Here is a 144,179-nt window from a genome sequence, read left to right as displayed (position 1 = left end):
TTGAAAATCTCTGTCTCTTAATGGGTATATTTAGACCTTTGACGTTGAAACTATAATAGATATATACTTGAATTTATACCTACCACATTTGTAACTCTATTTCTTACATTTGTACAGTATTTTCTATTTGTTTAGTCAATTGCTTATTTCTCTTGATGAGTACTGTTTCTAGCTTTGGCTAAAATAAGTTCTAAATATTTTAACTTGGTGACACAAAGCATTCTTCCAGTGTGAGTAGGAAATAGCAAGCGTTGTTTTCTTTTATCCTTTTAGATATTCCAATCCATGTTATTTCTAGCAAGAACTTCAACCAGGATATTACACTTACCTTTTTTTCCCAACTAGAGTTTTCCCTCTCTCGTGAATTTCATCTAGGTTGCACTAGTGCTTGGAGAGACTTAGTAAGGCACATTCAAATACAAACCCAGGGTAGTTCCTGAAAGGATAGGAATCACTTAGGTCATCGTTAGAGTAATCTAACCTAGAGACATCCGGATCCTAACAAGCTGCTCTAGTTCATACTTTCTCAACTAGAAACCTTCAACAATGTGACCATCTACCTTTCTGCCGTTTGGGGATGAAAACTGTGCAACTGTGAAAAGTATGGACTCTGAAGGCCATAGTGGATTGTGTAGGTACATGCTTGTGGGAACCAGAAAGCTTTGGGGAGTAGATGTAGAGGAAAATAACAGGTTCAAAGGAAGTGCCTTCTCTTTAGGAAGTAAATTAAGCACTCCTTTCTGTTTATCTTTTGCACTAGGTACTCCATAAACACTTGACAGTTGAAAGGGTCAATGAATGAATGGCTCCATTGTTTTATGAAGAGTGAGAATAGTTGTCTAGGGGGAAAAGAGAAACTCCAGGAGAAGATATGGTGTATCGACAGGGGCATGGATTGGGGACCCAGATGTGTTCAAATCCCAGCTCTGCTGCTTATTGACAATGTGTGCCTTGGCCAGTTTTCTCTGAGCCTCAGTTTCCTCACTTGTAAAATAGGGATGATTTTACTTATGTTCTGGTGTACTGTGGGGCAGTGATGAGGCATGCATACAAGTTAAGTGCTCAGTAAACAACCACTGTCATTCTAGAGAGGAAAGTGAGAGAGATGAAAAGAAGACCCCTGTGGAGCCAAGAAAGAAGTCCCAGTCAATGAAAAGACTGGCCCCAACGGAGAGAAACTGGATAAAAACCAAGCACAGACTCAGCCTTTATTTGAACTTCTGAGTGAGTATACTTCTTAGTAGTCCGAACCTATTTCACCTTATTACCTTTGGTAAGATACTTGGTCTACATTCTGAACATCTGATGTGCATGCACAATGGTTGCTAGAGAATTGGTTGACTCATGAGATAGCATGACACAGTCTTCTTCAGTGATGAGCCAGGGCAGCAGGAACATGCATGGCTACCCTGATCTGTTGACACTTGGTGTCTGCTCACCAAGCCAGCTCTGTGTTGTCATGTGGAGGAACCGGTATTGTTTGAATTGCTTTCTGCTAATAGTATTTATCAGCATGAGAGGCGAGGGGAAAAGGAGGTTTCGGTCAAAGTTGTCTGTCTTTTATGCATTCTCTTTTAATGAAGAGCCTGTGACCATGGAAAGGCACGTATCGGGTTTCCCACTGGGATGTGTAGCAATACTCCCTGATATTTTAGGATGGTTCAGGAAAAAAAAAATCATTTTGGAAAAAGCGTGATCTGACTTCAAATGAATGTTTGTTTTGACGTCGTCTCTGAAATCATTGGCTTTGAGGGGTTTTGTTTGTTTGTTTTGTTGGGTTTTTTCTCTTTTTTGCTTTTCGTTTTTGGCTCTGAATTTTAAGAGGCCACAGGCTTATGGGAAGTGTGTTCATTATGAGCCTTATTGGCCAAGGGAGACTTTTGACCCCTGGCTGGTTTTAGGCTCTGACCGGGACCCCTGGCAGGGGTATGAAGTGAGGATACAGTGTTTGCAGCACAGACTTCCTTTTTACCGCAGGCAACATGACAACTGCTTCAATGAGCCTTGCAGGCTCTCTACCAGAGGCGGGCAGATGAAGCTGCAGGCGTTTGCCAGCTCCATTTCTCCACAGGCTCCAGGGATGAACTTGTAAACGTAAACGGTTTGAGAGGAATCGTGTCCAGTTAGTGCTGCTGGCGCATGTGTGCTCTGGAAGCATCGCTGGCCCGATTCTGGAGCGCATTCCTGAGCTCGTGAGCTGGCACCAGATGACTCCACAGAGCTTGTCTCCCTGCCTGCTCAGCTTGCAGCGGACACTCAGAGCCCTCGGGGCCAAGCGGCTGCCTGATGAGCTTTCCCCTGGGGCTCCTGGCACAGGAACTGAACCTGGGAACAGAGCCAGAAGGTCTTGTTCCCTCTTCTTGCACAATCCTCTGCACCAATGGCACACAACACACAGCAAAAGCTGTATGTTTCTTCCTTCAGGAGAGAAAATGTCAGTGCGTTCAGCACATGCAACCCTCCCGTGCTATTAACATTCACACAAGTGTGAATTCAAACAAAAAGTCACCAAAATTAGACTGGAGGGTAGCAGAAATGTCACTTTAACACATGGTGAGTATGGAGAGCTGTGACAATTTGGCTTCCTGTAGATCTGGGCTATCAAAACCGGCTTAATTTCTCAAGATGTTCAGGGCTTAATCACCAATTAAAATCAGTAACAACGGTGCATTTGCTCAGGCCCTAGGAAATCCATTTTCTTCTTGAGAATGAAGGGGGCCCAAATCCAGGTCTTCTCATTTGACAAAAATGATGAGGAATGGATGGCAACCTTCCTACTGCTAAAAGGAGGTCAGAGCAGGAAAGGCAGCCAAGGTCACCAGAAAGACCTGCTGGTTTCTGTTCTGATTTAGAGCAGCTTGTCTTATATGCCCAGGACTGAAGGGAAATGAGCTAGTGAAATCCAGGCTGAAGCCCAGGGGACAAGAGTCACTTGGTGCTGGTCCCTGGAAGGCAGGGGAATGTTGGGGAATGGAGAGCACAGCGCTCTCTGTTTCACAGTTCTCTCTTCCCTTTCAGTTTGGTTTTTATGTGGGGGGAATCTAAGTTAGGGAATACACACACACACACAAACACATGCGCGCAAGCGTGTATATAAATCCAGCATTTATATCAGTATATTTAAGGCTCTAATAAATCTTCCCCTTAAAGAAACCTACTTAAATTTCATTAAACTAATATTTTCTAAATTTATTTGGCCTTGAGACCCTTTTTATACAAACCCTTTTCCTGCTAACGTTTTATCATGAAAAAAGTTGTGTACACTAAATTGAGAATTTCACGTTGAGAACCTCTAGAGGCACCACCCAGTCTACACTGTAATTTTTTTAACTTGCCACTTCACATATCAACCCATTTGTCTATCTTTTTATCTATTAATTACTCTTATTTTTAAAAATTCATTTCAAAGTAAATTGCAAATATCAGTTCACTTCTGCCTAAATACTTTGGCATTCATATCATTAACTAAAATTCAAAATTTGTTCAGTTTTTTTTTTTTTTGAGGTAAAATTTATAGATGAAGAAATACACAAATCTTAAGTGAATATTCACTGATTTGACAAATGCAAGGACCTATGTAACCTATTGTGACCTAGAACATTACTATCTTCCCAGAAAGTTCCTTTGTGTCCCTTCTCAGTCAATCCTGGCCGGCCTTTAACCCTACCACTCCCAGAGGCAAACTCCTCTATGTACCCTTTTTCTACCATTGATTTTTTTTTTCCCACCACGTACTATGTATGCATTCTTTGTGTATGGCTTATTTCACTTTACGTAACGTTTTTAGATTCATTCATGTTGTCATGTGTATTGATAATCTATTCCTTTTTATTAGTGAGTAATATTCCATTGAATAAATGTACCACAGTTTGTTTATCCACTCTTCTATAGATTGATATCTAGACTGTTTCCAAATTTTGGATATTATGAGTCAAGGCAGGCAAGGACATTCTTGTATGTGTTTTCTGTGTGTGTGTACACATGTGCATATATATACAGGCATATCTCATTTTATTGTACTTGCTTTATTGTGCTTCACAGATATTGCTTTTCTACAAATTAAAGGTCTGTGGCAACCCTGCATGGAGCAAGCATTGGCGCCATTTTTCCAACAGCTTTTGCTCACTTCATGCCTCTCTGTCACATTTTGGTAATTCTTTAAATATTCCAGACCCTCCACCAGCAAAAAGGTTAGAGACTCGCTGAAGGTTCAGATGATGGTTAGCATTTTATAGCTAAAGTATTTTTAAATCAGGGTGTATACAGTTTTTAGAAATAATACTATTATTGCACACTTAATAGACTACAGTATAGTGTAAACATAATTTTTATAAGCATTGGGAAATTCATGTGACTTGCTTTAATGGTCTGGAACTAAACCTCCAGTATCTCCAAGGTATGGCTGTATGTATATATGTTTCCATTTCTCATGGGTAAATAGCCAGGTATAGGATTGCTGGGTCAGGGTAGATGTGTGTTTGATTTTATAAGAAATTACCAGACCTACTTTTGGGAAATTTTTCTTACTCTTAAAAAGGGACCCAAGGATGAAAATACTCCCTTCCTCTTGGCAAGGTTGTGTCTAGGTATAATGCCCAGAACTTTTGCAGCTCTGAGGACAAAACTGACATAATGTCATTGAGGAATGGGGTCCTTAATGATATTACTGGACGCTGCAGTAACCAATTCTGGGGCTGCCCTCCTTGGAGTTTTTATGTGAGTTAATAATGTCCTTATTATTTAAGTCAGTTTGAATCCGAGATACTTTTTTAAAAAATTGAAAGAGGGAAACTATTTTTAGAAAATTTACCAAAGTATTACATACATACAGAAAAATATACACAGATTAATTTTCACAAACTGAACGTACCTAAGTAGCTGGCCTCCAGGTGGAGAAGCAGCATTACCAGTAACAGGGGCCTTGAAGAGATAGGGCTATATCACACACTATTAAAATTAGACATGGGGGGCTTCCCTGGTGGCGCAGTGGTTGAGAGTCCGCCTGCCGATGCAGGGGAAACGGGTTCGTGCCCCGGTCTGGGAAGATCCCACATGCCGCGGAGCGGCTGGGCCCGTGAGCCATGGCCGCTGGGCCTGTGCGTCCGGAGCCTGTGCGTCCGGAGCCTGTGCTCCGCAACGGGAGAGGCCACAACAGTGAGAGGCCCACATACCACAAAAAAAAAAAAAAAAAAAATTAGACATGGGGCTTCCCTGGTGGCACAGCAGTTGAGAGTCCTCCTGCCGATGCAGGGGACACGGGTTCATGCCCCGGTCCGGGAAGATCCCACGTGCCGTGGAGCGGCTGGGCCCGTGAGCCATGGCTGCTGAGCCTGCGTGTCCGGAGCCTGTGCTCTGCAACAAGAGAGGCCACAACATTGAGAGGCCCGCATACCACAAAAAAAAAAAAAAAAAAAAAATTAGACATGAAGAAAAACAAAATTGGAGGCCCAGTGGAGTTCACTGGTGAATTCTACCAAACATTTCGGGAAGAAATTGTACCAATGCTCCACAAAGACAAAACAGATACCCCCATTAGAAACCCCTCACTCGATTGGGATTGACATATATACACTAATGTGTATAAAATAGGTAACTAATAAGAACCTGCTGTATAAAAAATAAATAAAAATTAAAAAGAAACCCCTCACTCCTCCTCAAGTTCTCTCCCCTGGCTTCTCTCTCTCCCCGCAAACCTCCTCTTGCAACCATTGGCACAGGTTTCTCTTCTGTATTCTCTCTCCAAATTCCTCTCAGTTTGCACACTTCATTCAGCAAGGCAAAAGTTTATCGTTAGCTAAAATAGTAATCACTGAACTTCCCCCAAGTTGTCCTGGGTGTGGGGTGAGGGAAGTTGGAGAGGAGGTGAAATTATGATGAAGTGACCCAGAAAAGTGCTTGTTGTCTCCAATGAACAGTGAAAAACTAGGGGTCAGAAAATGAGTTGTGTCACTTACCAGCCACATGACTTTGGATGTGCTGCTACTTGAGCCTTGGGGGTTACTTGTGAATATGGTAGACTAATGGTAGCTACTTCACGGGGCGGTTTTGAGGACTGAATGTAAAGGGCTTACATGTATTCAGGGGGTGCAGTACCAAGGGTCATATTCTGGGGTTCATGGGATGACTTCTTTCCAGTTTCTACCCTAAGCAGGAAGGGATTCTTCCCAGGAAACACTGTGAGCTGAAGCACTGAAGATCACTGGTGTTGCAGAAGCCTCCTGCAGACTCAGGTGGGCCCACTTGCTGGGGTTTGAGGGCAAGGGGTTAATGTAGGACTTATGAAGGAAAGCATATTCTTTTCCAGAAATCAATCAAACTACAAGAACAGCAATTAGAGTAAACTTTGAGTAATTATATATGATCACTGAAAGAGAATAATCTACAAATGCTATTTTTGGCCTTTGATATAGAACACACCACCCCTGAACTAATCTCACGTGAAAAAAAAAATGTGGTGGTTGAATCACAGAAGACAATTAGCAAACTGTAAATGAATAACAATTTGGATGGATCAGAAAAGACTCGATGGTTAAGGCTTCTCTTCTCAGAGACTGACCTTTAAAGATACTTAAATTAATTGGATATATTATACACCAGTATTTCCCGAAGTTCATCTATTATTTGATAGCTGACATGATTTTTCCCTGTAACTATTTATCACTTGTACTATTATTTAAATAACATTTTTCTTGCAGTAAATTCCTTAAAAATTGCTTTTGCTTGACTCTTTCTAATTCATGGCAAAACCAATTCATAACTATCAAAAGTGCCCACTTTGTACCACTTAAAAACCTATCACCCTCTGGGATAGATTTTTGTCTATCATTATCTTTGCAGCTATTAGATCACTTCCGACCAGTCTCCGCAGGTCATTTTCATAAGGTCTTGAGCTAAAGAATCCCTCCAGAATTATTTTGCAGAGATACCCAATGCTTGACTCTGTTTAACCAAACCTACTTCTCTCACACTCTTCCCCATCTCAGCAGAGGTCAACTCCACCCTACCAGTTCTAGAAGACTTTGGAATCATTCTTGACTCCTATTGTCTCTCTTATCCATCTAACCCCACCAGGAGATCCTTCTGGCTCTGCCTTCAAAACACATCCGTGTTATGACCACTTCACATCATCTTCACGTCTAGCTTTCTAGTCTAAGCCTCCAAATCAGTGTGCTTCTAAAACTTGTGCTTTGTGTGTGCTTTCGCATAGAATCCAGGTGATAGATACTAGAGTAAGCTTTCTAAAGCCCAGGTCATGCCATTGCTCTGCTCAAAAATCTCTAATGACTTTCTAATTCAGAGCAAAATCTCAAGTCCTTACCTTGATCCCCAAGGCCCTTCCTGACCTCCACACCCCACAGCTTGACCATATTTCCAACTGCTCCCTCTCTTGGTCTCTCTGCTCAAGTCACCCTGGCCATCTTTTCTTCCTTCATCTCGTCAAGCACACTCTTGTCTGGGGACCTTTATGTTTGCTGCTTCCTTTTTCCTAGCATACTTTTCCCCCAGGCATAAGTAAGCATGACTTCTACTTTCTTCCCATTTCCTTCAGGTGTCTATTGAAATATCACCTTATCAGAGAGGACCCTTCAGTTTATACTATATAAAACAACCTCTCACCTCTTAATGTGCTTTATTCTTATTAGCACTTATAACCTAATAAATTTTATTTAATTTTATTTTTTGTTTGGCTTTCTGCATTGAGAATGGAAACATCAGGACAAGAAGGACTTGCTGTGTTTACTACTCTATCATCAGGGTCTAAAAGATTGCCTGGTAAATAGTAGGCACTTAATAAATATATGAATAAATGCTGGGTTGGATAAATACTAGCTGATCATTACAGTCAAGATTCTGATGCCCAGAAAGAACAAAACCAGGTAGGGAACACCCCCTCCTCCAGCCCGTGCCCCTCCACCTTACAGTTACAGATATGATCCATGTTACATAGGTACTGTTCTTATTAATTAACAAATCCATTCATTATTACATAAGGTGCTCCAAAGAGATAGAGTGGAGCAGACAACTCAGAAATTTAAGTGGGTAGAATGGTCAGAGAAAGCTTCTTGAAAAACATGGAGCCTGTCTTGCACCCTGAAGGAGGGCATTCCAGTTATGTTTGCTACATAACAAATAATTCCAAACATAGTCACTTAAAATGACAACTGTTTTATTATGGTTGATGGTTCTGTGGGCCAGGAACTTGGGGAGAGTGTGGCTGGGTGATACTTCTGTTCCATGTGGCATTGATGGAGTTCACTCCACAGTATTCACCTGGTGGATGGACTAGTTTGGAGTCTAAGACTGATTCACTTGCATATCTGGTACCTTCGTGGGGATGGCTGGAAGGAGTTCAGTTGAAACTGTGACTGAAGCATCTACCCAGGGTCTCCCTAGTTTCAGGATTTCCAGACCTCTTACATAGTGAATCAGGGTTCCGTCAAAAGCCAGACAACAGGCCCAAAATGGAGTCACTTATGCTAAACCCCATATCACTGAACCGAGTTAACTTACAGTTTTGGCTTTCCCAGAAATGGAATCTTAAAGCAGTTAGTCAGAAATTACCTGATCATCACTAGTTAGGTACTCTGCCTGATAGATGCCAACAGTCCCCTAAAGGAGAGTAACCTGGCAATAACCAACCTGCTTGTTGGCCTCTTATAATTTCCTTGTTCCTGCTCCCTTCTGCCTACAAGTCTTTCACTTTGTACAGCTCCTTGGAGCTCCTTTCTGTCTGCTAGATGGAATGCTGCCTGATTCATGAACCGTTGAAGGAAGCCAGTAGGATCTTTACAATGTACTCAGTTGAATTTTGTTTTTTTAACAGTTCCAAGAGTGAGTGTTCTAGGAAACATGGATCCTGCACGACTTTTTGTGACCTGGCCTCAGAAGTCACATGGCTTCACTTCTTCAGTCTCTATTGTCAGACACAAGCAGTCACTAGCCCACCCAGATTCAAGGGGAGGTGACGTAGATCCCCACTTTTCCACAGATGACTTGTCAAAGGACTTGCAGCCATGTTTTCACACTGCCTCAGCAAAGTGTGACTCAATTAAGTGGGGAGTAGTTGGGAAAGTGTTCTGAGTGAGGGTAAAAGTTTGAGTAGAGGTGAGATAGGACAGGTACATTTAGGAACCATAAAGAGACCCATGTGCCCAGAGTGGGAGACAGACCAGGAGAAATGTCAAAGACAAAGGAAAGGACGTGGGCCGGGGTGAGTTTGAATACCTGGTTACAGAGTCTAGTCTTTTCTCTGTAGACAAGTGGTCTTTATTTTTTAAATTTTTTCTAAATTTATTTATTTATCTATTTTTGTCTGCATTGGGTCTTCGCCACTGCACACGGGCTCTCTCTAGTTGTGTCGATGGGCTTCTCATTGCAGTGGCCTCTCCTGCTGTGGAGCAGGGGCTCCAGGCACACAGGCTTCAGCAGTTGTGGCGTGTGGACTCAGTAGCTGTGGCTCGCGGGCTCCAGAGTGCAGGCTCAGCAGCTGTGGTGCAAGGGCCCAGCTGCTCCGGGACGTGTGAGATCCTCCCGGACCAGGGCTCGAACCCATGTCGCCTGCATTGGCAGGTGGACTCTTAACCACTGCACCACCAGGGAAGCCCGACAAGTGGTCTTTAAACTGTTTTGCCTACATATCTCTAAAAGAATTTTGAAAAACATATTTTTAAGGTTGGCATCCAATTCTTTTCCTCATAATTTAAAAGTACAAGCATACCTCAGAGATGTTGTGTGTTCAGTCCTAGACCACTATAATAAAGCAAATACCACAATAAAGCAAGCCACATGAAATTTTTGGTTTGCTAGTGCATATAAAATTTATGTTTACACTATACTGTAGTCTGTTAAAGTGTGCAACAGCATTATGTCTCAAGAACAATGTGTATACCTTAATTAAAAAATACTTTATGGGGGCTTCCCTGGTGGCACAGTTGTTGAGAGTCCGCCTGCCGATGCAGGGGACACGGGTTCATGTCCCGGTCCGGGAAGATCCCACGTGCCGTGGAGCGGCTGGGCCTGTGAGCCATGGCCGCTGAGCCTGCGTGTCCAGAGCCTGTGCTCCACAGCGGGAGAGGCCACAACAGTGAGAGGCCCACATACCGCAAAAAAAAACCCAAAAAACTTTATGGCTAAAAAATGCTAACCATCATCTGAGCCTTTAGCGAATTGTGATCTCTTTGCAATAGTAACATCAAAGATCACTGATCATAGATCACCATAACAAATATGATCATAATGAAAACGTCTGAAATATCGCAAGAATTACCAAAGTGTGACACAGAGACAGAAAGTGAACAAATTCTGTTGGGAAAATGGCACCATAGTCTTGCTCCTTGCACAGTCCACACAAACCTTCAATATGTAAAAAATGCAACATCTGCAAAGCACAATGAAGTGAAGCACAATAAAATGAGGTATGTCTGCTCTTACAAAAGTCAGCAGCTCTCTCTAGGTGGTCATTCAGGCTGATGGAGGCTTTTCAATTTCTCCTTTCCATAACCTCCAAAGTCACTGTGGTTATCTCCCTCCAAATCTGTGCCTGGAGCCTGGAAGATCACACATGGGGAAGGTTTTATAGGCAAAGAATGGAATTGGTGCATATCACTTCTGCCCACTTTCCATTGGCCAGACTTCGGTTCCATGGCTATTCCTGACTTCAGGGGAGGTGAGGAAGAAGAGAGGAATACAGATTTTGTGCAAGAACTAGCAGTGCTTGCTACAGAGCATATGTAAAGCATTTGGCTCATTTGCTGGCAGACAGTAAGCATTCAACATAGCAGCTGCTGCTATTGTTACAATATCACCATTATTATTATTACACATTCAGTTTACAGGCTGTGTTCTATGCACAGATGGATTTGCACTGCCCTTGCTGGAGCTTACAGGCCCCCAGGGTAGAAGCAACTTCAGGCAAAGGAGGCCCCAGAGCCTTGGAGCCCAGTTAGTAGCTAATAAACCCGAGCTGGCAACTCTGCAGCTGCAGTCAGTGGGAAGAAGAGGGAACTCTTGCAGTAAATCCCTAACACCAGATTCCCACACAGCTGCACGTCTATTTCCTGCCTGCCTGTAATTCATTTCTGACCAAATGCCCCTCCCTGTAGCACTCTCTGTACTCCTTCTCCGTGCCTTGCACCTGCCTTGTACTTCCGTGTGAATCCTGGGGTGGACTCGGCTACAGCCTGAAGAAAACCAAGGACTTGGCCTTAGGCTGGGGAGCAAGTTTTTGCCCCATAGCTGCTAGTTCAAGGGACCTACCAATAACTAGAAAGCAGCACTGGTTCTAAGTTCCTGTGCTTCCTGCATGTGACGTGGCTGCAATGACATGGACTTCAAAGGTCTGATCAAACATCAGAAATCTTTGATTTATTTTCCCTGCCTTTGATACCTGCTAATCTGGGCCCCAAAGGGTTAGAAGAGTGAACAACATTTTCTCTAAGGATCCTAGTAACCATGTGATGAAAACTGAGGCACTATTGCAGGAAACTCATGTTTGGTTTAGCCTGGGAAGGACACCAGGGAAAATGTAAACACTGTCCTAGTAAATGCTTCCACAAATTACCAGGGTGACTACGTGTAATCAATTTTCTCCGTCTGGTTACAACCTTCCTAGGAAAGAGAGGTCATCCCCTTGCCCAAGCTGAACTCATTTATCCAACAAGGTCCTAACTTACCTCTCTGTGCTGATTTGTCCTGCAAAGCCTCCTCTGAGTGGTGTGTAGTTGATGTGGTCGAGGAAAAATTTCATATTTTCCAAATCAAATGGGAGAAGCAGGTCAGTGTGAGGTAATGAATGATCCTTCCTGGGCTGTGGTGCCAGGTGCAAAGTGGCGAGATGAGCTCCAGGTGTGACCTTCCAAAGATGGTGCAGGGCTTCAGCCCATAAGCAGGCTCAGCTGGGGTGCGTCCTGCCCCGTGCGTGAATCAGCACGTAAAGCAGTTAAGTTGGCGAGCCTTGGCTTCATCGGTTAGAGCATTCAGCCTCCAAGCGTTAACCTACAGCCGTGCTCAGAAGAACAGGGGCCGAGGATTCAGAAACGTCCTGGCACGCGGGCTTGAAGGAGCAGTGACATGTGGCTTTGAACAAGCAACTGCCGCAGCAGATCTGGGTATGTAGCTCTGCTTTGATTGATAGTGTTTTGTTTTCTCCCGAGAGAACAAAGCGATGGTTGTTCATGTTTGCAAACAAGACCCCTTGGACCCTTAAAAGGAACAGATGTTTATTAGCTACTATTTATTATGAAAAAATGTAATAGGGATGGAGGGGGGCAGGGGAACAGATTCTTCCTACTCATTTACGTTTCTGATTGCAGCGGCCGAGTTTCTTTAATTTTATCTGAATCCTGACGCTGTGTGGTCAGGTCATTTGAATGTCATGGTTACAGTAGAATTCAAAAGGTATCTTTTGGCTGATCTTTCTGTAAATCGTCATATCTACATTCAGAGATACGGATTGAGTTTGCAGAATTATCTGTCAAATTGATGAAGCCAAGTGGCAGAAATCCATTTTCCTACCTTATTTTGGAAAGCAAGATTCATATTCTTAGGCTTAAAGAACAAACTTCTCCAAATTTACCATATGCCTGAGTGAGAGCAGTAACATTTGAATAGGGTCTTTTTCTTTCCTACAGCTTGACTTTCATCTCAGGTGTATGCAGTGTGACCTGAAATAAACCTTAAAATCTCAGTTCTCTTTTTAATGAGTCTTCTCATCTGGATCACCTGGGCCTTTCCATTACTTTCGGTGACTTTCTCTATTCTTTTGATTTTAGAATAGCTGAGATTTAGAGTAGCTTAGAATTACTCCAAAAGCTTGGATTTGCTTGAATTTCCAAGGATATAGGAACTTAAGTTTGGCTGGGTCTCATCGCATCCCCATTCTGGCACTGCAGCAACATCTACCAACTGACCCCGATGACCTTTTCCCCAGCTAGCACCTCCTGCAGGTTTAAAATAGGGGGGTGCTACTTCTCAGGCTTAGACCCTACTTAACAAGTTACTGCTTCCCAGCACAGTGTTCAAAACTGGTCTTTAATCATCTTGGAATTATCTAGAATATTTCCTCCCCAGTGCCCATAGCTTCTCCTATATTCACCTGAATTTCCAACCCATGGGAGGCTCCTTTTGGTAAACAAGTTTTTCTTTGAAAAATGCAAACACTACCTTAAAATTTGGGTAGGCTATCGGTCACTAATACCTTCATACAAGTCAGTTTAGTGCCTCTTTAAAATCACTCTCCCTGAAGTAAAGGTGTTTTTCCAGACTGAAGAAAAGGTGGTGAGAATCAGGAATTTGAAGCTGGGGTTCTGAAGGCAGAGAGAGAGGAAAATCTGGATGGGCGCTGCAGTAGTGCCCAAGGAGGCCAGTTTGAGAATCCTGAGTCATGAGAAAAGGGCAGGATCCAGAAGGCATTGTTCACAGTGGTGCAGGTGAAGGTACCTGAAGACTTCAGGGTCACCTGGGCATAGTTAGAATCTAAGGAATTAACTTCCAGTTTCTCAACTCCCATTTGAGCTGCTTTCCAAAAAATTTTTTGCTGGAGGATCCATATGAGTTCTGCTTCAAAAATAAAGACAGTGGGCTTCCCTGGTGGCGCAGTGGTTAAGAGTCCGCCTGCCAATGCAGGGGACACGGGTTCGTGCCCCAGTCCGGGAAGATCCCACATGCCACGGAGCGGCTAGGCCCGTGAGCCATGGCCGCTGAGCCTGCGCGTCCGGAGCCTGTGCTCCGCAAAGGGAGAGGCCACAACAGTGAGAGGCCCACGTACCGCAAAAAAAATATATAAAAAATAAAGACAGACTTCTCACTCATCTGGAATCTCACTCTGGGCTTACAGTCTCACTCTGGTCCCAAGGTACACAGAAATCTCCTGGGCATCACATACAGGGATGACTTCAGAATACATTGTTCCAGAGGGAGGCCCCGGTAAGAGCAAAGCAAGCAGAAATGGACCACATCTCATTTCTCTAGGTTTCAAACTCATGCCAAAGACTGTGCCTTGTGTCTCTTAGAGCTGCAATTAAGGAGTGAGAAGGTTATCACGAAGACAAAGTGTATGTATGAATACATTGATTGGAACTGAAACTGAAGTCTGATATTTTTTAATAGTAATTCTGGTTTGGTTGCCTGATTTGATGACGACGTTGGTTTGACTAATTAAGGTCTGTGGATGTTTTTAGTAAGTTTAACACGCTGATTCTGCTGCTTAAGCTTTTGGCCAAAATAAATTTAAAATGTGTACAATATATAGAAAGTTAGAAAATACAACTTTTCCAAGTATTTTAGCATGTAAAAGCTTTAGATGGTACCTTTTAAAATGCACAAGGGAGTAGAAAATGCCTTTAGGGGTTTCAGGAGCAAAAACCTGTGAAGACCACTAGAGTGTATTATCCTTGAGGTGAGATGCACCTGCCTGAGAGCAAGTGCCTTTGCCCTCAGGTGGCCCCAGAGTCCACTCCTTGTTTTGTGCCTCTGCATCTTCTACTTCCCGCCCCCAACTTCAGGATCCTGCAGTTTCCATCACTCAGCCCCCATACCGCTGCCTCTGTGAACCAGCTGGTTGATATATTTGTGTTGAGTAGTTGCCTAGTGATTTGAAGATAGCGTGTGAATGGCAGAACAAAACTTGCATGAGGCAAGGGTTGAAGAAGAGGAGGGTTTACCGGGCATTTTTGGGGATCACCTCTCTCCTGTGTCAGAGAGATGAGGTTGGTGCCACTGGAGTAGAAAGAAGTGAATTCAAGTCCTGTGTCTGCAACTGACTAGCTCTTTGAACTTCCTTGAGCCTCAGTGGCTTCATTTGTAAAATTGGGATCCTGTGCGTGAACCTCTGGGATGATAGGATGGGACTCGAACAGTAAATTGACACCCACTCGTTAAATAGTAAGTTCCAAGGTGGAGGAGTGTATAAAGTTTAAGGGGAAGAAATAGGTTAAGCCATTGACTCTGTCTGGGGGATCACTGTTATGAGAATTAACAACTTTTTAGCATCCTGCCGTTTACACAGAAATATCATACATTTCCTCTCTGTATTGCTTCCACAATCCTGTGAAGCAGATTCTTTTTTGTTTTTTTTTTCTATTTTTTTGAATTTTATTTTTTTATACAGCAGGTTCTTCTTAGTTATCCATTTTATACATATTAGTGTATGTATGTCAATCCCAATCTCCCAATTCATCCCACCCCTACCCCCACCCCCCACCACTTTCCCCCCTTGGTGTCCATACATTTGTTCTCTGCATCTGTGTCTCAATTTCTGCCCTGCAAACTGGTTCATCTGTACCATTTTTCTAGGTTCCACATATATGCGTTAATATACGATATTTGTTTTTCTCTTTCTGACTTACTTCACTCTGTATGACACTCTCTAGATTCATCCACGTCTCTACAAATGACCCAATTTCATTCCGTTTTATGGCTGAGTAATATTCCATTGTATATATGTACCACAGCTTCTTTATCCATTCGTCTGTCAATGAGCATTTAGGTTGCTTCCATGACCTGGCTGTTGCAAATAGTGCTGCAGTGAATATGGGGGTGCATGTGTCTTTTTGAATTATGGTTTTCTCTGGGTATATGCCCAGTAGTGGGATTGCTGGGTCATATGGTAATTCTATTTTTAGTTTTTTAAGGAACCTCCATACTGTTCTCCATAGTGGCTGTATCAATTTACATTCCCACCAACAGTACAAGAGGGATCCCTTTTCTCCACACCCTCTCCAGCATTTGTTGTTTGTAGATTTTCTGATGATGCCCATTCTAAGTGGTGTGAGGTGATAACTCACTGTAGTTTTGATTTGCATTTCTCTGATAATTAGTGATGTTGAGCAGCTTTTCATGTGCTTCTTGGCCATCTGTATGTCTTTAGAGAAATGTCTATTTAGGTCTTCTGCCCATTTTTGGATTCGGTTGTTTTTTTAATATTGAGCTGCATGAGCTGTTTATATATTTTGGAGATTAATCCTTTGTCCGTTGATTCGTTGGCAAATATTTTCTCCCATTCTGAGGGTTGTCTTTTCGTCTTGTTTGTAGTTTCCTTTGCTGTGCAAAAGCTTTTAAGTTTCATTAGGTCCCATTTGTTTATTTTTATTTTATTTCCATTACTCTAGGAGGTGTAGCAAAACAGATCTTGCTGTGATTTATATCATAGAGTGTTCTGCCTATGTTTTCCTCTAAGTTTTCTAGTGTCCTGTCTTGCATTTAGGTCTCGAAACCATTTTGAGTTTATTTTTGTGTATGGTGTTAGGGAGTATTCTAATTTCATTCTTTTACATGTAGTGTCCAGTTTAGCCAGCACCACTTATTGAAGAGACTGTCATTTCTCCATTGTATATCCTTGCCTCCTTTGTCATAGATTAGTTGACCATATGTGCGTGGGTTTATCTCTGGGCTTCCTATCCTGTTCCATTGATCTATATTTCTGTTTTTGTGCCAGTACCATATTGCCTTGACTACTGTAGTGTTATAGTATCTGAAGTCAGGAGTCTGATTCCTTCAGCTCTGTTTCCTCCGTCAAGACTGCTTTGGCTATTCAGGGTCTTTTTTGTCTGCATACAAATTTTAAGATTTTCTGTTCTAGTTTTGTAAAAAAAAAAAAAAAAATGCGTCTGGTAATTTGATGGGGATTGCATTGAATCTGTAGATTGCTTTGGATAGTATAGTCATTTTCACAATATTGATTCTTCCAATCCAAGAACATGATATATCTCTCTTTCTGTTTGTATCATCTTTAATTTCTTTCATCAGTGTCTTATAGTTTTCTGCATACAAGTCTTTGTCTCCCTAGGTAGTTTTATCCCTAGGTATTTTATTCTTTTTGTTGCAGTGGTAAATGGGAGTGTTTCCTTAATTTCTCTTTCAGATTTTTCACCATTAGTGTATAGGAATGCAAGAGATTTCTGTGCATTAATTTTGTGTCCTGCAACTTTACCAACTTCATTTGTTAGCTCTAGTAGTTTTCTGGTGGCATCTTTAGGATTCTCTATGTACAGTATCATGTAATCTGCAAATATTGACAGGTTTACTTCTTCTTTTCCAATTTGGATTCCTTTTATTTCTTTTTCTTCTCTGATTGCCGTGGCTAGGACTTCCAAAACTATGTTGAATAACTGGTGAGAGTGGACATCCTTGTCTTGTTCCTATTCTTAGAGGAAATGTTTTCAGTTTTTCACCATTAAGAATGATGTTTGATGTGGGTTTGTCATATATGGCCTTTATTATGTTGCGGTAGGTTCCCTCTATGCCCACTTTCTGGAGAGTTTTTATCATAAATGGGTGTTGAATCTTGTCAAAAGATTTTTGTGCATCTATTGAGATGATCATATGATTTTTCTTCTTCAGTTTGTTAGTATGGTTTATCACATTGATTGATTTGCATATATTGAAGAATCCTTGCATCCCTGGGATAAATCACACTTGATCATGGTGTATGATCCTTTTAATGTGTTGTTGGATTCTATTTGCAAGTATTTTGTTGAGGATTTTTGCATCCATATTCATCAGTGATATTGGTCTGTAATTTTCTTTTTTTGTAGTACCTTTGTCTGGTTTTGGTATCAAGGTGATGGTTGCCTCGTACAATGAGATTGGGAGTGTTCCTTCCTCTGCAGTTTTTTGGAAGAGTTTGAGAAGGATGGGTGTTAGCTCGTCTCTAAATGTTTGATAGAATTCACCTGTGAAGCCATCTGGTCCTGGACTTTTGTTTGTTGGATGATTTTTCATCACAGTTTCTATTTCATTACTTGTGATTTTCTGTTCATATTTTCTATTTCTTCCTGGTTCGGTCTTGGAAGGTTATACCTTTCTAAGAATTTGTCCATTTCTCCCAGGTTGTCCATTTTATTGGCATAGAGTTGCTTCTAGTAGTCTCTTAGGATCCTTTGTATTTCTGTGGTGTCTGTTGTAACTTCTCCTTTTTCATTTCTAATTTTATTGATTTGAGTCTTCTCCCTCTTTTTCTTGTTGAGTCTGGCTAATGGTTTATGAATTTTGTTTATCTTCTCAAAGAACCAGCTTTTAGTTTTATTGATCTTTGCTATTTACTTTGTTTCTAGTTCATTTATTTCTGCTCTGATCTTTATGATTTCTTTCCTTCTGCTAACTTTGGGTTTTGTTTGTTCTTTCTCCAGTTCCTTTAGGTGCAAGGTTATATTGTTTATTTGAGATTTTTCTTGTTTCTTGAGGTAGGCTTGTATAGCTATAAACTTCCCTCTTAGAACTGCTTTTGCTGCATCCCATAGGTTTTGGATTGTCATGTTTTCATTGTCCTTTGTCTCTAGGAATTTTTTTATTTCCTCTTTGATTTCTTCAGTGACCTCTTGGTTATTTAGTAATGTGTTGTTCAGCCTCCATGTGTTTGTGTTTTTCACATTTTTTCCCTCTAATTGATTTCTAATCTCATAGCGTTGTGGTCAGAAAAGATGCTTGATATGATTTCAATTTTCTTAAATTTACTGAGGCTTGATTTGTGACCCAAGATGTGATATATCCTGGAGAATGTTCTGTGCACACTTGAGAAGAAAGTGTAATCTGCTGGTGTTGTATGGAATGTCCGATAAATATCAATTAAATCTATCTGGTCTATTGTGTCATTTAAAGCTTGTGTTTCCTTATTAATTTTCTGTTTGGATGATCTGTCCATTGGTGTAAGTGAGGTGTTAAAGTCCCCCACTATTTGTGTTACTGTCGATTTCCTCTTTTATAGCTATTAACAGTTGCCTTATGTAATGAGGTGCTCCTATATTGGGTGCATATATATTTATAATTGTTATATTTTCTTCTTGGATTGATCCCTTGATCATTATGTAGAGCCCTTCCTTGTCTCTTGTAACATTCTTTATTTTAAAGTCTATTTTATCTGATATGAGTATTGCTACTCCAGCTTTCTTTTGATTTCCATTTGCATGGAATATCTTTTTCCATCCCCTCACTTTCAGTCTGTATGTGTCCCTGGATCTGAAGTGGGTCTCTTGTAGACAGCATATATATGGGTCTTCTTTTTATATCCATTCAGCGAGCCTGGGTCTTTTGGTTGGAGCATTTAATCCATTCACGTTTAAGGTTATTATCGATATGTATGTTCCTATTACCATTTTCTTAAGTGTTTTGGGTTGGTTTTTGTAGGTCCTTTTCTTCTCCTGTGTTTCCCACTTAGAGAAGTTGCTTTAGCATTTGTTGTAGAGCTGGTTTGGTGGTGCTGAATTCTTTTAGCTTTTGTTTGTCTGTAAAGCTTTTGATTTCTCCATCAAAGCTGAACGAGATCCTTGGTGGGTAGAGTAATCTTGGCTGTAGGTTCTTCCCTTTCATCACTTTAAGTATATCATGCCACTCCCTTCTGGCTTGTAGAGTTTCTGCTGAGAAATCAGCTGGTAACCTTATGGGAGTTCCCTTGTATGTTATTTGTCATTTTGCCCTTTCTGCTTTCAATAATTTATCTTTGTCTTACTTTTGCCAATTTGATTACTGTGTGTCTCAGCATGTTTCTCCTCAGGTTTATCCTGTGTGGGACTCTCTGTGCTTCATGGAGTTGGGTGGCTATTTCTTTTCACATGTTATGGAAGTTTTGACTATAACCTTTTCAAATATTTTCTCTGGTCATTTCTCTGTCTCTTCTCCTTCTGGGACCCCTATAATGCGAATGTTGTTGAATTGAATGTTGTCTCAGAGTTCTCTTAGGCTGTCTTCATTTCTTTTCATTCTTTTTTCTTTATTCTGTTCTGCAGCAGTGAATTCTACCATTCTGTCTTCCAGGTCACTTATCCGTTCTTCTGCCTCAGTTATTCTGCTATTGATTCCTTCTAGTGTAGTCTTCATTTCAGTTATTGTATTGTTCATCTCTGTTTGTTTGTTCTTTAATTCTTCTACGTCTTTGTTAAACATTTCTTGCGTCTTCTCGATCTTTGCCTCCATTCTTTTTTCCGAGGTCCTGGATCATCTTCACTATCAGTATTCTGAATTCTTTTCCTAGAATGTTGCCTATCTCCAGTTCATTTAGTTGTTTTTCTAGGGTTTTATCTTATTCCTTCATCTGGTACATGGCCCTCTGCCTTTTCATCTTGTCTGTCTTTCTGTGAATGTGGTTTTTTTTCCACAGGCTGCAGGATTGTAGTTCTTCTTGCTTCTGCTGTCTGCCCTCTGGTGGATGAGTCTATCTAAGAGGCTTGTGCAAGTTTCCTGATGGTAGGGACTGGTGGTGGGTAGATCTGGCTGATGCTCTGGTGGGCAGAGCTCTGTAAAAGTTTAATCCACTTGTCTGCTGATGGGTGGGGCTTAGTTCCCTCCCTGTTGGTTGTTTGGCCTGAGGCGACCCAACACTGGAGCCTACCCAGGCTCTTTGGTGGGGCTAATGGCAGACTCTGGGAGGGTTCACACCAAGGAGTACTTCCCAGAACTTCAGCTTCCAGTGTCCTTGTCCTCACGGTGAGACACAGCCAGCCCCTGCCTCTGCAGGAGACCCTCCAACACTAGCAGGTAGGTCTGGTTCAGTCTCCTCTGGGGTCACTGCTCCTTCCCCTGGGTCCTGATGCTCACACTGCTTTGTGTGTGCCCTCCAAGAGTGGAGTCTCTTTTTCCCCTAGTCCTGTCGAAGTTCTGTAATAAAATCCTGCTAGCCTTCAAAGTCTGACTCTCAAGGAATTCCTCCTCCCATTGCCGGACCCCCAGGTTAGGAAGCCTGAGGTGGGGCTCAGAACCTTCAGTCTGGTGGGTGGACTTCTGTGGTATAAGTGTTCTTGAGTTTGTGAGTCACCCACCCAGCAATTATGGGATTTGATTTTACTGGATTGTTCCCCTCCTACCATCTCATTTTGTCTTCTCCTTTGTCTTTGGATGTGGAGTATCTTTCTTTGTGAATTCCAGTGTCTTCCTGTCGATGATTGTTCAGCAGTTAGTTGTGATTCCAGTGCTCTTGCAAGAGGGAGCGAGCGCACATCCTTCTACTCCGCCATCTTGAACCAATCTCCTGTGAAGTCGATTCTTGGTGGGAGGATGAGAAGAGGCATATCCACCCCCCACCCTCCACCCCCATTCCTGCCCAATCATCTTTGCCAAAAGGAAACAGTTGTGCTGTGAAGTGATACCAGGAAACCTAGCCTTATTTGTTAAGGCAGAGATGTCAAGAGTTGGCTCTAAATGTTCTTCATAATGGGCACCTTTCCAAGTCCTTCTGCAGTGAGACCTTTACCAATTCCTCCATTTTCCCATCAGAGAAGGAAGTGCCTGCTTATCTGCTAAGAGACAAGGTCAAGTCAACAATGGGTGAGAAAAAATGGAGAACACATCAAATGTCCAGTGCAAATAACCTGTTGAGAGGGAGGAAAGGAACCAAGCTAATCTGGACCATCTCAGGGCAGGCATCAGAGGTTCTGCTAGCATCAGGGTAGAAGGGTATCTGTGATAAAATGGTAATAGAAACTTTGAGATGGCCAGTTATCCATCCCCAGGATCAAGACTCCAAAACAGGAGGACAGCAACTACCCCATATCACTGGAAGTGAATGTCAGAGGTCATGCTAAAGAGACAGATCTGTGATATATAGGCTCCCTGCAGTGCAGGACACTTTTGGCTGTAACTAAGTTACACCATTCAGCTAATTTCCCATTCAGGTGAGGGAATTTGTCCCAAACTTTTCCAAAAATGTGAGATACAATAACATTTGCACACAAGGTTCATGAGGCTTTTCATCACTCCTTGTTGAGAACAGCTTCATCCAGAAATAAGACACATGAAGAGAAGGAAAGAAGGTGGTCAGGGGTTAGTCATCCCCAGGTGATGGAAGCCACTGAAGCCACAAGAGAGAACAGAGAATGGCACTGGTGACTGGGAAGGAGTGTAAGATTATGTTCAAGAGGGTAACATGTACTTCTTGGGATTCTGCCAAGAAATGAGGTCCCTGAGAGCCTCAGAGTCTCCTGGAACTGTTTTCAGTACTGTTTTTATTGCTACCCACATCTCCTGATTTCTCTTCCAGACTTGCCTGGTCTGGGAAGAGCAGCTGATGCAAAGAGAAGCCTCACGTGTATTTAGGAAACAAAACAAAGCAGTGTGTGTCAGCTGGACATTGTTTGGACCATCGCCTGTAGGATCCAGTCGCAATTCCTGCTCTACATTGTCTCCCTAGCTCCCAGGACAGCAGTGTCATCTGAGACTATACTTTAGAAATGCCTCATTGGTGGCTTAAGAGTTGGTTTGTGTAGTGACAATGATGTGTTGAAGAAAGTTCGTATTGGCTCACCAGAGCCAATTGTGTATAGAACTTCCCAGCTTCACGATCCATGACTTCTTTTTGTTGCTTGAAATCAGCCATGGTAGGAGTATTTACACCACAGAAATTGGTGAATGTTACACACCAGGGCTTCTTGTTCCTGGAGAGCCAGTTGTTAACCATTCAGCAGCACACCACTGCCAATACTTGTTGCAGAAAATTCTTTGATAAGGAAATGATGTGCTCATTTAAGACATTAGGAGAAAAAATAACCTTAGGAAGAAATTACTTTCTACTGTTAGAGAATGTTATGTTAGATCCAGGATCAGGTTTGCTTCGCAGAACAACTATACAAGTTTGTAAATAGGGAGTATCCTGTCCAGGTCACCTTTCCAGGGCAGGCTACTACTTTCCTAAATGCTTAGACCCCTGAATTATGCTAATTGAATCACATAACCCCATCTTTATGTCACTATATTAATAAGAGGAAGAATTTAAGTAAATCTTTGGAATGGAAGTGAAAGAGTATGCTAATCCTTTTTCCAGTTCACTTACCTTTTTTGGGTTAATAGAAGTAGAAACAAGATGTTTGCCAAGCCCAAACGTGGAAGATCATTTGTTGAAGTCTGTCAGCCTAACTTCCTTCCTTTATTTATTTTATTTACTTATTTATTTTAAAAAATTGAACTATAGTTGATTTACAATGTCGTGTTAGTTTCAGGTGTATAGCACAGCGATTCAGCTGTACACACACATATATATTCTTCTTCAGATTCTCTTCCCTTGTAGGTTATTACAAAATATTGAATACAGTTCCCTGTGCTATACACTAGGTTCTTGTTGGTTATCTATTTTATATACAGTAGTGTGTGTATGTTAATCCCAACCTCCTAATTTATCCCCCACCCTTCCCCTTTGGTAACCATAAGTTTGTTTTCTTTGTCTGTGAGTCTCTTACTCCTTTGGAAAGAATTTCATTTGTTTGTTTGCTTTTAGATTCCACATATAAGTGATATCATGTAATATTTATCTTTGTCTGGCTCACTTCACTTAGTGTGATAATCTTCAGGTCCCTCCACGTTGCTACAAATGGCATTATTTCATTCTTTTTTGTGGCTAATCATCTGCCTAACTTCCTATACAGGGAAGGCACCTCACAGGAGATTAACTCTATGACTAGCGTTTCCTTGTGTTTTCTCAGAGTGGGGAGGCCTCTGAGAATTCCCTTTACAGGAGGCATTCATTAATTCACAGGTAGTTCCTTTTCTACTCATGCTAAGCCAAGGGAAATTTTTGTTTTAGAAAATAGGAGATCTCCCCATGGATTATACTAAAGTACAGTATAAGAGGAATTATACATTAGTGCTTGGTAAAAGTGTCTATACCAAAAAATAGGGTAAATGTGAAGCAGTCATGGAGGTGGAGACTGATTATCCCCATTTTACAGGTGAGGGAATAGATGCATAGAAAAGTCAAGTGACTTCCTCCAGTTAGGGCAGTGCTGGGATTTGAACCCAAGGAATCTTAATCCAAACCCATATTCTAAACCACAATTATTTATCCTCTCCCTGTGAAGAGAACGGCTAAAAATCCAATCCAACTCCTCTTCTCTGAACATGGGCCCCCACTTTTTTTGCATGAAAACCTATTTCAACTCACAGCAGAACAGCAGATTTCATAATTTAATCGAGTCTCTCACGTGTCTCATTAAGTCAGAACTTCAGACACGGAGCAGAGGTTGGAAGATGGAGCAGGAAACATCAGGTTTCAACTTGCACAGCCGTGGCTCACTAGGCAAAGCAGGAGTCAGTCCTCCCAACTGCTTCTTATGTGAAAGTATAACAAAACTCTTTTGCAACCATGTTGTCACCTTTCTTCCTCTTCTGAGTTTGGCCAGAAATCTTCAACAGTGTTGTAATACTCTTAGGGTAAATAAGAAGTCTGTTTCTCTCCCATATGCATTTTTTTAAAAATTTGCTGGAATCTTGGAAGAAATGCTATATTCATGAGATTTTTGTTTTGTGTTGTAGTCATAAACATTAGCCTCAGGCTTCATTCTAGTGCTTTTAGACCTGAAGTTTATAGCTGATACTCAAACTGAATCCATTTTAACAATCAGTTTGTTTTCCCAAGTCTCCTTTGTCTGGTTAGCAGCATCACAATTCTCTCTCAATCTTAAAAAAATTGGAGTGATGTCTGGTTTTCCCCTCTCCTTTGCCGCCCATATTGAGCAAGTGTCAACTTGCTAGTGACAAACTTCACCAACACTTCTCAAATGTATTCCCTCTTTCCATTCCCACTGCCACCTCCACATACCACCTTGGCTCTGCTTCCCTCCCTAATGGGGTCTCACCTCTTAAATGGTTGTCCATCTCTAGATCCAGGGTAACCATTAGGTTCCAATTTGTTTTTCAGCTCTACCTCCTTTTCTTTTGTATTACTAATTTTTTAAATTGAAGTATAGTTGATTTACAGTGTTGTGTTAATTTCTCCTGTACAGCAAAGTGATTCCGTTATTCTTTTTTTAATATTTTTTTTCTGCTGTGGTTTTTCATAGGATGTTGAAACTAGTTCTCTGTGCTAGGCAGTAAGACCTTGTTTATACATTCTATGTATAAAAGCTTACATCTGCTAACCCCAACCTCCCTCTCTATCCCTCCCCCACACCCCTCCCCCTTGGGAAGCACCAGTCTGTTCTCTATGTCCATGATTCTGTTTCTGTTTCATAGATTGATCATATGGTATTTGTCTTTCTCTTCCTGACTGACTTAACTTCACTTAATATGATAATCTCTAGATGCATACATGTTGCTGCAAATGGCATGATTTCATTCATTTTTTTTTCTTTTTTTTTTTTTTTTTTTTTTGCGGTATGTGGGCCTCTCACTGTTGTGGCCTCTCCCGTTGCGGAGCACAGGCTCCGGACGCGCAGGCTCAACGGCCATGGCTCACGGGCCCAGCCGCTCCGCGGCATGTGGGATCTTCCCAGACCGGGGCACGAACCCGTGTCCCCTGCATCGGCAGGCGGACTCTCAACCACTGCGCCACCAGGGAAGCCCCGATTTCATTCATTTTTATGGCTGAGTAATATTCCACTTATATATGTACCACATCTTCTTTATTCCATTCACCTGTGATGAACATTTAGGTTGTTTCCATGTCTTGGCTATTGTGAATAGTGCTGCTATGAACATAGGAGTGCATGTATTTTTTTGAATTACAGTTTTGTCTGCATATAGGCCTAGGAGTGGGATTGCTGGATCATATGTCTATTTCCTATACCAGTAGAGCACTAAGTTGGGAAGAATTTGGAGGATCTATCTGGGCTTCTCATGAAAAAGTCTCTTGATTCATTCGTGATATCATGACCAAAGAATCGGAAAGAAGCATCCTTTCTTAGCCTCTCTCTGCTCCATTTTACCCACTTTCGTCAGATGAAAGTTTGCAAAATGCAGCTCAATTTATGTTTTTATCTTACTCAGAAATATTCAGGGACTCTTTGCTGCCTTCAGTAAGTTAAAATTCCTCAGCCTGGCATTTGAGAACCTCCAGGTTCTGCCTGTCATTTATCTAAGCTGCATCTCTCATTGCTTTCATTGCATCTTTCACTAAGCCTGCATTAGTGGATCTCAAACTCAGTGTCACAATGGAGCAGTGAGCGAGAGAGGGTAAGCTTATAACCAGAGAGCTGGCGATCTTACATAATAAAATAAACTGTCTAAACTCTGGCACAGCTGGGGTATGAATCCTGGAGAGCATCACATATGAACATTGTGTTTTGGAAGGTTAAGATTGAGAACTCCTGCCCTCAGCTTAGACCATCCTGCTTGCTATTGTGTATATGTATTTGGACTTTCCTTTCCCTGCACTTTAGCTGACACTGATACTGTCATCTCTATATCTCTACCTGTCAAAATCTTTTGCTCTTCAAAGTTCAGCTTGAATTATACCTCTTTTATGAAACTGTCCCTAATTTTTCAAACTTAGGTATGATGTCTCCTTTTTATGGGTCCCCAGAGCATTTTATTAAAGATGCTGATGTTTAAACTTGCATTGTGTTTATTTTGAACCTGTCTTATATTCCCCCTTATAGATAATCAGCAGAGGGAAGTTATTTTTGTTTGTTTGTTTAAATCTTTGTTTCACTGGCTGCATACATGGTAGGCCCTTCATGATCTGACTACTTAGGTTTTGTTTTGTTTTTCCATTTTAATTTTAATTTTATTTCCCTTCCACTTCCATTGAGAAATAATGGACATATAGCACTGTATAAGTTAAGGTGTACAGCATAATTTGAATTATTGTGATAATCATTTCATGATATATATGTTTAGTGAACACCCATCATCTCATATAGATACAAAATGAAACAAAAAGAAAATTTCTTTGTGATGAGAACTCTTAGGATTTACTCTTAACTAACAACTTGCATATATAACATACAGCAGTATTAATTATATTAATCATGTACATTTCATCCCTAGTACTTATTGAGCTTATAACTGGAAGTTTGTACCTTTTGACCACCTTCATCCATTTCTCCCCCCACCCCTTAGCTCTGGTAATCACAAATCTTTTTCTCTGAGTTTGTTTTCTTGAAGCATAATTGACCTACAGCACTATGTAAGTTCCTGGTGTACCACATAGTGACTTGATATTTCTATACATTACAAAATTGCTCTGGCTACTTCTGATCACACTTGTCATTTCTTTCCTCAGTACCTCTGTGTCATTCTCTGCTCTTATCCTAGGAAACAACTTAGAATTTCCCAAACTCCATGTGTTTTCTCTTATCTTCAGGCCTTTGCACATGCCAGGCCTTCTTATCAGGTGAAGTACTTGCCAAAATGGCCCTGGTTCTTCACCCCTCCCTGAATCCACACCTTCCACCACATGACTTCCCATCAAGAGGCAGAGACTGTTTCCCCTCCCCTTGGATCTGGCCCTGGGACTTGCTTTTGTCACTACAATGCAGAGGAAGTTACAGTGTGCCAGTTCTGAGCCTAGGCGTCAAAAAGGCCTGGATGTTTCGACTCCTTCTCTTGGAAACTAGCCCAGCTGCCGTGTGAGCAACCCTGGGCCAGCCTGCTGGAGAATGAGCAACATGTGGAACAGAGACAAGCTGCCCCAGCTGAGGCCATCCTAATCCAGTAGCTCCCAGCCAACCCTCGACCAACCCAGCAGCTCTCTGTCAATGCATTAACAAGTCGCAATCAGCAGAAATGCCCAGCTGGGCCCAGCCACATTGCTAACCCACAGAATCATGAGCTAAACAAATTGTTATTTTTAAGCTATTAAGTTTTGGAGTGGTTCGTTAGCCAACTGATGATATACTAGGTTAACAGTTACCTTTGGCAAAGCCATTTCGGATCCCCTTCAAGTTTGGGTTAGCACTTGTAGTTCAATATTATTACTAGGGAATCATCTCTATCTTACACTATAAGGTTTTCAAAGGCAGGCATTTTGTCTTAGGTATTGTGTCCTTTAGGCCACAGTACCTAGTACTCTGTAGATGCTCAGAAAATATTTTTGAATAAAGGAAGCAATGGATTAAATCAGAGGTTGCAACTTGTGGTCTACATATGTTCAGTTTGTCATACATAGTGTTAACTGAAAGAATGATAAAAATTTTTTTCAGAGTTGTTTGCCAATATTTGAAATCAAAAAATTAATAAACACTGATATACTACTGACTCTTTAGAACTTAGAGGTTATCATACTAAGTGAAGTCTGACAAAGACAAATATCACATGATATCACTTATATGTGGAATCTAAAAAATGATACAAATGAACTTATTTACAAAACAAGCTCACAGACATAGAAAACAAACTTAAAAAATATTTATCTATTTATTTGGCTGTGTCAGGTCTTTGTTGTGGCATACAGGATTTTCGTTGTGGCATGTGGGATCTTTCATTGTGGCGCGTGGGCTCCAGAGAGCACAGACTCTCTAGCTGTGGCACATGGGCTCTAGAGCGCACGGGCTCAGTAGTTGCGGTGCTGGGGCTTAGTTGCCCCGTGGCATGTGGGATCTTAGTTCCCGGACCGGGGATCGAACCCACATCCCCTGCACTGGAAGGCAGATTCTCAACCACTGGACCACCAGGGAAGTCCCAGAAAACAAACTTATGATTACCAGAGGGGCAGGGAGGGGAGGGATAAATTAGGAGTTTGAGATTAGCAGATACACACTACTATATATAAAATAAACAACAAGGAACTGTTATAGCACAGGGAACTATATTCAATATCTTGTAATAACCTATAATTTAAAAGAATCTGAGATATATGTGTGTGTGTGTATGTATGCATATATGTATAACAGAATCACTTTGCTGTACATCTGAAACTAACACAACACTGTAAATTAACTATACTTCATTTTAAAAATATTACTGACTTTTCATTAAAAAATAAGAAAATCCATCAATACTGGGCCTTCGTCACCTTCAGGTGGGCACACATTTTCTGACTGTGGCAGTCCTCACTGATCGCCATTGTCTCCTTAGCACCCAGTGTGGTTATCATCGCATCTGTGTAGTTCTCTTGTAGACATCTGCAAGCTTCAGGCAGGTACGTACCTGCTGTAAAGCACACCGCAACACCTGGGAGAGCTGCTGATAAATGTGTCCACTTATTTTCTTCCGCTTTTGGTTTGAGTGTGACGTAGGCAGTCTCCTTCTTCCTGGGAAGATTTTAAGCATTGTTTAGTATTTCATTTTTCTCCTCTACAAATTGGGTTTGTTGGCTTTTCAGGGATTCTTCGGCTTATAATCTGCCTAAACTAGAGCAAGATGTTTTCTTTCATTTCATAATTCAGTTTCTTATGGCAGGAATTGTGGTTTGGCTGGACGTATCCTCACCTAGCAGTGTTGGCAGGCCTGTTAGGAACATCATGCCAGTTTTCTGATGTTTTTTTCCCTTTAATGGTGCTCTTAAGGGCCTACATAAAACCTGCTATTGGTGGCCTGTCTCTTTCATCATGGTGAGATTGGAAGCCCTTTTCTTTTTTTTATGACTACTCGTTCTATTTATAAGGCTTATAGCTCAATGGTTGGGTCTTTGAAAGAAGAGATTCCCCAGCCAATTCATAATTCCACGTTTAAAAAAGAAACTCACTAAGGCTGACTGATGTTCAGCAAGAATGTATTGATACAGGTAGACCAGTTGTTTACCCTGGCGTCTGTTCAAATTGGTCAGTGCTCAGACTGAACCAGTAGTTAAATCTTTGGACATATCAACCCTGGAATTGACACACTGGGATGGAAAACATGCTAGTCTTCAATCCTGTATTTATCTTTGGACTCATTGGCTAGACAACAGGGTGAACAACTTGGTCACAGCTCTATGTGGTATCAGTCCTCTTAGGGAAACATCAATACATTATCCAATTCAGAAGAACCTTTATCTCTTATGGTACACCCAGGGTTCAGCTCAACTGGGCCTAAAGAGGCAGCTCAGCCTGTTTGCTGATTAGAGAAATGAATAAGCAGATACAACCTGCCATGTTCTATTAGTCCTGACTAAATTAGTTGATGCCTCATTATTTCTAAAAGTCCCATATGATCAGACCACTGACTTAGGAGCTCAACCAAGATGGAGTCTGGGATGAGCACAGCCTGCCTCATGCAGCCAAGTAAAGAAACAAACTATTTTCAGTGGTGGCTATTCATTTGATGATCCCTAAGAATAAATAGATTAGCAGGGTTCACACCTTTTTTAACCTAGTTGGAGAATTAAAGTATTTACTTGGTGTGACTTTTTCATATCCTGAATTCATCCTTTAAAAAAATTACCTTAGCATCACAAGTAATATACAAGTAATACGTGATCATTGCAGAAAAAATTTAAATATGGTTAAATAAAATGCAGAAAATAAAATTTCTACAAATCTCAACTTAATAAAACATTGTAGCATTTTGAAACAGATTAGTCTAGTTATGTCTTTGTCTCCCTCTTTATATTTTTGATAGCTTTAAAATGTGGAGTTCTTTCTTTTAAACCCCAAACTTAAAAAAAAAATCTTGGAGGAAAATGTTTTCAAATATGTTACACATTCTTCTGCTGTCTTAGAGATTATCAAACAAAAACGACTCAAGTCATTTCTCTGACCACTGATTATTGTCATAGACTGAGTCATTTTCATTTGAGCCTCTTTCAGCTATCACTTTTGCTACCTGTGCGCCTGCTTCTAGAACAATCTGTGATTGGAAGAAAAAGAACGGTTGGTTAGAACAATGTGTAAATTAGAAGTTATCAAGCCCTGCATGAGCTGAAGAGCCTCTCTTATGGTATAAAATGCATGGACTTTATTTCATAAGTTTCTGTGACCTGGGGGTCTTTTATATTCCTAAATATTTTAAACTATGTCTTAGAGTTGGGATTACATGAAATGTGATCTCTAAATTAGAGAGATTTTAGTATATTTTGAAAGGTACTGTTGAGCATCCTCTTATATACCTGTTTGCTATTTGGAAAAAAATGTCCGTATTTACTCTGCCCATTTTTTTTTTTTTTTTTTTTGCGGTACGCGGGCCTCTCACTATTGTGGCCTCTCCCGTTGTGGAGCACAGGCTCCGGACGCGCAGGCTCAACGGCCATGGCTCACGGGCCCAGCCGCTCCGCGGCATGTGGGATCTTCCCAGACCGGAGCACGAACCCGTGTCCCCTGCATCGGCAGGCGGACTCTCAACCACTGCGCCACCAGGGAAGCCCACTCTGCCCATTTTTAAATCTAATTGTTTTTTGTTATTGAGTTGTATGACTTCTTTATATGTTTTGGATATCAACCACTGATACATGGCTTGCAAATAGTTTCTCCCATTCTGTAGGCTGCCTTTTCACCTTGTTGATTGTTTCCTCTGCTGTGTGGAGCTTTTTCATTTGCTATAGTCCCACTTACTGATTTTTGCTTTTGTTGCTGTGCTGTTTGTGTCATATGCAAAAAATCATTGCCAAGATCAATGTCAAGGAGCTTCTTCCCTATATTTTCTTCTAGGAGTTTTATAGTTTCAGGTCTTATGTTTTAAGTCTTTAATCTGTTTTGAATTAATTTTTGTGAGCGTTTTGAGATAGGAATCCAATCTCATTTTTCTACATGTGGAAATAAAACCATTTGATTCATGGCATTTATTGGGCTGAAGGATATTTTAAAAGAAGATTTATAATTTGGGTAAGGAGTCATCTTCATTAGCTGGTATTAATTAGGTGGCTATGTTAATCAGGATGGGTGGGCGGCTTGCTATGGTAAAATCTTCCTTGTTTAACACAGAAGCATTTACTTCTTGTTTATGCAAAGCACACTCTTGGTCTGACGACTCTGAGGTAGATTTCTTCCAAGTGGTGACTCAGGGACCTTGTAACCTGTCATCTGGGACATGCAATTATCAGGGTCACCACAGCAGAGAGATCATGGAGAACTCACACCCCCTCTCAAATGCCTCTGCATTAATACTTTAATCCAAAGGTGACACATGTCACTGTCATTTGTAGCCCATTGACCAGTGACTACCAGGGGGTTGGAAAGCGTAAACTTCCTGTGTCTGCAGAGGAGTGGAGGACTAGATATGGATGAGTGCTAAAAGTCTCAATGACAGTGAATTTGGGCAAGAAACTTATCTATATGACATGGGTGTTGGACTAGATGATTTTAGAATCCTTACCTCTTCTCACAATTCCTGAGTCTAAATATTTGACTTCCTATTAGCCTTGTGTTTTTGACTACTTTTGTAGACATTATTTGATTGTTACCCTAAGGATGTCAGGTATAGTAATACTAGTAAAAGGCTTCTGTTGCCTGCAGTTCCTGATGGTCAAGCTGGAGAGCCCCGAAGGCAGGTGATCTGGTTTTGAATCCACTTTGGCATCTTATTGGCAGTATGACCTTTGGCTACTTGTTTAACTTCTCTGATTTTTTTTCTTTTAATTCAAATGTAAAATGGGGATAGGAATAATACCATCCTCAAAGGATGACTGTGAGTATTAAATGAGGCAGATCGTGTAATGTTTTTAGAACAGGGTCTGGAACAAATGAAGAGTTCAATAAGTTAATTTCATTTTATTTTCTATTATTTTAAAAAGGTAATGTGTCCTCCTTGCCCTGGTTTAATAAGTTTCTACATGATAACATCTCAGTAAGTTGTTGTTCTTCATATGCTGACATGATTAGCCAACCCAACCCATGCAAATCTCTTTAATCTACTGACTTGCAAAATGGAGTCATAAACGCTACCTCTAGGTGATCTGAGTCTTTACCCAAGACCACCAACCTGTTGGGACTTGTGTCTCATCTGTTTTAGCTTAGATTTCATCCCTGCCTGGCCCTGTCTTGGCTCCATATCTGAGTTGGATCCTGCCTTGGACTCCTGCAAGCTTGAGGTTCCTGCCTGGTTTCCTGATATCATCAAGCCTTGGCTTTCTCTCCTAGACTTCCTGGGCTGGCCTCTTTGATTCTTGGGGAACCCACTTACCTCCAGTGGGACCTCTCTACCCTCATTTCAGCCCTTCAGACCAAAATCCTTCCTCAGCTTCTGGTTCACACTGAGGCTTGGTCCTGGCTTCATATGGTGGAGGGAGCATCAGACAGATATCCCCTCTCATTTCATTGGCCATATCCTTTGAACCTGGATATCTCAGATGCCACCTAAACTTATAACGATTCCAAATCAATGACAAACCCACAATGTTAAGTTCTCCTGCAGACATTATCACTCCAGGTAGAACACACGAGCAAGAACTTTTTCTTCTTCCGCCTGGACCTTAAGTGGATTACCCTTAGAAACAAGTCAGAAAAATTGCAGCAAGAGAGAGCATGAGAATTGGTGTGCATTTACTCTCTAGCATGGGGATGATCTGTTTCTCTCCCCTTTTGCTTTTTGGCTGATCTAATGGGGGAATCCTCTGTGAATGGTTTAAGTACATTTGCTCCAGGCAGGGAAGAGAGCAGTCCTCACCAGGGAGGCTTCCTCCTTGGGCTGGTTCTGCCCAATACAAGAAAGACATTGTGCTTTAGTGTCAAGCTCCACTCAGGTCGTCCTTTCTCCCATTGGCCCAAGAGAACACTGAGTCCAGATGGACTTTGATAGAAGCAAGTTGCTTTCTGTTTCTCTTGGTCCTTTCTCTTCCAAGTTCTATCAAAGGACAGTGTGGTACTTTTCCCACAAGTGCACAGTACAGGTGGGAGATGCTAAGCAGCTGACATTTATGTGGAAGGGAAAATTACATCAAAGATATTGTCGCCCTGTTCCTGCAATCATGATAAATGCAGCTGTAGCCTGTTTTCCTCCAATCTGCCTTCATAATCTTGTATGGGAAACAGGTCAAATTTGTCACTGCCAAATGCAATAGATTCCTATCTGTGGTTTTGGAAAGAGACAAATCATCAGAGAATAATTTCCAAATACTCTGCAAAGGTTATATAGCCCCACACTGTTTATCTAACAGCAGAGAAGTAGGGAAGTTTTGCAATTCCAATTTTATCTAAATTTTAAATCCTCTGACTGTTTTGAAAATAGCAAAAGACACTCCTTCTCTCCAAGGCTGAGTTTTTCAAACTCTAATAGGGAGATCTGTAGAACCAAGCTTGAGGAATACACCAAGAAAAGAACTGTGCTATAAGGTCAAAAAGGCATGGAACCTGCCACTCTTGGGAGTCCACATTCCCTTAATTAATGACTCATTTGCATCATGCTGTAGAGTTAGCAAAGAACTTTTAAAAAAATATTGTCTATGTGAATCTTTCAATAAGGTGGCTTTTTGTTAGTCTCTAGTTTTCACACAAGGAAAATGAGACTCAGAAGGATTAAGGTCACTGAGCAAACCTCAATCTTCAGATTCCAAATTGCAATCTTTTCCATACCCTCAATATCTCTCTCTCTTTTGCCCTTTGTGTTGAAGGTAGGACTGGGGCAAATTTGGGGAGAGGAGCTCTGTAGCCCTGGAGTAGTTTATCTACCCTTTTCTCTGAGAAAAGCAGGACTGTCAGTATTGCTGGGAACATGGGGTTTGGGAATCCCCAAGGGAAGGAGAGCCATGGTGCTGTGTGCTCCTCTGTCACCTACCATCTTCCTCTCACTACGGTCAGAGCTGGGACCTCCTTTATAGAAGGAACTTGGGCTCCCAACTGAAGGGAATAACATCCCCTAGTTGCATTCTCAGGCTCAACATAGGACAGGTGCATAAGGGATTTAATAAGAAACATTCTCTCCAGTTTGGAACAGAAAGGACTCTGTTCTCTCTTCTATTGCTTGTGGTTTGAGATCAAGATTTAGTTGAGACATTATGAATCTGTAGATAGTCAACTGATGATGGGACTGTTTTCAGGTTCAAAGGGATATTTTAGTCCTTTGTAAAACCCATAAGGTAATAAGGTACCACTATGGCAATCCTGCGTACTTAAAATTAATTTCTTTTCAGGCCTAATGAAAAGTTCATTGTGCCAAAATGCTCATCACTTTTAACTTTAAACATGTTCCCAGAGGTGGCTTGGCATAGAGTGTCCAATGACTGAAATGCATACATTCTCCAAAGAGAGGTCCAATGCTCACTTTTGTGAGATTTAGCTTAGATGAAGTCTTAGTTGGAGATAACAGAATCCAATCCTGCTAGCTCAAGAAGAAAGAGCTTTATTAAGGGATAGAGGTCACTTGCAGAATGTTTGTGAAGGATGAAGTCAGAGAATTGAGACTGAACTTCTAGGAACAATCCCCCCAACTTAAACTGCTGAACTGAACTGCAAGGGATGAGCTACCTTGGTCATGGTCATGGAATAAGGAAGCAGCTACATCAGCTGGAAGCAGCCACTGAGGAAGCAGCTCAGAGTCATGCCGCCATGATACAAACTGTAAGATGGATGTCCCATGCCCTGCCTCTCTCCCCAGGTAGCTCAGTTCTGAATCAAGGTCTCACACTAGTGCATCTGAAAGGTAGAACCTAAACTACATCTGGCACTCAAGGCAAATTAGGGTCCAGCCTCTGCATACTAGGTGGGCTTAGAAATGGTGTTGAGTGAAGTACTCCACAGTATCTGCTGCAGTGCTTTTCACTACCTCTCTGCTGTCCACTGGTATATTAAATAACAAAGCTTATTTCCCATTCATCTATCCTATCTGTCCATCACCCATCCACTGATCTGAGTTTTGCACTTTTAGTATTGTTTCCTTTTGTAAAAAATCTGTCACAGAATGTATCTAAAAGAGAAAGATTTTAAAATATATATAACCACAACAGCATTATCTCACTAACATTCTAAATAATAATACCTTAATATCACATTCAAATTTTCCCAATTGTCTCATAGTTGTTTTTTTAAAAAATTTATTTTATTTTTGGCTGCATTGGGTCTTCATTGCTGAGTGTGTACTTTCTCTTGTTATGGCGAGCAGGGGCTATTCTTCGTTGCGGTGCACAGGCTCTAGGTGCATGGGCTTCAGTAGTTGTGGCTCATGAGCTCTAGAGTGCAGGCACAGTAGTTGTGGCACACAGGCTTAGTTGCTCCACAGCATGTTGGATCTTCCTGGACCAGGGCTCTAACCTGCGCCCCCTGCATTGGCAGGTGGATTCTTAACCACTGCACCACCAGGAAAGCCCTCAATTGTCTCATAATTCTTAAAAACCGGTTTTGAATCAGGTTCCAAATAGTGATGGTTTGGGGTGTACAGCATACAGTTGGCTGATATGTCTCTTCAGCCTCTTTTAATCTATAGCTTGCTTCTCCTTTCCTCCCCTTCCTGGCCCCGTCCCCCTTCCCTTGCCTGTCTCTCTGCTTCCCATTCTTCCTCCTCCTCTCCCTCTTCCTACTCTTCCACCTCCATCTCCATCTTTCTTTCCTTTTCCACTTCCAATGTGTCTGTTAAGGAAACTGGCTCATTTGTCTTACAGAGTCTCTCAGTCTGGATTTTGCTTACTGTATCCCCACATTGTCCTCTAAAATACTCGGCTGTCTCTTGTGTTTCCTATAAACAGGCACTGAGATCTAGAGGCTGATCCAATTTAGGTTTAATATTTTTGGTAAGAATACTGGAAAGGTAATGTCGTGTACATCATTCAGAGCCTTGCAATATCTGGTTGACCTAAATTGTGGCTCACGGGCTTAGTTGCTCCGCGGCATGTGGGATCTTCCCAGACCAGGGCTCGAACCCATGTCCCCTGCATTGGCAGGCAGATTCTCAACCACTGTGCCACCAGGGAAGCCCCCCTCCTTTCTTTTTTCATTTTCTTTTTTTTCTCCCAGTTTTATTGAGATATAATTGACTTACAGCCCTGTGTAATTTTAAGGTGTACAGCATAATGATTTGATTTATATACATCATGAAATGGCTATCACAATAAGTTCAGTGAATATCCATCATTTCATATGGGTACTAAATTAAAGAAATAGAAAAAATTTTGTTTCTTGTGATGAGAACTCTTAGGATTTACTCTCGTAACTTTCATATATAAGATACAAAAGTGTTACCAAATGTAAAATAGATAGCTAGGGGGAAGCAGCTGCATAGCACAGGGAGAGCAGCTCGGTGCTTTGTGACCACCTAGAGGGGTGGGATAGGGAGGGTGGGAGGGAGACGCAAGAGGGAGGAGATATGGGGATATATGTGTATGTATAGCTGATTCACTTTGTTATACAGCAGAAACTAACACACCATTGTAAAGCAATTATCCTCCAATAAAGATGTTTAAAAAAAAAAGATACATCAGTGTTAATTATCTTTATCATGTTGTACATTCCATCCGTAGCACTTATTTCTCTTATAACTGGAAGTTTGTACTTTAACTGCCTTCCTCCGATTCCCCGTCCCCCCACCCCTGCCTCTGGTAACCACAAATCTGACCTCTTTTTCTGAGTTTGTTTGTTGGTTTGTTTTGAAGTATAACTGACTTACAATACTGTGTTAGTTCCTGTTACACAACATAGTGATTTGATATTCCTATACATTTCAAAATGATCACCACAATGTCTGGTTACAGTATGTCACTATACAATGATATTACATAGTTATCGACTATACTCTCCATACTGTACATTTCATACCCATGACTCACTTACTTTGCAACTGGAAGTTTGTACCTCTTAATCTCTCTCACGTCTTTCTTTCCTCCCCATCCCTTCTACTCTGGCAACCACCTATTTGTTCTCTGTATCTATAACTCTGTTTCTATTTTCTGTTTGTTCATTTGTTTTTAGTTTTTTAAAGATTCAACATGTAAGTGAAATCATACAGTATTGGTCTTTCTCAGTCTGACTTTTTTCACTTAGCATAATACCTTCTATGTCCATCTATGTTGGCACAAATGGCAAGATTTCATTCTTTTATGTCTTAGCACTATTCCATTATATATCTATATCTACCTCTATCTCATCTTCTTTATCTGTACATCTACTGATGGGCACTTAGGTTGCTTCTGTATCTTGGTTATTGTAAATAATGTTGTAATGGACATGGGGGTGCATATATCTTTTCTAATTAGTGATTTCATTTTCTTTGGGTAAATACCCATGAGTGGAATTGCTAGATTATGTTGTAGTTCTATTTTTAATTTTGGGGGGAATCTCTATACTGTTTTGGGGAATCTCTGTATCTGCACCAATTTACATTCCAACCAACAGTGCATGAGGATTCCCTTTTCTCTACATCCTTGTCACACTTATTTGTTTTCTTTGTGATAACAGCCATTCTCACTGGTGTAATGTGATATTTTACTGTGCTTTTGATTGGCATTTCCCTGATGACTAGTGATGTTTAGCACCTTTTTATGTGCTTTTTTTTTTTTTAACCTTTTTCATTTCTGGGTTCTCTGTTCCATTGATCTATGTGTCTGTTTTTGTGCCAGTACTATACTGTTTTGATTACTGTAGCTATGTAGTATAGTTTGAAATAAGGGATTGTGATACCCTCTAGTTTTATTTTTTCTCAAGATTGTTTTGGCTGTTCGAGGTCTTTTGTATTTCTGTGCAAATTATAGAATTATTTGTTCTAGTTCTGTGAAAAGTGACATTGGTATTTTGATGGTAATTGCATTGAATCTGCAGATGGCTTTGGGTAGTATGGTCATTTTAACTGTATTAATTCTTCCAACCCATGAATATGGTATATCTTTCCATCTGTTTGTATCATCTTCAGTTTCTTCAATCAATGTCTTATATTTTTCTGAATACAGGTCATTTGCCTCCTTAGGTAGGTTTATTCCTAGATATTAATATTTTATTCTTTTTGATGCGATGGTAAATGGGATTGTTCCTTGAATTTCTCTCTCTGATCTTTTGTTGTTAGTATATAGAAATGCAACAGATTTCTGTGTATTAATTTTGTAACCTGCAACTTTACCAAATTCATTGATGAGTTCTAGTAGTCTTCTGGTAGCATCTTTAGGATTTTCTATGTATAGTATCATGTCATCTGCAAACAGTGACAGCTTTACTTCTTCTTTTCCGCTTTGGATTCCTTTTGTTTCTTTTTCTTCTGATTGCTGTAGCTAGGACTTCCAAAACTATGTTGAATGAAAGTGGTGGGCGTGGACATCCTTGTCTTAGTCCTGATTTAAGAGGAAATGCTTTTAGCTTTTCATCATTGAGTATGATGTTAGCTATATGTTTGTCATATATGGCCTTTATTATGTTGAGGTATGTTTCCTCTGTAACATTTAATCTACTTTTGATTCCTTCTAGTGTATTTTTCATTTCAGAGAGTGTTTTCTTCATCTCTGGTTGGTTGTTCTTTATATTTTCTCTTTTTAAAAAACTTTTAATTTTCACTCTATTCATTCAATCTTCACCTGAGTTCTTTGCATCTCTTTATGATCATTACCTTGAACTCATTATTGGGTTGATTGCCTATCTGTACTTCAATTAGTTCTTTTTATGGGGTTTTATCTTGTTCCTCTGGATCATATTCCTCTGTTGCCTCATTTTGTCTAATTTGCTATTTTTATTCCTATATATTTGGTGGGTTGGTTATGTTTTCCAACTTTGGAGAAGTGGCCTTTTGTAGGATATGTCTTATGCATTCCAGCAGCACATTCCCCTCTGGTTATCAGAGCTATATGCTCTAGGGATGTCCCCTATGTGGGCTGCATGGGTCCTTCTGTTGTGCCAGGCTGACTACTATGGGTGGTCTGGTGTGACTGGCCCCTGGCCTGGTTTATTGCCAGTATCTGCCTTGGTGGAGTCTGCCAGCTGTTGCTTGGTGGGGCTGGGTCATGAGGTGACTGGCTGTGGAGCCCCAAGGGTCCTGGGGCTAATGTTACCCCCTGTGGGGAGCAGCTGGATTCTGTAGTGGGTGGTTGCAGATCTAGTGTCAGCCTGCTGGCGGGCAGGGCCTATTCCTGACATAGCTGGCTGAAGAATCTGGAGTTTCCCCAAACTGGTGCTGGCCTGCTGGTGAGTGGGGGTAGATCCTTGGGTGGCTGGCTGAGGGGTCCAAGGTGTCTTAGAGCTGGTGTTGGCAGGCCTGGGCTCAGTGGTCTGGGACTAGTGTCTGCTCACTGATGAGTGGTGCCAGGCCCTGGGGGTCCTGAAGCTGGTGTCAGCTCACTAGTTGGTGGGGTGGATCCCAGGGCTGCTGACTGAGGAGTGCAAGGTGTCCCACAGTTGGTAGTGTCCTGCTGGTAGGCAGGACTGGGGCCCAGGAAGTCCCGGGGCTGGTACTGACCTGCTGGTATGTGGACTGGATCCTCACTTGGCAGGCTGCAGGGCTGTGTGGTCCTGGGGCTGGTGTCCACCTGCCAGTGGGTGAAGACCGGTCCTGGGACTAGTACCAGCCCACTAGTAGCTGGAGCCGGGTCCCAGTGTCTCTGCCTACTGGGCCCTAGGTATCACAGAGTTGCTGTATCAGCCCATTGTTGGGTGGGGCTGGAACCCAAGGGCTCCTTGGTCTGGTGCCATCCCACTGGTGGTGGAGCCAGGTGTCAGGGTCTTTGGCTGCAGGACTCTGATTGTCCCAGTTCTAGTGTTGGCACTCTGGTTGCAAGGTCAGTCACGGGCCCTCTGTTGGACAGGGCCAGCCAGCCTGATGGTAGGTGAGACTGTGTTTCTCCCTGACTAGTTGCTTGGCCTGAGGCATCCCAGTATTGCTGCAGAGAGGCTGTTGGGTAGGGCTGTGTCCCAGAGCTAATATGCTAAAGGATTCCAAAATAGCACTTACCAGCACCAGTGTCCTTATGGTAGTATGAGCTCCCCCGATTGGCTGCTGCCCATGTGTATGTTCCCAGTGTGAGCTCCAGTTGCCTCCTGCTTCTCTGGGAGACTCTCCAAAATCAGCAGGTGGGTCTAACCTAGGCTCCTTTCAAATTACTGCTGCTGACTTGGGTCTCAGAGTGTGTGAGATTTTGTGTGCACTGTTTTAAGAATGGCATCTCTATTTCCCAAAAGTAAGACCTGCTGGCCTTCAAAACCTATAGGACTCCTGGGCTGGGGAACCTGATATGGGCCCCAGACCCTCCATTTCTTGGGGAGAAACTCTGCAATTTTAATTATTCTCCCGTTTGTGGGTCACCCACCCAGTGTTATGGGTCTCGACTATACCACGACTCTGCCCCCCCTACCCATCTTGTTGTGGTTCCCTCTTTATATCTTTATTTGTAGATCTTTTCTGATAGCCTTCCACTCTTTCTCATCAGTAGTTGCTCTGTAAATAGTCGCTCCTCTCCCTAAGTTACCTTTGTACAACAAAAGAAGAGAACATTCTTACTCTATTTCTTGATCCTTCCTCCCACTCCCTGTTTTTTTCTTACCAGTTTTCAGAAAAAACAAACCAGTTCCCTAACATCTTTTAAAGGTAATCAATGAGATTTTTTAAAATTTCATTATGACATCATGAATTTAAGCAAAATTGATTTGCTTATCTACTGCAGTTATTTTTTAAATTGACCCATTTTTGGCTAGTAGGAAACTCTAGTTCTTTTTGAAACTATTATAATCATCTCGATGACTTCCTTTATTTCTGGTATGAAAAAATATTTCAGATTTATGTGTTTCCTGGCCCAGACCCAAAACCAGCCATTTCGTCAAGGATCTCTTTTTCCTTTTAGCAAGGAATTATATTTAGAGACCACAATCTGGGTGCTATATGAAATACTATATGGTTTCTAGAAGTAATTTATTCTTTAATTATTCCAAAAATTAAAGAATGAAAAAGGATGTGACCAGAACCTAGTTGCAGGGCAGGAATAAAGAGGTAGACACAGAGAATGGACTTGAGGACATGGAGTGGAAGGGCGAAGCTGGGGCGAAGTGAGAGTAGCACTGACATATACACATTACTGAATGTAAAATAGTTGGCTGGTGGGAAGCAGCAGCATAGCACAGGGAGATTGGCACCGTGCCTTGTGATGACCTAGAGGGGTGGGATAGGGAGGGTGGGAGGGAGGCTCAAGGTTGGGGGGATATGGGGACATATGTATGCATATGGGTGATTCGTTTTGTTGTGCAACAAACTAACACAGTTTTGTGAAACAATTATACTCCAATAAAGATCTGTTTAAAAAAAAAAGAAATTAGCATCAAACCTTTTAAGACCCCTATTCTGTAGGCATAAGTAAAATAAGAGAATTCGTAGTGCTAGACTATTGGTTAATGGTTGAGGAGTTGGGCATTTGGGAAAATCTTCCTCAGTATTAGGATGTTAAGAGACAGAGGACATGATTTGCTTCATCATCTGCTCATGAAGAGTGAACACATGACTTGTCTGTCCCCAGAGGCTGCCATGCCAGGGCCAGAGTTGAAGTGATGTAGACAATAAGAGTTTGGTGAAATGCAAGCAGTCTTGTCTGGGAATCTGGAGACTTGGGCTCACATCCTGGAATAATTATTGTTTAATCATGCTCACTTTTAACCATCCTTTCCTGTTCTGGAAACCCTTTAACCTTTCTGTGTGTCTTTCCTCATCTGTAAAATGGGTAGAACACGAGTGAGTGTCTTGGGGTGATGAGTTGAGAAGGACAGCCATCCTTATCCTAGCAAACAGGATTTGTCTGATGGTCATTCAGACAGAAATAAAATACATGCATGAAATATTTACAATGATTACGTCTTCCCCTCTCCCCGAGGTAGTCTATTTCTGGCTATAGGAGCCAGCTGTCTTGATGGGCACCACAAGTCCCCTTGGCCCAACATTTTTCCTTCACTGACTCTGCCACGGTGCTTGGAATCTCCTTGATTCTCACTCCCTTAGTGTTCAGGTATGGGCCTTCAAATGTTGTCTGGGAGAAATGATATATTATGCCATGATTATCTACTGAAACCCTGGTTAAAATGATCTTAGCTGACTCAACTGTGAGACACCTAGGTAGTCTCAGTGGGAATAAGTTTGGCGTGGCTCCTTCTTACAGGGAGAAAGATGGCTGGAGAGGTCCAGAAGAGACCACATTTTAGATCACAGGGCCAGTTTAGAGGGCCTCCCACGTAAGGGAGAAAGATGGGAGAAGGAAATCCAATGGCAGGTCACTAGTGGCTATCTGTTGTTTTTATTTTACCTTGATTTTATTTTGGAGAACTATCCTTCCCTCTTTGGGTATGGTCTTTTTAAATATCCCCTCAATGTAAGGGATAGGTATATGATCTGAGCTAAGTCAGTCAGATGCTGTCTTTTATTTTTTAATTTTTTTATTATTATTTTTAAAGCCTTTATTGAAGTTGTTACAATATTGCTTCTGTTTTATGTTTTGGTGTTTTGGCCATGAGGCATGTGGGATCTTAGCTCCCCAACCAGGGATTGAACCTGCAGCCCCGGAATTGGAAGGCGAAGTCTTAACCACTGGACCGCCAGGGAAGTCCCCAGATGCTGTCTTTTAGGAACTGAATCCAGAGTGGAGCAACGTAAAGACCTAAAGTAGTTGGAGAGCATCCATCTTGATGACGAAGCCCTGAAGAGATGGCTCAATAGCTCCTGCCACATAGACCCTCAGAGCTTATCTCTGGCCTTCCTGAGCCTGCATCTTCAACTTCTTTTGTTGCCGTCTGGTGAATTTTCTTCTTTTTTCCCCCAGCTGCCTTAAGTTAGCTAGATTTGGTCTCAGAATTCTTGGTGTCAGGCAACAAACATATTTGCGTGAAAAGAAAAAGAAACTTGTGGGGCTTCCCTGGTGGCACAGTGGTTAGGAGTCAGCCTGCCAACGCCGATGCAGGGGACGTGGGTTCGTGCCCCGGTCCGGGAAGATCCCACGTGCCGCGGAGTGGCTGGGCCCGTGAGCCATGGCCACTGAGCCTGTGCGTCCGGAGCCTGTGCTCCGCAACGGGAGAGGCCACAACAGTGAGAGGCCTGCGTACGGAAAAAAAAAAAAAGAAAAAGAAACTTGTCTAATACCATAATTTAACCTGTTCCCCTCTGTTGTAGCAGAGAGGTAGCTAAGACACGTTACTAAATGCCCTATCTGAAAGCACTTTAATATTTCCATTGGAACTTTGGGGCTGGTCTCTCTTAAAACTCTGTGTGGAATTCAGCAGCCGATGTGGTCTTCTTCAAATTGCTTCCTGGATAGCTTGGATTTACTAGGAAAAAAGGAGGACTTTGGTCTATTTATTTCTCTCTTTGTCTTTTGTGGGCTATTGCTTAATTTCATGCTGTTATACAGTGTACATTCTCTGAGATGAGCTAAAACATTTTATTTTCCTCATTACCAAAATGCTACATGGCTATCATAGAAAATGTCAAGAATCAGAAAGATGAAAACAAAACCCACCCATGATCTTATCACCAGATAATTGCTTCGTAACAGTTTTTGCTGTATTTTCTTACAGTCTTTATGATCACACACATATAAATAATGTATACTTTACAAAAATGGGATCATAATGTTTTGCAAACTTAATTTAATGACATGAAAAAATTATTAAATATTATTTCCTTCAATATAATTGTTAATGTTGCATACACTCTTCCCTTTTGTATACTCATTATTCACATTATTAGTTCATTTAAAACTTTGCATTCTTTTTATACATGAGAATCTAAAAGTTCACTTTTCTGTTCTGAAATTATTGTAAATATTGCCTAGTGGGGCCCATAGCCCACACTAATGTCCAGCATACATTATCACTTCCTCTTGCGCACTGGTTGAGTGGCCAGGGGTAAATAAAGCAGGTGCTCTTTTTTTTGTGATCTAGGTTGGAGCTTTGCACAGACCTTGATGTGCTGGAAGAGTTGTGTTGAACTCTGAAATGACCTTCAGCCTGGCAGGCCTTCTGCAACTCAGTACCTCACTATCAGGCTGTCCCAGGGAAGAGTTCGCTAATCAGTTATTTGTTATCAATACACTTTAATCTCTTTCATGTACCACACCCACAAAGCTGTGCTCATGGGAACTCTAACTCTCCTGGACATGACTGTGAAAATCTTTCCTCAGTAGGTTTCAGAAAGTGCTAAGAAGTCCCAGCCAAGCAATGTTCCAGAGGAAGGGGAACAAGATTCTGGACCATCATTTGCTTTATCAGGATACACAAGTTCTTCTGAGTGGTTGAATCAGGTAAGAAGGACTGTATTATCTTGGAGAGGGAGGGAGGGATCTTGAATCACCCCATTGTCTCAGAGATCTTGATGAAACCTCATTTTCTTAGCTTTGGAAGCCCATTTTGCCAAAATATTACTTTTTACTGTCACAGTCTTGAAAAATGGGGGACCTCAGGGTGGTAAAGATCTAGCAAGTGGCTTGTTACTGTGTCATTAGAGCCTCACTGTTGACCTTGCAGGATTATGCTAGATTAAGTGGGAACTATTTAAAAATGTGCAGTCCTTTAAAATGTAGTCATTGGTTCAGCTCTCCAAGGTACATTTGTCTTCTGAAGGGAGATATAAGGCATTTGCTTTCATGTTTAAATTCAGATTCTAATCATTTACGAGAAATAGTGCTAATGGTTTCAAAAAGAATGGTAATATGCTGGTGGTAATTCTGGCAACTAAATAGAGTGGTGAAATACACGAGGCACATGGTTGTAATCCAAGTAAGAGGTGGAAACACTAATGTTAAATCAAGTGCCATTGTTGACTTGTGTAAAAGGCCAGTGGTGGCAGTTAGTTCAGTAGAGCAAAACCAGCAACAAACAAACAAACAAAACCCAGACACACATGCATACACATATATTTCATATCATGTCTGTTACATAGGCTCTTACCACATAGCCACATTTACATACGTGATCTGCATGTACACGCTTTGGGGTTGAAGGGTCCACCTGTCAGTCATCCATTTTTAATAGCCTTATTTGTGCAAAAGCTATCTCAGCTGGCAGGAAGCCTCATAGAAACCAAAGCTTTGGGCAAGAACTAGGTCTACAGGGTTTGAAGTTTGCTACTGAAACAATAGCTGATGACTAGTAAACCTTTTTGACTCATCAAAGTTTCAGAGGCATGTCTTACATGTGCTTTCTGACTCGGGGCTGATAGTGAAAGTTGTTTTGCCCTAAGTTTGAAGCTGTCCCTACCGATGGTGGTGAAGGTGATCATGCTGGTGATAAATGGTTGAGGAACGCCTGCTAACAAAAAACTAGGAAATAGGGAAGATGTTCCAGGCTCTTGGTCCTCTCCCAGTTCAGCCCTACCTCTGAAGGGTTTGCTGCCAGACTGATTTTTAACCTTTAGTCTGTGGATTGCAAAATAAAATGACTACGAAGACCGGATAGATAAGGCCCTCTGGGTAGAGACAGTGGCCGGTTGGAGAAGGGCTGCCCCATCCAAAGGGAACAGCAGCTACTAAGTTTTACAAAACTCTTGGTGCATGGGAATGCTGTCTCCGTGTTGCCATATTTTACGAAATATTTTGAAAGAAAACCTGAAGTTTCATATTTGTAAAAGTAGATTCTATTTTTACAGATAAATTATAAGCTCTATCTTTTATCTTGTTGACTAAGTCAAATTGAAATGAAAAATTGGGCCATACTAAACACATCTGTTTGTTGCCAATTTACAGCTCTTGGGGATAGCAGCATCTTAGCCACATCTTAGCCATTTGCGGGGCAAGTCTTGGGACCACAATCCCATCTCACTGCTCAAGCTTCCTTAAGGTTAAGAAAATGGACTCTAAAGTTCCCACCTGTGATTTGTGATTCTTTAATACAAACTCATATAAACTCCCCTTAATGCTGGTGAGGAACACAGAGTCTTTGCTATTTTAGAACCTAATGATAAATGCTGACATTCTGAACGCTTATCACATTCCATGAAACAAATTATTACTGTGTCATCTTGTCTTATTTTTATAAAACCTCTATGAGATAGGTACTAAAATTATCATCATTGTCACATCCCTATTTACAGATGGGGAAACTGAGGCTCAGTGTTGGGGATGATTTTCCAGGGTCACCTAGTAAGTGGCAGAAATGAGATTTGAACTCTGGCACCAGACTTCAGAATGCAATTTTTTTTTTTATTTCGGTACGCGGGCCTCTCACTGTTGTGGTGTCTCCCATCGCGGAGCACAGGCTCCGGACGCACAAGCTCAGTGGCCATGGCTCACGGGCCCAGCCACTCCGCGGCATGTGGGATCTTCCTGGACCGGGGCACGAACCCGTGTCCCCTGCATCAGCAGGCGGACTCTCAACCACTGCGTCACCAGGGAAGCCCCAGAATGCAATTTTTAACCATCATATTATACTTTCTCCTGCTACATTATGTGAGTTTTTAGCCTCTGTAGTCCCTCTGAGTTATGATGAATTCTACTCCTAAAATATCTTAAGGAATCTGTAAGGACATTTTCTGCTTTTATAGCACACAAGGGCCATTATCTTTATCCTCATACTTCAACAGGGGGTTTGCAAAATGTGTGGGATCCTCCTGATCACTGAAGAGTGAAATTTTACAAATGCCTGGCTTGAGATCAGAGATGCCAATCTCCTTTTCCATGCCATTTTCTATTCAGGTAGTAATTGAAAGTTAGAACAGGGAGTTTAAAGGCCAAAGGTCCATTTCACCTCCTTGTGGACAAGATACTTAGTCCATGGTCACAAAGGAAAGCCCTAACCCCAGCCAGCTTTCTCACAAGTACAAGCCGTGTGGGTACATCAGTTATCCCTGTTGACAGAAATGCTCCAATGTAGACCCATGTACAGAGAGCATCACTGCCATAAATGAAAGCAGTATGATGTATCCAAGGAATATGAATAGGTTTTAGCTTAGCTGCCAATGCCAAATGATGGGTGGTGGCTTCCAGGATGAGCACTGTGCTGAGAAGCATTTGGAAACCCCATGTGAATTCATCAAGGAGTGCTGTAATTGACTGGTCTTTTCTTCCACAGGCTTGGGATATGGACCTAGTGGCAAGTGTGCCCTGTACTTGGCATTCTTGGTATAGTCTATCCATATGAAAGAGCTAAGACATCTTAGCCTCAGACAGCTTGAAGCATGTGTATTTTAATTGGTTATTCTGTCTTTTTTCTGTCTCTTCCGTAGTTGTTCTTCTGTCTCTGATTTTCCTCAGGAGAAATGGCCAGACGTACCTTTTCCACATTAGAGATAGTCCTGATTTTCCTCTTTGTGATGATGACAGGGATCACGGTGGCTCTTCTCAGCCTGTCGTTCATCACCAGTGGGACCACTGAAAATCACACAGGCAAGTATCATGGGTTCTCTTGTATGCTATTCCCAGCCTGTAGGAAATTTCTTCATTTTGGGTGACATCAAGGCAAGAAACAGTGTCTGCTGATAACAGGGCAGTTCAATGTGTACTTAAGCAGCCTGGGATGGTTATCTAACCTTTACCTTAGTTGCCCTTTATGCATTGATAGCAATTTTTATCAAGTTTACCTTTGGCCCCAAATAGCCAGTGCTGCATTCTGACATGCACTTGTCTCACTTTTCCACTGATCTAAGTACAGCTCAGGATTCTTCAAGGCCCAATAATGTGAGCTTTTACCCTGAGCCTCTTCTTTTTCTCTTTGCCTCTTTTCTGGCATCATCTTCTCTAGGGGGTGGGGGGCAAAAGGAGAAGGAAAGACCCACTGAATGTCAGTTAGTCTGTGAAAGCTTTAGAGAAGGGGATCTTGAACTCAAATCCCATGAGGGCCAATCAAGTTCCATAAATGGGGTGGGGGGCATGGCCCAGGGTGGGGACGGGTGTCTCTCTGGCCCAGGGTGGGTCCACAGGCTCTCCTGAGTGCCAGTTGTTTTTTGTCATGATGTCCCATCGACTCAGCCCTTCTGAGTTTTCAAGGGAAGCTGGAAATTGGGGGAGGAGCTTTAGACACCTGGGGTTTTTTTCTTCCTGATTTTTTTAAATGTTGGAAATTAACTTAGTTTTTGAAAACCACCTAGGCTAAATTTACAGGCAATATCGTGTCCATGGGAGCCTCTCCTTTGATGATAGGTTATATACCTGATAAACAGTAGAGAAGACAGGTGGGGACTGAATGCTTTCACCAAAGTAAAGGGAGGGCTGGCCGCAGACCCAATGGAGAAGGAGAGGCAACATTGTTCACCTTGGTTTTCTCTTTTGTGGCCTCTTCTCTTTTCTAATGTATTCTCTACCTGTTACTATGTTTTTTTGTTTTGTTTTTCTTAAGATTTATTTATTATTTATTTTATTTATTTTTGGCTGTATTGGGTCTTCATTGTGGCACATGGAATCTTCATTGAGGCATGTGGGATCTTTCGTTGCAGCGTGCGGGCTCTTCGTTGTGGTGCACAGGCTTCTCTCTAGTTGTGGAGTGCGGGTTTTCTCTCTCTAGTTGTGGCACATGTGTCCCAAAGTGCTTGGGCTCTGTAGTTTGCGGCACGCAGGCTGTAGCTGAGGCATGTGAGCTCAGTAGTTGTGGCGTGTTGGCTTAGTTGCCCCACGGCATATGGGATCTTAAGACCCTGACCAGGGATCTATCCCATGTCCCCTGCGTTGTAAGGCGGATTCTTTACCACTGGACCACCAGGGAAGCCCCTGTCCCCATGTTTTGAATTCACTGCCCACAGACCCAGAGAAACAGAGATCCTTTTTCTGGGAGCGGGCAGAATGAGTTTTAGACTGCTAGAAATGAAAGAATGCATAGGACTTAGTTTTCTCTTTTAAAATTAGAGAATCCAGAGGCTAAGCCTCAGGGAAGAAATTAATAATTACAGTCACTATTTTCATAGTAGAAGTTACTATCTATTGAACGGTTACTTTGTGTCAAGCACTATGGTAAACATTCTATGTAAATTTCTCATTTAATCCCCACAAACTCCTATAAAGGTAGGTGCTAGCCTTAGTACTGCTTTACAGATCTGAGTCTCTGAGATCGGAAAGAATCCTTTGGCTATGTGACTAGATTTGGCGTCAGTTGGCACTACATTCCTACATTGGAACAAAAGGGGCAATAGCAAAGGTGCCTGATTCCTTCCTTGAAATACTTGATGTCTTGTAGAAAACGTGGGCTTGGGGATGGGAAAACATGAATTCTAACTACACTTAGAATGTGGATGAAAGAGCAGCAGATTCTGAGTTGGAGGATCTGGGTTAGGCACCTGATTCATCATATGCTCTCCATGAAATCTTGGTTAAGTCATTTCTCTGGGTTTCAGTTTTCTTATACGTAAAATGGAGAAGAATGGATTATGTGATCTCTAAACTTTCTTGAGCTCCAAAATTCTGGAACCCAGAAGAAGTCTTCTGTTAATCTCTTGCCTAAGTACTTTCTGACCACTAATGCACTGTGACACTGACATGTGTTGCCTTGGCCACCCCTGGCTGTTGTCTGCGGTGGAAACAAATAAAATGTACACGTAAGATGTCTAAATATGTAAAAAAAACAAAAAAATGAAAAAACAAAAAACCAAAGCTATATGCCAGCCATCGTTTTAAATTTTGAATATGTATTAACATATTTATTGTCAATCAACACTCGGAATTAGGGTATTATTATCTTCTTGTTATGAGAAAGTTATGTTACTTTTCTTCATAGAGGAGAGAAGTTGAGGTAAAGTAGGTTAAGTTATTTGTTCAGCTAGTAAATGATAGAGTTAGTTTTCAAACCCGGGCTGTTTCTGACACTTGCTCTTTTAGTCTCTATCCCATTCTGCATCCTTTGATATTCGTGTGTGTGTGTGATGTTGATATAGTATATATGTATTAGTATGCATACATATAGGTGATATGAGAATAATTAAAATACAGCGGGACTATGTTAACTAGTGTACAGTGATCTAGGTTGCATTAAGAATAGAAGATTTAGAAGGTTGAGGAGGATAAGAGTAGGGTAGAGACAGCAGAGGTGGCATCCTGAAGGTGAGGGGTTAAGCTGGATCTGGCTGTGATGGAACTAAACCTACTCTGAAGGGGTAGAGGAGACTGATTGAGGGACCAGAAAGGGGTAAGGTCTCTGGATGGAGAGAGTGGGAGACACAAATCCCCAGAGGCTGGATTTAGTGGGCTGTGTGTCAGGAACCTGGCACCTGATTTGTTTGGCTGGAATAGAAGTGCAGGGTGAGTGAATGAAGAGTGACAGGTTAGACAGGAACGGCTTGTGAGGAGACGTTGAAGGACATTTGACAGAGAGCTTGACTGTTAGGCTGAAACATCACTCCGTGAAAAAGATCCTCCTTGGGATTACGATATAAAACATGTTCCTGAGATGTTTCTCACCCTGTATCTTAGATGTAAGAGAATATACAAAGATTCATCCTTAGGAACCCGAATGTGTGTGTTCTAATTGATGCTGACAAGTGCATGGGCTGAAGTGTTGTTTCCTAAATATCTTATTGTTTTTTGATTCAGGTTTTCCAACCACCCAGATCCCTCCAGCCACCCAGGGCCCCACAGCCATCCAGGCATCTCCAACACCCAGCACCCCAGAGCCTACTCTATTTCAGAACTTCAGTGGCTACCATATTGGTGTTGGGAGAGCTGACTGCACGGGCCAAGTAGCAGATATCATTTTGGTAGGTAAATCATGGGATCCTTAAGGAGACTGTGAAACAAGTAACTTTATTATTTTGCACCCTGTATTTATTCCTAAATATTACGTCATAATCTCCTTCTCACTTTTTATTGACTTCACTGCTGTCTAACATCATGGATATTGTACTATAAGGAAGAGGTGACCTTTTATTTAACGACAACTCCCTTGTAAACTCAATTGGCCATTTTTTGTGAATGGAAGTGGCAAGGTGGACGAACTCCAATACTACAGGGGATGGGCAGGTACCATAAATGACCGAAGAAGGCCAGTGTAAGATGATAAATGTCTGGTAACTCCTCAGTTTTGGGGGGCAGTAGAAAGTGGTGGTGACTGTGGTACAAGTAGAAAGTTGCATGGCTTTAGCTGATTGTTGCCACGTAAGAGTGTGGATCTAGGGCTGCCCTACCTTACAGTTTTTTCAAGAGAAGCCAGAATATTTATGGATTGAAGATCTGAGGATTTAAGTCTCTCCATTGGAAAATGGAAGCAACTCTAGTTAAAACTGGAAATTGAATGTGGGCCAACAGTGTGTTAGCCAAGTAAAACACTTCTCTGGATCAGGTGTGGCTATGGGCTGCTGGCATGCAACTTCCGGGCTGTGATGGTAGACACACATTTCTAGCCACCCTTCCCTAGGTAACCAGAGCAGGAGTTTGCCTGATGGGATTTTTCTCTCTCCTACCAAATAATCTTTAGATTCTAGGAATTATTCCCTGTTGTCTGTTCTGAAAAGTGACTCTGGAATGTAAACCTTAAATGACCGCTCACATGAGAGGTAAAGCAAGCAGTAGAGGGGCCATGCTGAAGACCTGGGTGCAGCTTTTATGGGTGGGCGTTATGACATGGTGGGAGAGGGACTTTAAGATAGGTGTATTTGATTTGACTTGGCTGAGGGAGGGATAACATGATAAAAGCCAGGGTGAGGCACCCTCAATAAGGATTACTTAGTCATAAGGAAACCATTTTATTCAGGAAAAAAAAAAAATCACATGCCAAACAACCAAAGTGAAGGGGCCTCCAGTCTTCAGGGTATTCCTAGGTATGTGGAATGATGGCTGGGGAATGATTTCTTCTGTAGTACCTTAGATAGGCTGGAGAAACGGTCCTGTTTCAAAGAACAGAAAAGTCATGAAAGGTCTCCAGCATCACCATAGAATTCCTGAGTCACACCAGCTCCCTCCTTGCCCACAGGCCAGTGAATAGTTACTGCCAACCCAACAACTACTTTGTCTTTTTCTGTACAGAAGAGTAAAGCCTATTTTCTGATGTTGGCTTTACTCTTGAAAACACATATCCTGTCTCACTCAGAGCCACAGTGTCATGTGGATTGTATTTCTTTGCCTTTCCTAAGTAGTCTATTCTTGTATGGTTGTGCCTGGTTTCTGCTAACAGCGGGGTGAGAAGGAGTGGCGCTGATTCTCTCTTCCTCTTTAGATGGGCTACAGCAAAGCTGGCCAGAATGCACAAGGCATCCTCACGAGGTTGTACAGTCGTGCGTTCATCATGGCAGAAGCAGATGGGTCCAATCCAGTAGTGTTTGTCAGCATTGAGATAGGCATGGTATCCCAACGACTCAGGCTGGAGGTAAGTGATTGAGGTGAGAAAGAGATGATGCGATTTAAAGGCAAAGTCTGCAGGTGAACGTGACAGTAACTAAGCTCTCCTGGTTTCACATCCAGTGAGTTTCTACTACCCTCAAGGTTATAAGCTCTTGACAATCCAGCAGATGATCGAATGAGGAGAATGAGCCTCATTCCATTCCAATTCATCTTGGTCAAAACTTGCTTTCCATTCTGCTGATGGCTCACCGTCATTATTAATGCTAATTTTTTTGCAAGCTTATTATGTCCCAGTGACTTTCACATACACGCTCTTGTAATCCTCCTTGTTAGAAGTCTGAGAGTGCCAATTAATCACTAACCCTCCCCTCAAGTTTTTAGACAATTAAGAATAGATGCAAGGAATTAAAGAGAATTAAAAAGCAATTCTGAAATGAGGTTGGCCATAAATTGCTGAAGTTGGGTGAAAGGCACATGGGGGTTTCATTATACTATTCTGATGATTTTTGTACATGTTTGAACTTTCCCATAATAAAATTTTAAAAGAATACAACATTAGCACTCTTAAACTCTAAACTGTATTGTAGAATATGGCAGGCTTTTCTATGATTTTTTCTGCCAATTTTGACCATGTAACCCACCTGTGGGGAAAGTTGAGCTTAGCAGAAAGGTGCATAGGAGGTCCTGGACAGACAGCTTGTAAGATGCAGAGAGGGGGTGGGGAGGGAGAGAGAAATAGTTATAGACACATGGACTTCCAGGTCTCTCTCTCTCAGCCAATTTCTAGACCCTGATCTGGTTATATTTTCTGCAGGGATCAGGTCACAGAAAGAAAGTGTATTCTTAGTATCTGCTCACATACTTAACAAATGTGAGAAAGAGGAGAGTCTGGAACATCTAGAATAATGACCATTAAATGTCCATTATTCAGTGTCATGTTCTATCAACCTCACCAAATAAACACTTGCTCCTCCTGTGGTGTGAAGGGGCCAGGGAGAGGGATGATGAGAGGGCCTAAAAGCATTTCTCTAATGTCACCCCCTCATGAGGAGTAGAATGTAAGTCTCTCCCATCTATGGAAACATAAGGAGCAGAGGATTAAGTACTTTCCCCATACCTACACTGACAACAAAACTCTGAGGTCGGCCTGTTGTTATCCCCATTATGCAGGTAAGGAGACTGAGTCTTAGAGAAGGTTAAGTAACTTTCCCAAGTTCACACAGTTAGAAGCAGGTAGAGCTGGGTTCTGAACACATATATGCCTGATACCAGAGCCTACATTCTTAAAAGTGCGGTCATTCTATTATCTTGGAGAGCATTGATCACCTGCTTTTTGCAAGACACTTTGTTAGGCACTTCAGGGGCACACAGCTAAGTGAGTCACAACCCATGTTCCTATGAGCTCAGTACCTAGTTAGGGGATTGGAGGAAGGACTGGACCAGAAATATGCAAATAACTATAATTTACTGGAATAAAGGACAGTGGTATATTAGTTACCTATTCATGAGTAATAAATAGCCCCCCCAAATAGGAACTTAATTAATATTTGTTGTTTTATCTCACAATTCTGTTGGTGAGGAATTCAGAACTGGCTTGGCTAGGTGGTTATGACTTAGGGTAGCTTGCAGTCAAGATGCTGGCAAAGGCTGCAGTCATCTGAAGGTTTGACTAGGGCTAAAAGATCCACTTCCAAGATGATTCACTCATGTGGCTACTGACAGTTCCCCCACTGTCCATATCCTCATGACAGAGCAGCTGGCTTCCCTTATAGTGTGTAACTTAAAGGAAAGAGCAGGGATTTTCGCCCACTCAGTAGGTTGTCTTTTCATTTTGTCAGTGGAAATATTTGCAAATGATATGACTGATAAGATGTGGATATCCAAAATATATAAACAGTTCATACAACTCAACATCAAAAAACCATAAACAACCTGATTAAAAAATGGTCCGAGGGCTTCCCTGGTGGCGCAGTGGTTGAGAGTCCGCCTGCCGATGCAGGGGACGCAGGTTCGTGCCCCGGTCCGGGAAGATCCCACATGCCGCGGAGCAGCTGGGCCCGTGAGCCATGGCCGCTGAGCCTGCACGTCCGGAGCCTGTGCTCCGCAAGGGGAGAGGCCACAACAGTGAGAGGCCGGCGTACAGCAAAAAAAAAAAAAAAAAAAAAAAAAAAAAGGTCCGAGGACCTGAATAAACATTTTGCCAAAGAGGACCTGCAGATGGCCAACAGGCACATGAAAAGATGCTCAACATCACTGATCATCAGGGAAATGCAAATCAAAACTACACTGTGATATTACCTCACACCTGTCAAAATGGCTATCATCAAAAAGAACACAAATAACAAACACTGTTGAGGATGTGGAGAAAAGGGAACCCACATACATATTGGTTGGAATGTAAATTTGTGTAGCCACTGTGGAAAATAGTATGGAGGTGTCTCAAAAAATTAAAATAGAACTACCATATGACCCAGCAATTCCACTCCTGGGTATATATCTGAAAAAAATGAAAACACTAATATGAAAAGATATATGTACCCCCATGTTCATAGCAGTATTATTTACAGCTGCCAAGATGTAGAAGCAACCTAGGTGTCCATCAATAGATGAATGGATAAAGAAGCTGTGGTGTATATACATATATACAATGGAATACTACTCAGCCATAAAAAAAATGAAATTTTGCCATTTGTAACAACATGGTTGGACTTGGAAGGTATTATGCTAAGTGAGATAAGTCAGAAAGACAAATACTGTATGATATCACTTGTATGTGGAATCTAAAAACTAGAACAAACTAGTGAATATAACAAAAAAGAAAAAGACTCACAGATATAGAGAACAAATTAGTGGTAACCAGTGTGGAGAGGGAAGAGGGGAGGGGTAATGTAGGGTTAGGGGATTAAGAGGTATAAATTATTATGTATAAAATAAGCTACAAGGATATATTGTACAACACGGAATATAGCCAATCTTTTATAATAACTATACATGGAGCATAACCTTTAAAAATTGTGAATCACCATATTGTATGCCTGTAACTTATGTAATATGATACATCAACTATACTTTAATTTAAAAAAAAAGAACAGGGAAGAAACCACAGTGCCTTTCATAACCCAGGCTCAGAAGATGCACACCATCACTTTCACCCTGTTCTATCCTTAGAAGCAAGTCACCAAGTCTAGTTCACACTCACAGGTGGGAAAGTTATACTTCACTTCTTGAAGCCAGGGTTATTGAAGAATTTGTGGACATACAGTACTTTAAAAGTACAACACAGGGATTCAGGAAATGGAAACTAGAGGAAAATTCAAAGTGGAAGTGACACTTAAATGGGGAGAATTTTAAATGGTTGACATGGGGAGAAAGAGCTATCAAATCGAGGGGACAACATGGACACAGAGAGGCACAAGGGAGAAATGTAGATGTATTTGAAGAGACAGAGATTAATTCTATTAGGACACATGTAGCCATGTAATTGGAGATGTAGCTGGAAGGTGTGTTGGTCATAATTTGTAGGGTCCTGGGATGCCAGGTTGTTTTTAATTCTGTGGGTGATGGGGATTCTTAGAAAACCTTTGCATGGAGGAGTGATGCAAACACAGTTGTACTTTAGGATGATTAATCAGACAGTGATGTTTGAGGTGGATTGTAATGGACTAGAGCTACTGGTGAAGACACAAATTGGCAGATTCCTTAAATTAACATCAAGGCTCTATTGATAAGAGTCCAGTTGGGAAAACAGTAATCACACTAGGTATTTCAAACAGGGGATTTAATATGGAGGAATTTTACAAGGTGTTAAAAGGCTGAAAGAACTAGAAAGGTAAACTAGCATGGCAGGAGGGATTTAAACTTTGCCTGGCCATTTCCCCTATACTATGTAATGCTGGCATAAAAGTTTTAAACCAATGGGACAGCAGTGAGACTATATGGTGGTAAAAAGTCAAATTAAATGCTAATGAGATTTGGGGATGAATTGGCATAAAAGCTAACACTTGACCTAGTTCCTGTGACGAGTCAGGTATTGGTCTAAGTGCTTCATATATATTAATTCATTTAATCCTCCAAACAACTGTATGAGGGAGGTACTATTATTATGTCATTTGACAGACTGGGAAACTGAGTTGCAGAAGACCAAGTAACTTGTCCAAGTGTACGCAGCTAGGAACTGTCCGAGGTGGGATTCAAACGTTGACATCTTCCTGCCAGAGCACGTGCTCATTACCATAGCACTATACTGTTTTTCTGAGGAATCAAAATGGTTCTGGGGGCTTCCCTGGTGGCGCAGTGGTTGAGAGTCCGCCTGCCAATGCAGGGGGCACATGTTCGTGCCCCGGTCCGGGAAGATCCCACATGCCGCGGAGCGGCTAGGCCCGTGAGCCATGGCCGCTGAGCCTGCACGTAAAGGAGCGTACCGCGCAAAAAAAAAAAAAAAAGGTTCTGATTGGGAAATGGTGGGATCATTAAGTAGAAATAGAGTCAAAACAGACACTTTGGGGTGGAGTGTGGAGGGGATAGTAGGTTAATGTATTGGGTTGTAGACCACTATGAAGTTAATACTGGGCACCATTTAACCAGCTCTTCCTATTTTTACTTCCCCTTACAATCTGAGACCCAGAGGAAAGACCTATAAATGAACCCACTTACTTATCCCAAGTTAATCCAAGGGAAAAGTGTGAAAAATAAATGTAACTAAACTAGTGCCATTAAACTTATTATAACACCTGTTTGTTTGTTTTTTTACATCCTTGTTGGAGTATAATTGCTTTACAATGGTGTGTTAGTTTCTGCTTTATAACAAAGTGAATCAGTTATACATATACATATGTTCCCATATCTCTTCCCTCTTGCTTCTCCCTCCCTCCCACCCTCCCTATCCCACCCCTCTAGGTGCTCACAAAGCACCGAGCTGATCTCCCTGCATAACACCTAGTTTTAGTCAGATTCTCTGTCTCAGTTTTGAGATTGATGAAATTTCCAGCATGGAATAAAGATTAAAGAAGATCCCTGAGCAGTGAGGCAGGACAGGAAAGCAGCATGACTTTTCTGACTCTTTCTATGTCATGTTCCCAAGAGTGTCAGCAATAGGAAATGGAATGGAAACTGCAGTCGAAGAAGTGAGCGATGGACATTAATGTCACTTCTTTGCTCTATGTTAAAATAGCCCTCCTTTCATGAAGTAGGAAACATGCTACTTATAATGGCTATTGGCAGGCATTGTTATTACATGATTGAGTTTTTAATTTTTTTCTTTTTCCCCAGAAGTCCCACATGTCTGACTTCATATCAGAGACTGTAGTTTAGGATAAGATTTCTGTAAGCTGTTTGTAGTCTTTTTCTTTTGTTTTAAAATCCAAGATTCATAATTTCTATGTTTTCAAGAGCTTGATTCTTGCAAAAACCTGAAAAAGTGCACTGAATTCTAAAAATCCTAATGTTACAGTTCTTTAGGAATAAAAATGTGTGGGACAGGGAGCTCTAAAGTTGACTGGCAGTTCCTTCTTTTCCAAGACCTTCTTGTCTTGGTTACAGAATTGTAAGAACATCAGCTTTTGACTTTAGTTAAGCTTCCATGGTGTCCATTCATTGATTGTTTCACCTTCTCCAAACAGACATTTATTCTTAATGAAGCAGTAATACTTACTGTGTGAAAGAATATGTAAGAGTGATGAAGAGTTGGGGCTGGAGTTAGGATCAAACAGAAGGAACATGGAACCTTATTGGGATGGAGAGTGTGGGCTGGTAATGTTGGTCTAGTTATACCTTATTTCCTTTCCACATTTGCCTGGTATCACATGGTTGCTCATGTGGATGTGGTAGCCTAGGAATCAGTGTTTGGGGCATGGAGAGGTTAATGAGGCATGAAGATGGTTTGTAAGATCTCCTTCCTGATTCAATGACCACGTGACTTAGAATGAGGATGGTGGAGCTCTTCACCTAAAACAGAAGAGGTTGAATGTATGTCTTTATGTATTTTCAGTATATAGCACACCAGTTGCTGCTGCTTCCTTATGTACCATTGGTGTGCTGGAACTGGCTTGTACCAGCTCATGAGAGCTGATTGTTAAATATTTAGGAACTTTGTGAGTTAGTGGTTAAACTTTTGGTAGCTTGAAATTCACTATGGTGAGTGTATTTGTGCCACAGAAATTGACAGATGATACAAATGAGGGCTATTCTTTTTTCTTTCAGAGAAACAGTTTATCAACATACTACTGCCTATACCATACTCAAGGTGGACAGCATTGCTAATCAAAAAAGGCACTCTTTTGGGACTTCCCTGGCTGTCTAGTGGTTAAGATTCTGCGCTTTCACTGTAGGGGGTGCGGGTTCGATCCCTGGTTGGGGAACTAAGATGCTGCACGCCCCCCTCCCCCACCAGAAGGCACTCATTTTTTGCTAAGCTCAGATTTGGATTCAGAATCCTTCTCAACACACTGCTTTGGATAGCAACCACCCATGAATGGGGACTGAGTGCATGAGATAAGTAGTATTTGCCAGCTCTGCCATAAATGAGTTTCTGTCATTGTCCCTGGTATTAAGTGATAGTATCTTACACTGAGGAAGGTTGCCTGGGATTGACACTTTTGCTGGAACATTTTAATAATTTTTGACATGAAGTCAAGGCATCTTTCACAGAGAAACCACAGTAATACCAAACTTCAGATTACAGTTGATTAAAGCATAATCAGATATAGGTATTCAGCACTAATGTAGCATTTGAAGTCAACTATACTTCAATAAAAAAAAGACATTTGAGCCACAAAAAAAAAAAAAGCTACTCAGCAACATCACTAATTTTTTCTTTTGTTTTCTTGATGTATATATACCACCCAAAAACATCAATTATTCATCTGGATGTTCATCGATTAATTCAATGAACATTTACTGAGTCTCTTTGGATTAGATATCTATTGCTGTACAGCAAGTCATCCAGAAAACTCAGTGGCTTAAAACAACAATAATCATGTATTAGTGCTCAGGATTTTTTGTGGGTTAGGAATCCTAGAATGGCTGGGTTGGATGATTCTGACATATTAGAACCACAGTCTCATATCATTACTTTTGTATCATGAAGTTGAACTTGGATGTTGGCTGGGGCTGAGGTTGTTTGAAGCTTGCCTGAGTCTGAAGGGTCACCTTCTATGGTTGTTCACCAAACGGCTAACAAGTTAGTGCTGACAAGATGGTTCCTTTCTACATGGGCCTGTCCACAGGATTGCTGGGGTGTCCTCAGGTCACAGCGGGTGGCTTCCCCAGGCCAATAAGTGTAAGTGTCTTTGTCTGGGAATATTGAGTTCTTCATTTTGGGAAGTGAGTCAGTAAAGAGGACTTTGCACTGCTCCTGAGATGCTTTCCCCCCTGGTATTGCATGACCAGTTTGCTCTCTTCAGTTAAGCCTCTGATTAAAAGTAACGTCTTTGGGAAGATCTTTCCTCACTAACACCTATCATGTTCTTCTGCCTTACCTAGCTATATTTTTCTTCATAGAGTTTATCACTGTATAATATAATATTGCATATTTATTTATCTTTCCCTCCTTAGAATAAAAACTTCTCCAGGGTAGGGACCTCATATGTCCCTAGTGCTTAGAACAGTGTCTGGACAATGAGCAGGTGAGAATACTGGTTCTACAGTTAGAGTTGGATCTAGACTCTGACTCTGCTCTTTATTAGATCTGTGGGCAAATTATTTAACTTCTGTACATGTCAATGTTTCCAGCGAAAGATAAGATTAAAAATGCCCACCTCTTGGTGGTGTTATAGAGACTTTTAAATGACATGATGTATGTAATACCTAGCATTGTGCTTGTACAAAGCAAGAATCTATAAAATGTTAGCGATTGCAATTATTGTTGATGTTGCTGTTACTGAGATGATAAACTCAAGCATAGAGTAAAAGGTCACTGACAGGGATGTCACTGATATGGCTCAGTGGTTAGACTCATCAGAGCTTTTTCTCAGGCTATGCTCCTATGTTATTCCTCTTCTTTGTTTTGTTTTCCTTTCTTAAAGGTCCTGAAGAGGCTGCAGAGTAAATATGGCTCCCTGTACAGAAGAGACAACGTTATCCTGAGTGGTACTCATACACACTCGGGTCCAGCAGGGTATTTCCAGTACAGTACATTTGTGATTGCCAGTGAAGGATTTAGCAATCGAACTTTTGAGTACATGGTTGCTGGCATCATGAAGGTAGGCAAGGGACCCCAGAGGACCCCAATGTTCTTTAGCATTGCTTACAGTGTTTTAGGAGTGGTGTGGTATGCTACGGAGAGTCCCTATAGGATCTCGGTCTGAGCACAGTCTTAGCACCTACTTCCCTTTCTCCTTTTTGACTCCCTTGTAGCTTCTGGTTCTGAGCTGTGGGCTGCTAGTCCTGAGGCACTGATTGATTGGGAGAAGAGGGTTCTATGGCAGTAAGCCTCATATTGTCACCCAAAGACACAGAAAACATTTTGTATCGAACCCTTATAAATTATAGGGTCCCACATAGTCAGTTCTCTGCACAAAGTCACTTGAAAAGAAATCCACCAAGGAACTCAAAATAATTATGAATAATTTCAAGCCTTCCTTGTATTTCCCAAAGAGCATAGAAGGGGATCCAATTTACACCACACATCCTCGTTTCTCAAGTCCTCTATTGCAGCTCTAGATTGACATGGGGCTCTGAAGTGATACCCTCAAACACTTCTCCCATTCCTGGTTTGGGTAGCTTTTACTACTCTCTCCTGTCTTCCAGGTAATTATTTTCTCTCATAGAATCCTTGCTAATGTTTTCTTCATTCCTTTGTCTCTCAGGTTTAGTCTCTCTCTACTTTTTCTCATAAAATTACCACCATCCCCTGCCCCCAAATCCAGGGATCCATCTGGCAAAGGAAGAAATGTCTTTACAACAATGTTTTTCAAAGAGCAAATAACAGTCTATGAATGGCTTTATGAAATCAATTTCATAGGTTGTGATAAGCTTTAAAAAAGGAACTAAAAGAGGTTGGAAAATAACATAATGCATGACACATAGGGTATAGTTTGTATTGTGAACTTTTGTTTTAGGATACATATCTTGATGTGTATTAAGTTATGATGAAAAATGTATTAATTACTGTATTTCTCAGTCCAAAAAGTTTGAAAAACTCTGCCTTAGAGGGTGTGGGCAGGAGGATGGAGAGTTGTAAGGTCAAGTCTCCCATTTTGGCCATCTGAAATGGCAGGCAGTTCCTGACTTGGCAGTCTTGAGACACTCAGGTCGTTCCCTATACGCAGCATTTCCTCATGTCAACCCTGAAGGTCATGTCTGTTACCCCCAGAATGACACCAGCCCTGTGGTTCTCCAGCTTTCATCCCATAGCAGGGACAAGTGGAGACAAAAGAAATTGTCCACAGGGTTCTTCTGTTTATATCAACTAAGTCCTAATGCCCACTAGGATTTCTAACTTTACAACCTTTTTTTTTTTTTTAACCTATAGAGCATTGAGATAGCACATGCAAATATGAAACCAGGCAAAATCTTTATCAATAAAGGGAATGTGGATGGTGCACAGATCAATCGAAGCCCTTCTTCTTACCTTTGGAATCCACAGTCAGAGAGAGCAAGGTGAGGGTGCAATTATCAAAATAAAATCATGTGTTTCCTTTAGGAACCAGCAACAAAATCTAAGAACAGGGTTGTTACTTGGTGGGTATGGTGAGATCCTGAAAGTGTATTAAAGCTGAAATAATTTAAAAACATGCTGATAATCTAAGACAAGCAGAAATAAAAAGAGAATGCAGAAGCACAGACCTGCCTATGCACACGTCTTCCCCCTTTGCTGGATGTGGGAGTCAGATGTGAATGTTAGAAGGACTCTGGGCTTTCAATGAAGGCACAACTGTGGTCTCATCTTAGCTTTGTCACTTCCTAGTTGTGTAACCTTTAGAGCTCCACTTAAATCTTAATTTAGGGGTTCTCTGCTTCTCATCTGGAAAACATAAAAATGTGCATAACATATATTTATTTGACTAATGAATAACTATTTTTATTACATTATTCAGAAGAAATTATTTTAGTACAGGAGAATGTAGTATGAGAGAAGAGATAAAAGAATAAAGCAATTGGTGTGAAGAGCAAGACATAAAACTGGCATAATTGAATGGGACAACTAAGGAAGACCATTATTTTTTAATTTTTTATGTGATGAATGAGGTTTGTGGCAGAAGAGAAGTACTTGGCTACTATGGCAGAGTAAAATAATATCGTAGTTCAACTTGACCACTTGACATTTCATATTTGTCTCTATATTTTTTAAAAGATTTCAAAGGAGTTGATTTTTAGAAAATATAATCTGATTTCCCTTGAAAGGACATAAAAGAACCCTTTAAATTGTAGGTCAGGAATGATTTTGATTTTGCACATTCCCCCCTATTTTTAAGAGATTTCACTAAAATTTAATATGAGTAGATATTTCAAAGTCAAATCCTTTTTTAAAGAAATAATATATGCTATATAATATTGAATATTTTACATAAAAATGTGTATTTCATCTCCAGTTAGCTGCCCTTTTGCTCACAGTTGCAAATCATTTCTTTAGCTGAGAAATGAGATCCTGGATGCAGTTTGTAGAACTACAGAGTGTCAGGGAGCCTTGCTTACTGAGAGTCATTTTGGTTTTGGTTTTTGTGTCAGCTTCTGTTCTGTCATACATGAGGGCCAGGCTCTAACCTAGAACTCACTAAGTTTCTCTGTTTTGTTGACTAGGTATTCTTCAAATACAGACAAGGAAATGGTACTCTTGAAAATGGTAGATTTGAACGGAGACGACCTGGGTCTTATCAGGTACTCTATTTACTTGAAAAAAAAATTTCTGTTTGAATGATTTTCCTTAATTACAGGGGGGAAAAAGAGACCAGAATAGTGACAGCAGAGGCTGAGAATAAGCTGAGTGGTTGAATCATATCTGAGGTCCAGCCATGGGCCCTCAGGCAACGTTCTCAGCATCCCAGGGCTTAGTTCCTCACCTGTAAAACAGGGCTAATAAAAGGATTATGTGAATGAGGGATCTGGGTGAAGAAGTTTAGCATAGCATCTGACATATGATAGGTTCAGTAAATGCTAGTGGTTATTACTTTATCAAGATCTCATGTGGTGGACAATGATCTCTTAGAAATGAGAAAACAATCTGACCAACCAGCAAGTGATTATGGGTTTGAGGTTATTTACCTGTGCTTTTCTAAAAGGATTAAGTCTAATGTAGGACAATGCCAATTAGTGATAAAAGCAGAACTGAGACCACCTAACAGAGGCAAATGAGGCAAAATTACAGCTTGGCACAGATTTTAGCTCCATTTTATACGTAAGAAAACACATGAATTTTGTTTTCTTTGACAAGAAGGCATTTGAATTCATATGTGATTTTGGTTGCTGCGATTGAACTGACTCAGGAATTGTCTGGGTGGGTAACAGCAGAAATCTTGACTTGTGGACTTCCAAATTGACACAGAAATGTCCTAAGGAAGCGGATGATAGCGCATAGGTTCAAGAGTCAAATGGCTTGTGTTCATTCTGGGCTCTCATTCTTAGTGGCTGTGTGACTTTGGTCAAGTTACTTAACTGCTATGTCTCAGTTTTCTTACTCTAAAATTGAGGGATAAAATGAGTCCTTAAATGTTGATAATAACTGTTCTTAAAGGTGGTAGGAGTCTGCCGGGGGATTATAAAATATCTAAGTGAAAGTTTCTATGTGAATAAAATTAAGTAGACTGAAAGTAATACGAGGTGAAGAAAAACATTGAAGACTGACCCACAGTTCAGATACTAGGGTTGGTCCTATAACTGGGTAGAGAACAGCATGGTGGTAAGGAGTTTGGGTTTTAGCATTTAGGTTTTAGATATAGGTTTTAGGACTTGAATTCCAGCCCCAGCTCTGCCCCTTACTAGCCCTGTGGCCTGGGGAAAGTAATTTATCTACTTGCACCTCAAGTATTTTGTTTGAAAATAGGAATAATGATACCTCATGGGATTGTTTGAAGATTAAATGAGATAGTGCATACAAAACTCTAGTTCTATGCCTGGCATAAAAAGAGTTTAATAATTTTAGCTAAAAGGTAAGTAGTAGAATAACATTCTACCTCTTCTAAAAGTGCCATTATTGGCATCTCAGGGTGCTTGAAATTCTTAGCATTGGTGTTACTTCTTTGGGGTTAAAGTGAGATCCCTAAAAATTCCCTGATAAAATAACCTTTATTATGTGGGTTGATATAATAAGACTCATTCTTTGTTCACAGTTAATTCATATACTGATTAGTTGCCACTTAGCATTTAACTCAATAGACTTTCTAAATGTCAGGCATGCAACTGTGTGCTTGGGGTATATTATTATGAATAAAGCATAGTCCCTATCTTAGTTTTATAGGCTAGTGGGATGAGCTGCGCAGGAGACAAGAGACAGACAGACAAGTAATCATAACATAATCAGATGGTCATCAGTGCTGTCACCTGGGCATAAATAAATGCTGTGGGAAATTGGAGGTGGTAGCACTGAACTCTACCTGGGAGCATCGTGAAAGACTTCAAAAAGGAAATGACACTGAACTGGACCTGAAGGAGCCATGGGATTTCTCATGGAGCCATGAAAAAACTACATTGTGAGGCCAGATTATGGGCTTAGGTCAAGGAGTGGCTGAGAGATGAATCTAGAAAGGTAACCTAGCTCTTGATTTTGGATCACTTTAACGGGGAATTTGGTTAGGAGACAGGATAAGGACATGTATGTGCGACTAGTTAGAGAATCCCCAATTTGTTAGGAGAAGAAATTGCCTTTTCCCTTATAGTTTCTACTTAACTCTTGGCTGAATGACGGAGACCATTCATGATTTCCTTTTTTAAAATTTTATTTTATTTTAAAATTTATTTTTAATTTTATTGGATTATAGTTGATTTACAATGTTGTGTTAGTTTCAGGTGTACAGCAAAGTGATTTTGTTGTACATATACATATATTTGTTCTTTTATTTTTTATTTTTTTAACATCTTTATTGGAGTATAGTTGCTTTACAATGGTGTGTTAGTTTCTGCTTTATAACAAAGTGAATCAGTTATACATATACATATATCTCAATATCTCTTCCCTCTTGCGTCTCCCTCCCTCCCACTCTCCCTATCCCACCCCTCTAGGTGGTCACAAAGCACCGAGCTGATCTCTCTGTGCTACACGGCTACGTCCCACTAACTCTCTATTTTACATTTGGTAGTGTATATATGTCCATGCCACTCTCTCACTTTGATTTAGTTTCTGAATCATTGAGGAATGCCAAGAGGACACTCAAAATGCTATTTTTGGGACCAGATTCTCTTTGCTTCCTTGCATATAACTATATAACATATCTGGAAGTCCCAGGGTCATCTGTCAAGGTTATAACAATGCTTTTCCATCTGCTGTGCTTAACAGCCTGCAATAACTTTCTGTTGTTTCTATAGCCACCGTATATTATCCTTGATGAAATTGCCCCTGCAATTGCCTCTTGTTGCATAGGGATAATTGCTCTTTGAACACATTAAAAATGATCCAAAGCATAAAGTCAAATCTGGGCTGCTAAGTAACTCAGCCACCATATGTAGGTACCTGCTATTAGGCAGGATTCCAAGGTATGAGGAGTTTAGAAACACAGAACCTCAGATTTGCAGAGCATGAAGATCATCAAAGTTGAAACTTCAACTGAGGCCTAGAAAGGTGATGCGACCTACCCAATGTCACAGCCAAGACTATTCTCTTCACCCTGAAAACATGTTGAAGTTCATAATTTATTCCTTGCTACTCTCATTGTTGTTTTCATTTCTCCTTTCAGCAAGTCTCCACCAGGCACCTACTATGTGCCAGGCAGTGCTTTCCAGTCCTTGGAATGATGCATTTCCAGTAAATGGTCATAAAGTCAGGAGTCAAATACCTGTGTCTATGCTCCTTGAACAAATCCTTTAAAATCTCTGAGACTCAGTTTCCACATTTCTCAAATGTAGATGTAACATCTCTCCACATAGAGATTATTATGCATTCATTCATTTATTAAATATTGTGGAAGATGTGTGTCATGAATTGAACTAGTACTATACAGATACACTGAGAAAAAAATTGGTGTCCTAGCTGTGGTTCTTATAGAACTTATAGTCTACTGGTGGAGACAAAAGGTAATCATATAGTCATACAAATGCATGTATAATTATAATTGGGTTAACTGCTAAGAAAGAAAGGTATGAAGAGCTATCTTCCTTAAAGAAAGGAAGGTATGAAGAGCTATCTAACTTGACCTGGTCAGGGAGATTGGGAAAGGTTTCCCTGAGGAAGAGAAAATGGAACTGAAAACCAAAGGAAGGGTAAGAATTAACTGGAAAAATGGGGGGTAAAAAAGAACATTTAACACAGATGGGAAAACATGTGCAAAAGTCCTGTGGCCTGTTTGAGGTGCTGATAGGTCTGTGTGGCTGGAGTGCGAGGACAGTGGGGCAGGGTGCTGTGAATTAAATTCAGAGGTAGAGGTCAGATGCCATGATAAAGATTTGGGTCTTTAAACAAAGGGGAATAGAAAATCACTGAAGTGTTTTCAGCTGGGGTTGGGAGTTGGGGGCTCTTGAAGGGTTAGGAAGAGTAGTGACTTGAGGGATGAAAGAATTATGTGCATGAAACTATTCCATAATCCATCAAGTCCTCTACAATTGTAAGGCCAACATTTGCCTCAGTTGATCTGTCTATAAGGAAAATATTTCTTTTTGACTGATACTACTGTATGCAAAAACAGTAAATGATTTTTCTCCAGACGTGGAGAATATGTTTGGGATGTTCTGTATTAAAATATAAGCTGTGTGGCAGTCACAAAATTCACTTTGGGAGATTCTGGAAGGCACCTCAAAGAAGGAGTCTGTGGAGTGGAGTTCTGGGAGATCCTGATGTAGTAAGATGCTATGGAATGAAAAAACGATGAAGGGAGAAAACAAAACAGGTTTCAAATATCTGTACCAAGAGAAAAATCACAGGAATGGGCAGATAATCTAAATGGCGGCTCTGGGAGTGGCAGCTGGGAACACTGACTCATTTCCTCAAGTGTGGTGCAGCCGGACAGGCTCTGTCTCACTTCTCTTCCCTTCTCCTATCTTTTCCCGTCTGCCAAGTTTCCTTTCTCAAGTTTGTAGGAATGGTATGGACCCTCCTTTTTGTTTTTCTCACCTCATTACCCCTTTAGGAGTCAGTATGGCACGGCTCCTATTCGTCAGAGGTGGAAGGAAGGTCTGAGCAGGTTTTTGAATGATTTCTCTATTGTCTTCTGTTTTACACATTGCAAATCCTTTTATTTTTACAGAAATGGGTTATCCTTTCAAGGCACATTTTCAGAAGACAACAAGGGGCAGTGATTTGTGCAACCTATTTGAATAATTTATGTACACACTTAGAAAAACCCGATTTATGAAATTAATTCATTTGAATGATGCTGACTTATGGAACTCAGTTTGAGGGGTGTGTGTGTGTATAAATCTTCTCCATGATTTCTGACTATGACTTCTTGAATTATAATTTCTAACTGTTTATTCTCTATGGCTCTCTGTTCTCCCCCCTGCATTCTCTTCTCCGTGTACTTAACCCAACGCTGAGAGCAAATGTGGAAACCTCAGTGACTGCCTTTCACCAGACATTCTTGTTTTTTACATCTTTATTGGAGTATAATTGCTTTACAATGGTGTGTTAGTTTCTGCTTTATAACAAAGTGAATCAGTTATACATATACATATGTCTCCATATCTCTTCCCTTTTGCATCTCCCTCCCTCCCACCCGCCCTATCCCAACCCTCTAGGTGGTCACAAAGCACTGAGCTGATCTCCCTGTGCCATGTGGCTGCTTCCCACTAGCTATCTATTTTATGTTTGGTAGTGTATATATGTCCATGCCACTCTCTCGCTTTGTCCCAGCTTACCCTTCCCCCTCCCCATATCCTCAAGTCCTTTCTCTAGTAGGTCTGTGTCTTTCTTTATTCTTGTCTTACCCCTAGGTTCTTCATGACATTTTTTTTTCTTAAATTCCATATATATGTGTTAGCATACGGTATTTGTCTTTCTCTTTCTGACTTACTTCACTGTCATACAGAGTGAAGTAAGTCAGAAAGAGAAACACCAGCCATTCTTGACCTCTTCTCTTTTCTCCATCTCATCATCATGTCTTTATAAATACCTTCTCCATTAGCCTTTGCTCTGTTTTGTGAAGCCCCGCTCTGTTTCTACATCCTGAATTTCTCTTTCCTATTCTGCCTCTTCTATGTTGTTGTGAAGCTTGATGCTGTCTTCTTGCTCCAACTTTCCTACCAGCTTATTTGTGCTCTCCCTTTTCAGTGAAGTGTAGGCCTTGGTTACATAGTGAGTTTTCATTCTGTGTCAAAGTCCATCCCCATATAAAGTGAAGATGCTTAATAAGGGCTTTCTGATGATGAGGGTGATGAGAGTTGACTGATAGTAGAGATTAATCATACTTGTTAACTTAAATTGTCCCAAGTTTAGAAACCAAAACTGTAAAAGCCAGATGTCATAACTGGCAGAAGACATTGGACTTACTTTCCAAAGTCAACCATGTTTAATATTCAGGAACATTTTCTTCTGCCCATTTTCCTATGTGGAATGTATGATAAGAAAGAAACATGACTAAAAGGTCATTCTTTCAAGGTAGATGCTCTCTTAGTTTCATATACTATGGGTACTACAAGCCTTAAAATACTATAAAAAATATTAACAATGTTATCTCCATGTATCCCAAGTGTTTTTTTATTTGTTTTTGTAGTGATTCTCTTTATACCTAATAATAATTTTTTTTCTCTCAAAAATCTATGTATTTTCAGTTAATATAGCTAACTCAGCTCTCTGTAGGTTAGAATATGCCGTGTATATTTTTTCTATCATTTTCTTTCAACTTTTATTTGTTCTTACATTTTAGAGGTGTCTGTTATGAATATCATATAGCTTTATTTATTTGTTTTTTACTCTGATAATCTTCATCTTTTAATGAGTGAATTTAGTTTATTTTTATGAATTATGATTATTATATATCTGGACTTGTCTATATCTCTTCACTTTCCTATTTATCTCACTTTTTCAGTGCTTTTTATTCTTTTTGGGATTGATAGACTAAAAAAAATCTTTAAATGGAAAATTATAGTTTCCAAAGATGTGGCAACAATAGCTCTTATCTTATGTATTCTATACAAACTGACCTTGCCAGTCCCCTTCAAGAGTGGAGATTTTTCCAGCCCTTGAAACTTGACCAGCCCCAGGACCACTTTGATCAAAAAGATGAGAGAAGTGACACTATGCCAGGGCTGGCAAAGTTGTTTTTTAATAGACTTTAATCTTTAGAGCAGTTTTAGATTCACAGCAAAATTAAAGTACAGAGATTTCCCATATACACCTGCCCCCAAACATGCACAGCCTCCCTCATTATTAACACCTCCCACCAGAGTGGTACATTTGTTACCATCCATGAACCTATGTTGACAGGTCATTTTCTCCCAGAGTCCATAATTTACATTAGAGTTCACTCTTGGTGTTGTACAGTGGTTTTTAAAAAATCTTCCTTTTGTTCATGTATTTCCTAAAATTTCTAAGGTGAACAAAAATAAAAATTTAAAATCATCTGGTAATCCTGGGCCTCAATAACTTCTAATATTTTGTTATATAGCCTTTCAGACCTTTACCTAATCATGTTTATTTTTCTTTATTTTTTGAAAATGACACTTTTTTGTATATACATTTTGGCAACTTTTTCATTTAGAATTACCTTATGAATATCTTTCAGTGCTATGTAGTATTTTTGTTTTTATTTTATTATTATTTTTTTAACATCTTTATTGGAGTATAATTGCTTTACAATGGTGTGTTAGTTTCTGCTTTATAAAAAAGTGAATCAGCTATACATATACATATATCCCCATATCTCGTCCATCTTGCATCTCCCTCCCTATCCCACCCCTCTAGGTGGTCACAAAGCACCGAGCTGATCTCCCTGTGCTATGCAGCTGCTTCCCACTAGCTATCTATTTTACATTTGGTAGTATATATAAGTCCATACCACTCACTGACTTCGTCCCAGCTTACCCTTCCCCCTCCCTGTGTCCTCAAGTCCATTCTCTATGTCTGTGTCTTTATTCCTGTCCCACCCCTACCTAGGTTCTTCAGAACAATTTTTTTTTTAGATTCCATATATATGTGTTAGCATATGGTATTTGTTTTTCTCTTTCTGACTTAATTCATTCTGTATGACAGACTCTAGGTCCATCCACCTCACTACAAATAACTCAATTTCATTTCTTTTTATGGCTGAGTATAGACGTTTCTCCAAAGAAGATATACAGGTTGCCAACAAACACATGAAAGAGTGCTCAACATCATTAATCATTAGGGAAATGCAAATCAAAACTACAATGAGGTATCACCTCACACTGGTCAGAATGGCCATCATCAAAAAATCTACAAACAATAAATGCTGGAGAGGCTGTGGAGAAGAGGGAACCCTCTTGCACTGTTGGTGGGAATGTAAATTGACACAGCCACTATGGAGAAGAGTATGGAGGTTCCTTAAAAAACTGAAAACAGAACTACTATACGACCCAACAATCCCACTACTGTGCATATACCCTGAGAAAACTATAATTCAAAGAGTCATGTACCAAAATGTTCATTGCAGCTCTATTTACAATAGCCAGGACATGGAAGCAACCTAAGTGTCCACTGACAGATGAATGGATAAAGAAGATGTGGCACATATATACAGGGGAATATTACTCAGCCATTAAAAGAAATGTAGTATTTTTTAAATCACCATTTTAAAATTGTTGTATAGTGTTCCATTATATGTATGATAATGTACCAAACAAATCACCAATCATTTGACATTTCAGTTTATAGCTTTTTTCTATCATAAATTACACTGTGATAAGCCTTCATGAACAGATATCTTGTATATATTGCCAATGATTTCCCTAAGCTAAATTCCTAGAAGTGGCGTTGCTGAGCCAATAGAGGAATATTAATTATTACAGCTTTTCTCATAATTTGCCAAATGGTACTCTGGAAAACTTGCTGGTTTGCACTGCTTCTACCCAAGCATGAATGGAGCATTGTTTCCTGTGCTCTTGCCAATTTTGGTATTAAAATGCTTTACAAATGTTGTTAAGTAATAGACCCAAAAAAGCCAAATCATTCTTGTTTCCCTTTCAATTTCTTCAGTTCCTGGGTAGTTAGGCTGAATTAAAAAAATATATTCTTATTGGCTACTTCTTGTTTTACTTTTGTTGATTGCTTAATCTTACTATTTGGGATGCAAGAATTTTGATTGCAGTAACTTAATGAACTTAATGGAATCCACCCAAACCAGATATCTCTCCAGTAACATTGAGAGGGTATTTTTGGTTTTTTTTTCATCCAGGACTTTTGTAGATAACAAAATGAGTAGTTGAGAATGGACATCTCTTCTCTTGAGCAGAGATGGTAGAAAGATTCTCCAGGATGCTGGCCACCAAGTTTACCTGTAACTTTAGAAGGGGTCCTCTGGCTACAGCTCATTGTCCTTCTTTAGTCTGAGCAGTCTGGTCTGGAGTCATTGCTTCTGCTTGTTTCAAATTCAGGTTGCCCTTTGGATAAAATTCCAGGCCTAATAACCCTTACAATATAACACGATGAAACACCCTTTGCTTTCCTTTTCCCAATAGTCTGTAGTGGGGTGAGGCCAGGAGGATGGTAAGGCAGGTGAAAAAGTGGTGTGTTAATTTGGTGTGTGTTAAGAGGTGTTCGTTCATTAATGCTAGGGGATGCAATAGACCATGAAATTCCAGTGGCTTAACACATTAAAGATTTTAGTGTGCACATTTCCCACTCATGCAAAGTCTAATGAAAATTGGGTCATCCTTCTTCACATATGTTATTGGTCAGGTTCATTTGCCCCACCCTACCAGAGGGACTGGGAAAGAGAGGACACGTTGGTATTTTGTAAGCCCTCAAGTCTCTGCCACAAGAGGGCAGCGTTTCCTCATTTAATTATTTAAAGCTCATATTATATGGGGTGAATATATGTGTGTTGAATACACACATGCACACACATCATATATTTTAATATTGTGTTTACCTTATGTAACACACATATACACAGGGCTTTGGATATCTTTTTTCCCTTATAGTCATCATCACCACCAGCTGCAGCCGTATCAAAATCAGCATCAACATCATCATAGTGGTGATTTATTCCATTCTTAGCACAAACCAGTCTTTGTGCTAAGCACTTCAGATGTTTTTGTTCCTTTAATTGTCAAATGCGTGAGGTAGATAATACTATTATCATTATGTTACAGATATGAATACTGAGTTTCAAATAGGTTAAGTAACTTGTGTCTGATTCCAGAGCTCTTAGCCACTAAGACATATGGCCTCTACATTAGTTTCTTAGGGTTTCCATAACAAAGCACTACAGAGTGGCTGGCTTAAAACAGCAGAAATTTAATCTCTCACAGGTCGAGAGGCCAGAAGTCTGAAATCAGAGTGTTGGCAGGCTTGGTTCCTTCTGGATGCTCTGAAGGAAAATCAGTTCCATGCCTTCCTCTTAGATTCTGGTGGCTGCCAGCAATCCTTGGCTTGTAGATACATCACTCTGATCTCTGTCTTCATTTTCACATTGCCTACATCTCTATCTCTGGGTGTCTCTCTGTCCCTTTCCTCTTGTTATGAGGACACTAGTCACTGGATTTTAGACCCAACCTAAGCCAGTATCATTTCACTTGATCTTTATCTTGTTTACACTCTAAAGACTATGTCTAGGGCTTCCCTGGTGGTGCAGTGATTGAGAATCTGCTTGCTAATGCAGGGGACACGGGTTCGAGCCCTGGTCTGGGAGGATCCCACATGCTGTGGAGCAACTAGGCCCATGAGCCACAACTACTGAGCCTGCACGTCTGGAGCCTGTGCTCCGCAACAAGAGAGGCCACAAGAGTGAGAGGCCTGAGCACCGCGATGAAGAGTGGCCCCCGCTTGCCACAACTAGAGAAAGCCCTCGCACAGAAATGAAGACCCAACATAGCAAAAATAAATTAATTAATAAACTCCTACCCCCAACATCTTCTTTAAAAAAAAAAAAAAAAGACTATGTCTAAATAAGGTCCCATTCTGAGGTTATGGTAGATGTGAATTTTGGGGGGGGGGAACTATTGAATCCACTACAGCATCTTCTATTGTATTTGTCCAAAGGGCTCCCATGTTATTACACATCTTCATGAACACTACCTTTGAATGGAGGTACAATATTCTCTTCCTCTATTGGTGCGCACTTAGGTTGGAGATGGCCACACCTAGCACATAGGACTTGGTGCACAGCACACAAAAGCACTCCCTTCTCTGGGCTGACTAAGGTTCTTTGCTCGGGAAGCTGAGAGGCGGCTGGATTTCAGCCTCCACTTACCCCTTTGCCAGTCACCTTTTTGCAGAGCATGACCTCCATATAAACAGGGCGGCTCAGGTCTGAGAGAATGGAACCTGGGACGGGTTGTTACTGTTTTAGAATATTTAAGAAGCTCAATTCTGCATTTGGCTTTTCTGCTTCAGAATAGGAAGTACACAATGTCTGAATTGAAAGAGACACTAGAAAATGTCTCAGTTACATAGGAGAGAATAATTATACTATTCTGTATTAATTCACTGTTTATTGATTCACAAAGCACAGTTGGAATCTATTTTTCAGTCTTAGGAAACAGGGATCTAGAAATTTTAACTAACTTTGCTCCTTATAATGATAAGATCTCAAATCTCTTCACTTTCCTCAGCACCTTGATTGCATCATGCTGACTCAAGTAGAGCCCTGCCCTAGTTGTGACCTAATCATTATTTTAAAAAGTTTATTATCAAAGACATAGTCATCCTTTTATGTCTATATTCTAACTTCTTTTGAAACTACCTAAACCTTTCTTCCTCTCTCTTGAACTTTGCTTTGATGAATACTTTTTGACCAGATAAAATAAACTGTAAGTAAGCATTCTTAAATTAAAATGACCACTTTTCTGCCTATCTTTATAAATATTCATCTCTTACCAAAGTACTTTGGTTGCTGTGACAAGCCTGATATTTTTATAGCATATATTTTAAAGGGCAGAGAAGGAAAAACAGTATCGTCTTATTCTGAAATGCAAATAACTTTTTTGAATACATTTTTTTCAGTTTTGTAAAGAAAAAATTCAATTAATTTTCTATGGCCTAAAATAAATGAAAATAAATGAATAAGAATTCAAGCCTATAGTCTAATTATAGACCAAAATTCTTAGCATTTGCTTTCTCCCAGATATTATTGTGGTTCTTTGATGGTAGAGAACACACCTGATTCCTCTCTATGTTCCTTGGGGTTTAACATAAGGCCAGCCACACACCTGGTTACTAATACATTCATATTGATTGAATGAATGGAGCAACCTCCATCTCTCCTCGCCCTCATCCATTCTGCTCTGGTCATGCTGACTATCCAGTCTCTGAACACACTGCACTCCTTCCCATCTCCATAGTTTTGCTACGAATGTCTTTTCTCCAGTCATCCCCTTGCCAAGTTCCTACTCATCGTTTTTGTTTTTTTTTAAATAGATCTTTATTGGAGTATAATTGCTTCACAATACTGTGTTAGCTTCTGTTGTACAACTAAGTGAAACAGCCATATGTATACATATATCCCCATGTCCCCTCCCTCTTGACTTACTCATCTTTTAAGACCCAGCTCAAATGTCACATCGTCTGTGAAGCATTTTTCAAGGGTGAGATGATGCCTCGTGCATCTCTGTGTCCCCAGTGTCTGGCACAGAGTCAGAGTTAACTAAATGTATATTGAATGAGCGATTGAATGAACAGAAGGGACAGAGCCCGCATCCCATAGCAGATAAGAACATGGGCTTATGGTCGGACAAACCTGGATTCATAGTCCTGCTTCTTGACTTACAACTCTGTGACCTTGGTCATGTTACTTCATCAGTCTGAGCCTTTGTTTCCTTGGTTTGAAATGAGGATAAGGAAAGCATCTGACTCAAATGGTTCTTGTGAGAATAAAATGAGAACGTATATATAAAGTTTTTCACCCAATAAGTACTAAATGATTGTCTAACATTGATAGAATTGTTCTGTGGGTTTCCTTTGATTGCACTGGAGAGGTTGCATCTGGCTGACCTCAGTGTGATCATGTTGGAAATATTTTGGTTGGAGAGCCTTGGAACTCTCATGGCCACCACCTCATTTTCCTTCCAAACTAAATGGAATAAAATTACAAAAAAGCAGATTTCAACTGACTGGAAAATACTAGTTGACTAGAATATCCCTTGGCACTTGAGTCTTAGGAGAAAGAGAAAAACCACAAAAAAGAAATGAATATAAGGATTTTAAAACATATAGAAACCTTGCAAGTAACTTCTAGGGAATGGCCTTAGAACTGCCTTCAATCCAAACTTCTGTACCTTTGCATAGTGGCAAATACACACCTTGGGAGCTGAATGCAGCCTATAGACTGGTGATTTGGTCTAACACTATTAAAAAAAAAAATTGAAATGGATGAAGGCAGTCAAAAAGTAGTACAAACTTCCACTTATAAGTACTAGGGATATAATATACAACATGAAAAATATAATCAGTACTGCTATATATTATATATGAAAGCTCTTGAGTAAATCTTAAGAGTTCTTATCACAAAATTTTTTTTCTTTAATTTTGTATCTGTATGAGATGATGGATGTTCACTAAATGTATTGTGATAATCATTTCATGATGTACATAAGTCAAATCACGCTGTACACCTTAAACTTACACAGTGCTGTACGTCAGTTATCTCAATAAAATTGGAAGGAAAAAGTTTTCAATGGATGTCAGCATAACAAAAAACAATTATGGAAAATTTCAAATATATGCCAGTTTAGAGTGATTAGTCTAATGAATCTCCATGGAACAATTATCCAGCTTCAATAATTAGCAATCCTCTGCCATTCTGTTTCATCCCTCCTTTCCTTTTTGTTTGTTTGTTTGTTTAGTTAGAGTATTTAAAAGCAAAAATACCACATATCATTTTATTCATGAATATTTCAGTGTGTATCTGTACCAGATAAAAACTTAGACAAATATAACTACAGTCCAATATAACTACAGTCCATTATCACAATCAACAAAATTAAAAATAATTTCTTAATATGATCTAAAACCTAGTCTGTGTTCAGTTTTCCCTGATTGTATCAACAGTCTTTTCCCAGTTGTTTTGAGTCAGAATCCAAACACAGTGCACAAACTACATTTGTTGGCTTTGTGTCTTAAGTCTCTTAACTTGTAACCATTCTTCTCCTTGGTTTCCATGCCATTTACTTCTTTAAATAGAATTTTTAAATTGATACATTTTCCCAAAACCATGGATTTGTGGAAGATCTGGCAGCACCGGCTTATGCTCCTATCAGGCAGCATTTGGCCACAGCCCAGTAGAGGCTGTGGTCCTTAGACTATGCAAGTGCCTCCCCAATTCACAGTCCCTATTGTACCAACCAGCTTAACTCCTATGTTGCCTACCCAACCCCTGTGGGTGTTGTGCTGGCCACTTCTGACCTACATATACATTTGTTGGGTAACGAGAACTGAATACTGAATGATGACTTGAAGCCCCAAAACATCCCTAGTCATTAAGTCAATGTTCAGTTTTGTGTACCATATTACTTAGGTAGAAATGTTTTAAAAGCTTTCAGAGAAGAAAAATCAACAAAAGATTTTTAAAAATCCTAAATTAGCTTGAAAATTTATTGATTGGCATCTCTCTTTTCTTGAGTATTCTTGCTAATCTGCTTTACAGCCTTCTATCCTGTAAACACCCTTTTCACCTGTGTCGAGGTTTGATCCTACAAAGGCCACCAAACAAGGTGTCACAAGACCCAAACTTTAGCCTTGTTCCTCTATGACAAGTAGGCTTCCATATTGCTTCTCCGAGACACCTTGTGGGGCGCAGGTAATACCAGCCTCTTTTTCAAGGTTGTTGTGAAATTCAAATGAGGTAACAGATGTGAAATTAACTTGTGAACTCTATAGCTCTACACTTAAACAAGGTATTACTATGCATAAGGATATACTGAATTATGCATAACATCCTCTTTCACACCCCTGTGCATTTACTCTGCTGTTCTTTCTCTCTGGAATGCGTTTAAGAATTAATTGTTAGTCATCTGTGGTCCTCAAACACTTTATGCCTCCTTATTTATAATATTTGTCACACTGTATCAAAGCCATTTGTTTACATCTTTGTCTTCTGCAAGATTCTAGAGTAAATTGCAATTTATTCAGCGCTCGGCACACAGCTGGCTCTCAGTAAATGTCTATTGAATTGGATAGGATTGATTTGAATAATTATTATGTGTGTACCTGTCTTGAAGGATAAAGTCTATGTTGATACAATTCTTTAGGTATATCACCCGGTAACTAACCAGTATTGGCTCTTGTTAAAAGCTTATGATGAAGATGACAATGATGAAATACTTTTAATTTAAGTAAGTGGTCAGACTTCTTGAGTATATTATTAGTAATTTGAGTTTCATTAACAATGAAAGAACCTAAATGTTTTGATAGAATGCCTATCATCAAAAGAATTTTTTTTTTTTATAGCTGGAGAAAACTTAAGCTCCCAGTCATCATTTTTCACCCTAGTTATCTGGTTCTCTTCATTAACCTAGGGCTTCCTGTTCTTTTACAGCTGGTTTGCCATCCACCCAGTCAGCATGAACAATAGCAATCATCTTGTAAATAGTGACAATGTGGGCTATGCTTCTTACCTTTTTGAGCAAGAGAAGAACAAAGGATATCTACCTGGAGAGGTGAGAATTTACGTCATGGAAAGCTTCATCTTAATTCATTGAGTATCGTCATTCATTCAATGTTCAGAATAGCTGATTCAAATCTTCAGAGGAAAGTGTCATCATGGATGCCACATACTGACATGCTTGGATAGAAAGAATTCTCCATCCTCCCTAAGAAAAATTTTAAATGACTGTTAGCTTTGTGTCAAATACTACTGATGTGATGACTTCATAAAGTTACAATTAGTTGGATAAGGATGGGCAAATTAATATATAATAATTTTTGCCTTATATAATTTTTGATTAACTTGGAAATACGATAAATTGTGTTGTGTTTATATCTCTTGTTTTCAGAGATATAACATTATTAAGCACCTTCTTAATGGTATAGGAATCTGAATGAGGACAGGGAATGAGTTTTTTTTTGTGGTCCAGACTTCCTTCTTAATTTCCTTTCAAGGAATTTCTACTTTCCTGCAATATGGCCTAAGTCAGAGACAACCCTAATCCATTAGAGCTGTCTTTTAACTTTGAAATGCAGTGAGTGTTGGGATCAGAGTTGGGGGTGTCCAGGAACCCAGTCCATGTACTCCAGGAAACTCGTCAGCTTTGTGTAAATTACCGACTGCAGATATTTGGCGAGGAAGGACCCTGCTCTGCTTGACCCCAGCATCTAACCCCTAATTGCAGAAGAATATATGATGGGATGAGAACCCCAGGCCCTTGCCTAGAATAAGTGTTCTGTTACAAAGATATTGTGTTGGCCAAAAAGTTCGTTCAGGTTTTTCTGTGCGATGTTATGGGAATATTAGCCCATGAACATCTGGTCTGATTTTTTAGCTCCTTTGTTGGCAAATCTCTATTTTTTTTTCATTTTAGCCTGTGTTTTAGGGAAAAGAAAGGAGTTTCCCATTATCTTTTTAGTATAAAAAAAGACACATAATCTCCTATACTTGATTATCTCTTTCCCTAAGAAAATTTAAGAATTTAAGGTAGAATTGTAGTCCAGTTGGTTGAGGTTAAGGTCTTGCCCTACTCTAAAAGGTTTTGTGTTGTTATTTCAGGTTGAAGAGATAGAGAAAATATACACAGAGGGCACGTCTGGGTGGTGGAGGCTATATTTAGGTTCAGTTGTACAACAGAAAAATCTGGATTGGCTCTTCACTTTTTAAGCCAATAGGCTATTTATTTTTAAAGGGAAAATGGATATCTGAGCTCCAGGTACAACACCAGACACTAGACTGATTGGTCAGCATTTTATAACTCGTTGCACACTGTATTTCTGGTCAAAATGTTGCTGTTTGAGACACAAATTTGAAACTCTCCTACTTGAAATAGCTTTATTGATAACTGGAATATCACGAGTAATAACACGTATGCTGAGGGCAATGTGAGCCTTTTCAGAAATAAAAAATTCTCTCAGAATATTGTACATCCTCCTTTTGTCGTATGCAAATGATTTTGAATAGTTCGCCAGAGTGGGTTGAATGTTTGCCTTTTTAATGAACTCATTGTGGTAAATAAGAAAGAATAGGCCTTTCTCACCTTCAGAGATGACCCACACTCTGTCTGTGGAGTATGTTTCTCTCTAAATAAATCCACTTCTTACCTATCACTTTGTCTCTCACTGAATTCTTTCTGCGATGAGACATCAAGAACCTGAGCTTCATTAAGTCCTGAAACCAGTTGTTCTACAGCAACTGAGACCCCCACTCAGGTGGAGGATGGCGACTACCTGCTGAGCACAAGCATTAGACCCCAGACTGTTTGGAACCAGAAAGTTGATGATTAAGATTCCTAAAACACCACACTGTTACTTCACAACATATCCATGAGAAGAAAGTCATGAATCCTGCAGCCTTCACCCCCAAATGTTGCCTTTAAAAATGCTCCCCTGAAAGCCATTGGGGAGTGTGGGTCTTTTGAGCATGAGCTGCCTGTTCTCCTTTCTTGGCCCTGAAATAAAAAAAAAAAAAAAAAAGAAAGAATAAACGGCAACTGGATGTTTCTTTTGGCAGGGACCGTATGTAGCAGCTTTTGCTTCATCGAACCTGGGAGATGTGTCCTCCAATATTCTTGGCCCGCATTGCATCAACACGGGAGAGTCTTGTGATAATGCCAATAGCACTTGTCCCATTGGTGGGGTAGGTAATGATGACATGAAATCTGTTTTTGCATCTCAAGTACATTTTATGTTTAACTATTCAACATTCATGTACAATTATGTTCTCCTCAAGTATACTCTGGCCTACTTACTGCTAGCACCCACTAAATTTTGATTGGGTAAAATTGTAGTTTTCCATTTGATTGTTAAATTTTTTGAATGGTAAGACAATTTAGTACATGTCAGAGATTAAATATCCTTCCCCAAAATTGGACAGCCTGAAACATTTTTCCTTGGCATTTCTGAAGTCACAATTTAGTACAAAAACTGCCTGCCTGAGACATTTCTCAGTGATTATAAAGTCTATAGGGTTTTCTAAAAATACAAGGTCAAAATTCTTTTTCCTTTCTTATATATTACAAACAAACAAAACAATCTTGGTGTAAAAACTCAAACCACATGGGAAGCATAAAGAGCAGTAAAAAGTGAAAGTCCCTGTTCACCTCCTTCCCCTCTACCCTCTCCCTTTCCCCGAAGTTACCACTCTCACACCTCTTCATATGTCTATGTGTTCATGAACAACATTCTATAATTTATTGATTTTTTTATTGATATAGGATTTGAGTTTTCTACCTAATTTGTCTTAAAAAATCTCTTTATGACTATATACAATTCTATGTGATAAGTTTTAAAGGTAGCAAGTAAGACTGTCCTCCCATCTTCATTTAGATTTTTGCAACTTTGACATGAGCAGCAGATTCTAGCTTCTGGGTTCTTATTCTTTGTGTTTATAGAGTATTTCACCTGCCATATTGCTTTTATTAAACACTATTTCTGGGTTATTTATTTTATCTCAGTCAACCCCACTCAATGAGAAATATAGTTTTAACAATTATACTTTTCCATTGTATATTACTATTTTTATATAGAAAGTCTTCATACACCAGAAACTAACATACACTGTAAATCAACTATACTTCAATGAAAAAAAGTCTTTGTTACCGTTCACTTCCAAAATTTTTACACATCATTAATTCACATTAGATTTGAGGATTACTTGTTAAATTCCAAAATTCCAAAATGAGTTTGTTCTTTTTATTCAAAGCACCTCTAATATACTCTACACATTGCTCAAATACTCTCAATCACATTTCTACCCACAGTGCATGAGTGACATTTTCCCCAAACTCTCTCCTCCAGCAGGTTTGTCAATCTTTCAATTTTTTTCCAGCACAAATGTGAAGAGTTCTCTCTTTGTAGTTTAAATTTATATTCAATTATTCATTAAGATTGAACCTATTATAACGTTGAATGGCCATTTACATTTACATTTTTTTTGTGTGTGTGAATTACCTATTTCATCTGTATCCATGGTGTTATCCATTAGGATGCTTTTTTTTTTTTTGCTTTTATTTTTCTCCAGCTTTATTGGGATATATTGACATCCAACACTGTCTAAGTTTAAGGTATACAATGTGATGATTTTTACTACAAATAAGAGAATACCCAACTCAATATGAATGAATCAAAATGTATTAATAAGGGTATTTTTTTCTTGCTGACTTTTTTTATTTTTTTTTTTTTTTTAGATTTTTTTTTTTTATTTTTTTTGCAGTACGTGGCCTCTCACTGTTGTGGCCTCTCCCATTGTGGAGCACAGGCTCTGGACGCGCAGGCTCAGTGGCCATGGCTCACGGGCCTAGCCACTCCGCGGCATGTGGGATCTTCCCAGACCGGGGCATGAACCTGTGTCCCCTGCATCAGCAGGAGGACTCTCAACCACTGCGCCACCAGGGAAGCCCCTCTTGCTGACTTTTTAAAGCTCCTAATATATTAAAGTCTTAGTTTGTCATAAACTGTGCAAACTCATCCCTCAACACCCCATTTATCAGTTATCTTTCAGTCTTACTTATGTTTTTCCTCCCGATATGGATGTTTAAAATGTTTAAACTGTCAAACTGTGTTCCATATAATTTTTAGAAGGGCCTTTCACATCGTTAGACTTTAGAATATATTCATCCATATTTTCTTTTAATACATTTTGGGTGCCATTTATAATATTTAAGTATCCGATCATTCGCAAATTTTTCTGGTTTAAGAAGTAAAATATAGAGCCAGATGTATTTACTGATTTTTCTTCCAGAGGGTCAGCTAGTTGTTCCAATATAATTTTAACTGAGTTTCAATTGAAGGCAATCATGAGCAAGTGCCATAGGCAGAAACCAGCAAAGAGAAAGATGTGCAGAAAATGGAAAGTCCTGGCTTTAGGTAATAGCTCAGATATTAGCTACCTGTATAATCTTCAGTAAATCTAACCCACCTGAGCCTCAGTTTCCTTATTTTTAAAAGTAAGTTTCTAGAATAGATGATTTCTAGCAAGATTCATTGCTCTAATTCCGTGAATGATTTTGCTTCTCATAATCTGTAACTTAAGAGAACACCTGAAAAGAAATGCTGGAATGTGGCTTAAAAAAAATCTATTTGCTTAGATTCACTTGTCATTTTCCATTCCTTAAAAGAATCGCTTATTTCACCAAGAACACATCTTGTGTCATTTTGTTCCAGCCTAGCATGTGCATTGCTATGGGACCTGGGCAGGATATGCTTGAGAGCACACAAATCATAGGACGGATAATATATGAGAAAGCAAAGGTAAGCTGTGGGCCCGCTTCTTTCATCTTCATTCAAAACTATGCTTTAAAATCCACTGACATTGTTCATCAGGAAGTCCGTAATTATAAGGAAGACAGCAGGAGCTTAAGCTGCACCAAGGAGTCTGGAAGACTGAATGCTGTTTATTGTCAACCAGGAAGGTTGTTTTCACAAACCACACAGGAACCTCTCTCTCTCTGACTGCTTGTGTCTGGCTTCTTACGGGAAGTACATTTAAAAGCAAGTAATCAGGAAACATTCTCTTTCAGCCAGAATGCTTGCTTCAGGCAGTGGATGATAGATTGTAAAGTTTTCAATTCATGTGGTATGACCAGATATAACCAGACTGACCCAAATTCTCAGAAGTCTCTCAGGCCTTGGCCTGCCAAGTCACCTGACCATTTCTTTCTTTAAAAAAACTTTTTTTAATTAATTAATTTTTGTCTGCTTTAGGTCTCTGTTGCTGCGCGCAGGCTTTCTTTAGTTGCAGCGAGCAGGGGCTACTCTTCGTTGCGTTGCGCGGGGTTCTCACTGCGGTGGCCTCTCTTGTGGAGCACAGACTCTAGGCACGCGGGCTTCAGTAGTTGTGGCACACGGGCTCAGTAGTTGTGGCTCACGGGCTCTAGAGTGCAGGCTCAGTAGTTGTGGAGCACAGGCTTAGTTGCTCCGCGGCATGTGGGATCTTCCCGGACCAGGGCTCGAACCCATGTCCCCTGCATTGGCAGGTGGATTCTTAACCACTGCACCACCAGGGAAGCCCTACCATTTCTTAACTTTTCCTTCGGTGACAAGATAAAGCTGAGTGGCACCACTGCCAATTCTTGCAATTTGGATTCAAATTAGTCCCTGGTCTTTTTTGATATGGAAAGATCATCCATCTTACATTTTCTTTTTAAAAGATTTTTTGATGAAGAGAGAATCTGGTCTCCAGTGAGCTTACTACAAGTTACTCTATCCTCCTTCCTCTTCTAAATTTTATCTTCCATTTTGCTTACATATTTTGTATCAGCTCCTATGGAGACATTTTTGATGGAAAAGACAAAAGATAGCTTTGAGCTGAGCCATCTCCGACAAAGATAGTTAAATCTCTTCCTTTTTATAGCTTACCCCTACCTTTAGTGAGCATGGGCTTGAGAGAGGGTGTGTGTGTAAATATTTTGTCTCAAGGGTTCTAAAATGTTTCAGGAGCAATTAAGGAAGAACAAAAACACCTTAAAAACATCAGACACCAGGCAACCTAATAGCTGCAGTTTCTTTTTAATTACTGTGGTATTATCAGTGGATTGTTGTAAATTAACAGATTCTATTTAGGGTGTTCACCCCTGACACAATTTGGCGTCAGAAATTTTGTTACCATTCTGAGCCCAGTCAACATAGAGATTTGTCCCACATTCTGGATTCTCTTCTCAGCAAGGCACAACCACCCTCTTAATGAGGAGACGCAGGCTGCAGCTAGTGTTACTGACAACTTGAGCGTTCCCATGTGGCTGTGGAAACTGACATGGCAATAGAGTAGAAATGAGTTAGGTGTCAGGCAAAGGCATTGGTGCTGAAGCAGGGTTTGCCTCTACTGTATGATACAGATCAATACAAACAAACCTTCCTAAATATATTTTGACTCACATTGCCCATAAGATTAAAAAAGGATCAATTGACCATACTGGAAAAAAAAAAGAACATCCAAAGGTGAACAGTGGGTGGGGGAACAGATGCAGATGAAGTGGGTCCTGAAGACTTTCAAGCCCCCCTTTGGCACCAGCCCTGACAGAGGACTCAAGGGCTGTGAGAAGGAAAACTCCGTGAGAATCCCCATGGATGCACTCTTGTTCTGGCAAAGAAGGTAATTTGGCCCACCTACTCCTAACCTTAAATTTTCTTGACTGTCTTTCTAGTGAGATTGGAGCGTTTGTACCATAGCCTGCATCACTGGAATTTCATATTTGTGGGAAAAAGACACAGATCAATGTTCTCAGGGCCTTCAAGTTTCTGGGAAGCTACAGGGGAAGAGTCTTTCAGTCAAGTTTTGTTTTGCTGTCTGATTAGACAGAGCATGCGCATCTCTCCTTTGGTGGAGAGATGCGCATGCTCTGTCTAATCAGACAGCAAAACAAAACTTGACTGAAAGACTCTTTTCCAAATTGGCACTTCTTAGGTATGGTTGCTGGTATTCATTTTAACTTTTTTGCTTTTAATGGTAAGGCTGTGTGTGTTTTCTAGGAACTGTATGCCTCCGCCTCTCAGGAGGTAACTGGGCCACTGGCTTCGGCTCATCAGTGGGTGAATATGACGGACGTCACTGTCTGGCTCAATTCTACACACACAGTAAGTGTCACTGAGTCACACTGATTATGCCACAAGGGTAAAGCTCTGGGCTGATCTCATTACTGAAGTTCAACTTCTGTTTCTTTTTTTAAGTTTCATTTTTGTTTTGTTTTTTAAATTTTTTCCTTTAGGCAAAAACATGTAAACCAGCCTTGGGCTACAGTTTTGCAGCTGGCACGATTGATGGATTTGGAACCGTCAATTTTACGCAGGGTGAGGTGCAGTCTGATGTGATTTATGGCTCCAGGTTCTGAACTTCAGGGTTCTGTTCCCTAACAGGGTTTAATGTAACCAATACATTTACTATTTTTATTTTTTAAATTTGTGGGTATGCAGGCTTTCCAGGTTTGTACATGATTTCCCAGGGGTAGGTATCTTTCATAATTTAGCTTTCCACTGATTCAAATAGAATCAGAGATTCTCTTTGCATTTCAATCTATGAAAGAATAGTATTAAATTGGGCTGGAGCTGGGGTGGAGTTGGAGTGGTGCAGAGCGGGAGTGTCATTGTAACTTCGACAGTATGAGTTGGCCCTTCCATCTGGTTGTTAGTGTCTCTTTCCCAGATTCCTTTATTGGAGCCCAGATTCCTCAGAACAGAAGCTTTTAGGAACCTAAAGCATGTGGTCCTGGGTCTTCTTCCTGTCTGTATTTCCATGAATTTATAACGGATTATTATAGGTTTTATACTTTTATCCTGATTCTCACTGTGATAACATGCACTGGCAAGTAGAGAAAGTTAAAAAAGATGGAAGAGTATCACCTACAGGCAATATTTTGGCTTATTTCATTCTTGTCTTTTATATATATATATATATTTTGGAACAATTAGTTAAATTAATAAATACAGTTGTAATGTGATATAGTTGGCATCATCTTTCCTGGTAATATTTCATCTAGTTTGGTCTAATGTTCTAAAATAAATAATTTTTAACAGGTTTATTGAGATATAATTCACAAAACATAAAATTCACCCACTTAAAGTGTATAATTCAGTGGTTTTTTGGTATATTCACAGATACGTGCAACCATCACCACAGTCAATTTTAGAACATTTTCATCACCTCAGAAAGAAACCCTGTACTCTTTAGCTATTACAACACAGTCCCCATCTCTCCCAGACCTAAGCAACCACTAATCTCTCTATCTCTATATTTTCCTGTTCTGGACATTTCATATAAATGGAATTGTAAAAAGAAATGTGGCTTTTTGCATTGGCTTCTTTCACTTAGCATCATGTTTTCAAGGTTCATCCCAGTTGTAACATGGATTAGTATTTCACTACTTTTTTTTTCTTTTAAAAAAATTGTTTTATTGAAGTATAGTTGATTTCAATGTTGTGTTAATTTCTGCTGTACAGCAAAGTGATTCATTTATACATATCATACATTCTTTTTCATATTCTTTTCCATTGTGATTTATTACAGGATATTGAATATAGTTCCCTGTGCTATACAGTAGGACCTTGTTGTTTATCCATTCTCTGTATAATAGTTTGCATCTGCTAATCCCAAATTCCCAGTCCATCCCTCCCCCACCCTCCCTCCCCCTTGCAACCACAAATTTTGTTCTCTATGTCTGTGAGTCTGTTTTTGTTTTGTAGATAAGTTCATTTATGTTATATTATCACTGAATAATATTCCATTGTATGGTTTTACCAGATTTTGTTTATGCATTCCTCAATTGATGGACATTTGGGTTGTTCCACTTTTGGACTATTAGGAATAATGCTGCTATAAATATTCATGTCCAGGCTTTTGTGTGAGCATATGATTTCATCTCTCCTCTTTGGTATATGCTTAGAAGTGGAATTGCTGGATCATATGGTAACTCTATGTTTAATCATTTGAGGAACTACCAGACTATTTCCAAATTGTTTCACAATTTTACATTCTCATCAGTAGTTCTGAAGGTTCTGATTTTTCTACATCCTCACCAATACTTGTTTTTATCTTCCTTTTTGATTCTAGCTACCCCCTGGGTGTGGAGTGGTATCTCATTATGGTTTTGATTTGCATTTCCCTGAAGATTAGTGATACTGAAAATCTTTTCATGTTTATTGGCCATTTGTGTTTCTTCCTTGGAGAAATGTCTGCTCATATATTTTTCTTATTTTTAAATTGAGCTACTTATCTTCTCATTACTGAGTTGAAAGAGTTCCTTATGGGTCCCATATATGCTCTGGGGATGCCCGCTAGCTGGGCTGCTTGGGTCCTTCTGTTGTGGTGGGCTGACTACTGTGGGTGGTCTCGTAGGCTTGGCTCCACCACCCGCCCCGGGTCTGGTTGGTTGCCAGGCCCTGCCTTGTGCAGAGGCTGCTGGCCATTGCTTGGTGGGGCTGGGTCATGAGGCAGCTGGCTGCAGACCCACAGGTGGCCCCTGGGCTACTGCTAGCTCACTGGTGGACAGAGCTGGAGTCAAGGAGATCCTGGACTGGTGTCTTCCCACTGGTGGGTGAAGCTAGGTCCTGGGGCTAGTGCCAGCCCACTGGCAGAAAGAGCTGAGTCCTGGGGTCTGGCTACAGGGCCCAGGGTCCCAGAGCTGGTGTCAGACTGCTGGTGGGTGAGGCTGGTTCTTGCCATGGCTGGCTGCAAGGTCCAGGATGTCCTAAAGCTTGTGTTGGCTTGCTGGTGGGCAGGGTCGGAGCCCAGCTAGTCCCAGAGCTGGTGCTGGTCTGCTGATGAGTGGGCTGAGTCTGCAGGCTGCAGGGGTACCATTGTCCTGAGGCTGGTGTCTGCCTCACTGGTGTGTGTGGGGCCTGATCCTGCATCCTCTGGCGGGCAGGGTTGTGTCCAGGGGTGGCTGTGGGTTCAGGGGGGGCCTTAAGGCAGCTTGTCTACTGGTTGGTGGGACTGTGTCCCCACCCAGTTAGTTACTTGGCTTGAAATGTCCTAGTACTGGTGCCTGTGGGTTGGTGGGCACGGGCACAGCTGGGTCCTGGAGCTAATAAGCTAGAGGGAGGATCCAAAATAGTATGTGGTAGAATGAGCTCCTAAAAATGGCTGCCTCCAGTGTCTGTGAGCTCCAATTGATCCCTGTCTCTCTGGGAGACTCTCCAAGATTAGCAGGTAGGTCTAACCCAGGCTCCTTTCAAATTATTGTTTCTGAGCTGGGTCTCGGAACATGTGAGATTTTTGTGTGCACGCTTTATTAGCAGAATCTCCATTTCCCACAGCTCTCTGGGTCTTCCACAAGTAAGCCCCACTGGCCTTCAAAGCCAGAAGTTCTAGTGGCTCATCTTCCTGGCAGAGGAATGCTGGGCTGGGGACACTGATGTGGGGCTCAATACCTTTGCTCCTTGGGGAGATGCTCTGAAATTGTAATTATTTTCCTGTTGGTGGGTCACCCACCCAGAGGGTATGGGTCTTGACTACCTATCTCACTGTGGTTCCTTCTTTATATCTTTTGTTATAGAAGATCTTTTATGGTAGGTTCTGGTCTTTTCCATCAATAAGTGGTCTGTAAATAGTTGTTATTTTGGTGTGGCCATGAGAGGAGGTGAGCTCATGGTCTTTCTACTCCACCATTTTGGCTGATCTCCCTACTGTGGGTTGTGTTTCCACCTTCTTCATTGTGTCCTTTTAAGCACAAAAAGTTTTAATTTTGATGAAATCAAAATGGTCTATTTTTTCTTTTGTGTCTCATGCTTTTGGTGTCATATCTAAGTATCCTTTGCTAAATTTGATGTCATGAAAACCTACCCGTTTTCTTCTAGAAGTTTTATGGTTTTAGCTCTTATATTTAGATCTTTGAGCTATTTTGAGTTAGCTTTTATATATGGTGTGAGGTAACAATCCAACTTCATTTTTTTTCCTTGTGGCTATCCAGTTATTACAGCACCATTTGTTGAAAGGTTATTTCTTTTTAACCCATTGAATGGTCTTGGCACACTCGTTGAAAATCAGTTGACCATAGATTCATGGTCTTATTTCTGGATTCCCAATTCTATTCCATTGATCTGTGTTTATTTTTTGTGCTAGTATCACCCTTTAAAAAAAGAAAAATCATTCCTTTTTTATAGCTAAGTAGTATTCCATGGTTTGTATCACCCTTTCTTGATTACTATTGCTGTATAGTAAGTTTTGAAATCAGGATATATGAGTCCTCCTACTTTGTTCTCCTTTTTCAAGATTGATTTTGCTATTCTGAGTCCTTTGCAATTCTATTTAAATTTTAGAATCAGTTTGTGAACTTCTACAAAGAAGTCAGCTGAGATTCTGATTGGAATTTTATTGAATCTGTAGATTAAATTGAGGAGTACTGTAATCTTAATTTTAAGTCTTCTGATCCTTGAACATGGTTGTTTTCCTATTTATTTAGGGCATGGAGAAAAGGGAGAACACTCCTATGCTATTCATGTGGTATATCACATTTATTTATTTACATATTTTGAACCATTCTTGCATCCCAGGAATAAATCCCATTGATCATGGTGCATGATCATTGTAATGTGCTATTGAATTCAGTTTGCTAGGGATTTTTTTTTTTTTGCGGTATGCGGGCCTCTCACTGTTGTGGCCTCTCCCGTTGCGGAGCACAGGCTCCGGATGCACAGGCTCAGCGGCCATGGCTCACGGGCCCAGACGCTCCGCGGCATGTGGGATCCTCCCGGACCGGGGCACGAACCCGTGTCCCCTGCATCGGCAGGCAGACTCTCAACCACTGCGCCACCAGGGAAGCCCTGCTTGGGATTTTTGACTTCTATATTCATCAGAGATATTGGCCTTTTTTTTTTCTTCTCATAGTGCCCTTATATGGCTTTGGTATCAGGGTAATGTTCGCATCATAAAGCAAATTTGGGAGTATTCCCTCCTCCTCAATTTTTGAGAAGAGTTTGAGAAGGACTGGCATTAATTCTTCCGTAAATGTTTGGTTGAATTCACCAGTAAAACCATCTGATCCTTGTCTTTTTTTGTTAGGAGGTTTCTGATTACTGATTCAATCTTCTTACTCATTATTAGTCTGCTCAAATTTTCTATTTATTCATGATTTAGTCTTGGCAGTTTGTATGTTTCTAGGAATTTACCCATTTCTTCTAGGTTATCCAATTTGGTGGTGTATAATTGCTTATAGTTATCTTTTTGTTATTTCTGAGGTGTCATTTGTAATGTCTTACCTTTCATTTCTAATTTTTGGAAATTTTTGAGGCTTCTCTCTTTTTTTTCTTAGTTGGTCTAACTAAAGGTTTGTCAATTTTGTGTTTTCAAAAACCAGCTCTTCGTTTTGTGGTTTTTTTCTATTGATTTTCTGGTCTCTATTTCATTTATTTCTACTCTGATCTTTGTTATTTCTTTTCTCTGTTAACTTTGTGCTTAGTTTGTTCTTTTTCTAGTTCCTTGAGGTGTAAAGTTAGGTTGTTTTTTTGAGATCTTTCTTAGTTCTTAATGTAGGGGTTTATCACAATAAACTGCACTCCCAGAACTTATTTTGCTCTATACAATAAGTTTTTGGTATATTGTATTTCCATCTTTGTTTTGTTTGTTTTGAGGTATTTTTGATTTCATTTTGATTTCTTTGACCCATTTGTTGTTCAGGAGTATGTTTTTTAATCTTCACTTATCTGTGAATTTTCCAGTTACTGATTTCTAGTTTCATGTCTTTGTGGTCAGAAAAGATAGTTGGTATGATTTCAATTTTCTAAATTTGCTGAGGCTTCTTTTGTGACCCTATGTGATCAATACTGGAGAATGTTTCATGCACACTTGAGAAGAATGTGTTTTCTACTGTTGTTGGGTAGAATGTTCCATATGTGTCTTTTAGGTCCATTTGGTCTAAGATATGATTCAAGTCCAATGTTTCCTTGTTGATTTTCTGTGTGGATGATCTAACCATTTCTGAAAGTGGGCCATTGATGTTCCCTACTATTATTATATTGTTATTTATTTCCCAGTGCTTATAAAAGTTATGTTTACATTATACTGTGGTCTATTAAGTGTGTGATAACATTATGTCTTAAAAAATGTACATTCCTTAATAAAAAATACTTTTATTGCTAAAAATGGTAACCATCAGCAGAGTTTTCAAAGAATCATAATCTTTTTGCTGGTGGAGGGTCTTGCCTTGATGTTGATGGCTGCTGACTGATCAGGGTGGTGGTTGATGAAGGTTGTGGTGACTGTGGCAATTTCTTAAAATAAGACTATGATGAAGTTTTCTGCATTGATTGACTCTTTCACAAGTGATTTCTCTGTAGCATGCAATGCATTTTATAGTACTTTACCCACAGTGGAACTTCTTTCAAAATTGGAGGCAGTTCTCTCAAACCCTGCCACAGCTTTATCAACTAAGTTTGCATGACATTCTAAATCCTTTGTTGTCATTTCAGTGGTCTTCAGAGCATCTTCATCAGAAGATTCCACCTTAAGAAATCACTTTCTTTGCTCATTCATGAGCAGCAACTCCTCATTTGTGAAAGTTATCATCATGAGATTGCAGCAGTTAAGTCACATCTTTAGGCTTTGCTTTTAATTCTAGCTCTCTTGCTGTTCTCACCACCTCTTCAGTTACTTCCTCAACTGAAGTCTTGAACCCCTCAAAATCATCCATGAGAGCTGAAATAACTTTTTCCAAACCCTTGTTAGTGTTGATATTTTTCCCTCTTTCCATGAACCATGAATGTTCTTAATGGCATCTAGAATGGTGAATCCTTTCCAGAAAGTTTTCCATTGACTTTTCCAAAATCCATCAGAGGAATCACTGTCCATGGCAGCTATAGCCTTATGAAATTTATTTCTTAAATAATAAGACTTGAAAGTCAAAATTACTCCTTGATCCACAGTCTTCAGAATGAGTGTTGTGTTAGCAAGCATGAAAACAACATTAATCTTGTACATCTTCACCAGAGCTCTTGGGTTACCTGTGCATTGTCAGTGAGCAGTAATATTTTGAAAGGAATCTTTTCCTGAGCAGTAGATCTCAACAGTGGTGTTTAAATATTTAGTAAACCATCTTGTCAACAGACGTGCTGTCATATAGGCTTTGTTGTTCCATTTATAGAGCACAGGCAGAGTATATTTAGCACAATTCTTAAGAGCCCTAGGATTTTCAGAATGGTAAATGAGCATCAGTTTCAGCTTAAAGTGACCAGCTATGTTTGTCCCTAACAAGAGAGTCAACCTGGCATTGACTTCTCCTCTCTAGCTAAGAAAGTCCAAGATGGCATCTTATTCCAAAAGAAGATTGTCTTGCCTACATTGAAAAGCTGTTTTTTAGTGTAACCACCTTCATTCATTATCTTGGCTTATTCTTCTGGATAACTTTCCACAGCTTTTACATTAGCACTTGGTGCTTCACCTTGAACCTTTATGTTATGGAGATGGCTTCTTTCCCTAAAGCTCATAAACCAACCTCTGCTACCTTCAGAGTTTTCTTTTGCGCTTCCTCACCTCTCTCAGCCTTCATAGAATTGAAGAAATTTAGGGCCTTGCTCTGAATTAGGCTTTGGCATAAGGGAATGTTGTGGCTGGTTTGCTCTTCTATCCAGACAATTAAAACATTCTCCATATCAGTAATAAGGCTGTTTCACTTTCTTATCATTTGTGTGTTTGCTGGAATAGCACTTTTAATTTCCTTCAAGAACTTTTCTTTGCATTCACAACTTGGCTGACTCTTTGGTGCAAGAGATCTAGCTTTTGTCATATGGCTTTCAACATGTCTTCCTCACTAAGCTTAATCATTTCTAGTTTTTGATTTAAAATGAGAGATGTGCGACTCTTCCTTTCACTTGAATACACAGAGACCATTGTAGGGTTATTAATGGGCCTAATTTCAATATTGTTGTGTCTCAGGGAATAGGGAGGCCTAAGGAGAGGAAGAGAGATGGAGGGACAGCCAGTCAGTGGAGCAGTCAGAACGCATACATTTATCAATTACTGTCTTATATGGATGTGGTTTGTAGTGCTGCCAAACTATTACAGTAGTAACATCAAAGATCACTGATCAGGGATCACCATAAGAAATATAACAATAATGAAAAAGTTTGAAATCTAGTGAGGATTACTAAAATGTGACACAAAGTCATGAAGTTAGCAATTGCTGTTGGAAAAATGGCACTGATCAACTTGCTCAATGCAGGGTTACCACAAACCCTCAATTTGTAAACAAAACCCCAAACAAACAAACAAAAAAACATAATATCAGCAAAGTGCAAGAAAATGAGGTATACCTGTTCTTTCATATCTTTTATGGGCTATTAGCATCCTTGCATTTCAGCTTGAAGAAATCCCTTTGGCATTTTATGTCTCATAATTCATGTAGGCTTTCTTCATTCTTTTTCATTTTTTTTCACTTTAATTGAATAGTTCCTAATGACTGGTTTTGAGTTCACAGATTATTTCTTCTGCTTGAACAAATCTGCTGTTGATGCTCTCTACTGCATTGTTCATTTCATTCATTGCATTCTTCAGCTCCAGAATTTGTTTGGCTCTTTTTTATGGTTCTGCCTTTCTGTTGAACAATCATTTTGTTCATAATTATTTTCTTGATTTTGTTAAGTTGTATATTTGTGTTCTCTTGTAGCTTGCTGAACTTCTTTGACACAATTATTTTGAGTTCTTCTTTGACAATTTGTAGATCTCCAATTCTTTGGGTCAGTTATTGGAAAATTATTGTGTTCCTTTAGTGATGTCATGTTTCCTTGATTTTTGTTGTCTCTCATAGAATTGCATTTGTCTGTGCATTTGATGGATCAGTCACTTCTTCCAGACTTTACAGAATGGTTTTGGTGGGGAAAGGCCTTCACCTGTGGGTGGCTGCAGAGACATTGACTGGGTGACTGTGGTTGTTCCAGCTCCAGGGCAGCCCAAGTGGCATAGTCTCCATGCAGCTCTGTCAGCTTAGGTCATCATTGGTGAAGATTGCATGCATCCTCAAAGGCCAATACTAAGGGTATCTGCAGCTGCTGTGAGTGCTGTTGTGACCTTCAGTGGTGAAGTCTGCTGGGGACATCCTGACATCCTTTTCTCCCTTGGAGGATGTCATGGCCGAGGGCATCACTTTTGGTGCTATGTTTGGCTTCAGGTACACTCACAGTGGTGGTGGCACTGATGTCTGATATGTTGCATCCATGGAACAATGACATACCTGAGATCTGGAGCTTGGGTGCTTGTGGAGCCACCATGCCTCCAGGGTCCAGGGCACTGGCTCACCAGCAGCTCTGTGCCTGAGGTATGAGCACACGTGGGGCAGCCATGGAGCTGGGGACTAGAACACGTGCATTTGCAGAGGACAGTTGTTCTGGGGTTCAGGTCCACTTGCAGTGGCTCCAGTGCCTGAGATATAGGTATTTGCAGGGCAGCTGCAGGTCTGGGGTTTGGAGCCCAGGAAAAACACAGCGTGGTCACAAAGTTGGGGTCTGAAACATAGGCGTACATGGAACACCCATGGCTCTGGGGTCAGGGGCATGTGTGGGTTTGGGAGTGGGGGACTGACAGCCCTGACTCCAGGACAGTGGAACAGCAGCTCCTCATGAGGGAGGTACAGCAGCATGTCTCTCTCCAGTGATCCATGGTAATCCATCATTGGTTACCTCAGTCATACAATCTGCTGGTGTCTCTGTGGAGCAGGCTTCTTGGGTTTGCACTGACAAACAGGGTCCTCTTTCATGAAAGCTGTAGAGAGTCTGTTGCAGAGGCTGTTCAGGTTCTCAGTGGCAAGGGTTTCCAGGGTCTTCTACAGAGCAGGCCACTGCAGCAAATGATGGCACCTGTTATGTGGCTGGTACTGATATCTTCTGCCCTTCTTTGTTCCTAGCCATCTTGAGATGTCTCAGATAAGCCAACCTTCCCAGTGATCCTTTTCATGTGTTTATTCTGTTTTTTGCTCCACTGTGTTGCTGTAGGTTTTTAATTGGACTCTTGAGCCCTCCCAGGGCTATTTTCTTTTGTGGATAGCTAATTATTGTATTCTGTGGGGGGATGAAAACTGATATCTTCTACTTTGGTATCTTGCTGAGGTCATCTCCTTTCTTTATAAGGGCATTTAAAGCTATAAATTTCCCTATGGGAACTGCTTTCACTGCATTCTATAAGTTTTGATATACTGTGTCTTCATTTGCAGTCATCTGAAACTGTTTTTATATTTTCTTTTGATTTCTTTTTTGAACATTAGCTATTTATAATCATGTTGCTCAGTTTCTACGTATTTGTGAGTTTATCAAATTTTCTTCTGTTATTTATTTCTAATTTCATTACATTGTGGTTGAAAACATACTTTGTATTATTTATACTTTAAAACATTTATTGAGGTTTGTTTTATGGCCAGCATATGGTCTATTTTAGATAATGTTCCATATGCACTTGAGAAGAATGTATATCATGTTGTTGTTGGATGGAGTCCTTTGTTAGTATCTGTTAGGTCTAGTTGGCTTCTAGTGCTGTTCAAATTTTATACTTCCCTATTGGTCTTCTCACTTGTTTTTCCATCTGTTATTGAAAGTGAGTTATTGAAGTTCCAACTATTATTGTTGATTGTTTCTCCCTTCATTTCTGTCAGTTTTGTTTCATGTATTTTTATACTCTGTTATTAGGTCCATATATGTTCATAGTTGTTATATTTTCCTAATGGATTATAGATTCTATGTTCTTAGGTTTTGTAGTTAACATAGCTTTTCCCCAGATTATGGGTGTTATGCTTGATGGTTGTTTTTATTGCTCGTGTGTGTGTGTGTGTGTACATAATTAAGTGGAGATTCAAGAGAGGGTCTTTAGAGACCACAAGTCAAACAACTGGTACTTCAAGTTGGAGGTGTTTTTTTTTTTATAGTTTTCAAAATAAGAAAAAAGTGATTCAGTTCATAGACCTACATTTAATTATATCATATTTTTTTATTTGCAAAATGGTTGAGAAAGAGCAATAAAAAAAATTAAGGTTGTAGAACATATATATTCTTTTATTCTATCAACCACACTGATGGTCTAATTAAACAGTGGCTCCTACTTTAGGATGTACTGGAAATTTTGCCACTTCTATTATGCAAACTGTTTGGAATCATTGAACAACAACCTTGATAAAATCTCTCAAAGTCCTAAAAGCATTGTTGTACAACATTTGTCAAAATGATGATATTTTTCAGATGGTTGGAATCATATTAATCATAACATTCCTAATAGGGACAACAGTAGGGGATCCATTTTGGGACAGTCTTCGGGATCGGTTCCTGGGCAAGCCATCTGAAGAAATCAAAGAATGCCAAAAACCAAAGCCAATCCTTCTTCATACTGGAGAGGTAATACATTTTGATTATCATGGTGAAATTAGTATATCGTTATTTTTACATTTATGAATTATCAGATATGAATAGTAGCTCTGTGTTGAATAGTAGATCTGTGTATTATTCAGATGTTCCCATATCAAATTTTTAATATTAAAAAAATGGATGCTATAAGTCTAACTCTAAGAAATAAGGGTCATGATTATTAAATACACTGACTTAGATTTTTACATCTATAGTAAATAAATGAAACAATTAGAACAGTGGAAAAGGAAGAATAGGATTAACATTTTTCTTATTCAGGATTTGTTTATGTTGACTCCAGGATAGGAGTGAACACAGAATTCTTTGCAGAGAAAAATATCTCAGGTTATTTTCTCACAACTCAGGCAACATTATTAACTAAAGCAATATTCTTTTGTTTTGTTTTGTTTTGTTGCGGTATGCGGGCCTCTCACTGTTGTGGCCTCTTCCGTTGCGGAGCACAGGCTCCGGATGCGCAGGCTCAGCAGCCATGGTCCATGGGCCCAGCCGCTCCGTGGCATGTGGGATCTTCCCAGACTGGGGCACGAACCCATGTCCCCTGCATTGGCAGGCAGACTCTCAACCACTGCGCCACCAGGGAAGCCCAGCAATATTCTTTAAATACTCTTTGGAACATGGATTTTCATATTCATACCAGTGTTCATACTATCATGGATTTTTGATGTAGAAAAAAATTTTAAATAGAATTTTTTCTAATATTTAAATAAAATTCTCCAGGAAGAAGAAAAAGAGGAAACAAAGGAATAGAGGGAAAGATTCTACTAATCTGAATATGGTAAAGGATAGGTTCTCTTGGAGAAAACCTAAAAAGTAAGGCAAGACTTGGTAACTGAAGATTTAAAGTGCTATTAAAGTAAAAAGAAATCATTAACTTAAGCTATTCCAAATGATGGTAATTCCTTATTCATCTTGTATAAGGAAAGTTACCATGGTAATATAGGAGAACACTTGGTTATCTATTGCACATTGTGATTCCACAATGATAAATCCGCTAGAAACTTCATTGATGAGAAAATAAGTCCAGGTTAATGGGACACTGGTATATGAGATTTACATCTTATTACTATTGAATAGATAGAATATTTAATACTACATGAATTAGAAAAAAATATGATATTAGGATAAGACACCCCAAAACAGCTGGAAACATTTAAAATCCTTTAATAAAGGAACTTCTATGAGCAGCATCAGTCTCTTGACGATAGAAAGAATAATATTCTTTTTTTTTTTTTTTTTTTTTGGTACGTGGGCCTCTCACTGCTGTGGCCTCTCCCGTTGTGGAGCACAGGCTCCGGACGCGCAGGCTCAGCGGCCATGGCACACGGGCCCAGCCGCTCCGTGGCATGTGGGATCCTCCCGGACCAGGGCACGAACCTGTGTCCCCTGCATCGGCAGGCGGACTCTCAACCACTTGCGCCACCAGGGAAGCCCCAAGAATAATATTCTTAACACAGTTTTCATGCTTTTGGTTCTTAGCTGTCAAAACCTCATCCCTGGCACCCAGATATAGTTGATGTTCAGATTATTACTCTTGGGTTCTTGGCCATCACTGCCATCCCTGGGGAGTTTACGTAAGTTCCTCTTTTTCATTTTGTAGTTACACGTGTAACTATTGTGGATGTGTTTCTGTTGGGATCACTTCTTATCATGGGCAGATAATTCTGTACTGACTCCTTTGTATCCTACTGTGCTATGTTTGGCAATGGTGACAAATATTCCCACCCTCTTTTGGTGGGGCCTCTGAAGAATAAATCTCTCCCTGCCTATTACTAGTGGGTAACTTGAAGTAAACAGAAAAACTTGAAAAGTTATCATTCCAATAAAATTATGCAGTGATTTATTATGTCAGTAGAAAGACTTTAAATAATATTAAAACATAGTGGTTGTGAAACAATCAGTTTAGGTATTAGAAGCATGGAAACATATTTTAAATCTTCTCCTTATGCCATATTTCCTATCTTAGTAAGTAGCAATTTTTTATCTTTCCATTGCTCAGGCCCTGTCATATAGTCATATAGTCATCCCTGTCATATAGTCATCCCTGAATTCTCATATAGTCATATAGTCATCCCTGTCATATAGTCATCCCTGAATTCTCTCTCTTTCAATTTTCCCTGCTTTCAATCCTTCAGCAAATTCTGTATGTTCTATTCAACAGTTTCCATCATTCTTCCCCTCCCCATCCCCCAGTCCCAACCTGGGTCTAAGCCACCATTATCTCTCCCCTGGATTTTACTGCAATAACCTCCTGTCTCATCTTCTTGCTTCTCCCTCGCTCCTCTATAGTCTTTCCTCAACATTATAGCCAGAGTAATCCCTGTAAAGCATAAGTCAAATCATGTCACTACTCAAAACCTTTTAATGGCTTCTAACTCTCCAGAGAAATTCTCAAACCTTTATAATATCTGACAGGGCCCTATGTGATCCTCTCTCCAGCAAGCTCTCTGATGTGATTTCATACCACTCCCCCTTGATCACCCCTGCTACAGCCACCTTGGCTTCAGTGCCATTCCCAGACTACCAAGCACGCTCCTATTTTAGGGCTTTCGAACTTTATCCCCATGGCCAACTCTTTTATTCCTTCAATTCTCTGCTCAAAACTCTAACAGAGATGCCAGTCTTGCTTACATGATATAACATTGTTTTTACCCCCCACCACTCCTACCACCACCACATCACTACAGCATCAGCACGAACACCACCATCCCCACAAAGACCACCACCATTCTCTTTCATCCTTTTCCAACTTTATACTCTCCATAGCACTTATTTTCATCTCACTTTTTTATTTGCTTGTTGACCATCTTCCCTCCCTAGAATGTCAGCTCCATACTGTTGAATCCTTAGCAGTTTGAAGTGGGTCTGGTATGTGGTAGGTGTCCAATATTTTACTGAAGGATTAAATGAATGAATGAAATAGTAAGTTCTTTGTAGACAGGAACAATACACTCTCTACTTGCCTCAGCTGTTGTTAAATAGAATGCAACCTATTGTTGACTCAGTGAATGGAAAGTGATTGGGATCTTTTGCCAGTGATATTCATTGGTTCTGTTTTCCTCCTTCAAGTTGTCTCTTTCCACTTTAGGATTTGTTTTGAAGATAGGGCAGTGAGGAAAAAAGCTCAACTTTAACTTGCATTGTTTCTATACACTTTACTATTGTTAGCCAGGCTAACATTCTGGCTTTTACTACAAGTCTTTCTGGGTACCTTGTGTACATTCTGAATAGGAAAACGCTTTGATAATTCTGTTTTCTTGACTCAGGACCATGTCTGGACGAAGACTTCGGGAGGCAGTTCAAGAGGTAAATTAAAAATGAAATAAAATATCCATGCATTTTTATTTGGAAAAGAGAAAAGAATTCCCTATCCCTATGATCTGGCACCTTTTAAATTATTCTTTGTGAAGATGACGAGAGTTTTACACATCTTGAAAGTAATGGCTGGAGGTGAAAATGAAATATTGATGGCATAAGAACAAATTTAAAAAATATAAGAGAACTATAGTAAGATTAAAGTATTTCATTTGTATTTATGTACTAATAATTTAAAAATTGATAATGGTTTTATGGATTCAGTAGTAAATGACCCCAAGTACATTAGTATCTTAAAGTCCTGTGTAAATAAAAATCTAACACATGTTAAAAATGCTGTATTTTATCTATATTTGTGATTTTCTTTATATTCAGAAAGTATTGTAAATCGTTCTAAGATGACATAATCAACAAACGTCTTATTATTTGGAGCTGGCAATAACTCCTGTGGTTAGCTAATATGTTCCCTTTATACTTTTTTGGAAATTGATAAAATATCTGTATTTTGGTAATAAGAAGATTCTGCATCTGCAAATGCAATCGTTAAGATGTTCGGAGATCCATTGACTTACCCAACTATAGTACAGAGTTATGGCTTTAAGTTTTCCTAACGGATCCTCTGATACTCCTGTACTCCTAGGCAGTTTTGATCATTAGGAAAAATATTGTTAAGATAGTTATCTTACACTAATGATTCATATTTATAATTGTATGTTAAGTATAAGTAGGATGATAATACACTATAAGATGAAGAGTAATTTTATTGCACTCTCCCTTTCCCCCTAGGAATTTGCAACTTATGGGATGTTGAATATGACTGTTGTTATTTCGGGTCTATGCAATGTATATACACACTACATTACCACGTATGAAGAATACCAGGTAAAATAAAAAGTTCTCATCATTTAAATGAATTATACCCTGGTCAAGACTATTGCGTCAAATGCAGAATTTCTTTGTGGACTTCCTCAATCGTGTTTTTGAGAGGTGATTTTGTTTTAGGGCTGGTAAGAGAATGATAAGCCAGAGGTTGTATTTGAGAGTTCTAGGTTGACCATTTCCAAGTTCAGGTCAAAATTCTAGTCTCACTGACTTCCACTTTCCCTGAAATAAATTACTTTGTCAGGGGCACTGATAATAAGCCTGGGTTATGGCATACGACATTCCTAACTCTATCCTTAATGCTTCTGGTGCCTTAAACTTCTGTAGAACCTGGGAAAAACTCCCTTTGATAGTTTCTGTTTATTGAGTGCACTGGCTAAGCACCTTGCAAATGTGAGCTTACATAATCCTCACAATTAGCCCTCACTGAAGTCGAGTATTATTATATCCATGATACAGATTAAGAAACAGAGCCTCAAAAGAATTAGGGAGGCTGCTGACTGGTAATGTGTTTTTGTTTACAAATAGTACAGAAAGTAGCCCAAGTACTTTTAAACAACAGTAGTTAAAAACGTGAAAACAGTGTAGAGTTCCACAGTTAATGGTTTCTAATACATCTGCAGGTATAACTTGGCAATGCATACCATGGCACATAGGCTACCCCTTGACAAATACTCAGTAATTCCAGCAGTAGAGGCTGCCCTGCTGCCCTCTGTTGACTTTACTAAAGGGTCCCTGCCTTCTAGGAAATCCTGTTGAATAAAGGTTCTTAACTGGGGTAAACTTAGATGCAAATAAGTTTTCATGTATCCACTTTTTCATTTATCTGTAACTGTCATTTAGCATTTCTTTCAATTATGAATGTAGGCAACAAATGACAGTAATATTAGCTGTACCTCTGACTTTTGTCACCAGTAGGAACCATGAATATTTTTCATATCACAAATAGTTACTGCACATCTGGAAATACCTTTTACTCTCATTGCTGTTTTAAAATCACAGCAGTTATTAGATCTGCTACTAGATCTTATTATTCAGTAGCATCATACAGAAGTACAAACATTACTCTATCGCAAAATTAGTTTATTGTTGTTTGATTTCAGTTGAATGGGTTTCCTTTGTCAAGCCATGTATTTTATTTTATGTGTTTAGAAATGTTGCTCTGAAAGGGGTCCATAGGCCTCAACAGACTGCCAAAGTAGTCCATGGTGCAAGTAAAGTTAGGAGCCCCTACTAGCTTGTCTCCTGGTTAGGGACATGAAAAGATTAGTATTAATTAATTAATTAATTCACTCATTCAGTCAACAGATATGTTTTGTGAGAGATACTGTACTAGCCACTATCTGGGCATAACAATGCCTTGTCCTCAAGACCACTAGAATTTATGGGCCAGTAAAAGACGTAGAAGAAAGAAGATGATTACAGTTCTGTGAAAGGGATGCACAAGGTGTTATGAAAACGAAGAGAAAGAGCACCAGTTTAGACTGGGTATTTGAAGTTGGGGACTGGCAGATTTTCACAAAGATGTAGAATTTGTCCAAGTTATTGAGAATGAGTAAGGACTAATTAAGCAAATAAAAGTTAGGGAGGGTGTTCCATATTGAGGGAGCTACATACACAAAAGTCCAGAGGGGCAGACTTAGTATATTTAAGGGGCCATAGTTAGTTGAGTACCATGGAATTAGCATGATGAGGGTAGTGAGACAGGGGCTAGAGTGGGAGGCAAGGGTTAGGTCGATGGAGAGTCTTTTATGCTGTGCTACAGAGCTTTGATTCCATAAGGAAGATTTTGGGGAACTGCAGTAGAATTTAGAGGAAGGAATGCTCTGTTGAAATCTGTGATTTAGAAAGCTCACTAGGATGGCAGTGTAGAAAATGAATTGGAAGGGCAAGTGTAGAAGCAGAGAACTGATTAAGAAGCTGTAGTTATGATCTGGGTGAGAGCTAAGGGTTTGACCAAGGTAAAGCAGTAAAGAAAGAGGAAAATGAAAAAATTCAAGAGATATTAAGGAATGATGACTTGGAGACTTATAGGATATAGGATGAAGGAGAGAGAGGGGTCTAAGCTGACTGCAAGATGATCCTGGCATGGGAGACTGGAAGGATGGCCTTCACTGAGATGAAGAATGTTGCAGGGAAAGCTGATATATTTGGATTGATGAGTTCCAGGTTAGATCTGATGAATTGGAGGTTTCTGTGGAACAACCAAAGCCTTGGCGCTCAGGTAAAAGGAGTTGTATTTGGTTCTATTTTATAGTTCTATGATGGGTTAAATGTCCTTCTCCAGATAGTTCCATCACCCACCCACCCCCCCCTTTATCCATGAGTTACTAAGACTCTTATTTTTCCTCATTTTTTTCTCCTGCTGTACTCTTTGGGGGAAAACATTTATATTACAAGTACTTAAAAGAGACATAAACTCAGGAGCTATTACCCTCTTTCAGGTTAACTGGACTGTTGGTCCAAATGGCATAAGCCAGGAGAATTCTTCACTGCCTTGAACAAGTAGTTGATGAGAGCCATTTACTTTTGCTGGTAGATGGAAATGCCCGCTCTCCTTTGTCATAAGTAGTCTTGAATTATGTCAGTTTGGATTATGCAAGATGTCCAGTCATCACCCCTCACTAAAATGCAACACCTCTGTAAATGGATCAAAATGTGCAGAATGGTGTAAGACTCTGTTCTGCCTCTCCTGCAGGCTCAGCGGTATGAGGCAGCATCCACAATTTATGGACCGCATACTCTGTCTGCTTACATCCAGCTTTTCAGAGTCCTTGCTAAGGCCATTGCTACGGTAATCAAAAATTGTATGCTTGTGTGTCTCAGGGGTGGAGAGATGCAGAGGGAAGCAAAAAAGACCTTAGCTTTGAGTGTTCCGTTTCTTTGAAAATCTTTTTATTTAAAAATATTGTAGCTGTGAGGTATCTCTAAGAAGTGAAACTGGTAAAATAAATTCAGAGTTGGTTAACATCTTTTGGTAGTGATCACTTTTTTCATACTTATTATCCTCCCAGTCATCGTGTGAAGTATGGAGGTATTTTTCCCCGTTTTTCAGATGAGCAAATAGGTTCAGAGATGAGAAGTGATCAAGCTTACTCTAACTGTGAGTTGAACCAGTGCTCTCTAATCTTGGTCAGTTTCTCGCCAGTTGCTTCCTGAATTGAGTGGTTTATCAGTTCTGAGATGCCCATTTTCCATATTATAACATCTCTGAAATTAGGATGTATTGGGTTGGCCAAAAAGATCATTCGGTTAATGAATGCCTAGTTTGATAAAGTTCTTGGTGAAAATGAAAAATGTCTTTTATTTTTACCTAAAACTGAAGAAACTTTTTGGCCAACTCAGTATCTTCCAATCAAAGGAATCTTACAAGTATAGTTAGTAGCATGTTTTCACTTTCTTGGTGGTTCAAAAACAATAATAGTTATTATAATCAATACAGCCTTAGATTTGATAAAGTGCAACAGTGTCTTGGAATGTACACACACATTGTATCTACCTAAAATCTGTACACCTAACTAAGTTTAGTTAAAGGAACTCCACTTGTGTAAATCTTCCCTCTGGAATATAGTTTATATATGAAGCTGCGCTCTGGTGTCAAAAGATTAGTCAATAAGCAGGATAAGGACTTGAATGTGATAAATGGACCCTTGTACAAAACCACATAAGCCCCAATAAAGGCTCTGAGGCAATGATGGCATAGCAAAGACAATAAAGCCCTTTCAAAGAAAGAGCTTGGATATATTAAATTGAAACAAAACTGCTGTTTCTGTAGGTCAAAATAGTGAAATATGGGCAATTTCATATGTCTCCATCTAACTAGTTATTGACTGTGTGTTTGAAGTTTCAGTACAAGGTATTTACTTCGGATATATTTTAATTATCTGGTTATTTTTTTATCATAATATTCTTTTCAATTTTAGGTCTGGTACTTTTTTTAAAAACAGAACTATTTTTATTTTTCATCATAAAAGCTAACTATTTGTAGAATATTCAGATTATACAGGAAAGTATAAACCTCTAACCCATCTCTAGAGATAACCACTGTTTAACTTTCATGCAATTACAAGTTTATAGCTCTTCCCGTGGAAGTAGAGTCATCAAATTTTGTAGTGATATTTAGGAAGAAAAGTGTGATTCATTTTGTGGAAATTTGTTTCAGAATTTTACAGTTACATGTCTAAGAATATCTATGTGATCTTGAAAGAAAAAACCCACTGAGTATCTGCAAGTCTATCTTCCCATTTGCAAAATGAGAATGATAACGAGTAGGTTATGTGGCTGCTGTCAAGATTAAACATATAAAGCAAGGATTAAAGTACATCAAATCCATATGAGGGCTGTTTAAAATTTGAGATTAGAATTTTGGTGACACTATTAAAGGTGGCAAATTTTGTGGAAAGTATAGATTGAACCAGTCATGATACAGGCTGATCTTAACTTTTAAATTAAAAATATATTTATTCTTTAATGAGCACAGAGAAGGATTTAGGAAAAAACTTGGTAGTGACTTTGGATAAGAGAGACTCAACAGTTTTTAAACCTTAAAAGAATAATTACAGTGTCATGTTACAGAGGCTTATCATGTGTTTCTGTCCAGAGTCCTACAGTTAAAGAATGGCTGTCCCAGAATCTAAACTCGTGGAGCATGATTCCTAGCTTACAGTCTAGATTATACTGCCTAGGGGAGTGAAAGCATTACCTGTGACTGACACTTTCTTCTAGTCACAAAAGTTTAAATTATGGACATCGAAGCTCCTATTTCAGCAGAGTTCCCCTCGCATTTTGTTACAGTTGTTAGCTCTTGGGAAGAGGGAGAGGGAGTGGGAAAGTGAGTGTGTATGTGTTTGCTTTAATGAAGGCGTTTTTGGGGATCTGGGGAAAGGGTCTCGACTCTACATTGTATGCTTCTTAAGCAAATGCTCTCTGTTCTAGGATACAGTAGCCAATCTGAGCAGCGGTCCAGAGCCTCCATTTTTCAAAGACCTGATGGCCCCATTAATCCCTAATACTGTGGATAAAGTGCCCGTAGGCAGAACTTTTGGGGATGTCCTGCAGCCAGCCAACCCTACATACAGAGTGGTAAGACTCGCAAAGAGGTCTTGGGATCCTTCAGAAGACTGTGTGGGGATGGGGGGAAGGATGTTGTTTAATGTCACCACCTACCTCAAATCATGCCTCGGACCAGCTGTTAGCAATAATTTAGAAAATTGTTCTTATCTCTGCAGAGGCTCTGAAAACATGAAAATGGGGAAGTATTTATTTTTCAGTTGATAATTGTGGAAAATTGAATTTCTAAAATTCAAATTATTCCTTTTCTTTTTAAAGGGATAGTCCTGGAAACATTCATTGTAGCATAGAAAAGTTGTCTATGATATGTCAAAGATAGGAAAAGCATATAGAAATGAAGCAGGATTTCTACCACTACTATTTGATATAGATCTTGTGTCTTGCAACTTTGCTAAATCATTTATTAGTTCCAGTAGATATTTTTGGTGTGGATTCCTTAGAAATGTCTATGTATAGAATGTCATCTGTGAATAAAAACAGGTTTACTTATTCCTTTTTGAATTTCTTTTGTGGATGCCTTTTATTTGTTTCCTTATTGCACTGGCTAGAGTCTCCAATGCAATGTTGAAAAGAAGTTGTAAGACTGGACATACTTATCTTGTTTCTAATGTTAGGAGGAAAAGTATTCAGTCATTAAGTATAATGTTTTCTTTAGAATTTTTATAGATGCCCTTTATCAGGTTAAAAAAATTCCCTTCTATGTCTAGTTTGTTGAGAATTTTTATGAAGAAAGGGTGTTGAATATTTTCAAATCCTTTTCTGTGTCTACTGAGGTGATCATGTGGTTTTTGTTTTTTATTCTGTTAATAGGGTGTATTGTATTGGTTGATTTAAGATATTAAATAAATACCCTTTAGTAATGGTATATAATACTTTTTACATGTTGTTAAATTTGGTTTGCTAACATTTTTCTAAAGAGTTTTGTACTCATGTCCATGAGGGGCATTTGTAGTCTTCTTTTCATGTGTTGTCTTTGTCTGCCCTTGGTATCAGGGTAACACTGGTCTCAAAAAAGGAGTAGAAACTGTTTCCTCTTGTATTTTCTGAAAATGTATGCAAAAGATTGATGTTATTTCTTCTTTAAATATTGGATCAGACTTACCAGCAAAGTCATTTGAATTTGGGCTTCTTTTTATGGCAAAATTTTAAATCACTAATTCAGTTCCTTTACTCGTTTTAGGCCTATTCAGATTTTCTGTTCTTGAGTCAATTATGTGTCTTTCTAACAGTTTACTTTGTCTTTAGGAATTTTCCCATTTTATGTAATTGTCTAATGTGTTGGGATAAACTTGTTCATAGTATTCCCTTATAATTCTTTTAATTTCTGTAAGGTCAATAATGATATCCCCTCTTTCTGCCTGATTTTGCTGACTTATGTCTTCAAAGAGCCATCTTTTAGCTTCATTGATTTTATCTGTTTTTCCATTTCACTGATTTTTGCTCTAGTGTTTCAGTTCTTTCCTTCTGCCTGCTTTGATTTTATTTTGCTCTTCTTACACCTTCTTCTTTTGCATTTCTTAAGGTGGATGCTTAGGGTTTTTTTTAATGTTTTAGTGTCCTTTTTTAATTCCTCTGTTGGTTTTTTACTATGTATATTTTTAGCTGTTTTCCTGGTAGTTATTTTAGGGACTTGAAAAAGAACTCTGTTTCTTCTCTTTACACTCCACTCTCAATACTTCTGACAGCAGATGTGTGGAGGTTTCCCCCCACCAAGTAACTCTCCAGTTCTCTATGGACACCAATTTGATGTCCTACAATTCAATTCAATTCTGATGGTATTTACTTGGGGTTGGCACAGATCCCACAGGCTAAGGGCTCAGTCCCACTAGACTGCAGCCTCCCACTCACCTCCCGCTCCCCATACACACATATTTCAGACACCAGTGGCAAATCCAAGTTGTCACCTGTGTTTCTAACAGCCTGGCTATAAATTGGAGATTCCCATGACCTCCTCCTCAGGTTTAATGACTTGCTAGAATAGCTCACAGAACTTAGGAAAATAGTTTACTTACTAGATTACCAGTTTATTATAAAAGGATACAACTCAGGAACAACCAATGGAGAGATGCATAGGGCAAGGTATAGGGGAAAGAATGCAGAGCTTCTCCAGCCATGCCACCTTCCCAGAGTCTCCACATATTCACAAGCCTGGAAGCTCTCCAAACTGCATACTTTAGGGATTTTTGTGGAGGCTGCATTATGTAGGCATGATTGACTAAATCATTGGCCATTGGCAGTTAACTCAACCTCCAGCTCTTTTCCCTTCCCTGGAGATCAGGGGGTTGGAGTTGAAAGTTCTAACCCTCCAATCACAGGGTTTGTTTGCCCCCATTCTGAGGTTATACAGAAGTCTGCAGCCACCAGTCATCTTAATAGCATACAAAAGACACATTAGCAGAGATTCCAAGGGTTTTATGAGCTGTGTGCCAGGAAATGGGGGCAGAGACCAAATATATATATATATTTATATCTCACGTCACAGAGCTATAATATGCATCTTAACTAATCACAACCTACTTTAATATAATACTAACTTAATTCTAAAAAATACAAAAAGATTCTTCCCAAATATCTTTTTTTCCCTTTCCTATCTTTGGTGATATTGTCACATATTATATCTACATGTAAATGTAATAATAGAGTGTTATAATTATTGTTTTATAAAATCCTATGTCTTTCAAAGACATTAAGAAAATCTATGAAAAAGTATATTTATAGAAAATTTTTATTTACCTACATATTTACCAGTTCTGGTACTCTTTATTTCTTTTTAAGAATTTGTATTATCATCTAGCATCATTTTCTTTCAGCTGGAAGGACTTCCTTTAGTATTTCTTGTAAGACAGTTATACTAACAACAAATTCTCTCAGCCTTTGTTTATCTGGAATGGATTTATCTTATCTTTGAAGAATGGTTTTGCTGCATTCTTGATAGAAAAATTTTTTTCTTTTATTACATTGAATATGTTATCCTGTTACTTTCTGTACTTCACTCTCTAATGAAAAGTCAATTGTTAATTTTATTGTAATTTCTCTGTAAGAAATGAACCACTTTTCTCTTGCTGCTTTCAAAATTTTCTTTTTGTCTATGTCTACCACTAGTTTGCTACAATATATCTAAATGTGAATCACTTTGTGATTATCCTACTTGGAATTTGTTGAGTTCCTTGGATCTCAAGGAACATAAGGTAACATTCGTCAAATCTGGGAAGTTTTCAGCCATTGTTTCTTCAAAAAGTTTTTTGTTCTTTTCTCTCTCTCTTCTAGCTTTGGAACTTCTGTTTTGTGAATGTCAATATACTCGGTGTTGTCCCACATGTTTCTGAGGCTCTGTTAATTTTATTTCAGTCTTTCTTTCCCTCTCTATTCTTCATATAGGATAATTTATATTGGTAAATTCTAGTTCACTTATTCTTTCTTCTGTCATCTCACATTTGCTGTGAAATCCCTCTAGTGAATATTTCATTTCAGTTGTTGTGATTTTCAACTCCAGAAAATTCTCTTCACTGTGTCTCTATTTGTTAAATCATTATCATTATACTTTCCTTTAGTTCTTTAAACCTGATTTATATTAGTTCTTAGAACATTTTAATAACAACTCCTTTGAAGTCTTTGCTAAATCTAACATCTGGGGACACAGAGAGGCAGTTTTGATTGTTCCTTTTTTCCCCTTAGTATGGGTGATACTTTCTTGTATGCACATCTCATTTCGTTGTCATTGTTGTTTGAATACTGCATGTTTGTTGATATATTGTAGCAACTCTGGATTCTAGCTTCACTTCCACACCCCAGAGTTGTTATTTTTGTTTATTTGTGTGCTCATTTAAAACTTGACTGGACTAATTAGTAAAGTCGGTCTCTCTTACAATGTATGGCTGCTATATCTTTGCTCAGTTTTTTATACTTGATTTTAAGTCTCACTCTCAAGTGTTGCTTCTGTGATTACAGAACTTAATGTTCAGCTGAATATTGGTCAGAGTTTGTATTTAGCTAGCTCAAGGAGTAAGAATTTCAATTTCTGCTAATAGAACTGTGTGGGCTAGGGTATGCATTCAAAGTTCAGACCATTTTCAGTTTTCCCCAAATTTTAATTTCCACTGGGGTCTCTTGTATCTCCTCTGCACATACATCCAGACATTAGCCAGGGATATATGAGTGGTTTGGGCCTGCTCTGTTCTCTGTGTATGATCATAGGCTCTGGTTAGTCCAGGATAGGATAAGAGATTATTAAAATCATGACAGTTATCTTACTTCCCCACAAACTATTAAATCACCAATTACCAGTCTAGCCACTATCCCTCAATGTTTGCCTTCCACTGAGATCACCACTTTAAATGGCTATGTTCCAAATTAAGTAAGTTCCTTCTGGCAGCAGCAGAAAAGCTGTTGATTTTATGGCCTTCCCTGCTCTGGTTGAAATATAGTACTACAGAGGATGAGAGCAACCCTGGTAAGAACACCAAAAACTTGCACTGTGCTTACCACTAAGTTTAGTAGTTTTAATGAACAAATATTTCTCAGCTTTTGGTTGATAACTGAAGTGCTAAAATGGTTATTTTTAGAGTTACATATGATCCAGCAATCCCACTCCTGGACATATACCCAGAGAAAACTCTAAAAAGATATAGGCACCCCAGTGTTCATAGCAGCACTATTTACAATAGCCAAGATATGGAATGGAAGCAAACTAAATGTCCATTGACAGATGAATGAATAAAGAAGATGTGGTATTATATAATATACAATAGATACTACTCAGCCATTAAAAAGAATGAAACAATGCCATTTGCAGCAACATGGATAGACCTAGAGATTATCATACTAAGTGAAGTAAGTCAGACAGAGAAAGACAAATATCATATGCTATCACTGATATGTGGAATCTAAAATATGATACAAATGAACTTATTTACAAAAGAGAAACATACAGACATAGAAAATAAACTTTTGGTTACTAAAGGGGAAAGTGGGGAGGGAATAAATTAGGAGCTTGTGATTAGCAGCTACAAACTACTATATAGAAAATAGATAAACAACAGGGTCCTACTGTTGCACAGGGAACTATATTCAATATCTTGTAATAAGCTATAATAACCTATAATGGAAAAGAATATGAAAAAGGTATATAACTGAATAACTGTACACCAGAAACTAACATGACATTGTAAATCAACTGTATTTCAAGAGGTAAAATAAAATTTAAAAGTGGTTATTTTTGACAGTTTTGTCTATATATATAGTTACTTTTTAGCGAGAGGACCTACTGACCTCCTCACTCTTTCATGTCAGAAACGTCTGTTCTATACCACTACTGTTTGAATTGGCACAATTATATTTGTAGTGGGGTTGTCTCTCATAGTTAAGGTGAGTGTGACTAAACAGGAAATTGTGATGGTAAGAAGAAAAATCAAGGACAAGAACACTTTTAAGGATTAGGAAAATTTGGCTAACTGAATACAAATTTTATTTTTTTAAGTGAACCATGATATTGGCTGCAGGGCTGATTGCTCTATATAAAGAATATACTGATTTTTGAAGAAAATTCTAATTATTGTTGAAACATTTTGCTAACCATTGGTGAGACTGGCTAATTTGATAATCTCACTGGTGAAAATGAAGAAAATTAGAAAAAATAAATTAATGCTAGTTATTCAGGGGAGTTAACAGTAAAGTAAATAATTGAACAGCACATCTGTTTAGATGGTCATCATTGATTATGAATCCATAGAATGTTTTTATTAAAAAATGTTTTTAATATGGGCTAGGTCTTGGAGGATGAGTAGGAGTTCACAGAGCCTGTCAAGACATACCGCCTCTAGGTATATGGACTATAGAGGGCCTAAGGTGGAGCAGGAGGTGGGAAATTACCTGTAAAAGGTCTTGTCTGCCATAGTAAGTCATGTGAAGACTTATTTGTTTGTTAGTTCGTTATTTTAAAAAATATTTTTATTGATGTATTATTAACATACAATAAACTACATATTTAAAGTGTACAGTTTGGTAAATTTTCACTACTAAGGACATTTACTTCTTCTTGAATGATCTCTAGTAGTTTCTATATCTCAAGGAATTTGTCCATTTCATTTCATCTAAGTTATTTGAATTTGCAGGTGTAAAGTCATTGCCAATTTTTCCTTATTATCTTTTACATATCTATAGACTCTGTATTGATGTCCCCTGTTTTATTCCTGGTACTGGTAATTTGAGCCTTCTGTTTGATTTTATTCTCTTGATCATTCTGGCCAGTGGTTTTATTCCATTGATCTTTTCCTGGTCTTTGTGTTATTGTCATATATTTTACTTTTATATAATTTATCAACTCCATCATGGATTGTTCTTATTTTTAAACAGTAGATCATATATATATATATATATATATATATATATATATATATATATATATATATATATATATATATATATATATTTTTTGGTGTTACGCGGACCTTTCACTGCTGTGGCCTCTCCCGTTGCAGAGCACAGGCTCTGGACGCGCAGGCTCAGTGGCCATGGCTCATGGGCCTAGCTGCTCCATGGCATGTGGGATCCTCCCGGACTGGGGCACAAACCCGTGTCCCCTGCATCAGCAGGTGGACTCTCAACAACTGCACCACCAGGGAAGCCAAACAGTAGATTATTATTTTTTTTTGCTTTATAACAAATTTAATCAGTTATACATATACATATGTTCCCATATCCCCTCCCTTTTGCGTCTCCCTCCCACCCTCCCTATCCCACCCCTCCAGGCGGTCACAAAGCACCGAGCTGATCTCCCTGTGCTATGCTGCTGCTTCCCACTAGCTATCTACCTTACGTTTGGTAGTGTATATATGTCCATGCCACTCTTTCACTTTGTCACAGCTTACTCTTCCCCCTCCCCATATCCTCAAGTCCATTCTCTAGTAGGTCTGTGTCTTTATTCCTGTCTTACCCCTATGTTCTTCATGACATTTTTTTTTCTTAAATTCCATATATATGTGTCAGCATACAGTATTTGTCTTTCTCTTTCTGACTTACTTCACTCTGTATGACAGACTCTAGGTCCATCCACCTCATTACAAATAGCTCAATTTCATTTCCTTTTATGGCTGAGTAATATTCCATTGTATATATGTGCTACATCTTATTTACCCATTCATCCGATGATGGACACTTAGGTTGTTTCCATCTCTGGGCTATTGTAAATAGGGCTGCTATGAACATTTTGGTACATGTCTCTTTTTGAATTATGGTTTTCTCAGGGTATATGCCCAGTAGTGGGATTGCTGGGTCATATGGTAGTTCTATTTGTAGTTTTTTAAGGAACCTCCATACCATTCTCCATAGTGGCTGTACCAATTCACATTCCCACCAGCAGTGCAAGAGTGTTCCCATTTTTCCACACCCTCTCCAGCATTTATTGTGTCTAGATTTTTTGATGATGGCCATTCTGACTGGTGTGAGATGATATCTCATTGTAGTTTTGATTTGCATTTCTCTAATGAGTAAAGATGTTGAGCATCCTTTCATGTGTTTGTTGGCAGTCTGTATATCTTCTGTGGAGAAATGTCTATTTAGGTCTTCTGCCCATTTTTGGATTGGGTTGTTTGTTTTTCTGTTATTGAGCTGCATGAGCTGCTTGTAAATTTTGGAGATTAATCTTTTGTCAGTTGCTTCATTTGCAAATATTTTCTCCCATTCTGAGGGTTGTCTTTTGGTCTTGTTTATGGTTTCCTTTGCTGTGCAAAAGCTTTGAAGTTTCATTAGGTCCCATGTGTTTATTTTTGTCTTTATTTCCATTGCTCTAGGAGGTGAGTCAAAAAGGATCTTGCTGTGATTTATGTCATAGAGTGTTCTACCTATGTTTTCCTCTAAGAGTTTGATAGTGTCTGGACTTACATTTAGGTCTTTAATCCATTTTGAGCTTATTTTTGTGTATGGTGTTAGGGAGTGATCTAATCTCATACTTTTACATGTCCCTGTCCAGTTTTCCCAGCACCACTTATTGAAGAGACTGTCCTTTCTCCACTGTATATTCCTGCCTCCTTTATCAAAGATAAGGTGACCATATGTCCGTGGGTTTATCTCTGGGCTTTCTATCCTGTTCCATTGATCTATCTTTCTGTTTTTGTGCCAGTACCATACTGTCTTGATTACTGTAGCTTTGTAGTATAGTCTGAAGTCAGGGAGCCTGATTCCTCCAGCTCCGTTTTTCGTTCTCAAGATTGCTTTGGCTATTCGGGGTCTTTTGCGTTTCCATACAAATTGTGAAATTTTTTGCTCTAATTCTGTGAAAAATGCCAGTGGTAGTTTGATAGGGATTGAATTGAATCTGTAGATTGCTTTGGGTAGTAGAGTCATTTTCACAATGTTGATTCTTCCAATCCAAGAACATGGTACATCTCTCCAACTATTTGTATCATCTTTAATTTCTTTCATCAGTGTCTTATAATTTTCTGCATACAGGTCTTTTGTCTCCTTAGGTAGGTTTATTCCTAGATATTGTATTCTTTTTGTTGCAGTGGTAAATGGGAGTGTTTCCTTGATTTCACTTTCAGATTTTTCATCATTAGTATATAGGTATGCCAGAGATTTCTGTGCATTAATTTTGTATCCTGCAACTTTACCAAATTCATTGATTAGCTCTATTAGTTTTCTGGTAGCATCTTTAGGATTCTCTATGTATGGTATCATGTCATCTGCAAACAGTGACAGCTTTACTTCTTCTTTTCCGATTTGGATTCCTTTTATTTCCTTTTCTTCTCTGATTGCTGTGGCTAAAGCTTCCAAAACTATGTTGAATAAGAGTGGTGAGAGTGGGCAACCTTGTCTTGTTCCTGATCTTAGTGGAAATGGTTTCAGTTTTTCACCATTGAGGATGATAACAGTAGATTATTTTTAAAGAGACTTAAATAATAAGAGAAAAATATTATATTAACTCACACATTAACAACTGACCCTTCATTTCTTTTTGTAGATCCAAATTTCCATTTAGTGTCATTTTCTGTTTGCTTGAAGGACATCTTTTAACATTTTTCTTTCTTCTGTTATATGTTTGAAAATGTCATTATTTTACTTTCATTTTCATTTTTAAGAATATTTTTCCTCTTTATGGAATTCTTGGTTAGCAGTTTTTTCTTTTAAGACCTTAAGATTTTGCTCTACTGTATTCTGGTTTGCATTATTTTCAGTGGGAAAAAAAAAATCTGCCGTCATCCTTATGTATGTTCTACTCTGTGTAATGTGTCTTTTTTTTCCTCTTGTTTTTAGAATTTTTTTCTTTTTATTTCTAGTTTCCAGCAGTTTGATTTTAAGGATCCTTGATGTCATTTTTTTTTTTTTTTTTACATTTCTTGTGCTTGGGGTTCATTGAGCTTCTTGGATTTGTGGGCTTATCGTTTTCAGCAAATTTGGAAAATTTTGGCTATTATTTATTCATTATTTTTTTCTGAATTTCTTCCTCTCTTCTATCCTTTGGGAACTCCAATTACCTGTATATTAGGTGGCTTGAAGTTATTCCACAGCTCACTGCTGCTCTGTTCATTTTTTTTCAGTCTTTTCCCCTTTGTAATTCTGTACAGTTTTTATTGCTGTGTCTTCAAATTCAGCAATCTTTTCTTCTGCAATGTTTAATTTGATAATTCCATCTAGTGTATTTTCTTTATAGTTACTATAGTTTTCATCTCTAGGGGTTTGGATTAGGTCATTTTAAATAAAAATCTTACACATGTCTACTTAACATGTTCATTCTTTCTGGTAGATTTTGAACACACAGAATAGTTATAAGAACTGTTTTAGTGTCCTTGTCTACTAATTCTATCATCTAATTCATTTATGGGTCAGTTTTGATTGACAGTTTTCTCATTATGAGAAGAGCTTTTCTTTCCTTTGTATGCTTGATAATTTAGATGTCAGACATTGTGAATTTTTATCGTGTTAGGTGTTAGATGTGCTCCTATTCCTGTAAATATTTTTAAACTTTGTTTTGGGGTATTATTGAATTATTTGGGAAGAGTTTGATTTGGATGGGTCTTTGTAAGTTTTTAGGCAGAGCTGCCTTTATTCTAGGGAAAATCTCTCTACCATGCACTTAAGGTAGAATTCTTTTGAATTATGTGTTTTCCCATTCTGGCTGGTGGGAAAAGGAACTTTTCACAGTTCTCTATGAGACTGGGATTTTATTGCTAATTCTTTTAAATGATTCTTTTCCTAGATTCAGGTACTTTCCTTACATGCATGCAGAGTTGAAGGGAGCCTTCTGCAAATCTCCAGATTACTCTCTCTGTGTACCTCTCCTTTCTATGGTCCTCTCTTTTCTCTGTTACTCTACCCTGTGAACTCAAGACCACTTGGTCTTCTGGGACTCCCATATCTATTCCTTAACTTACATAGACTGCCTAGCATTGCTTGATTCTGCCTCCATGCTGTGGCCTGTAAATTCTCTGAAGGCATAAAACTGAGGCAACTGTAGGGCTCATCTTTTTCATTTTCTGTCACTCAAGGATCACTGTTTTCATGCCTGCTGCCTTTAAAAGCATTCTTTAATACATATTTGTCCAGTTTTTTTAGTTATGTCAGGAGAAAAGTTAAATACACACCTTGTCAATCCATCTTGTATCTTTTATATGTAAGTGTATGTGTAAGTATAAGTCATCCGAAAAAAACACATTAACAGAAAGATATACAAGATGAAAAGGCAGAGGGCTATGTACCAGATGAAGGAACAAGATAAAACCCCAGAAAAACAACTAAATGAAGTGGAGATATGCAACCTTCCAGAAAAAGAATTCAGAATAATGATAGTGAAGATGAACCAGGACCTCAGAAAAAGAATGGAGGCAAAGATTGAGAAGATGCAAGAAATGTATAACAAAGATCTAGAAGATTTAAAGAACAAACAAAGAGAGATGAACAATACAATAACTGAAATGAAAACTACACTAGAAGGAATCAATAGCAGAATAACTGAAGCAGAAGAATGGATAAGTGACCTGGAAGACAGAATGGTGGAATTCACTGCAGAACAGAATAAAGAAAAAAGAATGAAAAATAATGAAGACAGCCTAAGAGACCTCTGGGACAACATTAAACTCAACAATGTTCGCATTATAGGGGTCACAGAAGGAGAAGAGAGAGAGGAAAGGACCTGAGAAAACATTTGAAGAGATTATAGTCGAAAACTTCCCTAACATGGGAAAGGAAATAGCCACCCAAGTCCAGGAAGCCCAGAGCGTCCCATACAGGATAAACCTAAGGAGAAACACTCCGAGACACATAGTAATCAAATTGGCAAAAATTAAAGACAAAGAAAAATTATTGAAAGCAGCAAGGGCAAAATGAAAAATAACATGCAAGGGAATGCCCATAAGATTAACAGCCGATTTCTGAGCAGAAACTCTACAAGCCAGAAGGGAGTGGCATGGTATACTTAAAGTGATGAAAGGGAAGAACATACAACCAAGATTATTCTACCCAGCAAGGATCTCATTCAGATTTGATGGAGAAATCAAAAGCTTTACAGACATGCTAAAGCTAAGAGAATTCAGCACCACCAAACCAGCTCTACAACAAATGCTAAAGGAACTTCTCTAAGCGGGAAACACAGGAGAAGAAAATGACCAACAAAAACAAACCCAAAACAATTAAGAAAATGGTCACAGGAACATACATACCAATAATTACCCTAAATGTGAATGGATTAAATACTCCAACCAAAAGACACAGGCTTGCTGAATGGATACAAAATCAAGACCCATATATATGCTGTCTACAAGAGACCCACTTCAGACCTAGGGACACATTCAGACTGAAAGTGAGAGGATGGAGAAAGATATTCCATGCAACTGGAAATCAAAAGAAAGCTGGAGCAGCAATACTCATATCAGATAAAATAGACATTAAACTAAAGAATGTTACAAGAGACAAGGAAGGACACTACATAATGATCAGGGATCAATCCAAGCAGAAGATATAGTAATTATGACTGTATATGCACCCAACATAGGAGCACCTTAATACATAAGGCAACTGCTAACAGCTATAAAAGAGGAAATTGACAGTAACACAATAATAGTAGGGGACATTAACACCTCACTTACACCAATGGACAGATCATCCAAAATGAAAATAAATAAGGAACCACAAACTTTAAATGACGCAATAGACCAAATAGATTTAATTGATATTTCTAGGACATTCCATCCAAAAACAGCAGATTACCCTTTCTTCTCAAGTGTGCACAGAACATTCTCCTGGATAGATCACATCTTGGGTCACAAATCAAGCCTCAGTAAATTTAAGAAATTTGAAATCATATAATGCATCTTTTCTGACCACACTGCTATGAGATTAGAAATCAATTACAGTGAAAAAACGTAAAAAAAAAAAAAAAAACACATGGAGGCTAAACAATACGTTACTAAGTAACCAAGATATCACTGAAGAAATCAAAGAGGAAAGCAAAAAAACACCTAGGGACAAATGACAATGAAAACACGATGATCCAAAACCTATGGGATGCAGCAAAAGCTGTTCTAAGAGGGAAGTTTATAGCTATATAAGCCTACCGCAAGAAACAAGAAAAATTTCAAATAAACAATCTAACCTTACACCTAAAGGAACTAGAGAAAGAAGAAGAATCAAAACCCAAAGTTAGCAGAAGGAAAGACATCATAAAGATCAGAGCAGGAGAGGACTGGGGCTGGCGGCAGGAAGAGAGCCTGAAGGGGTTAGTGCACCACGGCTAGCCCGGAGGGAGTCCGGGGAAAAAGTCTGGAGTTGCCGAAGAGGCAAGAGACTTTTTCTTCCCTCTTTCTTTCCTGGTGCGCGAGGAGAGGGCATTAAGAGCGCTGCTTAAAGAAGCTCCAGAGACAGGCACAAACCGCAGCTAAATGAGCGGACCCTGGAGATGGGCGTGGGACGCTGGGGCTGCTGCTGCTGCTGCCACAAGGCCTGCGTGTGAGTGCAGGTCACTGTCCACCCCCCCTTCCGGGGAGCCTGTGCAGCCCGCCACTGCTGGGGTCCCGGGATCCAGGGACGGCTTCCCCAGGAAAGCGCACGGAGCGCCTTGGGCTGCTGCAACGTCACGCTGGCCTCTGCTGCTGCAGGCTCGCCCCGCACTGCATGCCCCTCCCTCCCCTCGGCCTGAGTGAGCCAGAGCCCCCGAATCAGCAGCTCCTTTAAACCCGTCCTGCTGAGTGAAGAACGGATGCCCTCCAGCGACCTACGCGCAGAGGTGGGGCCAGGACCAAGGCTGAGACCCGGGAGCTGTGAGAGAAGAGAAGAGACAGGGAAATCTCTCTCTGCAGCCTCGGAGGCAGCGGATTAAAGCTCCATGGTCTGCTTGATGTGCCCTACGTCTGTGCAGTGCATGAATGGACAGCCAATCATCCCAAATTGAGGAGGTGGACTTTGAGGACAAGATTTAAGATTTTTCCCCCTTTTCCTCTCTTTACAACGAATGATCCCAAATTAAGGAGGTAGACTTTGAGAGCAAGATTTCAGACTTTTTCCCCTTTTCCTCTTTATACAACGAACTATCCCAAATTGAGGAGGTGGACTTTGAGAGCAAGATTTTCGATTTTTTTCCACCTGTTCTCTTTTTGTGAATGTGTATGTGTACGCTACTGTGTGAGATTTTCTCTGTATGTCTTTGCTTCCACCATATGTCCCAGGGTTCTATCTGTTCATTTTTTTTCAATAATTACTTTTTTATTTTAATAACGCTACTATATTCTATACTTTATTCTATTTTACTTTATCTTCTCTCTTTTTTCCTACCTTGCCTTCCTCCCTCCCTCCCTCTGCCTCTCGTTTCTTTCTATCTCTCTTTCTTTCCTTCCTCCCTCCCTCCCTCCCTCCTGTCTTTCTTTCCTTCCTTCCTCCCTCCCTCCCTTCTTTCTTTCTTTCCTTCCTTCCTCGCTCCATCCCTCCTGTCTTACTTTCTTTCTTTCTTTCTTTCTTTCTTTCTTTCTTTCTTTCTTTCTTTCCTTCCTCCCTCCCTCCCTTCTTTCTGCCTTTCATTCTATCTTTTTCTTTCCTTCCTCCCTCCCTCCCACCCTCCTTTCTTTCTTTCTTCCTTCCTTCCTTCCTTCTTTCCTTTCTTTCCTTCTTCCTTTCTTTCTTCTACTAACTCTTTCCTTCTACTTCTTCTCCCTTTTATTCTGAGCTGGGTAGATGAAAGGCTCTTGGTGCTGCAGCCAGGAGTCAGTGCTGTGCCTCTGAAGTGGGAGAGCCAACTTCAGGACACGGGTCCACAAGAGACCTCCCAGCTCCACATAATATCAAGTGGCGAAAATCTCCCAGAGATCTCCATCTCAACACCAGCACCCAACTTCAGTCAACGACCAGTAAGCTACAGTGCTGGTCACCCTATGCCAAGCAACTAGCAATACAGGAACACAACCCCACCCATTAGCAGAGAGGCTGCCTAAAAACATAATAAGGCCACAGGCACCCCAAAACACACCACCAAACGTGGACCTGTCCACCAGAAAGACAAGATCGAGCCTCAACCACCAGAACACAGGCACTAGTCCCCCCCACCAGGAAGCCTACACAACCTACTGAAACAACCTTAGCCACTGGGGACAGACACCAAAAACAACGGGAACTACGAATCTGCAGCCTGCAAAAAGGAGACCCCAAACACAGTAAGATAAGCAAAATGAGAAGATAGAAAAACACACAGCAGGAGAAGGAGCAAGATAAAAACCTACCAGGCCTAACAAATGAAGAGGTAATAGGCAGTCTACCTGAAAAAGAATTCAGAATAATGATAGTAAAGATGATCCAAGATTCTATTTCCCAGATCCAAAATCTTGGAAATAGATTAGATAAAATGCAAGAAACAGTTAATAAGGACCTAGAAGAACTAAAGATGAATTAAGCATTGATTAAAAACACAATAAATGAGGGGCTTCCCTGGTGGCGCAGTGGTTGAGAATCTGCCTGCCAATGCAGGGGACACGGGTTCGGGCCCTGGTCTGGGAGGATCCCACATGCCGCGGAGCAACTAAGCCCGTGCGCCACGGCTGCTGAGCCTGCGCGTCTGGAGCCTGTGCTCCGCAACGGGAGAGGCCGCGGCAGTGAGAGGCCCGCGCACCGCGATGAAGAGTGGGCCCCGCTCGCCGCAACTGGAGAAAGCCCTCGCACAGAAACGAAGACCCAACACAGCCATCAGTAAATAAATAAATAAATAATAAATTAAAAAAAAAAAAAAAAAAAAAACACAATAAATGAAATGAAAAATACTCTAGATGGGATCAACAGCAGAATAACTGAGGCAGAAGAACGGATAAGGGACGTGGAAGATAAAATAGTGGAAATAACTGCTGCAGACCAAAATAAAGAAAAAAGAATGAAAAGAACAGAGGACAGTCTCAGAGACCTCTGGGACAACATTAAACGCACCAACATTCGAATTATAGGGGTTCCAGAAGAAGAAGACAAAAAAAAGGGGACTGAGAAAATATTTGAAGAGATTATAATTGAAAACTTCCCTAATATGGGAAAGGAAATAGTTAATCAAGTCCAGGAGGCACAGAGAGTCCCATACAGAATAAATCCAAGGAGAAATACACCAAGACACATATTAATCAAACTGTCAAAAATTAAACACAAAGAAATCATATTAAAAGCAGCAAGGGAAAAACAACAAATAACACACAAGGGAATCCCCATCAGGTTAACAGCTGATCTCTCAGCAGAAACTCTACAAGCCAGAAGGGAGTGGCAGGACATAATTAAAGTGATGAAGGAGAAAAAACTGCAAACAAGATTACTCTACCCAGCAAGGATCTCATTCAGATTCGATGGAGAAATTAAAACGTTTACAGACAAGCAAAAGCTGAGAGAGTTCAGCACCACCAAACCAGCTTTACAACAAATGCTAAAGGAACTTCTCTAGGCAGGAAACACAACAGAAGGAAAATACCTACAATAACGAACCCAAAACAATTAAGAAAATGGGAATAGGAACATACATATCAATAATTACCTTAAATGTAAATGGACTAAAGGCTCCCACCAAAAGACACAGATTGGCTGAATGGATACAAAAACAATACCCATATATATGCTGTCTACAAGAGACCCACTTCAGACCTAGAGACACATACAGATTGAAAGTAAGGGGATGGAAAAAGATATTCCATGCAGATGGAAATCAAAAGAAAGCTGGAGTAGCAATTCTTATATCAGACAAAATAGATTTTAAAATAAAGACTATTAGAAGAGACAAAGAAGGACACTACATAATGATAAAGGGATCGATCCAAGAAGAAGATATAACAATTGTAAATATTTATGCACCCAACATAGGAGCACCTCAATACATAAGGCAAATACTAACAGCCATAAAAGGGGAAATCGACAGTAACACACTCATAGTAGGGGACTTTAACACCCCACTTTCGCCAATGGACAGATCATCCAAAATGAAAATAAATAGGGAAACACAAGCTTTAAATGATACATTAAACAAGATGGACTTAGTTGATATTTATAGGACATTCCATCCAAAAACAACAGAATACACATTTTTCTCAAGCGCTCATGGAACATTCTCCAGGATAGATCATATCATGGGTCACAAATCAAGCCTTGGTAAATTTAAGAAAATTGAAATTATATCAAGTATCTTTTACGACCACAATGCTATGAGACTAGACATCAATTACAGGAAAATATCTGTAAAAAATACAAACACATGGAGGCTAAACAATACACTACTCAATAAGGAAGTGATCACTGAAAAAACCAAAGAGGAAATAAAAAAATACCTAGAAACAAATGACAATGGATACACGATGACCCAAAACCTATGGGACGCAGCAAAAGCAGTTCTAAGGGGGAAGTTTATAGCAATACAATCCCACCTTAAGAAACAGGAAACAACTCGAGTAAACAACCTGACCCTGCACCTAAAGCAATTAGAGAAAGAAGAACAAAAAACCCCCAAAGTTAGCAGAAGGAAAGAAATCATAAAGATCAGATCAGAAATAAATGAAAAAGAAATGAAGGAAACGATAGCACAGATTGATAAAACTAAAAGCTGGTTCTTTGAGAAGATAAACAAAATTGATAAACCATTAGCTAGACTCATCAAGAAAAAAAGGGAGAAGACTCAAATCAATAGAATTAGAAATGAAAAAGGAGAAGTAACAACTGACACTGCAGAAATACAAAAGATCATGAGAGATTACTACAAGCAACTCTATGCCAATAAAACGGACATCCTGGAAGAAATGGACAAATTCTTAGAAATGCACAACCTGCCAAGACTGAATCAGGAAGAAATAGAAAATATGAATAGACCAATCACAAGCACTGAAATTGAAACTGTGATTAAAAATCTTCCAACAAACAAAAGCCCAGGACCAGATGGCTTCACAGGCGAATTCTATCAAACATTTAGAGAAGAGCTAACACCTATCCTTCTCAAACTCTTCCAAAATATAGCAGAGGGAGGAGCACTCCCAAACTCATTCTACGAGGCCACCATCACCTTGATACCAAAACCAGACAAGGATGTCACAAAGAAAGAAAACTACAGGCCAATATCACTGATGAACATAGATGCAAATATCCTCAACAAAATACTAGCAAACAGAATCCAACAGCTCATTAAAAGGATCATACACCATGATCAAGTGGGGTTTATTCCAGGAATGCAAGGATTCTTCAATATACACAAATCAAACAATGTGATACACCATATTAACAAATTGAAGGAGAAAAATCATATGATCATCTCAATAGATGCAGAGAAAGGTTTCGACAAAATTCAACACCCATTTATGATAAAAACCCTGCAGAAAGTAGGCATAGAGGGAACTTTCCTCAACATAATAAAGGCCATATATGACAAACCCACAGCTAACATCATCCTCAATGGTGAAAAACTGAAACCATTTCCACTAAGATCAGGAACAAGACAAGGTTGCCCACTCCCACCACTCTTATTCAACTTAGTTTTGGAAGTTTTAGCCACAGCAATCAGAGAAGAAAAGGAAATAAAAGGAATCGAAATTGGAAAAGAAGAAGTAAAACTGTCACTGTTTGCAGATGACATGATACTATACATAGAGAATCCTAAAGATGCTAACAGAAAATGACTAGAGCTAATCAATGTATTTAGTAAAGTAGCAGGATACAAAATTAATGCACAGAAATCTCTGGCATTCCTGTACACTAATGATGAAAAATCTGAAAATGAAATCAAGAAAACACTCCCATTTACCATTGCAACAAAAAGAATAAAATATCTAGGAATAAACCTACCTAAGGAGACAGAAGACCTGTATGCAGAAAATTATGAGACACTGATGAAAGAAATTAAAGATGATACAAATAGATGGAGAGATATACCATGCTCCTATATTGGAAGAATCAATATTGTGAAAATGACTCTACTACCCAAAGCAATCTACAGATTCAATGCAATCCCTATCAAACTACCACTGGCATTTTTCACAAAACTAGAACAAAAAATTTCAAAATTTGTTTGGAAAAACAAAAGAGCCCGAATAGACAAAGCAATCTTGAGAACTAAAAACGGAGCTGGGGGAATCAGGCTCCCTGACTTCAGACTATACTACAAAGCTACTGTAATCAAGACAGTATGGTACTGGCACAAAGACAGAAAGATAGATCAATGGAACAGGATAGAAAGCCCAGAGATAAACCCACGCACATATGGTCAACTTATCTTTGATAAAGGAGACAGGAATGTACAGTGGAGAAAGGACAGCCTCTTCAATAAGTGGTGCTGGGAAAACTGGACAGGGACATGTAAAAGTATGAGATTAGATCATTCCCTAACACCATACACAAAAATAAGCTCAAAATGGATTAAAGACCTAAATGTAAGGCCAGAAACTATCAAACTCTTAGAGGAAAACATAGGCAGAACACTCTATGACATAAATCACAGCAAGATCCTTTTGGACCCACCTCCTAGAGAAATGGAAATAAAAACAAAGATAAACAAATGGGACCTAATGAAACTTCAAAGCTTTTGCACAGCAAAGGAAACCATAAACAAGACCAAAAGACAACCCTCAGAATGGGAGAAAATATTTGCAAATGAAGCAACTGACAAAGGATTAATCTCCAAAATTTATAAGCAGCTCATGCAGCTCAATAACAAAAAAACAAACAACCCAATCCAAAAATGGGCAGAAGACTTAAATAGGCATTTCTCCAAAGAAGATATACAGACTGCCAACAAACACATGAAAGAATGCTCAACATCATTAATCATCAGAGAAATGTAAATCAAAACTACAATGAGATATCATCTCACACCAGTCAGAATGGCCATCATCAAGAAATCTAGAAACAATAAATGCTGGAGAGGGTGTGGAGAAAAGGGAACACTCTTGCACTGCTGGTGGGAATGTGAAATTGTACAGCCACTATGGAGAACAGTATGGAGGTTCCTTAAAAAACTACAAATAGAACTACCATATGACCCAGCAATCCCACTACTAGGCATATACCGTGAGAAAACCATAATTCAAAAAGAGACAGGTACCAAAATGTTCATTGCAGCTCTATTCACAATAGCCCGGAGCTGGAAACAACCTAAGTGTCCATCATCGGATGAATGGATAAAGAAGATGTAGCACATATATACAATGGAATATTACTCAGCCATAAAAAGAAACGAAACTGAGGTATTTGTAATGAGGTGGATAGGCCTAGAGTCTCTCATACAGTGTGAAGTAAGTCAGAAAGAGAAAGACAAATACCGTATGCTAACAGATATATATGGAATTTAAGGGAAAAAAATGTCATGAAGAACCTCGGAGTAAAAGAGGAATAAAGACACAGACCTACTTGAGAATGTACTTGAAGATATGGGGAGGGGGAAGGGTAAGCTGTGACAAAGCGAAAGAGAGGCATGGACATATATACACTACCAAGCGTAAGGTAGATAGATAGTGGGAAGCAGCCGCAGAGCACAGGGAGATCAGCTTGGTGCTTTGTGACCGCCTGGAAGGTTGGGATAGGGAGAGTGGGAGGGAGGGAGAAGCAAGAGGGAAGAGATGTGGGAACAGATGTATATGTATGACTGACTCACTTTATTATAAAGCAGAAACTAAAAAAAAAAAAAAAAAAAAAAGATCAGTGCAGAAATAAATGAAATCGAAACAAAGAAAACAATAGCAAAGATCAATAAAACTAAAAGCTGGTTCTTTGAGAAGATAAACAAAATTGATAAACGATTAGCCAGACTCATCAAGAAAAAGAGGGAGAGGACTCAAATCAATAAAATTAGAAATGAAAAAGGAGAAGTTACAACAGACACCACAGAAATAAAAAGCATCCTAAAAGAGTACTACGAGCAACTCTATGCCAATAAAATGGACAACCTGGAAGAAATGGACAAATAATTATAGAAGTATAACCTTCCAAGACTGAACCAGGAAGAAATAGAAAATATGAACAGACCAATCACAAGTAATGAAACTATGAATAAAAATCTTCCAAAAAACAAAAGTCCAGGACCAGATGGCTTCACAGGTGAATTCTATCAGACATTTAGAGAAGAGCTAACACCCATCCTCCTCAAACTCCTCCAAAATATTGAAGAGGAAGGAACACTCTCAAACTCATTTTATGAGGCCACCATCATCCTGATATCAAAACCACACAAAAATACTACAAAAAACAAAATTACAGACTGATATCACTCATGAATATAGATGCAAAAATCCTCAACAAAATACTAGCAAACAGAATCCAACAACTCATTAAAAGGATTATACACCATGATCGAGTGGGATTTATCCCAGGGATGCAAGGATTCTTCATTATATGCAAATCAATCAATGTGATACACCATATTAACAAATTGAAGGAGAAACACATTATGATGATCTCAATAGATGCAGAAAAAGATTTTGACAAAATTCAACAACCATTTATGATAAAAACTCTACAGAAAGTGGGCATAGAGAGAACCACCTCAACATAATAAAGGCCATATATGACAAGCCCACAGCAAACATCATTCTCAATGGTGAAAAACTGAAAGCATTTCCTCTAAGATCAAGAACAAGAGAAGGATGTCCACTCTCACCACTGTTATTCAACATAGATTTGGAATTCCTAGCTATGGCAATCAGAGAAGAAGAAGAAATAAAAGGAATACAAATTGGAAAAGAAGAAGTAAAACTGCCACTGTTCGCAGATGACATTATACTATACTTAGGGAATCCTAAAGATGCCACCAGAAAACTACTGGAGCTAATCAATGCATTTGGTAAAGTTGCAGGATACAAAATTAATGCACAGAAATCTCTTGCATTCCTATACACTAATGATGAAAAATCTGAAAGAGAAATCAAGGAAACACTCCCATTTACCATTGCAACAAAAAGAATAAAATACCTAGGAATAAACCTACCTAGGGAGACAAATGACCTGTATGCAGAAAACTATAAGACACTGATGAAAGAAATTAAAGATGATACCAAAAGATGGAGAGATATACCATGTTCTTGGATTGGAAGAATCAATATTGTGAAAATGACTCTACTACCCAAAGCAGTCTACAGATTCAATGCAATCCCTATCAAATTACCAATGGCATTTTTTACAGAACTGGAACAAAAAGTCTTAAAATTTGTATGGAGCACAAAAGACCCCAAATAGCAAAAGCAGTCTTGAGGGAAAAAAACAGAGCTGGAGGAATCAGACTCACTTACTTCAGACTATACTACAAAGCTACAGTAATCAACACAATATGGTACTGGCACAAAAACAGAAATACAGATCATTGGAACAGGATAGAAAGCCCAAAGATGTACCCATGCACCTATGGTCAACTAATCTGTGACAAAGGAGGTAAGGATATACAATGGAGAAAAGACAGTCTCTTCAATAAGTGGTGCTGGGACAACTGGACAGCTACATGTAAAAGAATTAAATTAGAACACTCCCTAACACCATACACAAAAAGAAACTCAGAATGGATTAGAAACCTAAATGTAAGACTGGACACTATAGGGGCTTCCCTGGTGGCGCAGTGGTTGAGAGTCCGCCTGCTGATGCAGGGGACGCGGGTTCGTGCCCCGGTCCGGGAAGATCCCGCATGCCGCGGAGCGGCTGGGCCCGTGAGCCATGGCCGCTGGGCCTGCGCATCCGGAGCCTGTGCTCTGCAACGGGAGAGGCCACAGCAGTGAGAGGCCCGCGTACAGAAAAAAAAAAAAAAAAAAAAAAAAAAAAAAAGACTGGACACTATAAAACTCTTAGAGAAAAACAGGAAGAACACTCTTTGATGTAAATCACAGCAAGATCTTTTTTTGACCCACCTCCTAGTGTAATGGAAATAAAAACAAAAATAAACAAATGGGACCTAATGAAACTTCAAAGCTTTTGCACAGCAAAGGAAACCATAAACAAGACAAAAAGACAACCCTCAGAATGGGAGAAAATATTTGCCAACGAATCAACGGACAAAGGATTAATCTCCAAAATATATACACAGCTCATGCAGCTTAATATTAAAAAACAACAACCCAATCCAAAAATGGGCAGAAGACCTAAATAGACATTTCTCCAAAGAAGACATACAGATGACCAAGAAGCACATGAAAAGCTGCTCAACATCACTAATTATTAGAGAAATGCAAATCAAAACTATAATGTGGTATCACTTCACACCAGTTAGAATGGGATCATCAGAAAATCGACAAACAACAAATGCTGGAGAGGGTCTGGAGAAAAGGGAACCCTCTGGCACTCTTAGTGGGAGTGCAAATTGATACAGCCACTATGGAGAACAGTATGGAGGTTCCTTAAAAAACTAAAAATAGAATTACCATATGACCCAGCAATCCCACTACTGGGCATATACCTAGAGAAAACCATAATTCAAAAAGACACATGCACTCCAGTATTCATTGCAGCAATATTTACAATAGGCAGGTCATGGAAGCAACCTAAATGCCCATCGACAGATGAATGGATGAAGAAGATGTAGTACATACCTACAATGGAGTATTACTCAGTCATGCAAATGGACGAAATTGGGTCATTTGTAGAGGCATGGATGGATATAGATACTGTCATACAGAGTGAAGTAAGTCAGAAAGAGAAAAACAAATATTGTATATTAACGCATATATGTGGAATCTAGAAACATGGTACAGATGAACCGGTTTGCAGGGCAGAAATTGAGACACAGATGTAGAGAAGAAACATATGGCCACCAATGGGGGAAAGCGGTGGGGCGGGGGGTGGGTGGTGGTGTGATGAATTGGGAGATTGGGATTGACATGTATACACTGATGTATATAAAATAGATGACTAATAAGAACCTGCTGTATAAAAAAAAGAATAACAACAACAACAACAAAAAAGTACAAGTCATCCATGGAAAATTTTGGCTTTCTTTATTTAGTTCAGTCCATTTCCTGATGTGTATGGGAGGGAGATGTAAGAAGATATCCAAGGCTGAAGAAGCCATTTTAATGTGCTGTCACTAATTTGAACTATAGCTCTGTATCTTCATCTATATCTGAATCTACCAAAAGCAAATTCATTGGCTCCAAATTCTGAAGTAATTTGTTGCCCCCAAATTCCTGTGTCCCTTGTTAGAAGTGTATTTTCTCTAATATTCTCAGAAGACAACTCACTTGATTAAATAGAATACAATCTCTACAGGTACCCAAACTCCTAGAAGCATTTCATAAATAATGGCCTAAATATGGGCATGGCAAAAAATACTTTTTTTTACAAGTCATAAAATGAGTTTTTATTTTCAGGGAGAAGTTGTTGAAGTTACATTTGTAGGTGCTAACCCGAAGAATTCAGCAGAGAACCACGTAAGCATCCATGATTCTTTTTACAAATTTAAGTCCACTTTTTAGCCTTTCATTTACTTAAGTATCCCTATGGAGCTTAACAGAATAAAGGTAAAATGTTCCAACTTGCTTTTCATCTTATTTTGTAGGTGTGAGAAAATTTTCAGTGGGAACAGTTAACGTAGAGTTGAGTCTGGGAAAAACACCCACAGGAAACATTTAACTGGTTCTACTTAGGATCACATATAGCACAATGTATAGAGAATGGCATTGTCTCTTGAGATGATGTAGATTTGAATACAGTTCCTATTTCCATATTCCAATTTTAAAACTCTGTTGAATTTGGTAAAATAATCCTAGGGCCAGTGTGACGTGTATCTTTGGCTCCTCTCTTCTCCTGCACTCCTGACTCTGGTCCTGCCTCTACTGTTGTGGAATGATCATGGATCCCTGGGTGGACGCTCTACTGGTTTGGAGCCCTGGCCCATGCACTTTACTTTTTCTTGCATTGGCCATTTCCCTAGTTTTTGCTACTGGCACTAATATGGTATTTATTTATTAATCTTGAAAAATAACACAAGATATACAGATCCCATGTAAAAACAGACAGTATAGAAGTTCTTAAAATAGAATGTGAAAATACCTCTCTTTTCATAAACATTTTTAGAGGTAATCACTGTTGACAGTTTGTTACATATCATTTCATAGTTTTTTGTTTTTGTCATATGTATTTATATATGTATATATGATAAAGTATATAGAATATATCTATGAATAAAGTAAAGTAATTTTACTCCTCCGTAACTTCCTTGGAATGTTCATATGACTACACAAGCAATAACCAGACACATTCTAGTTGTAAAAATTCAAACAACAAAGAAATATTTAAAGGAAAAAGAAAGTGGGTTTATAAAAGTGATTTCAAGGTCAGATTTTTTAACAGGGCGGAGAATGCATTCACTTTATCTATGAGTCGTTCTTCCCAGAGCCCACTGTCACTTATAATCCAAAATACCTTTCTTCCAAATGAGCCTTCCCATCTCTGTTTATTAAAATATGGTTATTCCTTTGATAAAAATTGTGACAATATGACATTTTCAAATATGATATTGGGGAAATTTTTTCTACTGCTTGGGTAGTCAACATGCAGCTGTTTGAAATAACTTTCTAGGCAGTCAAGTCATGCCAGAATATTTACATGTTTACAACATTACTTTCTAAAGATATTAAAGTGTTGTAGCAAGACAGCAGGATTAGCTGTAATCTGACATCCTTAGGGTAGAGAAATACTATAATCATTATTGCCATGGAGAAACAGGAGACTAAACTGCTTAAAGTGCTATAATGAGAATAGAATTAATTTCTAAGAATGTTTTGGGACTTGGCATAATACAATTTCTGGTGCCCTTTATTATTAGTAATCATCACTTCCTCACCACTATTTATTGAATGCTTACTCTTTGCAGGTACGAGGCTAAAGTTTTACATACATCATCACATGAATCTAATTTAATCCTCCCTACTGCCCAATGAGTTATGTTTTATTATCCCTGTTTTACAGGTGAATAAACGGAGGCTTAGAGAGATTAAGTAACTTGTATGAACTAATTGTGTATCTGGAAAAGATTAAGGTTGGGAGGTGGGGAAAGGATGGTCACATAGTTCACACATTCAGCATCCTAGCCTTGTCCTCTGGTCTGCACTCTAGACCTATACACTGGGTCCTACTCCACCCTATCTCCTACTCCATTGAAGGCCTTCCCAGTGTCACTCTGCCCTAAATGGCCATGAACAGTTCTCTTTGAGAGTCACTGTGGTTATGAAAACATTTTTTTTATTGAATATAATCCATTAGGTGAGTAATTGAAGAATTTTAAATAATCCCATGGCCCAGCTATAAGTAGGTGATCCATTCAGCATTTATTTGAACACTTGTAAATTACAGGGCTGTGATGGATAAAGGTAAATTAGACACAAGTCCTGCCCTTAAGGACCATAATCTAAAGATTTTTAAGGAAAATTGGAGATTTATGGCCTTTGTATCTTTTAATTTATTATGTTATTTAAATATATGCTTTATTTGAAGCTGAATTTTTGGCCTAAAACATATTACTATAAACCGATGTGGAAATTTTTATTTTCTACTGGGAAAATAAAATCTGCTTATGATGTGGGTTTCTAGGAATCCACTATGACAAAATATAAGGGTCGCTTTTAGCACCCTAGGAGTAGGAAGATTTATGCATCCTTTTCAATTCTTTCACTAAGGCAGTATATTTACTAATAATTCACTTACCTGGAGATGAAAAGATGAGGAAATTTTCCCATTTTCCCTCCTAAATCTTGAGGTGAATAGAGAAGGTCTTGGAATACAGATCAGTAAACATGTCTTGAAACTGTTTGCTGCCTTTTCTAAATCTTGTTTTATTTTGTCTCTTCTTCTCCCTAATTTCCAAAATTTGCTCTCAGCTCTAAAATTATGCTTCATTCAGTTTTCTAAAGAAAAGCTGTGCTTTTTAATAGACTGAATGAATTAACATTCTGAAGATATTACATAGAATGTTAAGAGGAACACCTAAGGATTTGGATGAAATTCTAATACACGTTCATATCAGATATTGGGAGGTTAGCAATGGTCAACAAAGGGGAGTATGGGGTATGTACAATGTACAAACACGTTTCTTCTGTGACTATACAGTGTCTGATCAGTTATATTAATTGCATTTCAGACCCATCAGACCTTCCTCACTGTGGAGAAATATGAGAACACATCAGCAACATGGAAGATAATGCATAATGATGCCTCCTGGGAGACTCGGTGAGCACGTTTATTGAATATTTTGTCTTTCAAACCCTGAAAAGAGTTGGTTAGTAATGCAGAGAAGACAAATGGGAAGACTGGCTCAGTACATGATATTAATGATACCAAATTCCCAAAGAGACTTCTGGCCATGTTTAGTTGATTTATTAGATTTCATTTTGATCCTCTTTTTCAACAAAACAATATGGTGTGTGCTTCTGTAAGATTAGATGCAAATGAGGTTATGACCTCCATTCTTTTTTTTTTTTTTTTTTTTGCGGTACGTGGGCCTCTCACTGTTGTGGCCTCTCCCGTTGCGGAGCACAGGCTCCAGACGCGCAGGCTCAGCGGCCATGGCTCACGGGCCCAGCCGCTCCGCGGCATGTGGGATCCTCGCGGACCAGGGCACGAACCTGCGTCCCTTGCATTGGCAGGCAGACTCTCAACCACTGCACCACCAGGGAAGCCCTGACCTCCATTCTTATAAACATCTGTTAGTTTTGTCTTTTTCCATGGTCACAGACATTACCCCAAGAGCTGGCTAGCCTTCCTGCAAAGTGGTTGAAAGGGGTGCTGGGTGAAGGTGTTGAGATGGCTCTGTAGAGGCCAGCATTCCTTCTGGGAAAATAACGCATCTATACCTACCATGTATTGCATGTTTGTATATGGTCAATGATTCTTCATTTGAATTACTAAAACACAAGAAGCTTGAGAGTTTAATACTGACCCAAGGAGGAAAGGAATGTGTTTATGGAGTTCCCTCAGAGAAACATCTCTCTGTGCTTTTTGTTATGAAATACCTGAGCTGGATAGATAATGTGAAGATTTGAAAATATATTTGAAATAAGAAAATGTTTCCGTTCCTAACTCTCTAAATTTCATACCACAGGACAGTAGCATGGACATGGGCAAAAGTTTTGGCAATTTGTGTCTAATTCAAATCACTTCAAGCTAAGTGATTATTTGTATGTTGGTTTGGTTCCCATGGTTAACTGAAAATAGAGATTTGACCTTGTTGTGGCCTATTTGATAGCCATTCAAAAATATGGGCATAATTTTTCTTCTGATCTTTAGGACTCTAGGGTATAGGTAATCTTTAAACAAGTAATACATACATATTTATTGTTAAAATAAGGTTATACAGATGACAGAAAAGAATGATTTGTTTTCAAGAGCCCACAATCAGAATAGCAGTCAACACAGAGGATATGTGTAGTCTTCAGCCTTGTTCAACAGCAGCAGTATCACCAGCTATTTACTGAAAGCACTGGACCTGTCACTGAGGAAACATAGGATGCTGAGCATACCCTCTCTGCCCAGGGTATTTACCCTCCACATAACTGAGAATATCAGTTAGTTAGCCCATGGTACCTTGCTGTATCTAGAAGAGTAGCTGAACTTCCTGCCATGGTCTACAAGGACCAACGTGATCTGACTCCATCTGTTTCTATTATCTCAGCCACTCTTCTACAGTTCACTCTGCCCTGATCCTACTCACCTGTGTCCTGTTCCTTGGCTGTACCAAGTTTACTCCTGCTTCAGACACTGCATTCTCTCTTCCTTATTCCTAGAATATTCTTTCTCTAGATGTGTGTGGGTTCAGTTTAAATGACATCTCCTTAGGGCTACCTCTGTCTTACTTTCTTCATTTCACTTATAAATTTTAAAATTATTTGTTGGTTTACTTGTTTATTGCTTTCTTCCTATCCTTGCCCTAGTAGAACATAGACTCCATGAAACTCTGGACCACGTCTGTCTCACTCACTATGGTATTCTCAGTACCTCCAGCATAGAGTCCGGCACTAATGAGCTAATGAAATATATATTTTGAACAAATGAATCTAGATTCAAAAAGAAGTGTCAAGTTGAAGCAGAGGATGGCAAGGGCTAAAAGGATGCTATAGCAGTTTTAAAGCAGGGGACATCCTGTGTTCTGAATATCAGGTGAGGCTACCTAGGATGGATAGAATTTAAGTAGCTAGGTAGAACAAATGAAGATATTTCTACAAATGGCTGTTTCTTAAAGGTCTGCTTCTAGGAAGTATTCACTGTTTTGTTCATTGCTATACTCTCAATATTTAGCATAGTGCCTTGCTTATGGTAGGTACTCCCTTCCTATTCATTTAATGAATAATCATACACTTTTCTAATCACACATTTTTAAGAGTAAAATTGGGTTTGTTTGTTTGTTTCCTACCAACAGTTTCTATTGGCACAAGGGATTACACGGTCATAGCAATGCAACAATACAATGGCATATTCCACATACTGCCCAACCTGGAACCTACAGAATAAGATACTTTGGACACAATCGGAAGAAGGACTTTCTCAAGCCCGCTGTCATACTTTCGTTTGAAAGCACTCCCTCCACTTTTGATGTTGTAACTACTTGGTGAAAAGTTGACAAAGATAAAAAAGTTGATATAGAGCAGCTGTACTGTGTATGATTTAAATAATCGATTTCATGTGAATGTAACCTATTATGATGACTTCAATAGTTGTCCTTGTTTGGGGACAGATAGTTTACTGCTAATGGGACAGGTGTGTGTCTGTCTGTCTGTCTGTGAGAGAGAGATGTGTGTATGTGTCCCATTTACCTTTGCTCTAGTAGATTTTACATCATGGTCTGCTGCCTAAAGCATGATTTCCCTTGGGGCCCTGTGGTTGTTTAAAGAAACAGTTCCCCTCAATATGAAACCTCTGAAATGTTAGTGAGAGTGGTTAAAGATGTGTGAACAATGGTTAAACTATTTATTTATAGAATTATGGAATGATAGCACTTAAAAAGTTTAAAGAGGTCATCTAGTTGGATCCTTCATTTTACAGATGGGAAAATGAAGTTTTATGGATTTAAGATTAGCATAAGGCTAGGACGTTGTCCCTCAGTCACATTTTAAAAATATTATATAAACATTGACCACAAATATATAAGCCCAGTTAGAGAAAATTAACATGCCAGTTTTTCTATACTGAGTGTAGCTTTTCAAAGCAGTCACCCTGGAGTTGATATGGCTGATCCAGAGTTTTGTTGATGTTCAAATCATTTCTGGAATTGCCTTCAGAGCCCAATTATGAGAAAGTCAGACTTGTAATATTTTGATCATGCCTTGTGTTTCCTTAGGTACCCTTATCCCATGAATTGTGTCTCGTATTCCCAAGACTTGTTCTAAGTGATTTTTGATTGTTTCACTAATCAAATTCCCCCCAAACCCACAAAGTTTTGCTCTTAGTGTAGATACTAAAATGAAAAAAGAATGAAATTAGAACACTCCCTAACACCATATACAAAAATAAACTCAAAATGAATTAAAGACCTAAATGTAAGGCCAGACAGTATAAAACTCTTAGAGGAAAACATAGGCAGAACACTCTATGACATAAATCACAGCAAGATCCTTTTTAACCCACCTCCTAGAGAAATGGAAATAAAAACAAAAATAAACAAATGGGACCTAATGAGACTTAAAAGCTTTTGCACAGCAAAGGAAACCATAAACAAGACAAAAAGACAACCCTCAGAATGGGAGAAAATATTTGCAAACAAAGCAACTGACAAAGGATTAATCCCCAAAATATACAAGTGGCTCATGCAGCTCAATATCAAAAGAACAAGTAACCCAATCCAAAAATGGGCAGAAGACCTAAATAGACATTTCTCCAAAGAAGATATACAGATTGCCAACAAGCACATGAAAGGATGCTCAACATCATTAATCATTAGAGAAATGCAAATCAAAACTACAATGAGGTATCACCTCACACTGGTCAGAATGGCCATCGTCAAAAAATCTACAAACAATAAATGCTGGAGAGGCTGTGGAGAAGAGGGAACCCTCTTGCACTGTTGGTGGGAATGTAAATTGATACAGACACTATGGAGAAGAGTATGGAGGTTCCTTAAAAAACTGAAAACAGAACTACTATACGACCCAACAATCCCACTACTGTGCATATACCCTGAGAAAACTATAATTCGAAGAGTTATGTACCAAAATGTTCATTGCAGCTCTATTTACAATAGCCAGGACATGGAAACAACCTAAGTGTCCACTGACAGATGAATGGATAAAGAAGATGTGGCACATATATACAATGGATAAAGAAGATGTGGCACATATATACAATGGAATATTACTCAGCCATAAAAAAATGAAATTAAGTTATTTGCAGTGGGGTGGATGGACGTAGAGTCTGTCATACAGAGTGAAGTAAGTCAGAAAGAGAAAAATAAATACCATATGCTAACACATATATATGGAATATAAAAAAGAAAAAAAATGGTTCTGACAAACCTAGGGGCAGGACAGGAATAAAGACGCAGACGTAGAGAATGGACTTGAGGACACAGGGAGGGGGAAGAGTAAGCTGGGATGAAGTGAGAGAGTGGCATGGACATACATACACTACCAAATGTAAAATAGATAGCTAGTGGGAAGCAGCTACATCTCACAGGGAGATCAGCTCGGTGCTTTGTGATCACCTAGAGGGGTGGGATAGAGAGCATGGGAGGGAGATGCAAGAGGGAGGGGATATGGGGATATATGTATACATATATACACGGATTCACTCTGTTATAAAGCAGAAAAATAACATAACATTGTAAAGCAATTATACTCCAATAAAGATGTTAAAAAAATTAAGTGGAATTCTAGAACTGAAAAATGAAATATCTGTATTTTTTAAATTTTCCCTATATGTCTTTTGTCCATATTTCTATTGGGTGGATAGTCATTTTCTTATTTACAGAAACTTTTTAAACTTTAAGGAAATTAGCCTATTGTCTGTTGTATGTGTTGCAAAATTTTTGTTGTTGTTTGCCTTCTGACTTTGTTTACAGTTTTTCTATGCAGCAATTTAAAACTTTTATTTAGTTGAATTTAAAAAATTTTTATGGAAAAAAAAGAAAGTGATACTGGCTTTAAACGGAGTCCTCAAAGAAGAGGCTCTGAATTCATTTATCTGTCATTTCTTATTCACTCACTCACTCGGACCCGTTCAATCATAGAATATTTATTAAGGCTTACTCTCCTACCCAGCAATGTACTAGTGTGGCTCTGACAATTAGTGAGATCATATTTAGGATAAATGTATGTTTCAAAAGGTGACTATTTTAAAGGAGAAAATATTCAATTCAATGTATAAATTTTGCGGAGGCATTGAAAAATCAGTAATCTTCAAGTCACATCTTGTATATCGCCTATGTTGGGTACTCTAACTTGGGGGTAAATAGGCTCCAGACAACTTCGAGAAAGCTGTTCTGAAAGTTATTTTGGGGTATTGTGAAATACCCAGTCTAATATCCCAAAGAATGAGATATGACAGTCTGATGTCAATTGCCTGAAAGTACTAATTGCATTTAAAATTATCCAAGTTAACTAGGAGCTCCCAGTCTGCAAAATAAATTTCCAAAAACTGAATCATGCTTTTGTATGTGTGTAAAAGCTTTAGCATTTTGGGGAAAATCAACTTTTATTTTAAAAAACCTTTCAAGTTTGAACATAATACTGATATTAATAATAATATTTGCATCCATTTAGGTAAGACTTAAACATTCTATATTGTATTATTAGAAAGAACCTGGAACATATTTTGATGAATCAGTACTCTAGAGGCTGTTTCTGTGCAGGTTAACTGCTGGAGAATTAACTAATTAGGATTTCAATGGGTGGTGATCATTTTTCCTAATGATACCATACTCTTTAGGATAAAAGTTCAAAGGCTTAAAAGAGCAGGTGCTTCTGAAAGTAGTTGACCCCAGAAAGACCAATTATATTAGAACTTATGACAATATTTTTTAAAGTATTTCATATGACTCAGAAGAGGTTTTGAATTATTTTCCATCCCCTCCATCCCTTCCATATTTATAAATGAAATTGGTCTGTATTGGTATGTTTTCAGTATTTGTCTGGTTTTAGTATCAATGTTATACTAACTTTATAGGAAGAATTTTGAAAATTTGAAGCTGTTTTTCTTTTTGTGCTCTGGGCCATTTAAAGTATTTCAGGGATTATATGATATTTAAATGTTTTATATAATTCTCTTGTGGAAACATCTGGGGTTGTGGCTTTATTTTTATTTTTATTTTTTTAATTTGTGGGAAGCTCTTTGATGGCATTATTTCTTCTATGGAGATTGGTCTATCTCTACTGATTTCCTAGGAAATTATCAATTTTATCTAGGTTATATTTATTTGATAGCATTGTACAATGCATTGTCTCATGTTATTTGAAAAATTTCCTTTGGTTTTTCAGTAATTTATTTTTTCATTTGCTCTTTTTAATATTTGTACTCTAATATTTCTTTCTTGTCTTATAATTGAATTTCCCCTTATCAGAGGCACCTTCCTTGAGCACCCAATCTAAAGTAGCTCCCTCTCCTTTTTTCTCTAGTCTGTATTATTTCCTTCCCAGCAATTATCACCTTATGAAATTGACCTATGAAATTGTCTTGTTTATTCTTGTGGTCTCGGTACCTAGAACATGGCCTGATTAATAACTTTTCTGAAATGAATGAGTAAATGAATGAGTGAATGCATCTTTTATGTGCCCAGAGACAGATGCAAGCTTTAGGAGAAGAGAAGATTACTACAATTTCTGTTGCATTTTTTGGTGCCTTTCTCCAGGCAGAAATTATGTAGTTCCTTAGTCTTCTGTAGAAGAGAGAGGTCAATCTTTTGTACAGGCCTTGGTATATCTTTGAAGTTGAAGTTCTTTCCAAATGCAAGGGTGTTCATTTCAAAGTGTAGTCACCTGAGATTGTGGGCTAGCTCTATGGACAGCTAGGTAGGAAAGAAAATGGAAGAATGGTCAACATCCTGGTAAAATTGGATGCTCCGTCAGCTGCCCCCGATAATTTGTTTAGGTACATCTAGGCAGAGAGAACAAGGCTGGTCGAGGCAACACTGGGGCTTTGGGCCCTAAACCCTAGAGACCAGGACTGGACCTTGTATGAAGGGTGGGAGCTCTAGTGCATTTTTTTTTTTTTTTTTTTTTTTTTGCGGTACGCGGGCCTCTCACTGTTGTGGCCTCTCCCGTTGTGGAGCACAGGCTCCGGACGTGCAGACTCAGCGGCCATGGCTCACAGGCCCAGCCGCTCCGTGGCATGTGGGATCCTCCCGCACTGGGGCACGAACCCTTGTCCCCTGCATCGGCAGGCGGACTCTCAACCACTGCGCCAACAGGGACGCTCTGCATTTTTGTTTTTAAGTCTATATCAGTGTTTATCAAACTTGAGTAATAAATTAACTGCAGTTAAAAGAAAAAACAAATTTATTATGTATACCATAATTTTACTTAAAGTCTGTTAATAAAATATTAGCTAAGTATCCAGAGACAAAATTAGGCATAAATTTGTTTTACTTATCAATCTTATGCACCTCTAAAAACTAAATAAATTTTAAGTATGATGAAAAGCCACAAACCAGTAAGAATCAAATAACAGCAACTATTAAATGTGATGCCTGATGCTGTTTTGCTGAAATTAAATTGCCACTTGTAATGTGATTATGGTTCTCACTACTTTTGTATGGGCTCTTTTGAGTCTGCCTGTCTTTGCTATGGTGAACTGTGATGACTCACTTCTAATCATCACTCTTCTCTGTTCTATTGCAAAGTTCGTATTTGAGCAAATGCTGTAGCATCAGTTGGTCTTCACATGGCACAAAGAACCAATTACATTTAAGCCCATCTTCTTTTCTTAATAATTGGTGCCAAAGTAATACCATTCTATTAATACTTCAAGTAGCAGCATAAACTATTGATTACAAGGTGAAGCTGGGAACTACATGGCTTGGGTTTGAACCCCAACCTCATCAGGTGTCAGCTGTGCATTTTGGAGCGAGTTAATAAGTGTTCTATGCTTTTCCTTCATCTCTAATAGGAGAGAATACTTTATCTCATGGCTGTTGTGGGGATGAATAAGGTATGTATGTTGAACACTTACCAGAGAGCCTATCATATAGCAAGCACTCAATATAGTCCATCGTTGCTTATGTAAATATTGTAAGACTTTGCTTGGCATTAAAATACAAAATGTAAAATTCTTAAAGGTAATTATTGAACTCCTGGAAAGACCTCAGTTTGAAAAACACTGACCTACACTAAAAGCAGACAAAATAGACATTTTGACTCATTTTTCTTCCTACAACCTAATATGAGCCGTTTGGATTGTGGCTTTGAATCTTTCAAGATTCACAGTATATTTAGAATACTAAAAGTTTGGGAATACATTTGAAGAGATTAAAAAGTAATCACTGGTATAGAGAAAGAGCAAATTTCAGGATGAAAAAAAAACCACTTGTATTCATTCCGGAACCTGAGATTAGACAACACTGTATATTTTGATAAATGTGTACAATTTATTTTTATTACTGATGAGAAAACAGCCATAATGATAACACCTGTCAGGTAGAACATTGAGTTGAGCGAGGATTTGTGTGACATGTTGTAGAGCAGTAAAGGGCTTTTAACCTTCTGCAGGTATGAGGTATCGACAAAATTCAGCTAACACCAAAGAAATACCACATGATCAGTGGAACCCGGAAGGACTTAGCTTTGGGAGTATATAAGTACACAGGGCAGTAAACAGTTCTATACAGATAAGGACAGGCTGCTAAAGGTGATCAATTAGAGTAAGAATAATATGTATCTTTACCTGGAGCCCGAATAACTGTGCACATTGACTGACCAACATTTAGCAGAGAGTTCAGCACAGCAGTGTGCTGTGGCCCACAATTTGAGGCTCACCACTGCCCTAGCTCAGAGGTTCTCAACATTGTCTGTACCCAAGTAACACTTTAAAAATGCACTGACGGTGAGAGGCCCGTGCACCGTGATGAAGAGTGGCCCCCGCTCGCCGCAACTAGAGAAAGCCCTCGCACAGAAATGAAGACCCAAACACAGCCAAAAATAAATAAATAAATAAAATTAAAAAAAAAAAAAAGAATGGGGAGCAGTATAAGTCCTGGAATAGGAACATTACAAAAAAAAAAAAAAGCACTGACACCTTGGACCCACCCCGACATTTTCATTTTATTGCTGTGATAAGAGGCTCAGAGTCAGTGAGATTTAAAATCTCCCAGGTACTTTTAATGGGCAGCCAGGGTTGAGAAGCCCTGTTCTAGATATTATTACTATATTGGTAAGAAGAATAAAGGAGCGATGGACTCAGGGAAGTTTGCGCTAAAGGTAACAAGCGATATCTTGTACCAATTCACCTTGTTTACACTTCTTCCAATACAATCCCATGCTTTAGTAATGGGGCACAATTTTAATTTTATCTTTGTAATATGTAAATTATCTTCTGAAGATATGTAGGGGGTCTGTAGCTCTCCCTAGAAGCTAAAGTAGTCCACTAATAAATTTCTGGTCAACCTTAGAAAACGCTAGAAAATTCAAGAGAGCACATATTGGCTGAGCTCCTAGGAACAAGGCATTGTACAAAGTATGGGAAGTAGGAAAGAAGCCATATGAATATGATACTGGGGAGAAGGGCTATTCATTACAGTGTTGATTTAAATTGTGAAAACTTGCAAAATAACCTGACTGTCCTTCAACAGGGAAAATGGATCAATAAGCTATGGTGTTCCATACAAGGGAATGCTGTAGAAAAGTTAACATGAGTGAACTAGAGTGACCTGTCTCAAGGTAATTATCAAAATATGTGGCAAATACGGTAAGTTGCAGATCATATGTACTGTATGTTAGTAAATACCATTTAGAAAAAGTTTGAAAATGTGCAAAACAACAATGTATACTATTTTTGGATATACACAATGGGATAAATGAGAAAAGATGTGAGAAAAAAATTGGAATGGTGATACTTCTGTGTGTGTAAGCTCCATGAAAGCAAGGGGTTTTGTTTCATTTACTGATGTACTTCCATACCTAGACCAGTTCCTGGCACTTAGTAATGCCTGAAAAATATTTATTGACCGAAACAACTGGTAAGTCGGAAAGAAATGGAATCAGGAATGGATCTTCAAGGTCTTCAAATATAAATGGTACTTTTATTTCTTAAAAAACATTAGGTAATAATGGCAAAACACAAACATTTGATAGAGCTTAATGGTGGATACATGGGTGTCCATTGTGTTATTCTTTTGACCTTTTCTATATGCTCGAAATATTGCATTGAGAGTTTTAAAAAGAGTAGATGCAGAACACACAGAAATTAACATGACTGATGAGAATGACTGAGATTTCAAATCTGGGTGACTGGAGAATAGCAATGCCTCTAAGAGTTGCAATTACTAAATGGAAATCAGGAATGAAACAGAGGGTGACAGCACCACTTTTGGATGCATGATATTTAAAATTCTGGCTAGATTTCATCTAGAAATGCCCCCAAACCTACTGGAAATGTTCATTCTGATGTCATCAGTTTTGAGAAAAAAGAATCAGGATATAGTTTAAGGGCTTCACATTCAGTTTTTCCTGATGTAATTTTAGAGCAACACAGAAGCTGAAAACCCATGGAAAGTTCCTGAAAAAGCAATATTAATGAAGGGACCGGCCATTTGACTCAAAATTAATACCTGATTGCCTTAAATGCTAAGGGATTAAAAGCCTTGGCATATGGAGGTGGTGAGCTCTGGGGTAGGAATAGCTGGAGGGCAGTGACATTCTGGGCCAACAGAGCAGGCCTTTCTTGTACCAAGATAAAATTGGCCTGTGAGGTTGGTGGCACAAATAATACTAGGTCCCCACAGACAGCTTTTGGGTTTAACTTCTGACTCCTTTCCCTCCTCTCTCTCTCCAAGTGGGTAATTGGTCCACATGAGACCAGACAGACCCCTAGCACTTAATTATCTGGACTTGGTCCTCAGGGCTTGTACTTAAATAGCCTGGGTCTTAGCAGGAGGAGATGAAGACTGGATGAAATAAAAACTCTTCAGTGAGAGTCAAAAGGCCTGGATCCCTGTCCTGGTTCTGTCATAAACCATCTGGTAAGTTTTGGATAAGTTCCTTAGTATTTCTGAGTCTTATCAAGGATTTGATCTTGAAAGTCTCTGAACTCTATGGCTGCTATTATAAATAGATTTCACCTTTATTGCCTTTATAGACCGATTCATAGTAGCTACTTGGAGAAGTGTATGGAAAAGAATTGGGAGATGGTGTTTGGGTCCAGTGGGAAAGTGTGATCTCATTGATTTGCATAGTCTGACATGTGTTGGGTCCAGATTAGCAGCCAAATAATGGTCTTTGCCCTTCCTGATCTACAGAATTCTATAAATGTGCCTTCAGGGATAAGATATATAAGTAGAGTTTCCAGAAGGTGAAGAAAACCATTTCTTACCCTACTTCAACCCTCTTCCCCTACAACAAAATACACAAGTTCCCCTCTTGGCTGATAGATAACATTGGACACTAGAGAGAGGGGGGAAGAAGGCAGGATAGTTATCCCAGGATGAATCTACATATACTCTTTGGGGTTTTCTCTGTGTTAAATCTGCAGTGCCATCTACTGAATCAGGTAGGAAATAGTACAAAGACTATAAAAGCGTTACAGATGACAATGAAAGGAAATCTGCTTTTCATTTAAGAGCACATA

General features: G+C 39.3%; 1 protein-coding gene across 1 annotated transcript; it reads left to right on the top strand.

Annotated features, from left to right (window-relative positions):
• Positions 1-47,607: 47,607 nt before the first annotated feature.
• Positions 47,608-135,025, top strand: ASAH2 (N-acylsphingosine amidohydrolase 2; the record flags this gene model as incomplete). The annotated part of the gene is made up of 20 exons (XM_079707819.1): positions 47,608-47,734; positions 50,864-51,027; positions 52,482-52,631; positions 60,628-60,804; positions 62,076-62,203; positions 63,344-63,421; positions 78,337-78,457; positions 80,458-80,583; positions 83,109-83,195; positions 85,413-85,517; positions 85,649-85,730; positions 96,625-96,740; positions 98,247-98,341; positions 100,034-100,073; positions 100,869-100,964; positions 103,663-103,758; positions 105,900-106,046; positions 129,791-129,850; positions 132,559-132,647; positions 134,833-135,025. The coding sequence occupies 20 exons, from the start codon at positions 47,608-47,610 to the stop codon at positions 135,023-135,025; spliced, it is 2,277 nt and encodes a 758-aa protein (XP_079563945.1).
• Between the last annotated feature and the right edge of the window lie 9,154 nt (positions 135,026-144,179).

This window comes from Hyperoodon ampullatus (assembly GCF_949752795.1).
Source record: "Hyperoodon ampullatus genome assembly, chromosome: 1".
Classification (NCBI taxonomy): domain Eukaryota; kingdom Metazoa; phylum Chordata; class Mammalia; order Artiodactyla; family Ziphiidae; genus Hyperoodon; species Hyperoodon ampullatus.
Note: the sequence above shows the minus strand (reverse complement) of the source record. Positions and strands in the feature narration are given on the sequence as shown.